At 34.6% G+C, this 118,066-nt stretch overlaps 8 protein-coding genes, 1 non-coding gene and 3 pseudogenes across 10 annotated transcripts; 9 read left to right on the top strand and 3 right to left on the bottom strand.

The window, feature by feature from the left end:
- The first annotated feature begins 25,549 nt into the window (after positions 1-25,549).
- LOC148553904 (small nucleolar RNA R71) lies at positions 25,550-25,658 on the top strand. The gene has a single exon (XR_015893001.1). It is a non-coding gene; the product is annotated as a small nucleolar RNA R71 (small nucleolar RNA).
- Positions 25,659-49,008: 23,350 nt separating this feature from the next.
- LOC107609966 (histone H3.3) lies at positions 49,009-50,492 on the top strand. Its single transcript, XM_016312029.3, has 4 exons — positions 49,009-49,621; positions 49,731-49,807; positions 49,903-49,993; positions 50,094-50,492. The coding sequence occupies exons 1-4, from the start codon at positions 49,550-49,552 to the stop codon at positions 50,262-50,264; spliced, it is 411 nt and encodes a 136-aa protein (XP_016167515.1). The 5' UTR covers positions 49,009-49,549; the 3' UTR covers positions 50,265-50,492.
- A 2,671-nt stretch (positions 50,493-53,163) lies between these two features.
- Positions 53,164-53,761, top strand: LOC148553903 (uncharacterized). Its single transcript, XM_088493057.1, has 2 exons — positions 53,164-53,242; positions 53,406-53,761. The coding sequence occupies exons 1-2, from the start codon at positions 53,164-53,166 to the stop codon at positions 53,759-53,761; spliced, it is 435 nt and encodes a 144-aa protein (XP_088349183.1).
- Positions 53,762-53,797: 36 nt separating this feature from the next.
- LOC148553902 (uncharacterized) lies at positions 53,798-54,229 on the top strand. The gene has a single exon (XM_088494913.1). The coding sequence runs from the start codon at positions 53,798-53,800 to the stop codon at positions 54,227-54,229; it is 432 nt and encodes a 143-aa protein (XP_088351039.1).
- Positions 54,230-55,213: 984 nt separating this feature from the next.
- On the bottom strand, positions 55,214-69,914 carry LOC148553901 (serine/threonine-protein phosphatase 7 long form homolog; annotated as a pseudogene).
- Positions 69,915-73,983: 4,069 nt separating this feature from the next.
- Positions 73,984-75,015, top strand: LOC107607543 (uncharacterized). Its single transcript, XM_016309487.1, has one exon. The coding sequence runs from the start codon at positions 73,984-73,986 to the stop codon at positions 75,013-75,015; it is 1,032 nt and encodes a 343-aa protein (XP_016164973.1).
- Positions 75,016-79,162: 4,147 nt separating this feature from the next.
- On the bottom strand, positions 79,163-81,097 carry LOC148553900 (uncharacterized; annotated as a pseudogene).
- Positions 81,098-86,254: 5,157 nt separating this feature from the next.
- On the top strand, positions 86,255-86,918 carry LOC107610050 (metallothionein-like protein 4B). Its single transcript, XM_016312116.3, has 2 exons — positions 86,255-86,392; positions 86,465-86,918. Exons 1-2 carry the CDS (start codon positions 86,307-86,309, stop codon positions 86,625-86,627), a joined length of 249 nt encoding a protein of 82 aa, XP_016167602.1. The 5' UTR covers positions 86,255-86,306; the 3' UTR covers positions 86,628-86,918.
- Positions 86,919-88,983: 2,065 nt separating this feature from the next.
- On the top strand, positions 88,984-96,414 carry LOC107607542 (proline--tRNA ligase, chloroplastic/mitochondrial-like; annotated as a pseudogene). Its single transcript, XR_015892215.1, has 7 exons — positions 88,984-89,112; positions 89,197-89,403; positions 89,679-89,816; positions 89,953-90,122; positions 90,249-90,453; positions 90,692-90,773; positions 94,945-96,414. The product of XR_015892215.1 is annotated as a proline--tRNA ligase, chloroplastic/mitochondrial-like (transcript).
- An 8,084-nt stretch (positions 96,415-104,498) lies between these two features.
- On the top strand, positions 104,499-106,232 carry LOC107609959 (uncharacterized). The gene is made up of 2 exons (XM_016312024.3): positions 104,499-105,082; positions 105,960-106,232. The coding sequence occupies exons 1-2, from the start codon at positions 104,726-104,728 to the stop codon at positions 105,987-105,989; spliced, it is 387 nt and encodes a 128-aa protein (XP_016167510.1). The 5' UTR covers positions 104,499-104,725; the 3' UTR covers positions 105,990-106,232.
- Positions 106,233-106,746: 514 nt separating this feature from the next.
- On the top strand, positions 106,747-108,889 carry LOC107609958 (putative methyltransferase At1g29790). Its single transcript, XM_016312023.3, has one exon. The coding sequence runs from the start codon at positions 107,173-107,175 to the stop codon at positions 108,439-108,441; it is 1,269 nt and encodes a 422-aa protein (XP_016167509.1). The 5' UTR covers positions 106,747-107,172; the 3' UTR covers positions 108,442-108,889.
- A 344-nt stretch (positions 108,890-109,233) lies between these two features.
- LOC107608525 (uncharacterized) lies at positions 109,234-111,835 on the bottom strand. The gene is made up of 6 exons (XM_088493620.1): positions 111,497-111,835; positions 111,261-111,416; positions 111,095-111,179; positions 110,115-111,007; positions 109,722-109,921; positions 109,234-109,620 (listed from the first exon to the last, which is right to left on the bottom strand). Exons 2-6 carry the CDS (start codon positions 111,312-111,314, stop codon positions 109,494-109,496), a joined length of 1,359 nt encoding a protein of 452 aa, XP_088349746.1. The 5' UTR covers positions 111,315-111,416; positions 111,497-111,835; the 3' UTR covers positions 109,234-109,493.
- Between the last annotated feature and the right edge of the window lie 6,231 nt (positions 111,836-118,066).

The raw sequence follows: 118,066 nt of genomic DNA, 5'->3' as shown, positions 1-118,066 counted from the left end.
ATAATTAAGTTAAATATTTAAATAATCTAATAATTTTTAACTATTTTTATGTGAATATTCACCTTATAATTATTAATATATAAGCATACAAAAAATTTTATTTTTTATTTAATTGATTTTTAAATATTTTTAAACTAATAATGAATAAAAAAATTCTCCTTAGCCTTTGATTTAATAATTATAGAATTGTATGGAAGTATGATAAACAAGAAATTTTTTCTACTAACTCATTTGTGCAGGTGTTGCAGGTGGAAATAGCCCCGGAGGATATATCAAGCTACAGTTTTACAAGGACCATTTGGAAAGGCCTTGTCCCACCCAGAGTAGAGTTGTTTGTCTGGTTTGTCCTGATTGGCAGAGTCAACACCAAGGAGAGGTTAAGTCGGCTTGGAGTCATACACCAAGGAGATAATTTATGTGTTTTATGTAACAATGGTGTGGAATATGGCCACCATATATTTCTTGGTTGCAGTTTTTCTTGGCAGGTATGGTGTGCTTGGTTATCATATGTTGGAATGCAATGGGTGTGTCCAGGTGCAGTAAAGGAGCACTTTCAAAGTTGGACTGAGAACTCAAAAACAAAACAAGAGTGCAAGCGATGGATGGTGTGCTTCTGTGCGATCATTTGGAACATATGGCTGGAACGCAACCGGAGGATTTTTCAGAACAAAGGGAAAGGGGTTGAGGAGATTATCAACTTATCCTTTCTGAATTATAAGGAGTGGCTAGGTGCTGACCCTTTCTGTTGTTGATGGCAATGCCGGAGATGACAAAGGGATTTCTATGTTGGCTTTTATTCTGGTCTTTTGCTTTGCTTTGCTTTTTCCTTGATACATTTCTTGCTCCACTTGTTGTGTTGAGCTTCTCATTCAAAAAAAAAATACTTAGAGACGGATCTATTCAATAAATTATGGGAGCAAGTGCCTTAACTAGTATTGTTAAAAAATGTTATAAAATATATAATTATGTATATACGTTGTCACGGTTTTAGACACACTCCAATACTACCATATTAGTACTCGGACTTACTCAACTTCTTAAACTAAGATCAAGTCAGTCTAACCCTCAATATTTAGCAAAAAACCTCAGAACGGAAGATAATACAAGAGAAAGAAAGTTTTTATGGAAAAAACACTATATTACTCAAGTATTTGTTACAAATGACTCATGTACCCAAATTCTAACTCTCACCCCTATTTATAGCTATCCACCTCCTCAATGGATGGTTAGAATTAAATCCAATCAACGGTCTAGATTGATCATTTAGGACTTTCACTACAAATATCTATCATACCATATTTCTCTAAATACTTCTAGATTATTCCATACTACCACTACAGCAGAGGCGAAACTTAGCGGCGCTTTTTCTCCCTTTAGCGGCGGTTTTAAACCGCCGCAAAATAAATTGCCGGCGGCAATGGAGACCACCCTGGTTATGAGCGCTGGGAGTGAGTTCAGCGGCGGTTTTCAGCAACCGCTAGTATAACCGCCGCAAAATTTGAGTGCCACGATTGTCATCTTGTTTGTCAGCGGTTTTAAAATCGCCACGAATCAATTCAGTTTTTGCAAGTTTGAATGAATTTTGCGGCTATGTTATAACCGCCGCATTATAGAACTGGTTTGTGTACATCTTTACAGGCGGTTGCGAACCGCCGCAATCCCCAATACAAGTGTCCTATTTTTTTAGACTTTTTGGCGGTTTAAAACCGCCGCCAAGTTAAGAAAAAAATTTAAATAAAAAAAAGAAATGCAGAATTTGGGTTTTTATTTATGAAATCACATAAAATTTTCTTAAATATTATCAAGTTTTGTTCCTTGGATTTCTAATTATTTTAGGAGTGATTGTATTCAGAGATAGAATCTAAACTTGTGACAAAACCAGAAAAATATCCACAAACAAAAATGTATTTATCAAAATATCAACAAAATAGAATCTCTTGTTAAGAGTTGCATAGTCTACTTAAAAAAAAGTATGCGTCAATCCAAAATAATTTCAATCCTAAAGTACTATTTTCTACTGTATCATTCCATTGAACACATCCCTGCAGCAATCTCTGGTGGCAGCTCCTCACCTTGCCGTTGAAAAAGATAAATCAATGCACTCTCCATTACCTTTATCCTTTTCTTGTCTGCTGCTACTTCATCTTCCATCGCCTTCCTTTTCAACTTCTCGGCTTCCAGTTCTGTATGTAGTTCATTTAACTTCCTTTGCGTCTCCTCTACTTGGACTCTGTTTACTGACGGTTGCAAATTTGTACCAAAGAGTTGACTAGGAGTCGGTCAAAAACCCACTCCACGCACTCTACCTGGTTTCTCCCTTCCGAAAACCTGAGTAATGGAATCATTTTGAGACAACGCTCTAGAAGACTCATCCTGTTGCTCAATCTCCAGAAGTCTTTCCTACAGACATAAAACAACAACATGGATCTGATTCAAGTACATTCAACTTAATTAAAACTTAAACTGAGTTTATATTTGAGGCACACGATAAGCATAAGCATGCATAAGGATATACATCTGAAGTGAGAGCAGAGAATACTTTTGAATGGATTGGATTCCAGTTCTATCACAAAATCAATTTGAGGAACCACAAGACACCCAAGTACGCTATAGTCTTCATCATTCAGAACTCCCTGGATTCCAAGACGTATACTATTCTTCCTCTATTACTAAACTTGGATTCCAACCTTCTACTGTTCTCTCTCTATTACTAAACTTAATACCTATTACACGCTCTCAGATTATCGCTCATTTAAGTAAATGTATAAATACATAAATAAATAAATAAAATGGGCAAAGAAATAATTCAATACTAGTATTCTAGTAATATTGATAATTGCTCCTAATCATGTGTTACATATATATTTTGAATCAAATAATTAGAGCTGTTAAAAATTATTATTCATAAAGCACTTAACAAAATTTATGCACAAATAAAGAACCTTTTCGGTCATTCAGTTATTTTGTAAATTAATTGAATCCTTCACATGTAACAACTTTATATCATAGTATAAGCGTTGGAACCAAAAAACTTATTTGTAGACATTGAATAAAAAGAAACCCACAACATATTTTCAGCTCAGCACACAAGGAATGGGCAACTAAGATGCAGCAAACTATGGATGCATTAGATATCATAATTTTGATGACTAATCATATTAAGCTGTACTTACACCAATTTCTCTTGCCTCATCATTAATATAAGAGACATCCCTTCTTTTGTGAACCTTGATCCACAACTCTCCTCTACCGACTATCCTTCCTTCTTGTTCTAACTGAAATAATAAAGTTTAATCCATCACCGAAATCCACGCAATCAGGGAGAATGTAGACACAGAGATAGTCCAATGAGTGAATTATGCATGACAGTACAAAACTGAAGAGTGAAAAAATAAGTACACTACCTCTTCTTCCCTTCGCCGAGCCAGGCTTTTCGAACCTCCAGTGTGGGTATACAGCTGTTTTGATCGATTTATCGCATTTTTCCTTCACTTCTCCTATTGGACCATCAGAGATAAACGGGGATTAGAAACTTTTTTAAAAAAGATACAATACAAAGGTGATTGTACTATATTATACCAAAATTAATACTATTTTTACCTTCGTCTCAGGTTTGGCGCGATAATCAAGGTACCATCTCCAGTGATCTCGATCAATTCCCGGTGGACAGTTTTCAATATTTTCTTCGGTCGACAATGTTGGGTCGTAGCAATCATCAAACAACCTCAGCCTTGTATCTTTCCAGGACTTTCCCATACTTTTCAAAATATTTTTTCTTATAACTCCTTCACTATCTTCATCAAACTGAAACATTTGCTGCATAAATGACACGATTTGTTAAAAATATTTGTCGGAATATTTCCTGGTCAAGGAGTTGGTCAAAGGTAGCCACCCATTACAAAAACATCTTTTAGCATTAAAGGATAAATCACTTAAGCTGCACCAACCGACATGAACCCAAAAAAATGGAGTAAAATATATCTATTGACTCAAATATAATACTGATTAAAAATGGGCACAAGGCATTGAAAATTGTATAATGTCATTAATAGCAATCCATAAGCCAACAAATTAAAAAGAAAATATGCCAACTCAGCTCTTAAGAGTACACACAAGTTTGTGAATAAAATCATCTTCTCTACGAAACAACGGCTGCTGCAAATGAGATAGAAGTCTCGGCACTCTAATTTTCCTGATAGGCCAAAGACATAGAACCATTAGAACAAGGACAATAAAAAGATGTGAGTGTAAGAAGACTTGAAGGAGAAGTTACGGCATTGTGAAGAACCAGTTAAATCTAAGAGCTTTATATCAGAAGATAAGTTGTAAAAAAACTAAAATAAGTCGATATAATCATCCCATTGTAGTATTTTTAAAATATGAGCTACATGCTTGATGGCCGTCTCTTGTCAGCCGCAGGCCTTCGACATCAAATTCAGGTAAGGTAGTCATAGAAGCTTGTGGGTGAAGGTCGACCTCACAATATTCAAAATTCTCGCCCATGTCAAACAAATCTCGTGGCTTCACATGGAATACTACACTCCAACCATTGTCCACCTCATCCTCCACGTAGAACACAAGACGTGCCTCAGAAGTCAGGATGTATGGCTCATCATCTTCTCGATCACCGGTGTGAATCGGAGTGGCAAAATTGACACAGGTGTGGCCCAACACGTCCTGTCGTATGCCTCTACCCGACATGGTGTCTGCCCAAAGACATTTGAAAAATACTACAGTGAATTGACCGCTGTAATTTAGCTCGATGATGTCCACTAGTCTCCCGTAGTACGAGACACCGCCAACAGCAACATTGGCATCCCGTTTACTTGCATAACTTCTAGTATCTGAAGTGACATAAACCCCGTTATTCTGTATTTTCATCCCTTCCTCCCTCGATATGGTTATAAATTTAAATCCATTGACGTTGTAAGCCTGGTAGCGTCTGGCCTGAGGCAGGGAACCGCAAGCAAGCCATTGCAACTCGTTCGAATGATTGGTGCTTCCAAATGGGACCTGGCATTGAACCATTAGAGCCAAAAAGTATCAAAGGGTATTAGAATCTATGGATAGTAACGAATACCTTATGACTGAACTAGTTGAGAAATTCTCTGTGCATAACACTATCTATGTGAGACTAGGATTCGGTTCTACTTCGCAGTTTTCTCTTTGTGATAGCTCTGTACTCACTATGCATACAATAAGTTTGATCAAGTTCAATACTATCACTGCCATATTGGCTGATGGTATAAATTTAAAACTCAGGCTCTATACTTACTCCAAGAATTTCTCTACAGTGCCGCAATTGACAAGTACATGACGATGTGCTTAAAGCTTTTCGGTTGCTGTTAGAGTAAAAAATGAAGATGCCCCGACCGCCAGGATCATGCTGGCATTCTCGCTCGGCCGGTCGTCAACACGCGTCGGTCGGTTGATCCTAGTCTCGACATTATCTAGGTATCTTGAACAGAATGTGAGAATCTCCTCGGATAAGTAGTCCTCTGCAATCGATCCTTCAGGTTGTGCCCTATTACGCACATACTGTTTGAGACGACATAGGTACCTTCGAAAGACAACATATAAATTTCTAGATGATAGCTATTCTAATAAAACAGTTCGTGAAAGCTTAAGTTGATCTTTACCTCTCGATTGGGTACATCCACCGGTAATGCACTGGACCACCAAGACGTACCTCGTCAACTAAATACACCATTAGATGAACCATGACTGTGAAGAAGGAAGGTGGAAATATCATCTCCATGTGGCATAGAGTATGGACCACACGATCCTGAAGGAGAGGAAGTTGTTGAGGATCTATGGATTTACTGCATATTAGTCGAAAAAAGGTTGATAACTCAGCCAGGACGACGGTCACTGTGGTTGGCAATACGTGTTTTGACGCAATTGGCAATAGATGTTCCATCAGAATGTGGTAATCATGACTTTTCAACCCGAATAACTTGCGATGTTTTAAATCAACGCAGCGAGAGATGTTGCTAGAGTACTCGTCAGGAAATACCACATTCTTGATAGTCCTAAGAAAGACATCCTTCTGTGGATTCGACATGGTAAAGACCGCAGCGGGATACTTTTCACCTTCAAGTGGCCACATATCTTGCCTGATTCCCATCAATTGGAGATCTTTTCGAGCTTTTAGGTGGTCTTTGGATTTACCGCTCTCGTTCAACATGGTGAAAACAATGTTGTCGCACACATTCTTCTCTATGTGCATCACGTCAAGGTTGTGACGTAAATCGTTGTTCTCCCAGTATGGCAGATCAAAGAATACACTCCTCTTTTTCCAGGAAGACTCGTCTTGCATCACGGTTTGCTGTCCGCGCCTTCTTTTGCCGCCCACCGCTTGCACCTTGCCCTGTGCGACGGGCACACCTTCTAATTGTCTCAGGACATCCCTGCCAGTTAATTTGGTAGGTAGGGATCTATCCTCTACCTTGCCATCAAATCTAATCCGGTCCTGTCTATATCTGTGATCGTGATTCAGGAAGCTACGATGACCCATATAACACCATTTCTGACTGTAGGTGAGTCGCCTAGTCTCGGCGTCCAAATTACACGTGGGGCAAGCTCTCACACCGTACATATTCCAGCCGGATAAATTGCCCAAGCCAGAAAAATCGCTGATAGTCCACATCAACGCAGCACGCATCTTGAATGTTTTCTTCTCACTAGCGTCGTAGGTATTAACACCGGCCCACAACTGCTTCAACTCATCGATAAGCGGCTGTAGGTATACATCTATGTCATTGCCAGGCATTTTAGGACCGGAAATAATTATAGAGAGAATAAAGTTGGTTTGTTTCATGCAAATCCATGGGGGTAAATTGTATGGAATAAGAATCACTGGCCATATTAAGTACTTTGAACTGAGGTTTCCATAAGGATTGAAGCCATCACTGGCCAAGGCTAAGCGAACACTGCGCAGATCACCAGAAAAGTCAGTATATCTCATGTCAAATGCTTTCCAACCCTCGCCGTCTCTAGGATGCCTCAAAGAACCGTCAGAGTTGGTTCCTCTCTTGTGCCACAACATGTCCACAGCTGTATTGCTTGACATGAATAATCGCTGTAACCGTGGGATCAAAGGAAAATAACGAAGAACTTTCGCCGCCTGAGGTTTACCATTCTTCTTGACAACGGTGTTGATCCTTACTAAAGAATTCTTCCTGGTCTTTTGCTTCCACCTAGATGCTCCACACCGCTTGCATCTAGACAGGTCGTGGTCAGAACCCTAGAATAGCATGCAGTCATTCAGGCATGCATCTATCTTCTTGTACTCAATACCCAGCTTTTTTATGATCCTCTTGGCATCGTGCAAGGTCTTTGGAATCCGTGCATGCTCAAAGGCATCCCCCAATAGCTCTAGAATTAGTCTAAAAGCCTTGTCGCTCACTCCGCACATGCACTTGATATGGTACAGCCTCACTAAGAAAGACAGCTTCGAGAATCTTGAGCATCCCGGATATAACTCCTGCTCGCCGTCCTTAAGCATGTCTTGAAAGGCACGAGCCTCGTGACTAGGTTCATCAGATAAGTACGGCAACCCATCCGTAACGTCTCCAACATGCCCATCCATTGAGTCTTCATCCTCACTCTGCAGTCCCGTCAAATTGAATGCGTCGTGGACCATGGCTTGCATTTGATCTCCTGAATTTATAGTGTGATCTAGTTCTTCCCTACCGCTGGGTCTCTCGTCTATGATCCTCTCACCGTGATGTAACCAAAAGGTATAGTTAGGGAGAAATAGTTTCATCAGAAGATGGTCGTATGCATCTTCTCTAGTCTGGAAAAACTGGAACCCACACATAGGGCATGGACAATGTATCATCCCATCGGATGATGCATTGACAAATGCAAAGTCAAGGAATATATTCAGTCTATCCCTATATTCTACACTACCTCGTGGCTTTGTAATCCAGCTCTTATCAATGTCTAAGTAAATGAAATAGCACATACAAATAGATAATTAGTAAAAAAAGACATAGAACTAAAAAAAACCAAATAAAAAATGGGGTGTGTGTCAGGTGAACCAATAACAGTCTATCACAATTATGATATGGGAGAGTACCATACGTAATAAACTTGACAATATATTACAAGCAAAACCATGTAGGGAACAATGCAATAACTCAAAACGGAAACAGAAACAAAGTTGATTGCATCCCAGATAACATGAAGAACAGGAAAGGTATTGGAAAGGAGGCTTACTCATGTTTAAAATTCTGTGCTTTCTTAAAAGAATACTGGTAGAAAGAATTGCTGGTTCCAGTTCCAAAAAATGAAAAGATAAAGAAAAGCTACCTTAAAAATTGAAAAAGAAACCAAGAATAACTATTAAATTTAAAAAATAAATAGGTCAACAAACATAACTAAATAATGATAATATACAGTGAATAGAATCTTTAAAATATCTCAAAAATGGAAGACAAAATAATATTAAAAGTTAGAATTAAAAGACAGTTAATAAAAAGGGGTTAAAATAACAATTATACCAGATGGAGGATAAGTTTATAAAATTTAAGGATATATTACTCCTTGTATGCTTATAAGAAGGTCTTATTATAGTTCCTCTGCCATAATTGTCTTCCACCGTGTAAATAGAATAAATAAGTTCAGTGAAAAAGAATAAATTATTAACCCCTGAACTCAATTTCAATATATCGAAAAAATCACTTGTAACATGTTTTGAGAAATCAATATTGTTCCTTTACTTGGAAAAAACTGGGCAAACAAAAAAATTTAGTTTTGAGTGATGGAAAGGGAGATGCTATAACATTAATAATTATAGTAATAATGATAAAGAATATAAATAAGTTCTTTTGATATTTTGGCTTCATTTGCATTGTAACAGGAAACTGTATTACCCAAGAAAGAAGTAGAAAGAGGATACTATGGTCAAGCGAAATAAATTGAAGTCAATAAAAATAATGAAACTTTATAAGTAAACACGCAGAGTCCATAATATCTCCATTATTTTTCATACTTGGAAAAATGCCCAAAATCCTATCTTATGTAAACCAAGTTCTCTATCAATAATTAGTATATAAACCAGCCAAGCTAGCTTGCTGCGGAAACTAGTTAAGCACTACTTTCAAGTTTCACATAAATAATAATACAAAGGAAACCTCTATATTCTGTTGCAAATTTTGTTGAACATAACAGGTACCAATCAGTCAAACTAAAAATGGAATAAAGACTCATGTATCTATATGTTTGTTAGAACTTAGTAACTCCTATTGATCTCAATATTTCATTCATTAGTCAGAGTTTTTGGGAATTAGAATGTCACCAAATATACTATATTATCAACTATCCAACAATCACCAAAACTCACATAATATTGCTTATTTCACTTTAATAATATTACTAATAATAGGCAAAAGATGCAGTGGTGAAAAGTTGTCAATGCAGGTAAGTATTGGTTATAACATATTTACAATATTATGGTTACATCAGGCTCAAATCCTTCTTATTATAATCATTTTCCTAACTAGGAGAATGATCAATTTCACTACTCACATATGCAAAAGATGAATGGATGCAATATTAATAAATCAAATTTATCACTATGGATTCAAATTTCCAAGCTTAGAGGCAGACCATAGATGCAAGATAGAATGCAAAGAGCACAACGGAAATCATTATGAAAACTGTAGCGTTTGTTTGTATTTCCAGTTCTGTACACGCACCTAAAAGGAATGAGGACAACCACTTTGCATTTATATATCAGGATTAGCCCAGAACCTTGTAACTAGATTAGTCTATTTAATTTCACACTTTAAAAGCAACATACACAGGGAGGGAGTTCAGTGATGGTTCAAAGTCTAATGGGATTTTCTTTTCTCTCATCCAAAATATTGCTTGATTCAATCCAACTCACACGATTACCCTTTAAGTTCAACTAACTATAGCCGGTTTAAGAAGGCAATATAAATTTGATGATCAATCGTAAGAAAAAGGGGAGGAAAAAAGCAACAATGAACAATCAATTGAGCATCAAAGAATCCGTAAAATTAAATCAATCCAATGGTATCAACATGCTTTTATGTTCACTCAAACCACTCAACTTTGTTTCTCAGCTCCACATTCATCACATAAAGCGAAAAGTACTCTATCTGTCTACACAATAAGAGATTGACTCAAGAGTGAGAGATAGACGATATTAACGTGAACCAATCAAGTCTCCACACTGAATATAAAAATTAACAGAGAAATTCATCCTTGATGATCATGGACAGAGGTATTATACTCTAATTTTTGTTATCTTTTGGAAGATAAACTTGCAATCTGCTAATTAATCGTACTGAATGAAATCCCTAACTCAAAACAGCTTCAATTAACCATAATTTATAGAAGATATAGACAAATACATGTTCAGAACTTTGAACCAATAATGAAAACCAGAAGAAAAGCTCAATGTGGAAGAACAAACCAGTGAAAGGGGGAGGCAGCGATAGCTAAGATTCGCGCACGGTGGACGAGGGTGTCACAGTTTCACACACTACCGATGAGATGCTCAATTTCGTCGCCGGTGATAGAACCACGGTTGGCCGCTGCGCGATTCGACAGCCAACACAAAAGCGCCGGGTGGAGCAGATGGTACGCGGCTCTGCTCCCGCTCGTGTTTGGCGCGCTACCAAAATCAAGTGACGGGTTTCTGCAAAATTGAGGGGAGGGGGGTTTCAATTAATGGCAGTAAGGTAAAAGGGAGAATTGAATTAAGGAATTGAAACTCACCTAGCGGCGTTTCTGGGTGTACTCGCGGGTAGGTTGCGCCAGAGGGAGGTTAGGTGCTCTTCGCGCCTCTGCTCGTGCTTTCGTTTGTGCCAAGAGGTTAGGTAAAATCAGGAGGGTTGAAGATATATACACCAAATTTGCAGCGGTTCGGACTACACGGCCGCTATCCAGGGGCGTTTAGCGGTACCTGCCAGACCGCCGCTGACCTCTGCCGGGATCTTCTCAACTAGCAGCGTTTTTGTCTAGGGCCGCTGTTTCTCCGCCGCTAGGCTCCGCCTCTGCTGTAGTGTACTCTTTATACTTCTGTATACATCTACACTCTAGAATACTTTATGACCTTCTAGAATATTCTAGAATCTTCTAGAGTATTCTGAGACCTTCTAGGACATTCTAGAACGTTTCGAAATCATATAGAGCATTCTCAAACACTCTAGAAAACTATACAAACACCGTTAAATTTAACCTTCTAAAATTTACCGTGACATTCTCCCTCACCTATTGCGCAGACGTCCTCGTCGCGTTCTGTTCATGCGCTATAGGTGTTCTTGACATTGCCACAAATCTTCACAAGCTTTCAGCTAGTTTTGGTTATCAGGAGCCCTTTCCACTTGATCAATTATTAGATACTTGGTGGTACTCCCCTGCGTCTCACAATGTGATTAGCTAAGATCTCTTTGATTTCTTTATCAAAGGATCTAATCACTAAGGGCGGAACACGATTCGAGTTACATCTACTTGTTCCTCTCGGTGTCCATGATATAATTTAAGCATACTCACATGGAAGACAGGATGGATCTTCATAGAGGGAGAGAGTTGTACTTTGTAAGAAACCTCCCCAATGCGCTCAATAATCTCAAATGGCCGTTCGTATTTGCAGATTAAGTCCTTATGGACCTTTCGAAAGTCTTTGAATTGTTGTGGAAGAAGTTTAATCATTACTTTGTCTCTCACTTGATAGCTTGCATGCCTCCTCTTCTTATCTATCCATTTTTTCATCCTCTTTGTGGCTTTGTCGAGGTAAAAACGAGTGACATCTACTTGTTCTTTCCAAGACTTAATCATATAATAAGCTTCAGGGCTCTTTCCTAAGTAAGAGAAACAAAGAGTGTGGTGTAAGCGGCTATTGTCCAGTCACAATTTAGAACGAACTTTTTCCTGTGGACTCGTTCCTTTGTAGATTGTATGAGAATTCAGCAATGTCCAAAAATTTTGTCCAATTCTTCTGATTAGCGCTTACTAAATGTCTCAAGTGACCCTCGAGTAAGGCATCACTCTCTCAATCTACCCATCGATTTGAGGATGGAAGCTTGTTGAAAAATGAAGCTCCGACCCAAGGAGTTTGAACAACTCTATCCATAATCGTCCTGTAAAGCGTGGATCTTGATCACTAATGATGCTCTTAGGCAATCCCTAATACTTCACCACATTCTTGAAGTTATATTTTTAAATTTTTACTATTAAATTTAATCTCACAAAATAATAAAAATTCTTTTATTAAATTTCATATATATATATATATATATATATATATATATATTCATATTTTAGGTCAAATTTAGAAAAGATGATAGTACTATTTAATCTTTTAATTAAGTCATTTTTGTTAGGTAAGAGATATTTTATCCATTTTAAGGTTTTATTTAGAGGCTTGTAATTAATTATTAATTTGGGAGCTCCTCTTTTGATTTCTAAGGCATTATATAAAATCCTCCACAGTTCCAAGGAGATTTTGATAGTCTGATTAATCCTTTATCTAAATATTCTTGGATTTCTTTCTTATAATATTTCAAGAATTCTTTATTCATTTGGATAGGCTTTGCCTTAATGGAGATATCTTTTTCATTAAAATTATCTTCGTATGTTAGGAATACTTCATATAATTTTCCATAATAAAAAGCTTTTGGGTTTAGATTATACAAGTCTTTTTTAATCCTATCTTCTAACCTTTTTATTATGATTTGGGTTTTTTGAATTTTTAGTAGTTGTTATATTCTTTTATATATAATCTCTTAATTTAAGAAATTAATTTGTTTCTTTTTTTTCTATTATATTAAGTTGGGAGATAGCTACTTGTTATAATAAATTTAGCTTTCTTCTCTTTGGTTTCTGTATGAACTCAAATAGGATCGACTGGTTTGGTATGCAATAAGTGGTTACCCCACCTACATCTACCATAAAAAGATATAGTAAAAGTGTGAAGGGGTTACTTAATATAACTTGTTGGGATATTTTTTTTGTTAGAAAAAAAGTAGTTGAAAAGTATACTTTGTCTTTACAAATTTTTGCTATAGAAATCTTGTAATTTATGGTCATTCTATCATTTTCTACTTTGATAATAGTTTCAGTTATTTTTTTATAGTACTTAGTAGGTATTAATACTTTTTGTATACAGTTTACATATGCTCCTAAGTCTACCATAGCTGTAAACTCAAAATTTTCTTTTTAAGTATACCACTTTTGATTAATAAGTAATGCTAGTTCATTAATGTAATTTTATGGAGTTATAACCTCTTCTTCTTCTATTAATTTTAATCGTTTTTTTTTTTTGTAATTTTACTATATTTTCTCCTTCTAATTTTAGTATTCTATAGTCAAGGAAAATGTCCTATTGTTTTAATTCAGAAATTTTGAGATTTAATATTTTTATTTCTTCTTGTAAATATTTTAAAGAAGTCTCTTCCTTAGAAATCTTAAATCTATTATATATCTCTTTAATTTCTACTGGCCTTATCTGTTCTTTGACTTGTTCTTCTTTTCTAATCAGATCATTTAATTGGAATATGAATTTATCTTTCAAGAAAGAATCTTCTAATTTATCTATTATAGATATTAAAGTACTCGTTTGTTCTCTGGTTAATGTATTGATTAACTTTTCTTGAGCTCTCGTAATTATATTTAAAGATTTTATACAGCTATCATAATTATATATTTCTGGTCTTAAACACGAGTCTTCTTCTTCTAATTCAGAAGAACCCGAAGATGGTATATCTAACTATTGTATGAAATTACCTGAATCATCAGAAGAATACTCTTTTTCTATTTCAATTTCTGATTCACTATAAATTAGTATAGCAGCTAAAACTTTTCTTACTTCTTCATTACTAATTTTGTTTATTTTTTTCTTCTGTTTTGTAGTTGTTGACCTGGTTTTTTACATTTCCAATAGACTATGTGCTTCTTGTCACTTTTCTTTTTACTATTTCATTTTTGTTTTTTCCTATAATTTTCTTTTGGCTTATTTCCTGTTGTATAAGGTTCTCTAGATTGATACCTATACTTGTTTCCATAATTCTTTATATTTCTTTTCTTAAAGATTCTATTTTGGTTGCTAGGTACTTTTTTAGTGGTAATGCCATACCATTGACAAAAGTTTTCTAATTTTTATAACATCCTACTACACAGAGCTTTACACCTAGGATGTAAAACAGAGGTGGCGAGGCGCTACGACCTCTAAAATAATATATATATAAAGCAAAATCGCAAAATATAAAAGCTCATCGCTCATAAATAACGTAACTTGCGTGTGTGTATATATATATATATATAGTATAATAATTGAAAAGATATAATATACGAGGAGTCTTGAAGAAAAGGTAAAGCAAAATCGCAAAATATAAAAGCTCATTGCTCAGAAATATAAAAGCTCATCGCTCATAAATAACGTAACTTGCGCGTGTGTGTGTATATATATATATATATATAGTATAATAATTGGAAAGATATAATATACGAGGAGTTTTGAAGAAAAGGTAAAGCAAAATCGCAAAATATAAAAGCTCATTGCTCAGAAATAACGTAACTTGTGTGTGTGTGTGTGTATATATATGGAAAGTAAGAGTAGAAGTTCAAGATACAAAATATCAAGCTCCGGACTCAGCCTGCGAAGCTAAGGCTGGCCAGAGAACATATACATACATACATACATATATATATATAATCCATAACCCAAAATACATAAAAGCAACCCTAGTTCTCCATAAACCTCTATGAGGTATAAAAGTAAAACATATTTACATAGGGAGAATCTATACATACATACATACATACATACATAATGAAACAGAACAAAAGTATGATCCCAAAAAGCCCACTTTGCTGCAGAGAACTCCAAACGCCTAGCGAGGTGCCTCTCGACCTGCATCTGAAAAACATAAATATCCTATGGGATGAGAACCAAGGGTTCTCAGTATGGTAAAAGTGCCACATAGATAAGATATAAGGTCTTGGTAATACCAGAGGCAATTCTAGAATGTCGACACTCAAATTATAAAACTTAAGAATTAAAACTGAAAACCATAAATAAGGGTGGTTTTTGTAGGATTCCTAAACTTAACCAAATACTATCCAAAACCCTCAATTCTCCGCCTTTCCTCCAATCCTCCAACTCCCAGTGAAATCATAGATAGACAAAAGGCAAAGCAAGCACAGGTAGAATACAAATATAGTAGGTAATGATGAGCGGATATTTTATACGCTTTTTGGCATCATTTTCATATAGTTTTTAGTATGTTTTAATTAGTTTTTATTAATTTTTTATAGGTTTTAGTGTTAAATTCACATTTTTGGATTCTATTATGAGTTTTTGTATTTTTGTAGAATTTCAGGTATTTTCTGGTTGAAATTGGGGAGCTGGAGCAGAATTCTGATTCAGAGACAGAGAAAGCACTGCAGATGCTGTCTAGATCTAACATGTCTGCATTCGGAAGAGCTTTTCTGGAGCTACAGAAGTTCAAATGGAGTGCTCTTAATGGCTATAAAAAGCTGACTTCTAGAGCTTTCCAGAAATATATAATAGTCCATACGTTGCTTCGGATTAGAAGGACCAAAATTGGCGTCCAACTCCAACTTCCTGCCCCCTTCCTAGCGTCCAGCGCCCAAGAGCAGAGACCGGCGTCTAAACGCCCAATGAGGACCCCCTAGCCAGCGTTTCATGCCTAAGAAGCCTCAAAGCATGTGGATCTCATCAAAGCTTAGCCCAAACACTCACCAAATGGGCGCCAGAAGTGGATTTTAGCACTAAATAAACTGTTTTACCCTTACTAGTCATCTGTTTAGTATTTAAAGTGTATTTTACATAATCTATAGACATCAACGCATACCATTCAGCATATTTTCGTTTATTCTATTGTATTTTCTTATCAGTATGAGTTTTTAAACCTCCTAGGTTGAGGGGAGGAGCCCTGCTGAGTCCTATGAATTAATAAAAGTATTACTATTTCTATTCGATCCGTGTTTGATTAATTCTAAGATGTATATTCAATTTTCATCGTGGTTAATATGATGATCTAACAAATTATCTCTGTTCATCACACTAAGATGAACGTGCCTGACAAACACCTGCGTATACTTGGGTTCATAATGCGTCTTTCACCGGACAATGACGAACCAACAGCTATGTTTATACATCTCTTAGACGGCTAATCCACGACTTCATTGAGGACTTCTCAAGACATCAGTTTAGCCAATTTCTGGGGAGATTAGAGTCTCTGTGGTAGAGGCTTGAACTAAAGGCGCATCATTCCTCCTATCCGGAAGATTCGACCTTGTCTGTGGTGCTTTAAGCAGGATCATCAAGGAGAATGAACTGTACGAGCTTCACCCTCAATCAGAATGGATCTGCACTAAACCTGGGGTTCAGATCTGGAGGAGTATTAACAGTTGCTCAAACCAGTGTCAATCACATACAGCCTGCCATTGAAGAAATCACTCACAAGCAAAGAGAGCAGTAATACCGGAGTTAATTCAGAAAGGCAAAGCAACTCCAATCCTCAACTCTATCTTTAAAGTATTAGCACCCTATTATAATAATCCCATAATCCTAACACAATTCCATATCCAACAACATCTTCTACCCTTTTCTCATATTTCTATTGATGATTTTAAGGCATACATTACTCTTACAACTTCAAACAACCTTCTGATCTACCTGACTAAGACCTGCAAGATAACCATAGCTTGCTTCAAGCCACAATCCTCGTGGGATCGACCCTGACTCGCTCAGGTATTACTTAGACGACCCAGTGCACTTGCTAGTACAGCTGTACTAAAGTGTGGGGATTCGTGCACCAAGTAACAATTTAGCAAGTAAGTAAAATAATCACATTGACAAGCCCAATTAATGCACAAGCAATCAAAACACACAAATGCATATAATGCATGCCTTTCCTATGACTGATGATATCATTTGTCGGTTATATAGCCAACCCGACACGTCCTGGTAGCTAACCATGGACTAAAACACCCATCGCGGAGCAAGTGGGTTTGAGCTACAACCACTTTGCTACTACCCGCTCAACTCAGAGCCAATGGAATAACCACTACTGCGACTACTACCCAGGCGGGTGTTTAAAAGCTCAACCTGGAGTGAATGGAATAACCACTACTTCCGCTACTACCCAGGCGTCACAATCTCTGACCTGGAGCAAGCGAGATGAACCATCATCCTTGCTATTGCCCAGGGTCTCACACATACATTCATTCCGCTTAAATCCATTATCATGGTTATCAAATCTCAAACATTAACCTGGAGCAAGCAGGACGATCCACCATCCTTGCTACTACCTAGGTATCTCATCCAAAATTCATAATTAACTCAGTTTTCATACTTCTTCTTTCCATCTCATACCCAGAGCAAGTGGACCTCGCCACTACCTACTACCCGGCGCCATAATGACATTTATTTACGAACCAGCCTTTCTGTTAAACTTTTCAACTTACATCCCCCTTTACAATCTTTCTTCACTCACAAGTTATTATCCTCTCAATATTCAACTCCCTTCTTATGATTAATTTTAAGACTTAGGACACTAGGGAGTAAAAATAGAGGTTTAGAGGTTCAAAATTAGGTTTTAAAAACATAAAATCAAGTGTGCTGAAAACAGGGGTCACGCGTACGCGTGTGAGTGCATTATTGAAAGGTCACGCATACATGTGGGCATACAATTTTCTTTGCTCACGTACACAAACACTCTACTCACGTACGCGAGATACCCAACCCGAATAGGTTGGTCGCATCGCGTACAGTGGTCGCGTACGTAAGTTATGCAGAACAGTGAAAATGCTGAATGCTGCAGAATTTTTAGCTTTGCACTCCAAACTTCTGACGCGCATAACTTTTTCGTTTTAAAATATTTTTCATCCGTTCTTCGAACGGCGTAAACTTTGCGGACCCAATTTTCATATGAAATAAGTTTGAAATAATTTAGAGGTATGAAAGCCGAGTTATAGCTCGTCAAAGTTTGGCCAAAAATTAGATTTTTCACAAAAACTCATAAACCTCTATTATCACCAACTCAACTCAATACTAACCCTCTAAACATACAAACAGCACCACAACCTTTCAATTCAGCATCATAACCCCACATTCTATCAAAACCAAGCATACCTCACCTTTACATGCATTTCCTTCCAACATTTTCAATCGTAACATCAAAATCATTATCCTTCACATATCTACAACCAACATTCTTATTTAACACCATCAAAGTCATCATTCATTAATCCTCTTACCACATCAACTATACTCATATCATACAATTATTAACGTTGCCATGCATTATCAACAAATCATACCATGTCAACTAAATTACCAACTAATCTCCAAAATTCATAATTTTTACTACACCATCAACTACCAACTATAAGCAACAATCATCAACCCATTATCATACTAATTCTACATCCTTTATAAACTTTACTAAGCATTCAACATAAACATACAATTCCAACATATCCTATGGTCATCTAACCTAAGTTTTTACAAAATATTATGTATTAAATACGTGAAACCTAAACCATACCTTGGCCGATTTTCTAATAAACCTAGAATACCTCACAAATCAGTGTTCTCCAATCTCCCAAGATTCTAAAACTCCACCAAGAGACCCTCTAATCACCAAGGCTCAATCCAAGCCCCACATTTTCAATCTTCATCCAACCAACATTAAAGTTCCAATCTATGATCATAATTTCTACCACACTTAACATATAGCTCATTAATTCAACATTCATACTAAGGGTTTGAGGGTGCTTACATTTCTCACAGCTCAAGTGAGCTAAATCCGACAAAACCCGCAAGCTAATTCGAACCTAAACACCGAAATCAAGCAAAATTCAACATAACTTCACATTGAATTTCAAAATTTGAGGAGGAGAGAACTAAAACTGAAATATGGATTTCTTATCAAATTATTACCAGGTTTTGTAGAGCTCGTCGCGTGAACACAAACGGTGCAACGATCGGAGCTCCGGATTGAAAGTTATTTAGATTTGAGTGGAGGGTTAGGGTTTATGGATTTTTCAACCCTTCTTCAAGTTTCCCAGTGTGTTTCCTTGTTTTGGAAAGAGAAAGAGAGCTGAGTTCATTAATTTATGTGTGTTGGGCTGGGCTTTGGGCCCAATACAGGCCCGGTTTGTCTGGTTTGACCCGTTCGGCCAAATCTTGGGCCAAATTCTTTAAAATTAATGTCAAATTCTTATTTTAATTCGTTCTATATTATTTAAACTATAAAATTCACATTCCTAATTTTTTATTAATATTTAATTTATTGAATAATTATCTACTAATTTTATGGGGTTTACATCCTACCCACCTAATTAAGAATTTTGCCCTCAAAATTCATATTAAGTTACCTGAAAATAGGTGTGGGTAGTCCTTCCGCATATCCAATTCGAGTTGCCAAGTGTGTCCTTCGATCTCAACCTGATTCCAAGCAACCTTTATTATCAATACTACTCTTCCGTTTAGTTGCTTACACTAGTATTGTCAACCTCACCCGAAGTTACTCAATACGTCAAATCTCTTTTTCAATTAGATTAACTCAGACCGTAAAATGTGCCTTATCTCAGAGGTATACTATTGGCATAGTGGAATGTGGATATGTCGTGCAAGTTCAAAGGATACAGCGGGAAATCTGCTGGAGACCTCACCGGCCCCTAATCTGTCTTAATACTTTGAACGGTTTAATACATCTCGATTTTAAATCCTTAGTTTTGATGGCTCACCAATTCTAGTCTGTTGAAGTAGCTTTTAAGAATGTGTATCTTCCTCCTTCAAACTACCTAGGCCTTCTTCTTTCTTATTCGCATAACTTATCTGTTGGCTTTACGCAGTTATAATCTCAACTCAAATTCGCTTAATCTTTTCTTTGTTGTCTCAGCTTTCAACCTGGGACTTAGAATATTTTAATACTCTCAGGTTATCGTAGCACAAGGGTGATCAACGTATCATGCAACCTTACAAATTTCTTTGATAATTTAGTCTCCTTTGATAGGCGAACGGTAGGTGAACTTGTCATTCGATTTATGCTTACCTAACGACATTACATCTTTTGATCATTACTCGGATCTTTCCAGCGAGGCACCGTCATGTTGTCATGATGTAGCATCTGCTCACATCCTAAGCCATTGGATAGTACATACGTTGAATTTCCAAATAGTTCATTAGATTCAGGTACCACGAATATCGGTATAGAGGTTACCCTTTCTCTAAGGTTTGAAAACTCGTTGCACTCAGACATCTAAATAAACGGTACATTCCAATACGTCAACTTAATCATGGACAACGTGGACAATAAGAATTAAGGTTCCACAACTCTTCTTGAGATTGCATCATTATGCACTCCTTCTTCTGTGTTCAGGCATTTTGCTTTAAGGAACTAGCATCTTGGTGGTTATATCAAGGAATAGAATGAGGTGCTAACTAAGCTCAGGTTGATGTTTCGAAAATATACTAAGCTCAAAGGCGATTAAACTATTCAAACAGTGTTTGTTGATAAATAAAAGGAGGTTTGGTATGATGATTAGATCAAGTCCCAGAAAATAGAAATGCACAAGAAGAAGAATTAAGGTGCATCTCAAGAAAGGAAACCAAACCAAAAGCATTTAATAGCAAAGATTAGACATATTGAATCAAGTAAGTTTTAGCTGACCTTGAAAGATACAAAGTTGTGAAGAGAGCACCCAACCTTTAGCAAATTTCCAGGACTCAAGAATCGTTTGTCTATACCAAAATAAGGTCAGGCTCACCTTTAGATAGACAGATTCAAATATAAATATATGCACGTAAAGGGGTTAGAAGTTTAGAGGATAAACCATTCATTGTTCGAGGGAAAAAGGAATCCAAAACAGAATTTCGTTGCAGATACAAAAGGAAAGCTAGATTGAGTTGCGAAGATTTGCCGGTACTCTCCCTCACGCATACAGTCTACTATTATGGTCTTTCATTTCTACTGACAAAATGGATGTTCTCCACAGAGTAACACTCAGTCAAACATATTTTTCTTTCATTATTTCCTTTAACCAAAACCAAAGCTTAACACTGAGCTTGACGCTTTCAGTCTTACATCCTCATCCCTGACGCAGGCTATAAATGAACGCGGTGTTTCAAGGTCACATACTACAATTTAAATTTTGATTATCAATTTTGTAATTACCTCAATCTTGCTAATTTGATCGTCCTCCATCTTGAGTCTTTTCCTGCAGACAATTCCTGGATACGTACCCTGGTAGACCACACTTGTAACATACGCCGAAGCCAAAGTGGCACGACCTGTCCAGATCATAGCGACCACACTTCTGACATGTCAGCTCCTCCAAAGTATCCCTTGTTTGTTTCCCTCTTTGCTTGAATTCTTGGCCCCTTGGTGCCAAATTCTGATTGTGGTCTCTTCGGTGAAATTTCTGGTTATCGTTCTCTGCCACAGTGGCCTTCTTCAAACATTCTTCCATGACCTTACTCTTGTTTACTAAATCTGAGAAAACTCTGATCTCCATCGAACCACTGAACTCAGTATAACACTTCGAAGTCCCCCCTTCGTATTTGATGCATTTCCATTCCTCAAAGTCTCCTGGAGCACCCTGACAAATCTTAGAGAATCGATATAATACCTCAAACTTGTTTGTGTATTCAGCTATAGACATTTGACCCTGCTTCAATTGCAAAAATTCAAGCTCCTTATCTGTCCTGACCGAAGTGGGAAAGTACTTTTGGTAGAATTCCAACTGAAAGGCATTCCAAGGTATTGCAACATCGTCTTGCTGTAGCTTGCGTCGCATATCCTGCTACCAATACTGGGCTTCACCCGTTAACTAATAAGTCGCAAACTCAACGCGTTGATTTTCAGGAACTTGTTGTGCTTGTAACGCCCGTTCCATCGCCTGAAACCAGTTATCCGTGGGGTTCGTGGTCCCTCTAAAAATGGGCGGGTTTACCTTCAAGAAGGTTATTAAGGTCATTGGCCCGTTTTATCTGTCATCACCATTCCCATTACCGGCTTGATTCCCCAATGCCACAATCGTAGCTTGCATAGCAGCAGCCATGTTCTCTAGGGTAGTCATAAAGTTCGCAGGATTATTCTCAATTGTCTCAAGTTCCGAGTTACTAGCCCTATCTCTCCCTCGACCGCGACTGCGTTCACGAGTCGCCATCTGGTCCCTGTTCACACCAAACAAGTGATATCAAAGTGATCAGTCTCAATATTGCAAGTCTAGTGCTTCAAAGTTCCAAATGCAGGCTCATGAACTTTATGCTATGTATATCAGTCAGATATCCAAAGTAGCATATAAACACAACTCAGAGTATGCTCAGAAGCATAGTCAATCCGTCCCTCAAGCTCTACAGGAATGAACTGCTTTGATACCATAATGTAACACCCTACCACACAGAGCTTTACACCTAGGATGTAAAACAGCAGTGGCGAAGCAGTACGACCTCTAAAATAATATATATATATATATATATATATAGTATAATAATTAGAAGGATATAATATATGAGGAGCCTTGAAGAAAAGGTAAAGAAAAATAGCAAAATATAAAAGCGTAGCGCTTAGAAATAACGTAACTTGCGTACATAAAAACTAAGGTTCTTAAACATATGTGTATGTATATATATATATATGGAAAGTAAGAGTAGAAGTTCAAGATACAAAATATCAAGCTCCAGACTCAGCTTGCAAAACTAAGGCTGGCCAGATAATAGTTACATACATATATATATAATCCATAACCCAAAATACATAAAAAGCATTAGTTCTCCATAAACCTCTATGAGGTGTAAAAGTAAAACATATATACATAGGGAGAATCTATACATACATACATACATACATACATACATACATACATACATACATACATACATACATACATATATATATATATATATATATATATATATATATATATATATATATATATATATATATAACAAAAAAGAACAAAAGTATAATCCTAAAAAGCCCACTTTGTTGCAGAGAACTCCAGATACGCCTAGCGAGGTACCTCTCGACCTACATATGAAAAACACAAATTTTCTATGAGATGAGAACCGGGGGTTCTCAGCATGGTAAAGGTGCCACGTAGATAAGATATAAGGTCTTGGGAATGCCAGAGATAATCCTAAAATGCCGACATTCAGATTATAAAACTTAAGAACAAAAACTGAAAACCATAAATAAGGGTGGTTTTTCTAGGATTCTTAAACTTAACTAAATACTATCCAAAACCCTCAATTCCCCGCCTTTCCTCCAATCCTCCAATTCCTGGTGAAACAACAGACAGGTAAACAGGCAAAGTAGGCACAGGTAGAATACAAATACAGCAGGTAACAATTTAGCAAGTAAGCAAAATAATCACATTGACAAGTCCAATTAATGCACAAGCAATCAAAACACACAAATGCATATGATGCATGCCTGTCTTATGGCTGATTATATCATCTGTCGATTATATAGCCAACCCGACATGTCCTGGTAGCTAATCATGGACTGAAACACCTAACGTGGAGTAAGTGGATTTGAGCTACAACCCCCTTGCTACTACCCGCTCAACCCAGAGCCAGTGGAATAACCACTACTGCGGCTACTACCCAGGCAGGTGTTTAAAAGCTCAACCTGGAGTGAGTGGAATAACCACTACTTCTGCTACTACCCAGCCGTCACAATCTCTGACCTAGAGCAAGCAGGACGAACCACCATCCTTTCTACTGCTCAGGGTCTCACACATACATTCATTCAGCTTAAATCAATCATCATGGTTATCAAATCTCAAACATTAACCTGGAGCAAGCGGGACGAACCACCATCCTTGCTACTACTTCATAATTAACTCAGTTTTCATACTTCTTCTTTCCATCTCATACCCGGAGCAAGTGGACCTCGCCACTGCCTACTACCCGGGGCCATAATCATATTTATTTACGAACAAGCCTTCCTGTTAAACTTTTCAACTTACATCCCCCTTTACAATCTTTCGTCACTCACAAATTATTATCCTCTCAATATTCAACTCCCTTCCTTTGATTAATTTTAAGACTTCAGACACTGGAAAGTAAAAATAGAGGTTGAGGTTCGAAATTAGGTTTTAAAAACATAAAATCAAGTGTGTTGAAAACAGGGGTTACGCGTACGCGTGGGACAGCATTACTGAAAGGTCACGCATACACATGGGTCACGCGTACGTGTGGGCATACAATTTTCTATGCTCGTATACGCAAGCACTCTGCTCATGTACGCGAGATACCCAACCCGAATAGGTTGGTCACGTCGCGTGTAGTGGTCGCATACGCAAGTTATGCAGAACAGCGAAAATGCTGAATGCTGCAGAATTTTCAACTTTTCACTACACACTTACGACGCGCATAACTTTGTCGATTTAAAACATTTTTCATCTGTCCTTCGAATGATGTAAACTTCACAGACCCAATTTTCATATGAAATAAGTTTGAAATAATTTGGGAGTCTGGAAGCCGAGTTATGGCTCGCCGAAGTTCGGCCAAAAATTAGATTTTTCACAGAAACTTATAAACCTCTATTATCACCAACTGAACTCAATACTAACCTCTAAATATACAAACAACACCACAACCTTTCAATTCAGTATCATAACCCCACATTCTATCAAAACCAAGCATACCTCAACCTTACATGCATTTCCTTCTAACATTTTCAATCATAACATCAAAATCATTATCCTTCACATATCTACAACTAACATTCTTATTTAACACCATCAAAGTCATCATTCATTAATCCTCTTACCACATCAACTATACTCATATCATACAATCATTAATGCTGCCATGCCTTATTAATAAATCATACCATGTCAACTAAATTACCAACCAATCTCCAAAATTCATAATTTTCACTACACCATTAACTACCAACCATAAGCAACAATCATCAACCCATTATCATACTAATTCAACATCCTTTATAAACTTTACTAAGCATTCAACACAAATATACAATTCCAACCTATCCTATGGTCATCTAGCCTAAGTTTTCACAAAATATTATATATTAAATACGAGAAACCTAAATCATCCCTTGGTCGATTTCCCGATAAACCCGGAACACCTCACAAATTAGCATTCTCCAATCTCCCAATATTCCAAAACTCCACCAAGAGACCCTCTAATCACCAAGGCTCAATCCAAGCCCCACATTTTCAATCTTCATCCAACCAACATTGAAGTTCCAATCTAAGATCACAATTTCCACCGCAATTAACATATAGCTCAATAATTCAACATGTTGGGTCAGGATCTTGTTCTGAGCCAATATGGCATTCAGAGTGTCAACCTCCAAGACTCCTCTCTTCTGAGCTACCCCATTGTTCACAAGGTTCCTCTCAAAAGTGTACATAAATTGGTTATTTGCAACCATGTCAATGAGTTCCTGTGCCTCTTCAGGCATTTTCTTCAAGTGGAGTGAACCTCCAGCAGAGTGGTCCAATGCCATCTTGGACATCTCAGAAAGGCCATCATAGAAGACATCTAGCATGGTCCAATCTAAAATCATGTTAGGAGGGCACCTTCTGATCAGTTTCTTGTACCTCTCCTAAGCTTCATAGAGGGATTCACCCTCTTTCTGTCTGAAGGTTTGAACTTCCATCCTAAGCTTGCTCAGCTTCTGAGGTGGGAAGAACTTGGTCAAAAATGCATTGACCACCTTCTCCCAAGAGTCTAGGCTTTTCTTAGGTTGAGAATCCAGCCATAACCTAGCTCTGTCCCTTACAGCAAAAGGGAAAAGCATAAGCTTGTAAATATCTGGATCCACTCCATTAGTCTTAACAGTATCACAAATCTGCAAGAAATCAGAGATGAATATGTTGGGATCTTCCTGTGGAAGTCCATGAAACTGGCAGTTTTGTTGAACTAGAGTGACCAGTTGAGGCTTTTACTCAAAATTATTTGTACTATTGGCAGGTATAGAGATGCTCTGTCCATAAAAGTGAGAAATGGGTGTAGTAAAGTCACCTAGAACCTTCCTTGCGTCTCCTATGCCATTGGGATTGGCTGCGATGTCTGTATTCTTAGCTTCTTGTTCGAAAAGCTCTGTGAGGTTTCCTCCGGAGTGTTGTCTTTCTTGTTCAGGATCAGGATCAAAGAGAGGTTCTTTATCTCTGTTCCTACTCATAAACAAGAAGAAAGAATGCAAGAAAAGAAGAAGAAAGAATTCTCTATGTCAGAGTATAGAGGTTCTTTGTCAGAAAGATAAGTCAAGAGGAAAAAAAAAGAAGATGTCCTTTAATGAGGATAGTTTTCGAAAATCAATAGAGAGAGAAGAGGAGATATTTTCGAAAATAGAGAGGAAGGAGAGATGAGATTTTTGAAAAAGAAGAAAGAGAAAGTAGTTAAAAGGTTTTGAAAAAAAAAGAAAGAGAAAGGAGAATAGAAGATAAAACAAGTAACTAACTAATTAACAAGATTTGAAAACAAAATAAAAGATTTGATTTTTTTTTGAAATTTGAAAAGAGAAAGTTTAAAAGAAGATTTTGAAATTTAAAAGTTGAAAGAAAGTAAAGATTTGAAATTTAAAAGTTTTAAATTCAAAAAGAAAGATAAGATTTAAAATTTAAAGATTTTGAAAATCAAATTTAAAAGATAGTAAAGATTTAAAAAGATAAAAGTTTGAAATTTAAAATTTTGAAGAAGATAAGATAGAAAAGATTTAAAGTAAAAAAAGATATGATAAAGATTTGAATTTAGATTTTGAAAATTGAATTTTGAAAAAAAATTTGATTTTGAAATTTGAAATTTGAATTTTAAAATTTTGAAATTGAATTTTAAAATTTGAATAAGATAAGATAGGATTTTTTTAAAATTTAAAGAAAGATAAGATAAAGATTTGAAAAGATAAGATTTGAAATTCAAAATTTAAACTTCACTAACAAGAAAACACCAAACTTAAAATTTTTAAATCAAGATAAGAAAAGATAGTAAAGATTTTTGAAAAATTAAAGAAAGATAAAAGAGATAAATTTTTTTTTTGGATTTTCGAATTTTAAAGAAAAAAAGAAAAACGATTAAAAGACACCAAACTTAAAAATTTAAGATCAAATGACACTAGTTTCGAAAGTTGAAAGGAAAAACACCAAAAGACATTAAACTTAAAAATTTTAAGATCAAACAAATAAATTAACAAGAACACTTCAAATACCAAGAAAAACAACCAAGAACAATTTCGAAAATTAAAGAAAACAAGAGGGACACCAAACTTAAAAACTGACGCAAGACTCAAACAAAAGATAAGGATTTCTAAAGAAAAGAAAAGGTTTTGAAAAATTTTTGAAGAAGAAAACAAAAGACACAATTAAAAGAGTAACTAAACTATAAAAAGCACCTAATTTAAGTAACAAGATAGTCCAGTAGTTTGTCAAACTCGAACAATCTCCGGCAATGGCACCAAAAACTTGGTGCGCAAAATTGAACTCCGCAAGTTTCGCACAGATGAACCGGCAAGTGCACCAGGTCGTCCAAGTAATACCTCAGGTGAGTAAGGGTCGAATCCCATGGAGATTATTGGATTGAGCAAGCAATGGCTATCTTGTAGATCTTAGATCTTAGTCAGGCGATTAGAAAAGATGGTTGTTTGTTTGAAAGCATAAATAAAATAATAAAGAACGAAATACCAGGTTGGTGTAAAAACAGTGATAAAGATTCAGTTAAGCCTTCGAAGATGCGTATTCTTTCCAGATTAACTTTTCTTACTATCTACTTCAATAACGAATGATTCCTTCAATGTCAGTCGTACGTGATTAACCCATGTTTTCTCATTAAATTAATCTCTTCTAAACCATAGCAGTCCACCATATCCGAGCAACTCATGTTCTCTCATCAAGTTAACTCATGGCTTCCCACTATGGCCGAAGGTGAAGCCCTAAGCAATCCACTCCCCTTCGCAATCCTACTCAAAACACGACAGACAAGGTCAGATCTTCCGGATCAGGGAATGCTGCTTCTCTGACTCTAGCCTTAACGTCACAGAGACCTCAATAACCTACGGTCAATAGAATTTTATGTCACATATCCAAAGTCGCCCAGGTATGCTCTTGGAATCCGCAATGCAATTTCTAGCTTTAGCTCAATGCAATCCGGGTCAAGACTCGCACGGAACCCAAGTAGAACAAGGATGAATGTCACGGTTCATCCTTAATTCATGAGAAGAAGAACGAGAATGCATAAGAGAATAGAATCAGACATATTGAAATAGAACAGTAATATTATTAATTCATGAGAATCAGCAGAGCTCTTAACCCTAACTTAGGAGGTTTAGTTGCTCATAGCTTACAGAAAATAATAGTAAAACGTGCAAAAGGGCAAAGATTTCTAACAGTGGTGATCTTTGTTCTATATATAATAACCTGATAACTAAGAAGTACAAAAGTATGATAGACTAGACTAAAGGTGTTAAAGTCCACTCTTGGGCCCACTTTGGTTGAGTACTTGGGTTGAGTTTGGCGTCCAACTTGAAGGATGGGTGTTGAACGCCCATTAGGGGGTTGATCCACGCTGTCTTATGCTTCTTGGTGGGAGTTGAACACCCCCAAAATGGGGTGATTGGGCGTTCAACGCTGTCTTGAGTCCCTTTGGGGGCGTTGAACGCCAGAAAGAGAGTGGTTCTTGGGCGATCAATGCCCAATATAGGCAGGCTTCTTCGCAGAAAAGTATAGACCATTATACATTGCTGGAAAGATCTGGAAGTTAGCTTTCCAATACCGTTGAGAGTGCGTCATTTGAACCTCTGTAGCTCTAGAAATGCTCGTTTGAGTGCATGGAGGTCAGAATTTGACAGCATCTGCTACGCTTTCCTTGCCTATGAATCAGACTTTGTCAAAGCTCCTCAATTTCAGCCAGAATTTACCTAAAATCATCAGAAAACACAACAACTCAAAGTAGAATAAAAAAAATATGAATTTTACACTAAAACCTATGACAACATGATAAAACTTAAACAAAACATAACTAAAACAATATGAAAATGATGCCAAAAAGCGTATAAAATATCCACTCATCAGAAGGGGGGAAGGCTGCCAACGACGACACCGGGACGGATGGCTGGGGAGGACGCCGACGATGTCACGGACATCCACAGCAGAAGTAGAAGACTTGGACGACCCCTTCCCCTTTACCTTCGCGTGCTGGAGCTACACGGCGGAAGGAGGAGACCAGTGATGGGGAAGAACGACGACACAGACGTGACGGCTGGAACTGACGGAAAGAAGATTCACGACGGCAGGGGAAGGAGACCATTCATTGGCGCCTTTGCTCTGCTGGGGTTTGCGTGCAAAAAGTGAAGGTTAATGGCGCCTATTAATTTTTGTTTGGGTATTTTAGTGAAACAAAACCCCTCCTCCCCCCAAGGTTATTTGATGCGGTTGGGGCTCAAAACCGCCTCAAGTCAAATCAATTGGAGCGGAGCTTATTTACGCAACAAGAACTGCACCAATTCAACCAATTTGTGGCGATTTGAAAAAAATGTCGAAAATTTTTTGCTGCTAAGTCCCGTTTTTCTTATAGTTGGAGGAAGCGAAATGCTTCCTCCTTATATGTAATAATTACACTACATTAAAACTTAAACCTTTCTATTAATTAAATAATTAATATGTTAGTATACATAAATTAAAAAATTATCGTAATTTATGAAGATTACAGATACAATGATATTTAAAAATATCTAAAATTATTTAATAAAATAAATATATTCTCAGAATAAAAAAATTATTGGCTAAACAATTAATATATACATATATATAAATAAGAAAATTATAATGAATTCTGAAAATTATTACACATATGGTGTTATTAATAAAATAAAAAATTATTAAATAATTATAGACTAAAAATAAATCATAATCAAAAAATTTTAAAATAATTAAAATATGTGAATTGATATATATCTATATTTAAATAAGTAAATATTTAGAATTATTTAAACAAATAAATAATATATCCTACAAAAAAAATTTGACTAAACAATTACTATATACGTAAAAGAAAAAAAATTAAAAATCATTATTTTAATAATAATAATAATAATAATGCATATAAATGAGGATCGGGAATATGCATGGATACAAAAATAAAAAATAAAAATTATTGAATGATTGTAGAATATTAATCATATATAAATAAAAAAATAATCATAATAAAAAATTAATATATGTGATTTAAATATTTTTTGTGTATGATTAATATATATGTATATATAAATAAAAAAATATTTAAAATTATTTAATAAAATAAATATATCATAAGAATAAAAAAATTATTAATTAAATAATTAATATGTTGGTATACATAAATAAAAAAATTATCGTAATTTATAAAAATTATATATACAATAATATTTTGAAATATTTAAAATTATTTAACAAAATAAATATATTCTCAGAATAAAAAAATAATTGACTAAATTATTTATATATACATATATATAAATAAAAAAACTACAATAATTTATAAAGATTATTACACTTACACATACGATGTTCGTTATTAATGAAATAAAAAAATTTAGTATTATAGACTAAAAAAAATCATAAGGATATAATGATTTGTACCTGTGGGATGATATAATTGAAATAATATAATCATAAGAAAATTATAAGAAACTATCACAAATCATTTATAATCATAAGAAAATTATTTCTTTGCAATGATATAATGATTTGTTTTGAGTAAAACGTACATAATTATAATTATAATATAATAATTTGTTTTGAATAGATAATTAAATTAATTTAATAATAATTAAATATTTCTATTTTTAATTATTATTCATGCACTGACTAAATACTATGGTCCGAGTCCAAATAAGTCAAAAAAAGACACAATCCAAAGGTTGACTTTTACCACCTACCCGACCTCTTTAAAGAGGTCGAGGTCAGATTCGATATGAGCTGCAGATAACGCTTATTCAAATAAGTAACTGTCCCCTAAAATCTCTCATCCACTTTTAGAAGAGATATCTCAACAACCCTAAGATAAAGGGACGGTTATCCACCTTCAGAAGTGGAACTACTTCAACGGTGGTTATTGAGTCATCACCTATAAATACATTGACACACTCAGGTAAAGCTAAGTCCCAATATACTCTAAACCTGCTTAACTCTTTGCTGACCTAGGCATAGAAGTGTCTTTGCAGGTACCACCCCTCATTCCGTCAAACACACAACTCGGACGGCGGTTCCCAGATGTAAACCAAGTCAGAAGCCACCTTCTTCTAGCATTTGAGCCAATCTTTCAAGCCCAATCCACCTATCTTAGGTTACCTACGTAACAATTACTATTTTTAATTTAGAGTATATCAATTTTACACTGTATATATGTCGTCTTAATGTATTATATGATTGTAAACTTTTATATATGAAATTTATATTTTTTTTTAACAATTGTCATCGCTATTAGGTTATGTTCTAACTTTGACTTTAATATAAAGTTAAATGTAGTTTTTTTAATCTTTTTACTTATATTCTTTGGTACTTTTATCTTAACTTAATTTCTTTGCAAGTATGGTCTTATTAAGAATATTAAAATAACATCTAAACATAAAAGTTTAGAAACTTAAGGTTAGAATAATTCGACTATGGAGTGTCAAGTAATTTGAAACACGTACACAAAAAGTTCCAATAGAAATGATTCTACTTAATGAAGAGGTAACATAAAATTGTATATTATTTTTAAATTAATTTGCTATTTATATTATTTTTAATTTTTTTATTGTAATATTATTTTACAAGAGTTCTACATACAATACACAATAAAAAGTGGAAAAAAGATATCTGAAGGAAGTGTTTATGTTATAACCCATGACGTAGGTCAAAATAATATTAGGTTCAAGCCAACTAAGCATCAATATAGGATTTATTTAAGGAAGGATACCATTTTGTATTTAGTTAAAGAATCCTCAATTACAGTAAATTCATTTTGCTTCGAACCTAATGAGAAAATACTACAAGAAAAAAGAGAAGACTCGTACTTGATAAGTAACAGTTATATTATTCGTCACAAAATTATTGGTATCAATTTATTTTGATATTTTTAAATGTAATAACACTTTGTATTTTTAAAATTATAGATGTAATAGGCCTTCTAATTAGGAAAGGAAATTTAGAGATCTCTAATAAATTTAAAAGTCCAAATTTTTTTTTGTTGCTAGAACTTGATGAGAGGCAGCAATTTAAAAAAATTCTAATAACTTTTTAAATTTTATTTTTTGAGTTTCTAAAAATTATTGTATTTCTCACTATTTTGTGTTTATGAGATATAGGAAAGGACCTAAATTAAAATGTACATTATGAAAATTTTTATAAGGCAATTTATTGATCACATACAAAATCACCCAAATAGAGAATATATAATTATATTATTGTAATTTAAAAAGTTTAAGAATTTAGATAGTAAGTATCTATTTTCTTTTTATAATTTTTTAGTCATATATATAATTATAAATTCTAAATAATATATTATTTTATATTTTTTTCGAGAATAACCATAGTTTTAAATGCCAATTATGAGTCCACATTTTTTATTAATAGAGATTTTTGAAAAGTAGAGAAATTTAAAAAAAGTACATATTTGATTCAATTAACTTCTTAAAGTAATTACACTCATAAAATATAAAGCAAACTAATAAATCCTAATTGAAACACGTCGAATTTTTCAATTGTTAAATTAACTAATAACATATTTATTATGGTAATCTTAATATGTTATTAGTTTATTTTTCACCCGCTGTATTATGTTATATAAACGTATATGTTTTTTATTTCTATTTTTCATATCAAATATATATAAGATATTAAACATACACTATTTTGCTAATTTTGATATAAATATCGTAATAATGTTGTATTTGTGGATAATGGTTAATAAATTAAAATTTTGCCAATTTAAAAAAATCAATCTATGAAAAATAATTTATCACAACTTTAAAAATTTAGACTTTTTTAAGGAGATGCAACCTCAAATCAAGTGCTCACTCTTTAAACATACTTTATTAGAAGAAAATTTCTTAAAGATAATTGAGTATAAAATAATTGCTGACCTCAAGGATGTTCGATAGATTTGTATTATATTGTTTTATTGACAAGTGAAATTTCACATTTTTTTGAGAATTTTCTTTGAGTATAAATTTTTTTATGTTTTTTAGAATGAATTCTATGTTATCATTGGAACAATAAAGGAGATTGAGACCGAGTATGGTTGTTGGTACCATAGTTGTAAGGATCGGTTATATGCTGGATTCTTGAAGGATATTGGAAAAAAATACAAATGTGATGACTGTAAAGAGGAATGTTCAGAATTCTCACTTATGTTTGTGGTCGTTCAACAGATTTCTAATATTTAAAATATGATATGATTAGTAAGGCATAATATTGAATTTTCTTAATCTATTTATACATTTATGTAGGTACAAAATACATCTTATAATTGTTGATGAGACAGATACTATCCTTTTCATAGTGTCTGAACATAAGGCTTAGAGTTTTTAAAAAAAGAGTTTTAATGAAATGCGTCGTTTTATATTTGAAAAGGTTTGTATTTAAATTAAATTCAAGAATAGCCAACTATTATAATTTATATGATTGTAATGATTAATATAGTTGTTCTGTTTTGTTGTAGGAATTGAATGCAAATACTCTTCCTGAAGATATATATACATGTAAAGACAAACTCATACATTTTAAAGTGAATATCAAAGTTTAAAATATTAATTCTTATCAACCATAGACATATCATGTGAGTAGAATGTTCCAAGATGAGAAATTAATTTTGGCATTCAAGAAAAACTTGGTGAGTAGAAATTTGGAATTCAAAATTTGACCAAGTTTTCAATTTTAGTGGATATCATTGGGTAATGTGTTTTTGTTTTTTATTTTAGGTCACACCTTTGGAGGATAATTCTGACTTGATAAGTCTTGGTGATGCGTTTAAGACATCGAAGGTATAAATTAATATTTTTGGATGCGATTAATATTTTTAGATATATTAATAAATTTAAATATTTTGGCTAGTTTCAAATGTACTATTTTGAATTAAAAATATATATTGACGTAGAAAATACCAGTGATTTAGAAACTCTTAAGACATTAGCCTGCGTTTATTTACATAAATGAGACACTAAGACATAAAATTGGATTTGACAGATGAAATATAAATAGAGATATTGTATTCAGAAACATTGAATTAATTTTTTATAATTATATTTTTTATTATTATATTTTTTCTCAAATTTTTTGAATAAAAAAATGAGAATAAATTAAATTTTTATAATTTATTCTTATTTATCACCAAACAGAATATAAGAACATTAAATTTTATGTTTCTGTCATTTGTGTCTTATTCTCCGTATTTTATCTTAGGCTTTTTCACTTAAATAAAATAAATACAACTCAAAATTACATTATTCCCCTAAAACAATTTTTAAAACATAAATGTCATCTTCTTAATAATATATAAATCATCCTAGGGCTTTGAGAGTTATATAATATGTTAACCATGACACCCTAGGACGATTTATACATGAATACTTTAAGAGAATAACTCATAAATCGTGACAGAGTTCCTAGTTTTATAAATTGTATATAAATCGTCCTAAGGTGGGCGGAATTACGCGATTCAAAACTAAACCACTCAAGGCTGGCACGATTTATGTGCAAAGACTAACTCTCATCTGCCTAACGCGATTTATATTCAACTTTGGAGACTCTCAACACCCTGTCACTATTTACCCTCAACTAGCTAATCCTGAGGAGAGTTAAGGAACCTCGTACACATATTCTTCCCTAACTTCTCAATTATTTGTTTACAAATAGATGTAGATGTATCAATTATTTTTAAAAGAGTATTTATTTAATCCAATCTAAAAATAACTATCAATAACGATTATATACATCCACATCTTATTTTAAAAATAAATCGATACAATATAAATCGATACTCTTTTTCTTTATTTAATTTGATCTTTTTAATAGAATTAATAATTAAAATTATAAAAAAATAATTGAAAATTATACAAAACCAAATAAAAAAAATGACAAAAAAAATTTCTATAACAAATATGCATCAATAAAAATGATTAAAAAAATTACGAATATTAAAAATTTCATAAAAACTTAAATTTATGTTACTCAAAATAACATGAATTTATATTATACAAAATTATATTTTTTAACATCCTTTTGACTCATTTTTTTAAAAAATATTTAAATTTATGTATTAAAATTTAGTATTTTTTTATTATAATTTATCAGTACTCTTTTTTATTTAATTTGGTCTTCCTAATAGAATCAATAATTAAAATTATAAAAAAGATATATTTTTATTTTTTAAGTTAAAATTTAAATAGATATCATTTAAATTTTAAATTTAATTAAATTATATCTATTTAAATTTTAACTTAAAAATTTTAATTAATTTTTTAATTTAAATTATATCTATTTAAATTTTAACTTAAAAAATAAAAATATACTTTTTTATAATTTTAATTATTGATTCTATTGGAAAGGCCAAATTAAATAAAAAAAAAGAATACTGACAAATTACAATCAAAAGGGTGCTAAATTTTTTAAATTAAAAAAAAAGTCAAAAGGTCGTTAAAAAATATATTTTTATATAATATAATTTTATGTGATTTTGAGTAACATAAATTTAAGTTTTTATGAAATTTTTATTATTCGTTTCTCATATAATTTTTTTAATTATTTTTATTGATGCATATTTTTTCTAGAATTTTTCTTTGTTATTTTTTTATTTGGTTTTGTATAATTTTTAATTTTTTTGTAATTTTAATTATTAATTTTATTAAAAATACCAAATTAAATAAAGAGAAAGAGTATCAATTTGTATTGTATCAATTTATTTTTAAAGTAAAATGTGAATGTATATAATCTTTATTGATATTTATTTTTAGATTGGATTAAATAAATACTCTTTTAAAAATAATTGATACATCCACATCTATTTTTAAATAAATAATTGACAAGTTAGAAAAGAATACGTCTATGGGGTTCCCTAACTCTCCTCAGGAGTAGCTAGTTGAGGATAAATCGTGACAGGGTATTGAGAGTCTCCAAAGTTGATCATAAATCGTGTTAGTGAGCTGAGAGTTAGCCTTTACACCTAAATCGTGCTAGCCTTGTGTGATTTAGCCTCGAATCGTGTAACTCCGCCCACCTTAGGACGATTTATAGACAATTTATATAGTTGGGAACCCTGGCACGATTTATGAGTTATTCTTCTTAAGTATTCATGCATAAATCGTCTCAAGGTGTCATGGTTAACCTATTATATAACTCTCAAAGCCTTAGGGCGATTTATATAATATTAAGAAGAAGACATTTACGTTTTAAAAATTATTTTAGGAGAATCAAGTAATTTTGAGTTGTGTTTATTTTATTTAAGTGAAAAAGTCTTTATCTTATCTTGTTCTTAAAAATAAACGTAGGCTTAATTCTCAAAAAAAAAAACTACATCGGGTATAGAACACATTTTTAAAAATAAAATAGAGCGATCGTTAATATTTAATGTCAAAATGAAAAAGTTAGTTGAAGAAGATGATGTAAAAAGTGAAAGTGTGAAACTGCTAAAAAATGATTATTTTGAATGATGAAATTTGTCATAATAAAAATGGTTTATTATAGATTTTCCATATAATTTCTAGTTAGTACTATTCAAGACTATTATTTATATGCTATTTTAAACTCTTTAATTTTAATTTAGTTGGCTTATTTTTTTTTGTTTTGGAATATTAAATTTGATGTTGGTTTATTTTTTTGCTAAACAATATAAATTTTGATAGTTGGTCTTTTTATATATCATATATATTATTCTATTAAATTATAAATTATGTCAATTTTAGTGTATACTTTTTAAATTTTAGGATTTTAGTTAGATATAAATAAATATTATTCTAAATTTTAATTTTTAGTTATATATAAAATTCATTTAAAGAAAATATCCAAAGTAGTTGTTATTTGTCTATATCAAATATGGTATTTTTTTAATCATTTTGGAAAAGGAAAAAGAATAATATATTTAATATTTAGATTTGATTATGGCAAGATTGTGGTCTAATTTTTATTGACAAATTTAAACTCGATTCTTTTTATATAGTATAATTTTTAAATAATTTTCATTGATATTCAATCATGCATTATTTTTTTAGAAATTGAACGAAAAATTTATGGTTGGTGTAACACCCTATCACACAAAGTTTTATGTTTAAGCCATAAAATAGAGGTGGTGTGGTATTACAACCTCTAAAATAAAATATATATAATAATAATGGAAAGGAGATAGTATACGAAGTGTCTTGAAAAATGGATAAAATAAAATCGCAAAAATAAAAAGCGCAACGCTCAGAAATACAAATTACTTGCGTGAGAAGAAAACTAAAGTTCACTAAAATATCTCTATAAAAGTCAAGAGCACAGGATATCAAACTCCTAACTCAGCCTGCGAAGGCAAGGCTGGCCGAAGAATATATATATATATATAATACACAGATAAAATCCTAGTTCTCCATAATCCTCTAGGAGGAGCAGAATAAACAAGTATATCAGAGGAGAATCTATATATACATGGATCAAGATATCAAAAGAAACCCAAAATAAAACCACTTCGCCTCAGAAGCTCCAGACGCCTAGCGAGGTGCCTGTCGACTTGCATCTGAAAACAACAACACAGTATGAAATAAGAACCAGAGGTTCTCAGCATGGTAAAGGTGCCATGCACATAAGATATAAGCTTTTGGGAATGTCAGAGGCAATCCTAGAACGCCGACACTCAGTTGTTAAAGCTTAAAGAACTAAACAGCAACCATAAAGAGGGGTGATCTTCTAAAGGTTATTCAACCTAACTTAAACTTAACCTAAACACTAAACTGTTTCACCTTTCCTCTGCTCCTCTATCTCCGATAATTCGCATAGACAAACAAACAGATAAGGCAAGTACAGGTAGAAAACAAGTAATTCAAATAGCAATTACATCAGTTAGCAGAATATAATCAATTAGGCATTCCCAATTAATGCATAGCAAACAAAACAAATAATATGCACATGATGTATACCTGTCCTATGGTTGTTGATATCAACTGTCGGTTATGTAACTAGTCCGACATGTCCTAAAGCTCAAAATACACCATGGGGAGAATTCCCAAATTGACATGGAGGAGAGAACACTCCAAGCTCAATAACATACATGGGAGGAGTCCCAAACTGACATGGGGGAAGAGACAACACCCCAAGATCAAAGAGTAACCATGGGAAGAATCCCAAACTGACATGGGAAAAACAACACCCCAAACTTAATAATAAGGCCACACGTATGCGTGGGCATACGTTTTACCAAAAATTTTGCTAAGTCTGAATCCTACAGAATGCTCATTTTAAATCCTAAACTTTTGACGCGCATAATTTTTCGTTTTAAAACATTTTTCATCCGTTCTTCGAACGGCGTAAACTTCACGGAACCAATTTTCATTTGAAACAAGTTTGAAATCCAGAAGCCAAATTATGCCTCGCCGAAGTTCGGCTAAAAAACCAATTTTTCACAAACCTCAAACCTCATATTTTTACCAAAACAAGATTCTCTTTCATAACTCCAAGGTTCTACACAATATTACACAACCAATTCACCTTTTCCACAATATTCAACACATCATTCAACTACTCAAAACCAATCAATCCATATCCAAAGCAATCACGAGATATAAATGAAACAACAATAATAATTTCATATTCACAAATCCTCGCTAAATCACCATCAACCACAATGTCTTACCATATCTCAATTTATCAATATCATGCATCAATCTCTCAAATACCTCAACAAAATCATAATCCACCTATCTTAGACATATACATTCATGTCATCAAGTCAATAATCATCAACTCAACATTTATCCAACAAACATCAAATTCATATCACAATTTTTAATCAAGGTTACTAAACATTAAACACACTCATACATTCCAACCTATCCTATGGTCATCTAACCTAAGTTTTCATCGAACATTATATATTAAATACGTGAAACCTAAACCATACCTTGGCCGATTCTTCGTAAAATCCGGAACGTCACAATCGTCATCGTTTCACGACATCCAAGTTTTCAAAGTCTCACAAAATGGGTCTATGGCTCCCCAAAGTCTAATACCAAGTCTCCAACACCGCCAATTTGTTTTCAAAATACACAATCCAAACTAATTTCACAAAATAACACTAAAATCACTATAGGATTCACTAATGAGATAACTTGACAAGGATTAAACATTCCTCACCTTGCCAACAGAAGAATTGAGCCAAAACCCAGCACACCCACTAAGTTAACTTGATCCTAAACATCAAAATCAACAAAATCTCGACATCCCAAACCATAGGAATTTTGAAATTGGAGAAGGAGGAAATCAAACTGAAAAATGACTTCCTTACCTAATTAAGTACTGGACTTTATAGAGCTCGATGTGTTGGCCGTGTGGCCGCAAACGGTATGGCGATTGGAGCTCGGAGTTGGAAGATAAGTGGATGTGGCTTGTGGGTTGGGCCTTGGCCCAATACGGATTCGGTTCGGTCTGTTTGATCTAATTTTAAGCTAAATTTTTTAAAATTAATGTCAAAATTTTGTTTTAATTTTCTCTATCTCATTAAGTTATAAAATTCTAGTTTTTAATTTGCTTGATCACTAATTAATTTATTGATTAATTATTTATTAATTATTCGGAATTTACAGTTGGTAATAATGTAAAATTTTTACATAAACTTAAAAATTAAACCAAAGTGAATAACGATTGAACTAAAAAACTTAAGAGAAATGTTGATTAAGGTGTTGTAAAATTTACTTTAATTTTTATCGGGACACAGTCCTGTAAAGTTTTGGTGGCTTTTTCTAGGATATGATCACAATGGACTAGCAATTTGTTGGAATATCAACTTAAGATAAAATGTTAAAAATATTTATTTATTTCTAACTAAAAAATATTATAAATTTAGTTTCCAATATTAAAATTGAATAAAAAAAATTTTAACGTCAATTTTCTTAATTTTAACTTATATATATTTATTTTAACAAAATAAATATATTTTCAATTATTTTGTAATTTATTTTGTTATATACGGCTGAGTTTTTTAAATATTGTGAAAAGGTGTGTGTTTCTCTTTAATATTTTTCTTTAGGTGAGTTTAACATTGTTATGGGAGAAAAATAATTTTTTGTCAGAAGATACAAAACGTTGGAGACGTTTTGTACATAATTTAAATTTTTTTAATAAATAAAACCAACACGGCACTACCGTTTTGTTAGAAATAAATAATTTAAAAAAAAAGCATAGCTGAAAACGGCATTGCCGTTTTGTGGAGGAGGCAAAAAATTTTTAATTTAAAAATAGAAAACGGTGGTGACGTTTTGTGTTGAAACAAATTTTACCGTTGAAAATGGTCAAAACGGTGGTGACGTTTTGTGTTGAAACAAATTTTACCGTTGGAAATGGTCAAAACGGTGGTGACGTTTAGTACAAGTATGAATAAAAAAATTTAAAATTAGCTATATAAGGTATGCTAGTGTTATGCGAGAAGCACCTTGAGTAGAGTAGAAAGTGAACAATACAAAATTATTTGCCTTCAAATTTCCAGAGAGCATAGAGCTCTTTCTTCTTTCTTCTTTAGTATTTGAATTTGTTCTTACTTCTTTAGCTGCTGAAGCTGTTCTTCATTCTTTAGCAATTGAAGTTGTTCTGTATCTGTTGAGTGAAATAAGTTGTGGGTAAATGTAATAAGTGTATAAAATGGAGAGTTATGTTAGTTTAAAAATATATTTCAATGGTCAGGTTTTGTATGATACACATGAGGGTGTGAGTTTTTTGTGTGAGAATCCATGTGTTATTATTGTTCCTCTTTCAATAACATATGAAGGACTTAAGAGTGTACTCTGTCAGAGTGTAGGTCAACAAGGCCGGAAGAGAGTGACCAATATTTTATATAGGCAGCCTGTGTTAGTATTTGGTGGTTTCGTTCAATTTCAAGTAATGCACGTGGCTGATGAAGCTAGTATACAAGGAATGTTTTCGACCTACCATCAAACTAGAGCACGAGCCTCACTTATCGAGTTATATGTTGAGTTCGAAGAAATTGAAGATATTGATTTTCCGGAACCCAATATAGACTGGATGGGTTATAATACCGAAAGTGATGAAGAGTTTGAAGGTAATTATGAAGTTGTTGGTCCAACTGAAGATGTGGAAGAAGATGATATATCAGTTGAGGAAGATGTAGCAGATGTTGCTAATGCACTAGTGGATCAACATCCTTCGGGAGAACCATCATTTATGCATACTTTGAATCTTGATGCCATGCATGTTCCAGAATTTCCTGAATATGTCAGTAGAGGTAATTTATTATTATTATTATTATTATTATTATTATTATTATTGTTGTTAGGAATATTTGAATTATTATTAGTATTGTTATGTTGTTATTATTATTATTATTACTAATTATCATTACTCTTTTTATGAAACGGAAGGTTATTATTATTATTATTAACGGTGATTATTATTATTATTATTATTATTATTATTATTATTATTATTATGCGTTACAAGAATTATTTAAATTATTATTAGTATAGGTACGTTATTGTTATTATAATTAACACTAATTATTATAAATATTATTATTAGTATTATTATCTAACAGATGTTATAGAAATTATTATTATTATTATTATTATTATTATTATTATTAGTCTTTTTATGAAACAGAAATTATTATTATTATTATTATTATTATTATTATTATTATTATTAGTATTAGTCTTTTTATGAAACGAAGGTTATTATTATTATTATTATTATTATTATTATTATTATTATTATTATGCGTTACAAGAATTATTTGAATTATTATTAGTATAGGTACGTTATTGTTATTATAATTAACACTAATTATTATAAATATTATTATTAATATTATTATCTAACGGATGTTATAGAAATTATTATTATTATTATTATTATTATTATTATTATTATTATTATTATTATTAGTCTTTTTATGAAACGGAGGTTATTATTATTATTATTATTATTATTATTATTATTATTATTATTATTATTATTATTATTATGCGTTACAAGAATTATTTGAATTATTATTAGTATAGGTACGTTATTGTTATTATAATTAACACTAATTATTATAAATATTATTATAAGTATTATTATCTAACGGATGTTATAGAAATTATTATTATTATTATTATTATTATTATTATTTTGTTTTATCATTCGTGCAGTTGCTACTGTTGTCATAGATGGTGAATTTGTCGTTGGAATGGAATTTAACTCTAGGGAAGCTGTGATTGCAGCAGTTAAAGAGTATACCATTCAGAGGGGCGTCGATTATAGGGTGTATGAATCTGAACCGACAACATTTTATGCTAAATGCGTACATTATGGAACAAGTTGTGATTGGCTTATCAGAGTCAGTCTTATAAAAAGACAGTATTGTTGGGTGATAAGGAGGTATAACGGTAGTCACACGTGCATCAGATCTACCATCTCTCAAGATCATGCCAAACTGGACTCTGGTACAATTGCAGAAGCGATAAAATCATTGGTTGAAGCCGACCCATCTCTGAAGGTGAAATCTGTAATTGCTGAAGTGCAGTCGAAGTTCAACTATACAATAAGTTATCGCAAAGCATGGTTGGCCAAGCAAAAAGCAGTTGAGAAAATATTTGGTGGGTGGGAAGCTTCTTATGAAGCTTTGCCGACATGGTTTGAAGCAATGGTTGCAAAAGAACCATCAGCAGCTGTTGAGTACGAAACTGCATATGCTTACCGAGGGGATGAGTTGGTTGAGGATCTCAGGATTTTGACGCGAGTCTTTTGGGCTTTCTATCCTTGTATTAAAGCATTCAGAAGCTGCAAGCCGCTGGTACAGGTAGACGGCACACACTTGTATGGAAAATATAAAGGGGCTCTCTTGGTTGCAGTATCACAAGATGGAAATGGGAATATCGTGCCTCTTGCATTTGCCATAGTCGAGGGTGAGACCGCCGATGCTTGGCACTTTTTTCTTAGCCATCTACGAACGCATGTAGTTAATCGAGATGGTGTTGGTCTTATCTCTGATCGACACGAGTCCATTATCTCAGCTGTAGGTCGTAGTGATGGAGCATGGCAATATCCGAGAGCTGTTCACATGTTTTGCATCAGGCACATAGCTTCTAACTTCTTGAGAAGGTTCAAAGCGCCAGGAATGCAGAAGCTGATTGTCAACATAGGTAAATAAATTATTTACATTTTATGCAGTTTGTGACCGACGGTGAAAAGTTAACAAGAAACTGATGGTATTATCTGGATTCCGTTGTTCTCTTATGGCAGGCTATTCTAGAACAGTCCGTGAATTCAACATGCGTTACGAGAGATATTGTGAGCGGGGTGTGGCTTACAAGCAGTGGCTCGACAATATTCCTCGGTCACAATATGCCTTGGCATATGATGAGGGACATCGCTGGGGACACATGACCACTAACCTAGTGGAGTGCATTAACGGAGTTTTGAAAGGCGCACGTAATCTTCCTGTGACAGCCCTTGTCAAGGCAACTTTTTACAGACTTAATGCCTTGTTCACAAGGAAGAGGGCCGAGGCTGAGGCTCGTATAAGTGCAGGTCATCTATTCTCCGAGTATGCAACTGAGAAAATCCAGTCTAACCAAACGGCATCAGGAAATATCCAAGTTAATTTATTTGACAGGCAGAAAGAAGTTTTTGAAGTACGGGAGATGCCCAGCGGTTTAGAGTTTGCAGTAAATCTGCGTCTAAGACATTGTGATTGTGGTGAGTTTCAGGTCGATCGAATTCCTTGTCGCCATGTATTTGCCTGTTGTGCAAACCAGCGCCTAGATTGGAAGCAGTATGTGCATGAGGTATATACAATGGCAGAGATCCGAAAGGTGTATAGAACCCGATTCAGACCACTAGGAAATCCAACAACATGGCCTGTGTATCAAGGACCACGACTAATACCAAATCCTCACCTCAGGCGAGTGGCCAAAGGTCGTCCTAAAAAAACACGCTTCTTGAATGAAATGGATATGCGTGATTTACGTGGTCCTAGGCGTTGTAGACTTTGTGGTGGTGAGGGTCACAGCCGAAGTAGATGCCCGCATCGTGGAGGAGCTAGTGCTAGTGGTTCGGCTCCGAATGAGTAGTTGTCAACTTGGCTGATTTTTTATTGTCCCATTTATGTTATTTACTCTTGTATTTAGTTGTATCCATTTAACTCAGTTGCTCGTATTTATAGTTGTATCCATGTAATTGATTTAATCTCTTTTTTAGTGTTGTCCATTTAACTTGTTTAGGTGATATTCAGTTGAAGTTTGGTTCTTTCAAGTCACATTTCACACAATTCAATAGTTAAACTCTTACATTTTTAAAAAAATTCGGACATAACCTCTTCTAAAAATGGACTTAACCACCCTTTAGGGTTCTTTCAATCTCAACAATTCATCAACCATGTTCACAACAATCTAAACCCTACTGTGCACTATCATTAAACAATAGTCTCTCTACATATGTATAATAAATATTACTACAATGGTTCATTTAGAGAAAGTTTTCTTCATGCTTCGTGCCATTTTGGAACATCCTTTCTTCACCCTCTTTTTAATGGTTGACGGAGACCATCTAGAGGCACTTTTACGAGCTGGGTCAATCCTAAGGTCATATCCCTTATCCAGGGCACCTGAATGATAACAAAAATTAGCCCTGGTCAATACTCATGTATCAATAATATGAATACTAACCCTAATCAAGAAACAATAGGGTGAATAGCAAACCTAAATCAACAGCCAAAAATAATTTAACACAATATTATTACTATATCACTAAATAATGTATCATAAACATAAATATCAATCCCATTCAATGCATAACAATCAAATTACCTGCACCAGCTTCGTCAACCATTTCATCACTTGTACCGCCCTCATCAACCGCATCAGGAACTAAACCGAGCTGATCGACTTCATGCTCCCCTGCACTAGTCTCCTCAACCACATTGTCAGTCTCCTCCTCATCCTCTTCGGGCATAGAAATCCGTGTCGGAGTCTGCCGACATCCAATCCCCCTATGGACACTCCTACCAGAATCAACAGAGCTTCTCGGCATAGAGTACTCAGAAAAGGACCGCGGTGGACGACTTGCATCCAAAGATAATCGACCAGGACCCTCTTGAGGCACCGGCACCTGTACAGGGTCTTGGGTAGAGAATAAATTATCTACCCATTGAGATGACTCAGGACCTTGAACCCAATCAATAATATGCCTATACTGTTCCTCATCATGTGTCGATGTCCCTAGTATTTGTGTCAACGAATAGTGCGGTGCCTGGGTCGGTATGTATTCCTCGTGCATCGTAGAGGCCTGTGTGTATGGCTGTATGGTAGGCTGAGTGAAAGGTTGTGCATATTCCTGTGAGTATGGTGGATATGATATAACAGGCTGAGTGAAAGGTTGTGGACATGGTTGTGCGCATGGTGGGTATGCATATGCTTGTGGATGTGGTAGGTACGGATACGGTGGGTATGTATATGGCTGTGAATATGGTTGTTGATCTTGCCATGGTGGGTGTTGTTGCTGAGCTGGTTGCTCTTGTTGATGTGATTGCTCTTGCTGTGGTTGTTGTTCTTCATTGGCATGCTCGGAGAGACGCAGGTGATGACCGAAATTACGAACATACCAGTCCATGTACTGCTCAGAAGGTTGATAATGGTCGCCATGTGCACCGGTTAATACGGATGCAGGACTGTTTAACCACTGTGAGATCCATTTTTCGTGTTCTACACCCCAGTTTTTGTTTTTGGGTCCCGTCAGCACTATGTTATGGGATGCGCCGAGTTTCATTGGTTCAACTGGCGGGTCTTGTTGAAAGCCAAATTGTCTTCTGACTCTATCAGTGGGATGCCACTCCACAGTCTCAAAGCATATTAAAGGTACAGTCGCACTCCAGAGCTCTGCACCATCGTTGATCTCAAATGGAATAAGATGTGGCGCAATCCGGTTGGGACTGTATGCATCCCACACAAACTGTAAAAACACAGTAAATCTCAAAGTTATAAATGAGCAATCATGAATTTAATATAGCATAACATCAAATCTAAATGATGAAACACATACCCCGTCCGGAGAAAGATCGTCCAACCTTCTCCTGACGTCAGCAGTTGTCCAATTTTTATACTGCTCGATAGCTGATTGATAATCATTCCACCTGGCATATTGCAACAACTCATATTTTTATAAAAATTTGGACATAACCTCCCCTAAAACTGGACTTAACCACCCTTAAGGGTTCCCTCAGTTCATAAATCATTTCAACCATCAACCACTCAGCACATCAAATTAAATCATAAGTCATTCGTAATATCAGTTACTACAGAAAAAATCACTAAATCCACATCTTAGCTAAATTTTACCTGCGAGCAAGTGGAAAGCTAGTATCCATCGGCAGTGGTCCTATTGACGGCATTCGTAACCATGCCCATACAAGGAGCAATGGCATAGGACCATCAATGTCCTTGCAGTCATACCTAGATGCCCGACATAAGGATCGATACATGTGTGCAAGGCAAGCTGAACCCCAACTAAATTTGTGAATCTGAGAAAAGTCACGAAGCAACGGCAAATACTTCCAGTGCACACTGATTCCAGACTTGTCACTAAATAAGGTTGTTCCAAATAGACACATTATGTGACATTTTACATAAATTTCCCTACTTACTGCGTCAGTCAAATGTTGGCGCCGCTTTAGGGTGCGAAACCATGCTAGCTTGACTCCGCTTCCTCTATGGTCGTTCGGGCCAGGAGCAATACCAAATTGGGTCATGCACTCATTCTCTAACCCACTTGTGCTGTGGTCAGTTGATCCAGTAACTGGCAAGCCGTGAGTTCGGAGTCCAAAAATCATGGCTACGTCCTCCAACGTAATCGTGCACTCGCCGTGTGGAAGATGAAATGTGTGCGTCTCAGGCCGCCACCTTTCAACTAGTGCGTCTATAGTTGGACCGTGAGACATGATCCTTCCAATCTGAGATATATGATAGAATCCGCTCTCTCTGAGTTGTTCTTCCACCCTAGCATCATATGAGTCTATTTGGTGTAAGTGTCTAGTGTGCAAATTTCGTGAACCCTGATAACAAAAATAATAACTAACCGTCATTAACCAGAACTAGTCAATATTACCAAACTAATACTCGGTTTAGTAACAAATATAATTAATAATTACTAAAAATCCAAATAATTTATAATTACTAATTGAATTATTAATTATTAAGCATAACAGTAAACACAAAAATTACTTACATATATAGGATGTTGAAGATATTCTGATATATGCTCGTCAGCACGTGTGATGTCACGTTTTCCCATTTTTGTCTTTAACGCTACATTAAAATAATATAAAAAAAATTACTTATATTTTTTTTTCTTTTTTACTGAAAACAATAATAATAATAACTCTTAATCTATTTACTAAATACATATCCTAAAAATTACTAATTATCCGATCTAAATATCTCATCATTATTTTTCAATATATATTGCAAAAATGTCTAAAATTACTAAACATACTAAAATTTAATAACAATAATTTTGCTTTTCAATAATTAAATAAAATAAAAAAGCGTAATGGTATATATATATAATTAATAAATATTCAGTTTTATTATTAAAAACTTCACGCACTACATATATAAATTAACAAAAAATCTAAACTAATAAAAACTGAAACACCTAATATTTTATATAAAAAAAATTTAAAAAATAACCCAGGCTCATTAGATAATAATTAAGGCTATATATTTTAGTTAAATTTTAACCTAAAAACCTAAATCACTAAAAAATTATATCCGAATTAAATAAATAATTCTGTTTTGAAATCAATTATTTTAAATAAAACTAAAATTATTAAATTTTTTTCGAATAAATTATTTAAAATATAACTAAAATTACTAAAAACGTCTGTTTCTCAAAAAAGTTAAAATTAAAACAAAACTAAACAAAAATTCTAAAGCAACCTTTTTCTCACATAAATTATATAAAATCAAACTAAAATTAATAAAAATTCTATTTTTTAAAAAAATTAATTAAACAAAATTAAAGTTAAAAAAAAAATACTAACCTTCAACGAATAATATATATTAACGATACGCTAACAATTTACTATTATTATAACTATAACAAAGATAATATATTTTTAACTACTCCTAATCAAGAACTAATAATTAATTTATTCATCTACGTAATCAAAAAATTATTTTAAAAATATTATATACTGTTTTTTTTTTACTTTCACTTCAAAACAATAAAATTAATCCTAACTAACTACTAACAATACATTTAAAATGCTAACCTTTTTCTATCTTTAACTGTTGCCGTTTTCCTTGCTGCGGGAATGTGGGGCTGCCGTTTTTTCTGGTTGTGGGGATGTGGGGTAAACAAAATGAAGAAGAAAGAATGAAGACTATGGATATTATGGGCTGAGGAAGAAAGAATGAAGGAAGAAGAGAGTTGGCGTTTTCATCAATGTGTGGGAAGAGAGAGAAATCTGCCACGTGTTGATCATGCACAACAAAACGTCGATAACGTTTTGATCAAAACGTCAGTGACGTTTTCCACATAACGGCGTTGACGTTTTCCTTCCAGTATTTGACGGTTCCCATAGCGACGTTAAATTTTCCTGTTTGATCATTTTGGTGGGTAACACCACCTTTGGCCCAATATTAAAAAAAAAAAGTTCGTTATATACTATTATTTATTATTTACATAAATAAAAAAATATAAATTGAGTTTAATTTAAAATTTAATATATTAAAAAAATATTTTTTTATTAAAAATATTTTAAATATAAATAAAATATTAAATATTTTCTGTGTATGGTACAAGTACATACACTAGTAATATGGGTTCAACAAGAAAAAGTAAGCATGGGTTCAAGAAGAAACAGTTGTCAACTTGTCATTCACATATGAGTAAATTCCAAAGATTCTTCTTACCAAAACGGAAAAAAAAATCCCAAAGATTCTCGTATACTTAGAAAATCCAACGTCGTTTCTTTTTTTTTTTTAAAATAAAAAAAACTAAAATAGATTGCAAATTAAAAAAAAGCGAGTCGATATTAGTTCCAAAATGGGAAAAACCAAAGAGAAGAACGAGTCATTTGAGCCGACTCGTTCTTAAACGCTCTCACAAAAGAAACACAACTCGTCCACGCTGGCAGTCCTTACTTCTGCAAATTAAGAATTAACCAGTGAATAGCAAGCACACGGATCAGTGTTCGTTGTTTAATTTTATTTTAAAAAAACTCCACATATTTTCGTAACGGACCTAACCCCATTCTGCTATGCTATAAAACCCCTAGACCGAAACCTTTCTGTCGTTCCGACTCCAATCTCTTTGCGTTCTCTGCAAACTCTTCGTATCTTCCCTCCTTTGTCGTTGATCGGAATCCATGGCTCGTACGAAGCAGACCGCTCGTAAGTCTACCGGTGGCAAGGCCCCAAGGAAGCAGCTCGCTACCAAGGTAACGTCTTTCTCGGACATAGGGTTTCTCAAAATTTGTTCAATTTTTGCCGCAATTCGGAACCTCTTTAGGGTTAGGGTTTCTCATTGTCTTTTGTAATTCTTGTCAGGCCGCGAGAAAGTCCGCTCCCACAACCGGTGGAGTGAAGAAGCCCCATCGTTATCGCCCTGGAACTGTTGCTCTCCGGTAACAATTTCCCCAAATCTTTTTAACGTTTTTTGTTTTGGAGCTCTTGTATGTTTTGGCCTCAATTTTACATTCTCTTCGTGTTATCTTTTCAGTGAGATCCGAAAATACCAAAAGAGTACCGAGCTTCTGATCCGTAAGTTACCCTTCCAGCGTCTTGTTCGTGAAATTGCTCAGGACTTTAAGGTGTGTTGTTCTCAAAATTTTTCACGTTTCCCAGTTTAATAAATTTCTGATCTTGGATTATATAATTAAAGATGTCATTTATGGTTTGTGTATGGTGCAGACTGATTTGAGATTTCAGAGCCACGCAGTTCTTGCACTTCAGGAAGCTGCAGAGGCTTACTTGGTTGGATTGTTCGAAGACACAAACTTGTGTGCTATCCACGCCAAGAGGGTCACCATTATGCCCAAGGACATTCAGCTCGCTAGGCGCATTCGTGGAGAACGTGCTTAGTTTTACTGTGTAATTCAACATGGTGTTGACGTTAGGATTTATGGTAGACATATAAATTCGGATGTCTCTAATTGTTTGCTCAGATTTCTTTTGGGGGTGATGTTTAGGATTTTATTATTATTATTATAGGGCATATAACATGAATGTTTTCTAATGTTTGTTCAAGACTCAGCTACCTATTTCGATCTATGGTTTTGTGAATTAAGTTCCCTTCCCTTGTTTGTTGAATTCGAAGTGTTTATATAATTAGCTATTTATTGATTGTGACAGTGTTGAATTGTCTAAGCAATCAATATCTTGAAGTAATCTGCTGGTTTGTTTTTTTAACCCTGCGAGCTTCTTACTTTTAGGCGGTATGAACATTGTAATAGGAGGACTTTTGTTTTTGGGACACTTGTGTATAACTACTCGTTTTTCGCAATTGTGGGCTTTTTTTTTTGGGAAGTCTGTTGAACATTCTGCAACAGGTTGCGAAATCATCGTCTTTATTCGTTGATAATCAAATTAACAGCGTGTTTGGCTTGGAATTGATGAAATTTGAATGGATTTGAAACAAAAATATTTAAACTAGTTTAAGTGCTTGTTGGACTCTTTTTTAATGAAAAAAGTTATTTTTGATTGTTTTTAGTAAATTTTAGTTAATAGTATTAAAAAAAGGCTCAATTTTATGAATATGGAAGGCTTGTGTGTGATCTGTCTGAATATGGATTCATGGGTAGAAAACAAATATGGGGGACAGTTTTCTGTGAGTGTGAGAAAGAAAAACTTGCACTATGTGAGTTCTTTGATTTTAAAATTTTGCATAACAAATCGCATGGGATGATTGGTAGTCCGATTTGTAGCTGGAGAAATTTAAATTCTGATTTGTAGCTGGAGAAATTTAAGTAGCTGGAGGCAGTTGGAAAGAAATAGCTGGAGGCAGGTGAAAATCGGACCCTCATCGCATGGTACGATTTGATTATTTTATATTTTTTTGAATCAAATTAACCTAATTTAAGGGAATTAACATAACTTCTTTTTGAGTTTTTTCATTGCTTGGTATGAAACCAAAAAACTAGTAGTCAAGTTTATGTTCTTGTTTAAGTGATTGAGAGAAATGAGTGACAGAGTTATATTAAAAGAACTATTTTGTTCAGATTTTGTTACAAACATTTGAAAGAGTAAAATTTGTTTGTGAAAATCTGTTAAATGTTATTTCTTTTACCATCTCTTTTGAAGAGTTCAAAGGTGTGATATGTGAAAAGATTGATTTTGAGAGGGTAAGAAAAATATCCTGTATTCTATATAGATATCCCATACTGGTGTTTGGTGGATTCGTTCAATTTCAAATCAAATATGTAACGGACGAAGCGAGCATGCAAGAGATGTTTTCAATGTATATTGAAAACCGGGCTTAGGTCTCGTTCATCGAGTTGTATGCTGAGTTTGAACAATCTGAGGCCGACTGAAATGTTGTACGGAAAGATTACAATAGTGACAGTGAAGAAGAGTTCGAAAGTAACTACAAAGTTGTTGGTCTAGACGGAGATGAAGATCAAGGTGACGAAACTATGGCTCCAGATGTGATAGACGTGGCGAATGCACTCGCAAACGAAGTGCCGTTTGAGGAGCCATCATTCATGCGAGTTTTGGATTTGGAAGCCATGCATGTTTAGGAGTTTCCAGAATATATGAGTGAATGTACGTAATTTTTCGTATTTATAAAAAGGATTAGAATTTTGTAATAATTTATCTTGATAGATGGACCAAACAGTTAAGTGAAGTGCGATAATATACTCAATTAGTATTTGTTTTTGTGTATCTGTTTATGTATTTAAGTTTAAGATAGTCATTTTTTTAGTTAGTTATTGATTTAGTTAAATATAAATTAGTATTTATTAATCATCATTTAATGACACATTGATGTTCTTATTTTGTTTAGAATGATATATAATAACATGATGTAAAGTTTGTATTTATATCATAATTGATGCAGTAAATATTGATTTACTTTTATTTTCGGTGTTAAAATATTTGTGTATTAAGTACGTTTTGTATGGCTGCTATCCCAGCAGAAATTTCTATTGTCGCAGATGGTGAATTTGTCGTTGGGATGAAATTCAGTTTTAGGGAAGTTGTTATTAAGGCGATAAAAGAGTATACCATACGAAGAAGGGTAGACTACCGGGTGTATGAGTCTGAGCCGTTGACATTTTATGCCAAGTGTACACAGTATGGGTCAGGGTGTGATTGACTTATCAGGGTTAGCATGATCAGCAGGAAGTACTGTTGGGTTATAAAGAGGTATAATGGTAGTCACACCTGTACCAGAGCCACTATTTCTCAGGATCATTCGAAGCTGGATTCGACCACAATTGCAGAAGCAATAAAGCCGTTGGTTGAGGCTGACCCCTCCTTAAAGGTAAAATCGGTTATAGCAGAAGTGCAATCGAAGTTCAACTACACCGTTAGTTATCGGAAAGCATGGTTGGCTAAGGAAAAGACAGTAGAAAAAATATTTGGAGGTTGAGAAGTATCGTACGAAGCGTTGCCTATATGGTTTGAGGCCATGTGTCATAAGGAGCCATCAGCTGTTGTCCATATTGAGACTATGCCTGCATATCAAGGCGATGGCTTGGTGAGTGATATTCGGGTATTGCATCGAGTCTTTTGGAGTTATTGCCCCTGCATTAGAGCATTTAGCATTGTAAGTCAGTTGTCCAGGTGGATGGGACTCACTTGTACGGTAAGTATAAGGGTTGTCTACTAGTGGTAGTTTCACAGGATGACAACAACAATATCGTCCCAATTGCGTTTACTATTGTGGAGGGAGAGACTTCTGATGCGTGACACTTTTTTCTGAGTAACCTGCGCTAACATGTTGTCACTCGGGATGGTGTGGGACTAATATCCGACCGACATGAATCCATCAATGCAGCTGTGGCACGCAGTAACGGAGCATGGTCACCTCCTAGAGCTTTTCATATGTTTTGCATCAGGTATATAGAGTCGAATTTTCTGAGAAAATTCAAGGCACCATACTTGCATAAACTGGTCGTCAATATAGGTAACGCAGAGTAGATCTAAGTAAGTTATTAACAGAGTTACCTTCAACAAGTGTTTTGATCTCTTTTCTTTCGTTTGTTTCTTGTTATCGTGCAGGATATTTGAGGACGGTGCGGGAGTACGAAGTGCGTTACCAGCGTTTACGAGAACGGAGCGAGGCATACACTAACTGGTTAAACCGAATCCCCCGCGAACAGTATGCGTTGGCACTTGATGGTGGCTACCGGTGGGGTCACATGATGACGAATCTAGTGGAATGCATCAATTTAGTATTGAAGGGTGCACGGAATCTCCCCATTATTGCCCTTGTGAAGGCAACATTCTACAGGTTTAACGAGTTGTTTACCCGAAAAAGAGCCGAGGCGGAAGTACGGATTAATGCTGGCCATGTTTTTTCTGAGCTTGTGACGTCAAAGTTGCATGCAAACCAACTGGCATCAGGAAACATCTAGGTTAGTTGCTTCGACCGGCAGAATGAGGTCTTCGAAATGCGCGAGATGCCAAGTGGACTGGAGTATGCTGTCGACCTCCGTCGCCAACGATGTGATTGTGGTGAGTTCCAGGTAGACCGGATTGCTTGTCGACATGTGTTTGCATGTTGTGCCAACCAACGACTGGATTGGCAAGTGTATGTGCATGATGTGTGTAAGATGGACCAAGTTCGGCGAGTGTGCCGAGCTAGGTTTAGGCCACTGGGTAATCCTACTACATGGCTTGCTAACAACGGACCTCGATTCATACTGAATCCGTACCTGAGACGCGTCACCAAAGGTCGCCCCAGGATGACACGCTTCTTGAATGAGATGAACACGCGAATGTTACGTCATCCTAGGCGATGTAGGCTATGTGGGGCTGAGAGACACAATCGTAGCAGATGCCATCAGTCAGCTGGTGCAAATGCCGACAGAGATGCTCAGTAGATTCACAGTCTAATATGATATGATATATGTAGCATTATAACTTATGACAATCTAGTATAATAAGATATCTGTAACATTATATAATATGACATGAATTGTCCAATTGAGTTAATATGATATGATATTTGTAGCAATATATTAAGATATATGAAACATTATAACACGTTCATATTGTCCAAGACATACAAAGTAATCAAAACATAGTCCAGATCATTAATACATAAACAAGTTTACTACACAACAACTACTTTTTCATTGCCCACTTTACATCCTTCACAAATTCTTGCATTTTTGACGGCCTTTTTGAACACAGATGGAGTGTACCGACTAGCGCTACAACGTGACGGATCTACCCTCAAATTGTAACCTTTGCCTGTATCATCCGGAGTGCGTGCCTGACATGTATACAATTTAATTAAACAATTAAATAAAGTACATAAGGTAATCAAACCAACATAGATACCACATATCATTTAGTCAAACCAAACAGAGATACCATTTATGAATACAAAATAATTAACTAATTAAACATGTAAATCAAAATACACAATATAATACCATCATTACGGAATTTTTCATCCTCGTCGAACTCCTCTATTTCATCCTCCTCATCCTCGTCCTCGTCATCCGGGTCATCTACTAGATACCCATTGGTCTCTTGCTCGAGTGTGTTAGCATTTTCTTCAATGAGTCCCATGAAAACACGGTTAGGATTTTGACTATTAAGAATTCTGCGTCCACCGTCACTCCTACTGGAGTCAATAGATACGAACCCTCTAGAAGCAACCGATGAGGTCCGGCACGGATGCCTCCGTCCAACGAATACCTACCTGCCATGAACTCAGGCTGATGGCCGTATTGTGATTGTCCTACATCTGCAGCCATGAACCCAAGCAACTGGTTAAAAGAAGCTCATTCTCATGAGTCAAACTGTGACATACCCCAATACCGTTGATGTATTGGCAATGACGGGGTGAACTGTGTTTAAGGTATATACTGGCTTGAGGACTGATGTTGTTCTTGTAGAAGCGGATTTGGAGGTGATGATGGCGGTGAATGTGGCTCCGGCTCTTCATTGTCATCATCCATGTCCTGATTACCCTCACCATTCTCTTGAACCATAAGATTTGACAAGTTCAAACGGTCCCCAAATTTTGTTCGGTACCAGTACATGTAAGTATCCAATAGATGCTCTGACGGCATAAGAAGCTCAATAAGAACATGGTTATACCTGTTTGTCCAATGCATCACCCAAAATGAATGACTCGGAGCCGTGGCCCAGTTAAGATTCTTAGGACCAGTCAGGACTTTTCCATGCGCCTTGTCCAGATTCCGTTCCTGATGAGGTACCCCCTGAACAAAACCGAATTGTCGCCTACACCTATCAGTTGCATGCCACTCGATGCATTCAAAAGACACCAACGAGACTGTAGCGCTCCAGACAACCAACTGCATGTAGATCTCTGCAGGAATTATGTTCGGATCCACGCGGTCCACAGCATAAGCAACCCACACAAACTAAGGAAAAATAAAGGAAACTCATGATTACAACCACATAACAGACACAATAACAATGCTTCATAAGATTTACACTAACTCTAAACCCAAAACTAATACTTCTTTAATGAGAACACACCTGACCTTCCTAAAGTTCATCAAAGGCCTTCCTAAAGTGACTTAGCGTAAGATATCTATATCATCGGTCACCACGCTCCTAGTTACGCCACCTAATACGATATATTTCATTAGCACAATTGGATTCTAAATATCAAGATACGGGGTAAATGTAACAAAATATTACCTGTTTGCAAACGAAAAATTGCGGGGTTTCCTAGGAAGCGGCGCTAGATATGGCAGTCGGATCCAAGCCCAACCGAGCAGAAGTGTTAGTGGACAATCAATTTTCTTATAGTCAAAACCAGATGCCCTACATAACGCCCTGTAGAGGTGTGCTAGGCATGCCGATCCCCAACTGTATTGTCCAATACTGCCAAAATCATGAAGCAAAGGTAGAAACTTCTAGTGCACAGCTGCCCCAGATTTATCCCCAAACAAGATCGTCCTGATCAGCAACATAATGTGGCACTTCACATACCTATGTATACTGATTTCATCAGTCAACTGTAAATTTTCTTTTAGATCCCGTAGCCACGTCAATTTTATGCAACTTCCTCTACAGTCCGACTTATGCGGTGCAACTCCAAATTGGTGCAGACACTCCGCCTCCAAGACTTCAAAACTATTCATTGCCATCCCTATGACTGGAAGACCTTCCGTCGGAAGACCAAGAATTATAGCCACATCTTCAAGCGTCACAGCACATTCACCAATCGGAAGGTGAAACGTATGTGTGTTAGGGTGCCACCTTTCGATTAGAGCATTCACCAGTGTTTTCTGACATTAGACTACCCTAATCAGAGATACATGATAAAAACCAGTAAGTCGTAAATGCTCCTCCACCCTATCATTGTACTGATCTGGAGGGACTGGGTAATCACATGTCAACATTCTTAAATTTCTATAAAAACATAACAAATTATTAGTCAACTCATTAACAATTACTAACTTACTACTAAAATATAATAATTTTTTAACTACAGCGACTAAAATAACTTTCTCATGCTAAACTTTTTGTTAATTACAAAATAAGTAATTACCATGTACTAACCTACCAATTAATTAACTCTTATGGTTACAAAATTCGCACAACTAACTCAACAACAAACAAATTACTTAAAACCACACAACTATGATAAATTATTTTACTAAATCCAACTAAAACAAATAATTCTGACTTCTAAAATTAATTATTAATCCTTAAAATTATTCATAACTAACTATTAATAATAATAACTAATACATATATTCCTAATCAAAATTCTCAACAATATTACAACATCTAGAGATGTTGTTTCTTTATTTACGGTACAATTTTTTTTATAATATCTAAAATTATAATTTCTAATATTAATTAATTATTTACTATTATTTAAACATATATTCCTAAATTTTAAAAAATAATAATAATCATTTTCGTAATATTCCTAAATTTATTTTCTACGCCAACAATAATAATAATAATTAACATCCTAATAATGATAATTATAATTAAAAAATATTAAAATAATCTTAAAATAAACTTACGTACTTTTAAAAAATAATACTAATCATTCAGTTTTAATTCCTAAATTCAATTTCTCACAACAACAATAACATTTAACTTCCTAACAATTATAATTAAAAATTTTATAGGGATTTCAAAAAAAAAGTTGTTTTAAAAAAAAAAAAAATTCTGTTTACATTTAAAAATTTCTTTTCTAACAACAACAATAATAATTAATTTTCTAGCAATAATAATTATAATAAAAAATATTAAAAAAATTTCAAAAAAAATTACGTTTGTAATACAAAATAATAGCCATCATTCTGTTTACATTTTGAAATACAAAGGCTAACAACAATAATAATAATAATTAACTTCCTAACAATAATAATTATTATTAAAAAATAGTAAAAAAATTTCAGAAAAAACTTACAAATGTTAAAAAATAGCAATAATCATTCTATTTATATTCCTAAATTCAATTTCTAACAAGAATAATAATAATTAAATTTTTAACAATAATAATTATAAATATAAAATATTTAAAAAATTTAAAAAAACTTACATAATTAGAATGATTGAAATAATGTATAATATGAAGCTCGGGACGATCAACATCTTTAACTTTATGTTTCTTTGTCATTTTAAATTTCCTTCCACCATGCACAGCAGAAAAATGGAGAAATGAAGAAGAAGCATGGTGGTATGAAGTTGAAAGTGAGTGTTGAAAGTGATAACTCGGATGGTGAGTGTGGGTCTTGCATGCGTCTTTGTTTGGATTCAGGGTATCGTTCGGGGAGAAGCTTTTGCGTGACGCGTGTCCATGCCTTCGCAACACAGACCGTGCGTTTGGCAAACGCAACTCGGACCGTCCGTTTAGTGAGAGAGAACTCGCAGGGTCTGGGTTCTGTTCCATAGACACCACAACGTTGTGAAGCACCTCTATTCTCCAAATTTGAGTCCAACACCACTCTTGCTTCCATATTCAAATTAAAAAGCATATTAAAAAAATAAAAATATTTTTTTGAAAAGTTATAATTTATACTTTCTTAAATGATTTTTTTCTTTAAAAAAAATAAATAAAAAATATTTTTATTTTATTTTATCTACATATAATTAATAAATAAATTTTTTTTATTAAAATATTTAAACATAAAATTATTTTTATTTTTGTAAATTTTTTTTAAAAAAATATTAGTTAAATTTTTTTTTCAAGATTGATGTTTCAATAAGTCCTAAATAGAATTTACTTTAATTGTATTGTTTTTTCTCAATCAATTCTAATTTAATAGGTTTGATTTGGAATTTCATTTGATGGAAATTTTATTTAAAATATATAAAATATTTTTATAATTTAAATATAAATTTTTAATTTTTTTAGTCACTTTTTTTTTCAATGCCACTATATGGTAACTTATTTTTTCTGTTCTCATTGCTTTTATTTTCTTTTTTTCTTTTTTTTAATTCAATTAATATAAATATATTTTTTTTGAAAAATTTATTATTTAAAAAATATTTATATGTATAGATTCTATGTGTTTAACTTAAAATAATGACTCAAAATATTTGTTTGGTTGGTTGAGTTTCTAAGAAAAAATATTTTTATGTGTTTAATTTAATATATTTGAACATTTTAAAAATTTGTTTGGTTGAGTTTTTAAGAAATTTTTTTTTCAAGTTATATTTTTTTAAAAGATCTTATGAAAAAATAAAAGAAATTTTATGCTTGAATATCTCATGCAAAAAATTTTTTTATTCATCAATTATGATTGGGTATGACAATATAAAAGTACTTTTTTTGTTTATTTATTACATGAAAAATGTTTTTTAAATTTTTTTTAAAAAAAGATGTAAATTATAGTTTCTCAAAAATGATTTTTTTTTAAAAATTTTTTAGTGCTTTTACTTTTACTACTAGAAATTTACTAAATACATTAAAAAATAAAAAAGATATCTTTTCATTGAAAAAAAAATCTTTTTTTTAATCAAGATAATAACGCCCAGACAAATCTTAAGTAAATTTGTGTTAATTATAACATTAGCAAAAAACAAAAAAACATAAAATTAGTTACTATAATTTACTGTTAATAACTAATTTACTATGTCATTGGATTACTAAACAAATTAGTTTTTGATAGTTTATATTTATGTTGTGTTGTTGATTTATTGTTGGAATCAAACATGAAGAACTATTTATTTTTAATTAATAAAAATATTTAAAATTTAATATTTTTAGATTAATCTAATTTTATTTTTTTAAAAAGAGGTGAACAAATTTTAGTTAAAAAAATTAATTAAATAAATAAATTTTTTAATTATTTCATATAATTTAACAAATAATATATTTATTATTTAAATATAATGTTATATCGATAAAGAATAAAATTGTTTATTATAAAATTTTATTTTATTTGATAAACATTCAAAACATTAGAATTTAATTATATAATTTTACTAATTCACTCAATTTAAAAATTTAATTCAATTCTATATTATTAGAAGTTTTCAAAGAGGTCATAAACTAAAAAAAAAATACTCGTGGTGAACCATAGGAATTAGGTCTATGACATTAGGTAATATCAAAATAAGGGCTAAGACTAAAAAGGGATTAGGTTTGTGATATGATCATCTGATCTCATATTCTGTTGGTTCAAGAATGTTCGCTGATTTTTCTTTATTTTTGTTGAGCATTTAAGCTATTTTTTCCAAAATGATATTTTTTTCTTACAAAAAATTAGTCATTATCCATTTTATTAGACAAATGACTACACTGTTTTGGATTGGTCTATACTTGAACAATAAAATATAAAAAAAAAATTCCAAATTTGTTCGTATAATATAACACTCCAAATTTTTAAAAAATTAAATAATAATGTATTATTTTATTTAAAAAAAATTAATCTCTTAAAAATAATTAAATTAAATTTTATGATATTTTAAATTTAAAATTTATTAAAATTTTTAAATTAATTTTATTATTATAATAAAATATTTAAAAAAAATATAAAAGAATTATTATTATTATTATTATTATTATTATTATTATTATTATTTAAAAGAAAAAAAAAGGAAGTGGCCGAAGCCTTTAGTCATATGCATTATATATATATATATAATTGAAACATGCTTTATGCTTATATGCCTAGGTATAAATAAATATATATGTATATATAATCAAAGGTAGAGAAATGGGAACGTGGCGCCAATGAGTAATAGTTCAAATAACATAGTCTCTCTATACTTAATTAAGAGGTTGCGGATTCGAGTCTCCTATTTTTGATAAGAAAAAAAAAAAAAGGAAACGTGGCTTGTTTATATAAAAACATAATGTGATACATTTCTTTTATTCCATATCATCATTCTTCATTTCATTCTTATCATCACCACCCAAAGAAAGAAAAAAAATAGAGGGAGAGAACGTGAGTTTCCATGGAACGTGACCCACACCAAAAATTCTATTTTCGATTTTTTGTGATTTGTAACTCCAATAAAAAATCTATTTCGATAAAAGTGTTTATATTCTGCTTTTCTATATGTTACCGTTACTTTTGTTTGATGGAAGCTGATGGTAATATTAAACCACTCTTCCACCTTAACCCATAACAACAATAAAGACGTCTCACGGCCCACAAATTCAGCCCAATAGAATACACAAATTAAATGATAATTTAATCTTTATCTTATCTTATAGTTATCTTTATCGTTATCTCTATATCTTTATCTTTATCTCTATATCTTATCTTTATCTACTTTTATCTTTCATAGGCCAATACTCTATATATACTTAATTTTACTTTCATAGTTTACAATTCATTCAATCAACAATCAATAAAATTTCTTCATCTTTTTCTTTCACAATTCTTTTATTTTCCTATTCTTTCATAATTTTATTATGGTATCAGAGCTCCTCTTGAGCTCTGCTGACATCCATGGATCAAGGAGAAAGGGCACACCAACAACTTCATCCGGAGTCTCTTTTGGACCTTTCGTCAGCCCAACACTTTTCTTTCATGGCACTTCCTTTCAATGAAGAAGCTCGTCCTTCAAACCAACTTGAGCTTCTACCAAGTCCAACTACTCATTATCTTTGTTCCTTCGATACCTTTTCTACTGTTAACAATTCTTCAAATCGAGATTCATTCTTGAATACTTGGATCATTGATTCTGGTGCCACAGATCACATTGCATCAAATTTGTCTTGGTTTATTTCTTACACACAAATTTCTCCTATTATTGTTCATTTACCAAATGGTTCTCGAACTACTGTTTCTTATAAAAGTATCGTTCAATTTTCACCATCCTTGGTTCTTCATGATGTTCTTTATTTACCTCATTTTAACTTTAATATTATCTCTGTTTCAAAAATTACTTCAGCACTCATATGTGAACTCACTTTTTCATCTTCTTCTTGCACTCTACAGAGCAACAATTTGGGGACAATTGATTTGGCCAGAATGAGAGAGGGATTATATGTCTTTGAACCCAATTTCGGTAAAAATTCATCCACTACACACTCCATAAATTCCATCCAATCTCCACCCATTACACCTTCCAATATATGGCATTTTCGTTTAGGACACCTTTCTGGGCAAAGACTTAATCATTTACATAAACAATTTCCTTTTATCTCTATGCATCATGATGAGGCTTGTGACATTTGTCATCTTTCTAAACAAAAGAAACTTTCATTTTCTCAAAGCTTTAACAAAGCCAATGCAAGTTTTGATTTATTACACTTTGACATTTGGGGTCCGTTTCGACAAAATTCTATTCATAATCATAAATATTTTTTTACTATTGTTGATGATTTTAGCCGCTTTACATGGGTTACTTTATTAAAATCAAAAGGAGAAGTACAGAATCAAATAAAAAATTTTATTACTTTAATTGAAACACAATTCAACTCCAAAGTCAAATCTATTCGTTCCGATAATGGACCAGAATTTATTTTACCTGATTTTTATGCTTCAAAGGGCATTATTCATCAACGTAGTTGTGTTGAAACTCCTCAACAAAATGGAAGGGTAGAACGCAAGCATCAACATATTTTGAACATAGCTCGTGCTCTTATGTTTCAATCTAATTTACCATCATCTTTTTGGTCTTATGCTGTTAGACATGCTGTTTATTTACTTAATAGAGTTCCATCATCCGCAATTAATTTTAAAACACCATTTGAGATTTTATTCAATCATCCACCAAATTATCATGACATTAAAGTTTTTGGATGCTTATGTTTTGTTTCTACCCAAATGGCAAATAGATCAAAATTTGATCCAAGAGCCAAAAAGGCTGTATTTATTGGCTTTCAATCTGGTTTTAAAGGGTATATTGTTTATGTTTTAGAAGATAAAAGAATTGAGATTTCTAGAAACGTGATTTTTTATGAAAAGATCTTGCCCTTAGTCACAAAAAATGTCCAATTCCAGACACTCAACCCAACATTGCCAAACACACCTTCTCAAAAACAAGATTCAGTTAGTCTTCCAGTTGAACCCTCACCTATACCCATTGACCCAACTCCACCTAGTTCTTTATTTTCTCCAACAACCTCTCCTTCTTCCTCACTATCGTTTCCTAACCAAGTTGAACCCATGACCATCGAATCACTTTCAACACTAGACACTAGTCCACCATCACCTTCTCATCCCCCGTCACCTTCTTCACCACCTGAGCAACCCCATCCTCGTCATTCCGACCGGCCTCACCGACCTCCAGCATATCTCTCTGATTACTTGTGTAATTCCTCTCTCATCTCTACAAATCAATCTCCCTCAAAGTGCAAGTATCCTTTATCTTCAGTCATGTCTTTTTCTTCTCTTTCATCTTCACATAAAAAGTTTCTTTTATCTCTACATTCTGACGTTGAGCCAAAGTCTTTTAAGGATGTCAATCAACACTCTAATTGGCGTAGTGCTATGAAAGATGAGTTGGATGCTCTTGAGCTGAACAAAACTTGGCGTCTTGTTGATTGCCCTGCAGGGGTTAAGCCGGTTGGCTGTAAATGGGTCTATCGCATCAAACGCAAGCCTGATGGTTCAGTTGATCGATATAAAGCACGCCTTGTGGCTAAAGGGTTCACTCAAACTGAAGGTGTTGATTTCTTGGAAACTTTCTCCCCTGTTGTCAAGCCTGCCACTATCAGATTAGTTTTGGCATTGGCCTCTATGAAGCATTGGCCTATACATCAGTTGGATGTCAATAATGCTTTCTTACATGGGGATCTTTCTGAGGATGTTTATATGACTCTGCCACCCGGATTTATATCTCCTCAACCGAATCAATGTTGTAAGCTACTAAAGTCACTGTATGGTTTACGACAATCTAGTCGTATGTGGTATGACAAACTTTCTCATCTTTTGCTATCTCATGGATATCAGCAGACCTCATCTGATTATAGTTTATTTGTCAAATTCATTGGTGATCAAATTTCTATCCTTTTAGTCTATGTTGACGACATTGTTCTCACTGGTAATTCCATTTCTGAACTTGCTGCCATTAAGTCTATTTTACATCAACACTTCCGAATTAAAGACTTGGGCCCATTAAAATATTTTTTGGGTATTAAAGTTGCTCAATCGGAGAAGGGAATTTGCTTATCTCAGAGAAAATATTGTCTTGATCTTTTGGATGATTCTGGTTTATTAGGTGCTAAACCTGCCTCTGTTCCAATGGATAGTACCACAAGACTATATCAAGACAAAAGTCCCTTGCTATCCGACCCTTTTGTATATCGTCGTTTGGTTGGCCGTCTTATCTATCTCACCACTACTCGACCGGACATCATGTATGCCACTCAACAATTAAGTCAATTCATGGCATCTCCTACTGAATCTCATCTTCAAGCTGCCAAGCATGTGTTACGATATCTGAAAACTAGTCCCGACAAAGGACTTTTCTTTCCAAGGGAATCAGAAATTCAGCTTCTCGGCTTCAGTGACTCTGATTGGGCCGGATGTCCTGACACTCGGCGATCTTTAACAGGTTATTGTTTCTTCTTAGGCAGTTCTTTAGTTTCTTGGAAGACCAAGAAACAAACCACCATTGCCCGCTCTTCCACGGAAGTAGAATATCGTGCACTTGCCAACACAACTTGTGAACTTCAATGGATATTAAATGTGTTACAATTTTTACGCATCTCTCCTATCCGCCCACCAGTTTTATATTGTGATAATCAAAGTGCTCTTCATATTACTGCTAACCCGGTTTTTCATGAACGGACCAAACATTTAGAGGTTGATTGTCACTTGGTTCGACAAAAAGCTCAAGCTGGAGTGATGAAACTTCTCCCAATTCCCTCTTCTGGGCAACTAGCTGACATCTTCACCAAGCCTTTGTCTCCTCAACCCTTCCATCTTAATCTGAATAAGCTTAGTGTTCTTGACATCTTTCATCCTCCAGCTTGCGGGGGCGTATTAAACCACTCTTCCACCTTAGCCCATGACAACAATAAAGACGTCTCACGGCCCACAAATTCAGCCCAACAGAATACACAAATTACATGATAATTTAATCTTTATCTTATCTTATAGTTATCTTTATCTTTATCTCTATATCTTTATCTTTATCTCTATATCTTATCTTTATCTACTTTTATCTTTCATAGGCCAATACTCTATATATACTTAATTTTACTTTCATAGTTTACAATTCATTCAATCAACAATCAATAAAATTTCTTCATCTTTTTCTTTCACAATTCTTTTATTTTCCTATTCTTTCATAATTTTATTAGGTAATGTAACTCTTCTATCCCTTGAGTTCGGCCAACTAGAATTCTAAGAGGCACAGACAATTTTGAACGTTTTTTTTCTTCGGCAGCTCGTCTAGAAAACTTCTCCAGAACTTCGAGTATTTTGATTTCGTACGGAGGTAGGATTTCGGTAAATTCTCACCAATTAAATTTATGTTGGATAAGTGAATGATTATTGTAATTGTTGACGTTGTCACTGTTATCCTAACTACTAGAGTTGTTGCATGTCGCGATTAAGAGTTGCAATGTTGCTGCGGATAGTGGATAAAGCTGTGGTTGCGGCTGCCGTTGGGTGCGAGCCGAGAGAAAAGGGTTTCTTTGAGGCGTTTAGTTTATGGGTTCGACAATCGAGGTAGGGGGTTTTATTTTTAAAAATAATTAATAGTTTTTAAGTTAAGAATGCCAAAAGGTTTATTGAGTAATTGCAAATAAATTGTGTTTGTCTGGACTGATTGAATTTGATGAATAAGTGTTAATTGTGAGAATGATTGAGTTTGATGAACGTATATGAATTCTTGATTGTTTGAATTGTGGCTGAAAATACATTACGTTTATGCTTTGATTAAATGACATATGAATTAAGGAATTATGAAAGTGAGGGAGGTTATGTCCGGGTTCTTGTAACCATAAATGAAAAGGTGGTTTTGGTTAATGTTAAATGTAAAAAGAATATGATCGGGATATTTTGTAAAGTTTGAATGAACGTGCGGCTTGTTCCTTTGGTCTTAATAGCAAAAAGTTTGAAAGAGAGATGAATTTTATTGAAACAAAAAGAGGCTTAACTTTAAAGAAAATGATTTGATTTTTGAAAATTATTTGATATTTGAAAATGGACTGATTATTGAAAAGGATTTGATATTCAAAATGATTGAGAGATTGTTTGGTTGGGATCTTGGAAGGGTGGCATAATCTGAATTTTAGAGAAAATGCTGCCGAAATTTTATAATCTTTGAGACTTTATTTGAAATGTTATTTTAAAAGATTTAACTTATTATTAATAGTATTTATGTGATTATTATTTGAAAATCTTTGATATGTGGTTTTAATTAATAGAAACAAAATTTTGTGGAATTTTCTTAAAAACTGTAATGTAATACCGACGTAAAGGCTTAATATTAAATAGATAATAAAGAAAAATGGGTTAGTAACGCCTTACTTTTGGTATGATCATGACGTGCTAAAAGTTAGGGTGTTACATATAGCAAACTAAAGTAAACTACTTTAAAAAGGTAAAATAATTGAAGTTGCATGTCTGAACAAAAAGAAAGGTGAGAAAGCTAACAGGGTTTATGTATCTAAAAATCGGAGTGGAGTTCTATCACTTGAGTGAACATCTGTTGAGGAAAAATATTTATTTCTTTAAAGATTTTGGTGTCTTTGCCTTGCCAGATTAATCAGAGAATCACTGCCGCCAGCGCCAGGTCATTCCTCCTTTGCCATCACTGTTTTGCATTCTTTCCACGTTTTGACTACTATCGCGACGGTTCCTGGTTGTTGCTCGTCATTGCTATTGCATCAAGGTGAGAGTCGCTTCTCCGCACTTAGGGCACACGTCTTCTGCGTTTTCAAATCTACTATGGATGAGTTGTTGGACCGGGATCCCATTGTTGAGTAGCTTGCAGATGAAGATCTTGACCTTTGAAGGATAACGCAAGTGCTGTCGGGCCAGGATTCTATTGTGGAGTAACTTCCAGATGAAGGTCTTCCTAATGGTGTTTTGGTTGCAAGTTTAAGGTATCTGATCAATTGGAGGATAGAAGAAGGAGAAAGTTATTTGGTACACGAAAGCTATAGAGTAGTGTCCAGGTTTTTCTTTTCCCTAGGTAATCATGACTTCACTTTCTTTAATTTCTGTTTGCATGATGCTATTTGCTATGTCTGAATTGAAGTTTGACTGGATTAGTTGTGCATTTTATGTTCTGTTCTGTGTGATTAACTGATTCACCCACATTAAGTTTGGGTTTGTATTTTATTATTGGTAGACTGAAATAGGTCTATAATTTCTGATCCAGGAGTCCTCAAAATTTTTTACTAACCTTCCTACTCTCTAGTAAGCTCCTCAAAGCCTAAGATGAGTTTGAGCTACTGTTTGCTTTAAAAAAAAAATATGAAATAGCAGCCTTTATAGATTTTACTAACTAGTGAGTCCTATTTTATTGCAATCCTCTAAGTTTGCTTGGCTAGCATAGCTAGATTGAATAATTTGAGATATTTTATACCTAATTTTCTGTGCTTCTTATCTCTGCAAATTATATCCCATTTGACCTACCACTGTTTTTATTTTGTACCCTTTTGGCTTCACCAGAAGTTCATTATTTTGCTCTGAATATCGTTAATTAGTGAGTCCAGTAGCTTGAAACAACTCAATGTGTAGAAAGGAACAACTGTGGCAACGACTTTGATAAGAACCTCTCTTCTACGGACTAAGAATAGTGATATTTTCCAATTCGAAAGCATGTTATCCACTTTGTCCTTTATATAGTTAAATGTACTCCTCTTTGATCTGTTAATTACTACTGGTAGTTCTAAATATCTGTTATGGTTTTCTACATGTGAAATTTATAGGATATGAGCTAATTCATTTCTCATTGGAGGAGGGGGGTGTTCTTGCTAAAAAAGGTGGAAGATTTCTAAAAATTTATCCGTAAGTGCTTAGGATCTGCAGTAGACTGTGACATACCTCCTCATTAGATTTACCAAAAAGTATCGAATTGTCTGCGAAAAGTAGATGATTGACTATAGGAAACCTATTGTTGATCCTCAATTCTTCGATTTCTCGCATCTGTTCTCCTTTGTGGAGCAGATATGATAAACCTTCTGCGCAAATAAAAAATAGGTAGAGGGAGAGGGGGTTGCCTTGGCGCAATCCCTGCATGGTTTAAAAAAAGCATGAGATTGTCCTTCTATATCAAAAGAGTAGAATACAGTCGTAACACACTCTTTCATCCAATCTATCCATTTTTCGTAGAATTTCAACTTTTTCATGACCTTCCATACAAAATTCTGTTCCACCTTGTCATAGGCTATGCTCATGTCAAGCTTCATTGCCATCTTGTAGTCACCACAACTTTTATTATTCAAAAAATGCATAAGGTCGTGAGCTATTAATATATTATCACTAATCCGCCTTCCTTTGATGAATACACTATGGTTCTCACTAATCATCTTATTCAAGACTCTTTGAATCCTATGTACCAATATCTTTGAGATGATTTTATAGAAAACGCAGCTCAAACTAATGGATCTTATTTGAGCCATATTTTCTGCATTTTGAACCTTTGTATCAAATAAATATGCGTGTGATTAAAACTTCGCATCATCTTTTTTTTTTTGAGAAGAAACTTATAACTACCCCCGTAACATCCTTTTTAATCACCTCCAGTAATGTTGAAATTTTTTTTCTGTAAATCCATCATCACTTAGAACCGAAAAAGGATTTAATGAGAAGGTTGCTGTTTTTACCTCATCTTCAGTGACTTGTCTCACTAGTCTTCTATTAATCACATCATCAACCTGAGCCTCGATGTCCTCTATAGTTTCCATAGCTGGTCTTGGGTTAGAGGTAGAGAAGAGTTTTGTAAAATATTGCTGAGTAATCTGTGCTTCTCCCTTAGAATCAGTTTTATAACTGTCTGTGTCATCCTACAGCCTTTGGATCTTATTTTTTTGGTACTATTCTAAAATTTCACATAAAAGAATTTAGTATTTTGGTCCCTCTATTTCAGCCATTGAACCCTTGACTTCTCCTTCCAATACCGCTCTTCTTTCTTATACGCATCAGTTAGGTCAACCTCTAAATTCAGAATATGCCATCTGTCCGAGCCATCTTCTTTCTCCTTTTTCTATTGTAACTTGTTTTTGAGCTCAGTAATGAGTGTCGTCGAGTTGCTGCTGATATTTTTTTGCCACTCCACAAGCATATGATGACACTTTTTCAGCTTACAAAACATTTTGTACATAGGAGAGCAAGTGAATTGAGTTTGCCATACCTCTTTGACAACGTTTGAGACCTCCTCACTATCACACCACCTTTCTTGGGATCAAAACCTTTTCTTGGATCTCCTTTCATAACTGTTCGATTGCAATAGAAGAGGACAATGGTCGGAATCGGTGTCCTCCAAGTACATAAGCATTACTTTTGGATACGCTAGTCTCCATTGTGTTGAAGCCAAGCATCTGTCCAGCCTTTCTCTAACAAAATTATCTTCATATTTCTTATTGCTCCACATGAATTTGCTTTCAACATACCCCAAATTCACCAAATTACCTTCACTATTAAAATTATTAAAGGCCTCAATAGTACTTCTAGACTTCATATGCCCCCTTCTTCTCGTGGTACTCTGAGATGGCATTAAAGTCATCTATCACCGTAGAATATTGACCTAATCTGCGAATGATCTCCAAGATCTTACCAAATTGCTCATTCCTCCGATTCTCCTCACTGTGAAGATGAACTCCCACCACCTCCCATCGCTTTTGAGGTGTGCGATCAAATAATAAAAAATGAATCAAGAACTCCTAACTATGTCAAATCGTGATGTTAGCCTCCTCCTTCCACGCTAGCACCAAACTTCCTGCCAAACCCCTTGGATCCATGCAAAAAAGTGCACGAAACCCAACTTCTTACAAATATCTGACACCGTCAAGATATTGTTTTTGTCTCGCACATTAACAATACCTCGGGAAAATAGAATTTACAAATCCCTTGTATGCTGTGAACTATCATGTGTTTCATCAAACGCCGACAGTTGCACATCACCATCTTCATGGCTCTTCGGGTTCCCTTTCATGGGTGGCACCCTCCCCTTCATCAGCAGCAATAATGTCATCTTGGCTTATTTTCTAAGTTTGCAATCTTCTTTTCTTCTTTGGTATTTCTCTTTTTTCCAATAACAGTAATTATCTTTGATATAGCAAGATTTTTCAGATTTGGCTTCCGTTTACTCTACTGTCTTTCATGATTACTACATGAATTAAACACTAAACCTTCTATAATCTCCATGCCACCTCAATTCTGCATACTTGTGACTGTCTTATTTGCTGTAGATTCTGTTTTGCTTTCTGTATCCTCCGATTTCGGCAATAACCTTCCTGTTTTTTCTTCTTCCTTTTTTCCTTCTACACTTCGTGCTGCATACCCCCCCACTTCGTTCCTCCATAGTAAGTGTTGAGTTTAAAGAACTAAAATATTGTTAAGATGATGACTAAATATTATTGGGTTATTATCAAATTATTTGTGTGATTTATTTTATTTAGTGTACAGGAAATTAACTTAATTGAAATAGGCCCAGGAAGAAACAAAACAAGCCCAAACAGGCATCTGGCACACACACACACACAGTGGTCTATATCCAAATCCAACTTTTCAACTTAGTTGTTAACTAGGAATTTTAATTTCATTTCAATTGAACCAAACCACACCATCGAAACTATATCCTCTCTTCTCTCTCTTCTTTCTCTTCCTATACCCACGTGATATCTTAGAAGAAACAAAAGAAAATGGGAAACTCTGAGCTAGGGCAAAATGAAGAACAAAAAGTAATATTTCTAATTTCAAGCAAAACAAGCGAAGGTCAAAGAGGCTAGGGCAAAAGGCAAGATCACATCCAAGGGAAAATTACAAAAAGGAGTTTCCACATTTTTGCTTCATTGAAGCTCGGTGAAGAAATCTTTTCCTTGTATGCCTAGAAGTGGAAAGTTGAAAATGCTGAAGATGATAAAGCTTTGCTGTGAATCAACGCTAAAAAATCAAAAGGCACGGATGAAAAAAAGGTTGACAGAGAAGATTGAAGGTATGGTTGCATGTTTGATTCAGTCATTGCTTCTACCATCTCTCTCCTTTGTCATGCCATTGCTACTACTGATTTTGGGAGAAGAAGTCAAACAAGGTGCTGAAGCAAGTTTCAAGCCTAAGAAGCTTCATTCCTCTATTAACGGGATGAATGACCAAGGATTAGGGCAAGGAGTGAGAGTACAATATTTGGGTTTTCATAGCTCACTAAGGTGTTTATTCTTCTCCTTCATGGTTTTTATTGAGTATCTCATTTTCTCAGTCTAGTCTTTTTGTGTTTCAATGATAAAAATACAAAATGGTGAGGTTTATAAGAAAAATCTATTGAGTGGAAAAAAGATAGAGTTAGACTTGGAGAAAAAGCCAAAGTTATATAAAAAATTCTTTGTTAGATTTTTTTGTTTTGTCGTCATGATCTTGAGGGGATTCCCTTGCAAGTTGGGTTAGTACTTTGCTGTTGAAAAGTTAGAGTGAGTTCCTAGTCAAGTCTGGCTTGGGTTAGAAACTGGACTTGTTCCAGATAGAATTGGATAGAATCCTAGGGAGATTGGTGATTGTAATCTGGTTGAAAGATAGTGAAATTCTATTATTGTTATGATGGAGACTGGATGTAGGCTACATTGCACTGAGTAACTGAACCAAGATACATATGTGTGTTATTATCCTTTCTCTTCTCTATTTCTAGTTCTGCATATAGGAGACAAAACTGAAGTATCTCCTGATTCTACTATTCAGCAACACTTCTCTATAACCCACCTTTCACGTAACTTTGTTTTGGCTCCTACCGCATCAAGATACAAAACGATAGTCTCTCCTGTTTTCTACTTAAAGTATTTCAACAGAACTGAAGGTTGAAAACAAAATTAAAAGGAGTCCAAGATTCAACTCCTCTTCTCTTAGCCACTGATAACCATCAGTAAGACTAGCCAGTTCCGTGAGGAGATTGACTTGAGTGGGCTGCTTATCTCTTCTTGCTCTCCAATCTTTTGAATTTCCAGCATTAGTGTTGACACTTTCTCTGAAAATTTGTTCTCTTTTAACCACCTATTCTGATACCAGTCTGCACATTCTTTGTCTTCCATGTCTCCTTTCAATGCATCATCTAAATGTTTGCTGCAGTTTTGAATCTCGTGTCCTAGGAAACCGCAGTAGCTGCAGAAAATCCCTATCTGTTCATAGTGGAGTGAGATTTTCATGGTTCTCTTATTCGACCCTTCCATTTTGATGAGTTTTCGGAGTGGCTTAGTGACATCAAGTTTAATCAACACCGAAACGATCCTACTTTTCTTGCCTCTCACTTGAAAAAGGTCAACGTCTAAAACTTCTCACATTGCTTTTCCTATTTTTCCTCCTAACTCTTTTATTTTAAAATCTTCAGGTAGTTCCCACAACTGGATTCACACTGGTGTTTGAGAGAATTCAACATAACTAATTGACTATTCCCCCTTTCACCTCTTTAGGTTTAGAATATAATTCTTAAAAAGCCATGGCTCCCTTCTTTAAATACGAATAAGATCTTTTTCATCAGAGAAGAAGAATTGAAAGAGGTTTTCTTCATGATCCACCACCCTAAACCCCTTCGATGGCCTCCAAATCGCATGCATTGCTGCTACAATTGTACCTCCTGAGAATAAACGATCAGCCAACAATCTACCTATTAAATTCCTTGAGAATATCTCTGTCCCTACCTATGTATCCTCTTTGCCAAAAGTTACTACTTATTTCTCATCCTCCTAACGCCTCCTGTCTTTGTTTCGATTGTTAACAGCTATCATTGCTATTAGAGCCTCAATAGAGCTATCAGAATTTTGGTTTATGAGTATATTTTTTGAAAATATGATTTCTCCCACTAAAATTCTAGCATATTACTATAAAATTCTAACAGAGCATTGCCAAAATGATAAGTTGAAGGATACCATATTATCCAATCGTATATTAATGCAAGTGTGAAGTTGTTATTATAAATAGATATAATAAAAATGTAATGAGTCATTGAATATATATATATATCCAATGATGTTTTTGTTGGCTACTGCTCATACTCTGATCCAATAGATAATAGCCAGGCCCAATAATAATAAAAGACCCACCAATAAAGGTGGACCTCATGAGAATCCTAATCTCTTTAAAGAGGTAGGACACCGATCTCAATGGATAAAGGCCTTGCCTGTTCCAAACAGGTAAACTACCCCCTAAAATCTCTACCTCATCTAAAAGGTGAATCTCAACAAACTCCTAAGAAAAAAAGAACACTTATCTATTAGAAAAGATAAGATCTCTCCAACAAAGGTGGTTAAACAACTCTACTATAAATACACTGGCACCCCCAGGTATAACTCACGTTTTAATCTACTAAAAACCTACCTAAAGCCCTTGTTAACTTAAGCATCGAAGTCTCTTGCAGGTACCACCCCCCATCTCCTCATGAGGAACTCGGAGAGGCGGCACCTCGGCACTAAACAAGTCGAACGCTGCCACATAGAGGGATCTGGACCTCACGTTCAGGCCCAAATCAACGTTTAAGATAACCCTGAGAACATTGGCGCCGTTGCTGGGAACCTGGAATTCATCCTACAACCATGGCGGAACCACAACGGGAAGATGGCCACACCACCTCTAAATCTGAGGAAGAAGTCCAGCCAGAAGAACATGCTATTGTGCTACCTCCTCCACCATGACCTACTGAAGGACCCCACGGGAAAGGGCCCTTTGAAAACCCTCATCCAACGAGGATCCATTCTAAAGTACACTATCTTGAAGATGAGGACAACCACCAAGTGACTGAGATACTAGACATGGTCCATAGATAGCAAGATCACTTGAGACAACTCGAACACGAGGCTGAGTGACAACGAGAGGCAGAACGAGAACTACAAAGAGAAGTGAGACGATGCAAGGAATTAGAAGAAAAGCTCCAGAAGTTAGAAGCTGATCTTCGAAGTTGGGCCACAAGGTCTGACAGGGAAGAAAGCCCTCTTGGAGGAGACGATCTGTTCACAGAAGAGATCATGAAGGCAAAAGTTCCCAGAAATTTCATATTGCCCGACATGGATCTCTACGACGGGACGTCCGACCTAAGACACTAGCTAAGTAACTTTAAAAGTCGAATGTATCTGGTAGATGCCTCCGACGCCACACACTGCAAAGCCTTCCCTACCATTCTGACTAAAGCTGCGATGAAATGGTATGACGGCCTACCTCTAAGGTCGGTCGCCAACTTCAACGACCTAGCCAGGAAATTTCTGACCAGATTCTTTATTCAAAAGGATAAAACAAAGCATGCCTTGAGCTTGCTAGGAGTAAAACAAATGGTTGGGGAAACCCTTCGAGATTACATTGAAAGGTTCAACAAAGCTTGTTTGAAAATCCAGAGTCTGCCAACTGAAGTCATAATTATGGGCTTAGTTAATGGCCTCAGAGAAGGACCATTCTCCCATTCAATATCCAAAAGATACCCGACCTCTCTGAATGAGGTTCAGGAAAGGGCAGAGAAGTATATTAACATGGAAAAAAATTCCCGACTAAGAGAGTCTCCTTTAAGGTCATTCCTACCCTTTTCATCTCGGGACAAAGAAAGGGAGCCCAAGAAAAAAGAGGACCCAAACATACAGAAACCTCGAAAATACAACAATTACACTTTTCCCAGGGTCTCCTTAGTGGATGTGTACAGAGAGATATGTCACACGGAGAAGCTTCCACCCCCTCATCCGATTAAGCACAAGAAAGCCGGAAGTCGGACAGAGTATTGCGAGTATCACAAGCTCTATAGACACTCCACCAATGAATGTTACGACCTGAAGAACATCATAGAAAAGTTGGCCGGAGAAGGCCGACTTGATAGATACCTGGCAGACAGATCGGATGACCCGAGAAAGAGAAGAAGGGATGAAGAAGGAGGACAACCAGAACGACCTCCTCACACCCCGGAGCGACACATCCATATGATTAATGGAGGGTTCGTAGGAGGAAAAATGTCAAAATCCTCACAGAAAAGGCGCCTTAAAGAAGTGTACCAGGTTGGCGAAAGCAGTCAACTGACCGACCTGCCCACCATCTCTTTCATAAAGAAAGACGCGCAAGGTTTACTGTCCGGGCACGACGATCCAATAGTGATAAAAAGACCTAAAGACATACCCTGACAGCTTGTTCGGACTGTGAGACACCCCAATCCGACCTCTTGGTTATATCTCGTTATACACCACCTTCGGAAAGGGGGCCAGGTCGAGGACCTTAAGCATCGATTATATTGTAGTCGATGTAAGCTCGACATACAACGCCCTAATAGGTCCGACAACCTTAAGCAGACTGGCAGCTGTTGTCTCTACTCCTCACCTTTGCATGAAATTCTCTACGACCGAGGGGATTGCCATTATCAAAAGAGACCAAAAGCTCGCAAGGAAGTGGTATAACGAGAGCCTCAGTTTGAAAGGCAACTCAGGGGGAAAGGAAGTCAACACTATTGAGCTAGGGGAACCAGAGTTTGTGAAGAATTACGTCCTTAACCTGAAGGTGAAATTGAGGAGGTGCAAATCGGAGACAACCTTGACAAGACAACAAGCGTAGGGGCAAACTTAAAAGAGAGACTGAAAAAATAACTCATTGACTTGCTACGAAGAAATTTTGACCTCTTTAACTGGAAAGCTTCTGACATGTCTGATATAGATCCCGACTTGAAAGAACACAAGTCATAGAGGAGCAAGTGCAGACCTATTCAACAGAAACGCAGAAAGCTCAGCCTAGAAAGAACATAAGTCATAGAGGAGCAAGTGCAGGCCCTGCTAGAAGCAGGATTTATAAGAGAAGTAAAATATCTACTTTTGCTAGCTAACATTGTATTGGTGAAAAAGCAAAACGGAAAGTGGAGAATGTGTATCGATTACACCAACCTCAACAAAGTCTGCTCTAAAGATCCCTACCCGCTCCCCAGTATTGACACCCTGGTCGATGCGGCATCATGCTACAGATATATCTTTCCTTCATGGATGCCTACTCGGGATACAATCAGATCCCGATGTACAAGCCAGACCAGGAAAGGACCTCGTTCATAACTCCAAAAGCGAATTATTGTTTACGTAGTAATACCTTTTGGGTTAAAGAATGCAAGAGCTACCTACCAACGATTGGTGAATAAAGTGTTTTTCACCTACATAGGGAAACTAATGGAGGTCTATGTGGATGACAAGCTTGTCAAGGCTCAAGAGGATGAGACACTATTGTCTGACCTCTCTGATGTATTTTCACTATAAGGAAGCATGAAATGAGGCTAAATCCCTCAAAATGCACCTTCACAATAGAAGTTGGGAAGTTCTTGAGGTTTATGCTAACCTAAAGGGGCATAGTAGCAAGCCTAGATAAATGTCAAGCTATACTTAACATTAAGAGTCCGACTTGCATCAAAGAAGTACAATAGCTAAACGGAAGGTTGGCAGCTCTATCCAGGTTCTTAGCTAGATCAGCCCTAAAGTCACTTCCCTTCTATTCAATCCTAAGAGAAGAGAAGCACTTTGAGTGGACCCCGGAGTACGAACAAGCTTTCCAAGACTTTAAGAAATTCTTGGGATAACCACCCATACTTACCCGACCTGTTAAACGAGAAGAACTCGTGCTGCATCTATTAGTTGGAAGTCGGGCAATTGCCTTGGCCCTGGTTCGAGAGGATGAAAAAGGACAGCAACCTATTTACTTCATCAACAAAGCCTGACAAGGGGAAGAGTTGAACTACCAGAAGATAGAAAAATTTGCTTACGCCCTTATCCTCACATTTTGAAGGCTCCGACCTTACTTCCCGACTCATACCATTAAAGTCCAAACTAATCAACCAATGAAACATATTTTACAAAAAAAGGGACTTGGTCGGAAGGATTCTACAATGGGTGGTAGAATAATTCGAGTTCGACCTCATGTACGAAACTCGGACAACCATTAAGTCACAGTACTTGTCCGAATTCATTGCTGAATATACCGACAGTCCGGAGAACCCATCATGTGGAGTTTATATGTAGACGGGTCATCAAACAAGGCTGGAAGTGGAACAGACATCATGCTAGAAAGTGATCAAGGAGCTCAAATAGAGCTATCTTGAGGTTCGAGTTTCCTGCCTCCAATAACCAACCAGAATATGAAGCCTTACTTGCTGGCTTGAAACTGTCTAAGGAGGTTGGAGCAAAAAAAGTAATAGTTTTCAGTGATTCGCAAGTAATCACTTCACAGATCAATGGAACCTATCAAGCTAAAGACCACAATATGAAGAAGTACTTGGATAAAACCCAGGAACAGCTCACACACTTTACAGAAAGTGAGGTCCGACATATAACTCGGGAATACAATGCCTGGGCTAATGTTCTTTCAAAACTAGCCAGCACCAAGTCAAGGGGCAATAATAGAAGTCTCATTCAAGAGACTCTGCAATCACCATCAGTTTCAAAGGAGGAGGAAGTACTGACTATATCCAATCAATACTTAGGGTGGATGGCTCCCATAGTCAACAACCTCAAATTTGACGTACTCCCTAAAGAGGAAAAGGAGGTCAAAAAGCTTGTAAAAGAGGCACATAATTACACATTGATTCATAATGTCTTATACAAAAGAGGGATCTCAACACCCCTCTTGAAGTGCGTCCCGACCTCCAATACAAAGGAAGTTTTATAGGATGTCCACAGCGGCATATGTGGAAACCACTTAGGAGCTCGGACACTAACCAAAAAAGTAATCCGAGCCGGCTTTTTTTGGCTGAACTTACCAAAAGAAGCAGCCGAGTTTGTCAAAATATTCCCACCTTGCCAGAAACATGCTAATTTCCATGTAGCGCCTCCTGAAGAACTCATCAGTGTCACCTCACCATGGCCATTCGCAAAATGGGGACTTGATCTACTCGGACCATTCCCACAGGCACCAGGCCAAGTCAAATACCTCACAGTGGGGATTGACTACTTTACCAAATGGATTGAGGCAGAGTCCTTGGCAACTATCACTGCTCAAAGAAGTCGTAAATTCTTATACAGGAACATTGTCACAAGGTTTGGAGTCCTCCACTCCATCACTATGGACAATGGAATCCAATTTACTGACTCAACTTTCAGGAACCTGGTGGCCGACCTAAAGATCAAGCACCAGTTCACTTCGGTAGAGCACCCTCAGGCCAATGGACAAGTTGAAGCAGCAAATAAAGTCATACTGGCAGGGCTGAAACACCGATTATAAGACGCAAAAGGAGCTTGAGCTGACGAGCTTCCTCAAGTATTGTGGGCATATCGGACTATCCCACATTCTACAACAGGAGAATCACCCTTCTGACTTGCTTATAGAATGGAAGCAATAATTTTCATAGAAATAGATGAAGAATCACCTAGGGTCTTATTTTACAATGAAGGAGTCAATCCCCAGCGCAAAGGGAAGAACTCGACCTCCTTCCAGAAGTCTGAGATAGAGCTCGGATCAGAGAGGAAGCCTGGAAGCATATGATGGCTCTAAGATACAACCAAAAGGTGATCAGGAGAAGCTTTGCCGCCAATGACCTCATCCTAATCCGAAACGACATCGGGACACAGAAGTCGGGCGCAGAAAAGTTGGCCGCAAACTGGAAAGGACCTTACAAGATAACTGAGCTCCTAGGCAAAGGTTATTACAAAGTGTCCGACCTCCAAGGGCGGGAGCTCCCGAGGTTTTAACACGCTGGTAACCTAAAAATGTATTATAGCTAAAAGCTTTGAACCTAGGTGCATTCTTTTTCCCCAATAATAAAGGTTTTTTAATGTGGCACCAGGAGTAGGGCTAGGGGCACCTAAGCCTTTAGTAACTATCTTTGTAAAGGAATTTCAAATGTTAATAAAATTCCTGGTCTATTTTTTAAAAAAGTTTCCAATTTCAAACGCATTAATTTAAGCTCGACAAACTGCAAAAATAATTGCCCGACCTAAAATGGTCGGCAAGATGAAGCGACGAGGTACAAGTTAATGTAAGAAGTTATACAAACAACTCTTACAAAGCGATCTCAAACATGTCGGATAAAAAACGGAGTTTTAAAAGTAACTTGAGCCGAGGCCGATTACACAAAGTCGGACCTAAGCAAGGAAATTAATGAAATTTAAAGGTCATCATAAATTACGCCTTACCACGAGTATTCGACAAAAAGATACTACAATAAAGTTTTGAACATTACTTAGTAAAAGTTGTAAAAAATAACTAAACAAGGTAAGTGTTCAAAATACTGCTAACTATTGCAAAAAATTAAAGTGTCATAAAAAGCCCACAGGTCGGGCTACCATAAAACTAAAGAAACATAAAAATTCAAGACTTCTCTTTCTTCTCACCCATTAAAGGATCAAGAGTTTTGCCAGTCTCCGCATCTTGACCATCGGCTGGAGAGGTTAGAGGGAGCACAGAAATGGGAACAGTTGAGACCACCTTGGGAGCTGGAGAGGAAGTCTCCACAGTAACAACTTCGGGTTGGGCTTCTACCGTGGAGGTCTGACCAACTTGGGGCTTCGAGGTCTTCAGGTCAAAGGGAAGGTGTACGTCATCATCTAGAGCCCAGACAATCTTATCATCCACAACAATGTTATTCGTGCTGAAGAGAGACAAGTCGAGGTTGGGAGCCAGGACTTTAACCTAAGCTTCGAGATTTTTGAACATCTTGTCCAAGCCTAAAGCGACCGACTCCTCAAGCTCGACATACCTTTCCTTTTGCTTTTCCAATTCCTCTTCAAGAGCCGATCTCTCTCCAAAGACCCGAGTATAGCTCTCTTGATACTTCTTGGCCTTCTCTTCGGCCAGAGCAGCAGCTGCCTCTGACTTGTTCGCCCTTTCCCGAGCTTTCTGGAGGTCGGCCTTTAAGGTGTTCCTCTCCTTCTCTAGTTCCACCTTAATCTTTCTCAATCTCTCTACATCGGCTCGGGCAGCCACCAAGGCCCCAATAGTAGCCTGGATGGGAGAACTCTTCAACTCCCTAGACAGCTGAGAATAAACCCCCAAAATGCGAAGTCCTCCACGTGCTAAAGTATGGAGGTATTTTTGAACCGCCATGTCATCCATGATCACACAATGATGAGGGAGAAGGTTCTTTTCCCCCCAGGCCAAAGCATCAAAATTTTTTGTGTATATGTTCTCTTCTTCATCGTTTTTTTAGGGAGGCTCAGTGGAAAAAGGAGAGGAGGGAGTGGACTTTGAGGAGATAAGGCGGGACAGGGGGTAGGAATAACAACTTTCAAATCTGAATGATCCGATTCCAACCTCTTCCTGGGAGAAGATTGGATAGGCTTCACGACCTTCTGCTGTGAGGAACCTGCTCCGACCTCCTTCTACTGCTGGAGGTTCCGAGCCACAACTGTTTTCTTGGTATTGTGGAAAAACTTCATAGTGGACTTAAGAGCCAAACTTTCTGCAAAATAAAGCAGGATACCATCAGAAAAAAAAACAAACTACAAACAAATGAGATTTAACAAGAAAAGGAGAGGGAGCTACCAAGCTCGGACTTCGGAAGGCCGGGATCTCCTAAAATTCTTTTCGTATCCAAATGGGGAGGTTGACCCCAGGTATCCAACAGAAAATCTATGACACCCCTCTCTAAGTCGTCTAACTCAGACACATCTACCTTAAGAGTTATAAGGGTATCTTGCCAGTACAGAGGAAAATAGGGCTCTTGGTTTTCAGAAAGAAAGAAAGGTCGGGTATTGTTAGCAGCCCAGACCTTAAAAAATTGGTTCTTAAATCATGAAAAGATTCATAAAAAATGAAAAATACCTTCCAACCTTGCATAACTCGGAGGGATACCCATCCCGACTTATTTGAAGAACTATAAGGCTTCGTTGCAACAAAAAGGTAAAAGAAAACGTTTAGGGAAGGGTCGACACTTAACTCCCGACATAGGAGCTCGTACATCTTCACAAAAGCCCATGAGTTCGGATGTAATTGGGTAAGGGCAAGGTTATAAGATCTAAGAACTTCCATTTCAAAAGGAGTAAAAGGAAGACGGATGCCTAACCTAGTAAAAAAGCAGTCATAGGCGTAGAAGAAAGGCCCTTCTGAATCCACTAAAGGGGAGAAACACACTCTCTCTTCTGGGTCAGGTGGCTTTAACACATAGTTTCTTTCCTTTTTCCTATTTTCGCAAACACTATGGTGCCTACAGAATGCCTCACAATACTCACCATCAGTAACAGAGACACAGCAAAGAACAATACTACCTACCCAAGCACAAAGATTAGGGAGAACTTTAGTCGACATATTTTTAATAACACGGCGAGACATTAAGGCTATACCTACAAATGTAGAAAGTAAATAAAGACTGTTACCAAATAAATCGGACACCGTTCCAAAGAGATCGGGAAAAACAACTAAATCAAAGGAAAGCTATTCTTTTCAAATTCTTCCAACAGAGCAACCAAATGGCACCTCTTAGACACAATGTTATGTCAAAAGTGGCACCATTAGGGGCAATACAGTACATAAACACAAGATAATAGCTATGACAAGCGAAGATTCTTTCATGAAAGAAGAGAGTTTTTTCAAATCTTTGGGTAAACAAACATTTTTCTCAAAACACTTCATGTCAAAAGCAAACTTTCTTTGGCAGAAAGGGAAAAGAAGGCAATGGGAGCAGAGGTAAAAACTCAAACAAAACAAAACAAACAGGAATGAAAGTACAGAAAAAGGGGAACTAGACCAACCTCAACAAAGACTGTGGAAAAGAGGGAGAACGCGCCTAAAATAGCGCAAACACAGACGATCCTCAAGTCAAAAGCAGCAAAATCTTCAAAGATCAAGAAAAGAACTCTTGATGAAGCAGAAGTGATCGAAATGGCATAAGGAAGTTCTTTGTGAAAAGAAAGGGAGCAGTTTTCTCAGAAACAAAGAAAAAAGGGAGAAGAAGAATGATACACCACTATTTTATGATATATTTTGGACTGAATTGAGTGGGTTTTGTCAACTATTCTCACACTTATTCATGTAAATTGCATGCTTCTAAGTTTCCTTCCTAATTTTGTGCTATGATTCTAAACATGCTTCCTATGCCTTAAAATTGTTAATTTTTAATTCTCCTTTATTACCATTAGATGTCGTGATGTGTTTGTTAAGTGTTTCCAAGTTTACAGGGCATGGATGACTTAAAGGATGAAGATGAAGCATGTTAAATTGGAAGAAACACAAGAAATTAAAGAGTTGAGAAGCGAGGAGCGACGCGCACGCATGGCTGACGCGTGCGCGTGACCAGGAGCGTCTTTCAGTGATGCGTACGCGTGACTGATGCGTACGCATGACCAGTGCAGAGTTCAGACGATGCGTATGCGTGGCCGACGCGTACGCGTGACAGAGCGTCACGTGCTGCACTTAACAGAACTCACTGGGGGCGATTTATGGGCTGATTTGGACTCAGTTTCAAGCTTCAAAACACAGACTAGAGGCAGGGTTGGAGCTGAGACTGAACACACTTCACTTTTCATTCTAGTTTTTGATTAGTTTTGAATTCTAGTGAGAGAAACTCCTACTTTTCTCTAGGATTTTAGCATTCTTAGTTTTGCTTTTGGATTGGATCTGTAGAGAGCTGTTGTTACCTTCATTCCTCATCATTCAACTTCTAGTTTCTTCTTCAATTCCATTAACACTTTTTTCCATTTGGTTATTGAATTCATATTTGGACCTTGTTACTCTTCAATTTTATTAATGCATTGAATTATTTTATGTTTATTTTTATTACTCGTTTGATCTTTGTTAATTGTTGTTAGTGCCAATTTCAATTTAATTAATTTCTCGTAATTATCATGTCTTCTATTTACACCTATTATGTGTTTATGAAAATGGCATTCATGTTAATGGAGTAAATCTCCCAACTTGGTTGGGGGTTGAGTAATTGGAACCTCTTGAGTTGTTGTACCCATGTATTAATCTGTAATTAGAAATTGCTGGCTAGCTCAATTCTCACCAACTCTAGTCCTTCCCCATGAAGTGACTAGGACTTGTGAGTTAGAGTTAGTGACGCTCACTTGACTTTCTTTCAATTGTTAGAGGATAACTAAGTGGGAGCAATGAACCTTTATTATTACACTTGGGAAAGACAACAAGGATAGAAACTCCAATTCTCTCCCCTAACCAAGGCCTTTTATTCTGATTACTTATCATCTCTTACTAGTTATTCATTGCTTTAATTCCTAGCTATTTATTTTTCCGTTTCTGATTTCAAAAATATTCAGAAAAATCCTAACCAATAATTTGCATCTTGTGTCAATTCTTAGGGAAACAACCCGGGATTCTACTCCCGGTTATTTATTATTAATTGTGACACAAATTCTAAATTGATAGTGAGAATTTCGTCCGTTAAGACTGTGCTTACAACACTATTTTAGAAAATACTTTTCAGAAATTCTTAACTGGCATTTTTCCACCCATCAAAGAACCGAAAAGACCTTTATAAAGGACAAAAGCAAACGGATCTTGTATTAAATATGCGCAGATTTCGAGGCAAAACGGCCGCGCAATGTTCGTCTATCATTAAAGAACTAATGTTCAAAATTTTGAACACGTCAGGTAACCCGAAGTGTTTGAACCCGATATCCACGACAGAAGCCACATAATGCTTGATCCCGACTTTTAGAAAGAACGGACTCAAGCAGTGGTACTGTTCATACTCTGACCCAATAGATAATATCAATGCCCAATAACAATAAAAGACCCACCAATAAAGGTGGACCTCATGAGAAGCACGACCTCTTTAAAGAGACCAGACACCGATCCCAAGGGGCAAAGGCCCTGTTTGCTCTAAATAGGTAAACTGCCCCCTAAAATCTCTATCTCATCTAGAAGGTGAATCTCAACAAACTCCTAAGATAAAAGGAACACTTATCTATTAGAAAAGATAAGATCTCTCCAACAAAAGTGGTTAAGCAACTCTACTATAAATACACTGGCACCCTCCAAGTATAATTCTCGTTCTAATCTAGTAAAAACCTGCCTAAAATTCTTACTAACTTAAGCATCGGAGTCTCTTCTAGGTATTAACCCCCATCTCCTCATGAAAAATTCGGACAGGCAGCACTTCGGTACTAAACAAGTCAGACGCTGCCATATAGAGGGTTCTAGACCTCACGTTCAGACCCAAATCAACGTTTCAGATAAACCCGGGACAGTCACCACTCTCCAATTTTATGGTAGTTTGCTAGACTCAATTATAGATTAAACTAGTAGTATTAGTAAATGCGATAATTTAATAGGTTATGCTAACCAAATTAGTATAAAAGTTTCTGAAATTTTAATTCTTTGCTTTATCACTAAATTGAAAATCTATGTTAATAAAAAAAGTTTTTGAAAAAAATTGTTATTTCTTTTAGATGTTTGGCTAAATGCAAAAAAATTTAATTTTAAAATGAAAGAGCAATTACAATTAAAATTTTAAATTTAAATTCAAACAGAAATCAATCCACATAACTATATTATTCCAAATTCAGCAACAACACCAGTAGAATTACAAATAAAAAAAATATCAATTACTAACTCAATGTTCTCATTACATTTTTATTATATTATTTATAGTAAATCAATTAATTAATAAAATTATCTTAATTAGACCTGAGTCCACATTTTTACTATATTATTTATCGAAGCCGACGACTATCCCACAATGCAATTGCACGCTAGAATCGACGCTTGTTCCCATTTAGTCGTTTTATCAGTATTGTACTATTGTCCTCTAGAAATCATTCCAGAACAGTTCGCTCAACAATGGATGCCTTTAGAGAAAATCTTCTCTTTTTTTTTTTGGTATAGAGAGAAAATCTAAACATAATATAACATACACTTTCAGATCAAGACAAAAAAAATATATACTTCAGACAATGTTACTAAACAAAAAATATTGTTGCTATGGTAAAATTGTCCAACATAAGTGACACCTGGCTGCATTATAGTGGGCTTGGGCTTTTTTATATGAGAGCCTACCAGAAAGAGAATAGAGTCAGAAAAAATATAGGCCCAACAGCATACCCTTCCTTCTACGAAAACACGTCAAATAGATATATGTAAACCAAACCAACTTGAATTGGTAGTAGTCAGCTCACTTGTCGGCTTAAGTAAGTGTCGGGAGTTCGAACTCCGCCTTGTGTATGCAGTAACTCATTGGTCAATAGTGGTAGACTCTTAAATGGAGTTCAGATCCGCGACGGATTGGTCCTTAACCTGTCGGGTTAGGGGTATCATTTGGGTAAACCAAAAAAGAAAAAAGATATATGTAAACCAACTTGGGTTGGTCGAGTGATCAGCTCACTCGTCCGCTTAAGCAAGTGTCAGGAGTTCGAACTCCACTTTGTACATGTAGCAATTCATTGGCCAGAGGCAGACCCTTAAATGGAGCTCAGATCTGTGACGGATTAGTCTTTAACCTGTCGGATTGGAGGATACCGTTTGGGTAAAAAAAAAAAAATAGATATATGTATTTAAAGATTAGATCAACTCTAAAAAAAATATAAATGATATATGAATATAATAAAAAAATGTAAATAAACAGAAAATTTATATTTTAAATAGATTAATTTTAAAAAAATACTAATAAATTTTTTAAAATAATAAATATGAATAAATTAATTTCAATTAAAATTTTTTATTTTAATTATAGAGACTAATTAAAAATAATATGTCTATATTTATTATCTTAAAATATTTTATTAATATTTTTTTAAGAACTAATTTAGAATAAAATATTTTATTGATATTTTTTAGGAACTAATTTATTCAAAATGTAAATTTTAAAAAATTTGTTTATCATTTTATTAAAAAAAAATTGTTATTTGAGAATTTTTTAAAAACTAGCAATTTTTAGTATTTTTAATTATTATTTAGTTAGTATAAATACTAAATTATCATTTTATTAATTTATGTGTGTAAATTTTAATTAAAAAATATGAATATAAATTATATTGATTTATAAGTATAAATTGTATTAATTCATATATAAAAATTTAGTAAATATAAATATAAGTTATAATTTTTTTGTGTATAAAATATATATAATATAAGTATAAATTATTATTAATTAAGTACTCATTAAAAATAATAATATTTATTGGTCATATATAATATTGATGTTGTTATTTTGTACGGATAAGTGTGTTGATTCAGCAAAAATTTATCCTAATCCTATCTAACGTTTCGTATCTACGTGTTTAGCTGAAGATTTGCATGTTAAGGTTATTGCCACCTAAAAAGCTAACAAGACATATGGCATTTCTGAGCGTTCTCGAAGCGTGGAGAAACATTTGAAAGAGAGATCCGATTATGTCGGATACAGCATGACTCAACATGTTTTCAGTTGAAGAATTGCATGTCAAGGTTATTGCGTGCCACCTAGAAAGCTAACATGACATATGACATCTCCTAAGACATATATAAAAAGGGAACACAGAGTACTCTCGAAACGTAGAAAAACATTTGAGAAAGATATTCAAATATGGCAGATACAGCAATGAAAGGAGGTACAAGATGTAATGATAGGTGTGGTTGCTCAGTTCCTTGCCCTGGTGATTCCACCTGCAGGTATTCATAATAATTCATCTTAGTATCCCGTTAATTAATTTCAATTAATCTAACGAGAACCAACTTCGACAGGTGTGCAAGTGGGAATGAAGGTGGAGGTGGGACTCAACACTTGACATGCCCGTGCGGAGAGCACTGTGAGTGCAACCCATGCACGTGCCCCAAGACAGTTGCTGCTGGAGCTGGCTGCAAGTGTGGCCCAGGTTGCACTTGTGCATCCTGCCGCCGCGCTTGATTAGTACTATTATTATTTCATATGTGGGTTTTTATTGTATTATGGTGTGTATTTTGGTTTTGTTGTGTGTCTCTCTAGGAGTTATATAGTAGTCGTAATTTAATAAGAACGTGTTGTTATTCCGCGTTCGCCGTTTTTTTCAATGAATGATGGACGTGTTGTGTAGTTTTTTTTACTAGGTAGAAGTTGTGAGTTGAGATTGTTCACTATGTATGTATCAAATTATGCATTTCAAATCTTAATGCAATTTTATATGAGCATAATTTGATGGGTTATATACTTGAAATAAAATTTTAATGCAACTTATGATGAGCATTATTTTATGAGTTATATACTTGACAATTATGCTGCCGTAGGTTTGGCTCAAATGAGAGATAGATATTGATAGAGAACTTTGGAGATAATTCAGAAGGAAACCAGTAAAACGGCTTGAATAGTATGGCTTTGAAAATTGGAAACAAATCCAAAATTGTATCAGGCCTCTATGATTTTATGAAGAGCACTTAACCATTTTCAACAAAGATTTTAGTAAAAAAAAAAATCTTTGTCTAAAATTAATAAAAATATTATTTATATATTAAATTAATTATTAAATTAATTATTAATGTATTACATATAAATATATATAATTTAATTTATTTTTAATATATATTTATATTTTAATATGTATTTTATATTTATATATTAAAATTAATTATTAATTTATTTATATATAAATATATGTGTAATTTAATTTATTTTTAATATATATATTTTAATATATATTTTATATTAATAATTAATTTTAATAATTAATTTATTTAATTAATTAGTAGTTAATTTTGATATATATAATTAAAAAATAAAGGTATGTATTATTTTATTAAAATGTAATTTTGATACAGTGAAAACTTATAACGTTTAATTAGTTTTTAGTACAAACAATGAAACAATTTTAAACTTTTAAAAACAAAATAATTTTTTGTTGCGTAAAACTTACAATATTACGATAAATATTTTTTTTTGTTATTTTACAATATAATTTATTATTTAAATAATTTATAATAAATATTTGTTAATTTAATCATTAGTAATTAGTACCATGGAGGTTTTAAATTGTTATCGGCGTCACTAAAATTGAAACCTAGTTTATGATAAATATTTTATTTGTTTTACACTTAAAAATTTGAAATGATTCTAAAATGATAGTTTAAAATAGGGAGTACATTAACTTAGTTAAAAGAAAAGTTGAGAACACTGAATGGTTGATGACATGACCAAACTTTCAAAATGCTTGTCTGTAGTGATGTTTTAGGCTTGCAATTTTTTCTAGGCTTGTTTTTTTCTTTTATTTTAAATTTATCCTTCTTAAGTCACCAACAAAAATTATTAGCAAATATATAAAATTATATATCATCCAAATAATAAAGTTTAAAATTTAAAAAATTTAAATTATATTCATTTAAATTTTAAATATTTTAGAGTAAAATATGTTATTATTAATAAAAATTTGAATATTATTTAAATAAATATATATATAAATACACGTATTAAAAATTTAAAATATTATTTAAATATATGTATTAAAAATTTGAATGAGTTACTTAAATTAAAAAATTTAAATTTAAATAGAATATAATTCTATTTAATTCAAATAATATTAGATTAAATCAAAATAATTTAAAAAATAAATTTAAATTGGTACTATACAAATTAATTATTTGTATAAAATTGAATTAGATTGAAAGATAGAAATCAAATTAATATTATCCAAATTGTTTAAAATTATATCACTTTTACAGTTTGAATAAATTCAAAATATACTACAAAATATAGTCTTATTTCGTTGATAATCTAAATGATAAATATAAATATATCCCATATTAATAGAAGTGAGTGTGTTAAAAGTTTTATTTTTCAAAGGTCTATTTTTAAAGTAAAAAACCTGTCCATTTAAGTGATTAAATAGATTAATCTTATTAAAGGTATTTTTGTAAATAATATAATTTTTTTACATTTTTATTTTTTATTTTTATCATAATTCTATAATAATTTAATATTAATCTAAATATAAAATAAACTCAAATTAAAATAATAAAATGAAAAGATTTTAGCCCAAACAGAATTTTAATACTCCTCCTTTTTCTTCTTAATTACAGTAAAATTCTATATACAAACTTTTTCTTTTTCTTTTAATTAAGGAGTACTAAAATTTCATATAACTTTCCAATCAAATAGGCTGCCATACCAAAATTGTTTCTAAAGTTACCGTGATCTCCCTCTCTTGATTAATCAGGTAAATGTTTCCGCTGTTGTGCTTGTGATTAGACACTTGTCTGCTTATGTGATTGGATAGTTTGTGACTTTCTTTTGACACATGAATATGATGCAGTGGGCAAATGGCACAAGATGGGAGATGCGCACAAAACTATTTATTAGGACCCTTGAGTTTCTTTGGCAAGAGGGCCATCCTGCTCATGCAATTCCTGAAGAGGCAGAAAACGAGGTCATGATCTTCGCTATGTTAAGCCTTAGTGTCTTCACTACTTACATCACTGTGATCTTAGTAAGTATTTCGATTCAACTGCAGGCTATACAGATGATTGACATCTATACCAAATTTGCTTATGAGCAAGCTGCAATATCTGTTATTGCAGGTCGAAAATCTAAAGTAGAAACATTCGTTGGAGCTAATAAGACCTATACAATTGAGGTCATGATGGGTTACAAGAAAGCATTGCAAGCCGGAACCAGCCACAATCTTGTCCAGAGCTTTTCTCGTGCCTTTGGAACACAGGTATTTAAACGACATTTTAGTAGTTGCAGATCTGCAAAATGTTTTCTTGGTGTGAAGTTCACTTGTTTTTATCAATTTACTTAATTTCTTTAAGAAATTATGCTCCTTCTCCCCATCTTAAATGCACTAGTTATTTTTATTCATTTGCTATTTTTGCTTTCCATGATACCTGGGCAGTTACCCTCAAATTTTGATTGACTTTGTTATATTTGCAGACCTTTTTTTTTTCAAGTATTTATATCAGATGCAGATGCTCAAGATTTATCCTTATGCAGTTTTTAGATGAGACTGGACAAATGCAGCATGTTTGGCGAACATCATCGGTAATTAGTACACGTTTTGTTGGAGGCATTATCATGACCCATGGAGATGATGCCGGCCTAATGCTTCCACCAAGGCTTGCTCCGATACAGGTACTTTAGGGTGCTGCACATCTAAGTCACGTTAAGTCACTGGTTTGGGATTATCCTTTGGAACATTTTTCACCTTGGCTGATAATTTAATTCAGTTGATGGTTATACTTTTAATGATATGCATTGCTTCATTTAGGTGCTAATTGTACCTATTTGGAAGAAGGATGAAGAAAAAGTGGTTGTTCTAAATGCAGCATTTTCTGTAAAAGAAGTTCTTCGTACGGCAGGTATTAAAGTTAAACTAGAATACTAGATGACTCAGAGCAAAGAACTCCTGGATGGAAATTCAATTTCTGGGAAATGAGGGTTTTCTCTTAAACTTGGATGCTTGATATAAATAATCTGATGCAGTAGTTGCTGGTGGCTTAATGCAAACTCTTGCCAAATTAAATTTCTACTTGTGCTTACCTAATATGCACCTTCTCATTTCAGGGTGATCCTCTTAGAATTGAAATTGGTCCTCATGATGTGTCAAGTGAGAGTGTCATGATATCCAGGAGAGATGTTCCTGGGATGGGAAGCAGGGAAAAGTGTTTGGAATCTCTATGGAGCCTTCCATTTTGGTGGATTTTGTGAAAGACAAGTTGTATGAAATACAGTCCTCTCTTTTGGAGAGAGCCATAGCATTTCGTGACAGGTTCACTCATTTTCTGTTTAAAATCTGAATATCTCCTTTTCTAAAATGCTTTGAATTGTTTGAAATAATGATTTCTGTTTAGTAATATAATTTCATTAATCATTTACTTGTTTAAAGTGAAGAAGGCTATTGGTAGCATAACCTTAGATTGTGGCAAAACAATGTTCTCCTTAAATCTGGTTTTTGGCTTATGCTATAACACTAGCATATTGAAAAAGCACGGCATTTTCTTTTGCAGCAATGTTGTAGATGTGAACTCATGATGATCTTAAAGTAGCAATATCACAACGCAAATGGGCTAAGGGTCCTTGGTCTGCTATGTAGGTTTCTTATTTAAGAAGAAGAATTTTGAATTATACAGAACTTATCATAATAAAAATACATCAAAATTAATTAATAAATATACATAAATCTTTATAAATCTTTAGTTTTTTACACAAAAACCTTACTACAAAAGCAAAAAATGTCTCCTTTAATGCCGTATTTTTTTTTTCTTTTTTTTTCTTATTTCTTTCTTACTTTTAGTTCAATGAATGTAGGTTTATCCTCTTCCTAGTAATTTTGCAGCATTGTTGTTCTTTTCTTCTTTGTTTGTATTTTTTTTGTTTTTATTCTTATTAAGAGAGTAAAACAAGAAGAAATTTCAGAATGTAAAATAAGAAGGAAATGATAAATAAGAAAAAAAAAGAAGATGATGATGAAAAAGAAGAAGAAGAAGTAGCAGAAGATAAGAAAGAGGAAGAAAAAGAATTTTAAATTATGCAGAATTTATCAGAATAAAAATACATCGAAATTTCTTAACAAATACACATAAATTTTTTAGTTTTTACACCGAAACTTTGATACAAAAGCACAAAAATGTGCAGGAATAATCGGATAAATTATGTACTTTTTAGTCAGGTTATAGATAATATTCTCCCTTACCTTGAAGAAGGAAGGGTTGGACCCATCATTGTTATGCTGAGTTTTGAATTATGCAGAACTTATCAGAATAAAAATACACCAAAATTTGTTAATAAATATACATAAATTTCTTAGTTTTTATACTGAAATTACTTAATGATTGCGACATATAAACTCAGTTAAAAAACAAGCACATAAACAAGACTGAATCATGAACAAAAACACATTCAAATTAATTTTGGATCAGACAATGTCATTAATATGACAAAAATTCAACAATAACGATAATAATAACGATGATAACGATAAAGAAAATTGAAGGTTGTAGAAGGCTTAGAGAAGGGGGGTTGAATCTATGGCCTTCTTTTAACTTTGATATATTAACCCTTTAAAACAAACTTTCGATCTGAATCTGTTTGAACTCAGCATTGGAAAATTTATGAGACAATTTTGTTTTGTCTCATGAATATCAGAAAACAGAACAAAGCATGGAAGAGAGAAGCTGACACCATCATGTATCCTGGTTCGGTTGCCTTGTGCAATGCAACTTACATCCAGTCTCCACCACAACAGTGGTGGAATTTTCACTATAGTTAAAGTATTACATACATCAATTCCACAGGATTGACACAATCCTTTCACTCTCAATTTCTAACCTAACTTGACTTGGTTATGCTAATACCTAACTCTTCACTCTTAGTGCTCACCCAATTAAGAAAGGGGTACCTCACTGGTACAAGATACAAGACACAGAATCAACCTAAAGAAATCTGAAATCACTTTAGGCTTTTCACTCAAGTGTTTCTCTCTGTCTCTTTCCACTCTTAGGCTTTTACTTGAGCTCTCTCATTCTGCTTTTTACCTCAAGAAATTATAGAAAGATAAACATTAAAAAGAAAAATTACAATCTATAAAACATGAAGGAGATTGATGCTTCAACAACCTCTTTGCTATGTGATGAACCAGATTTTGCTTGTCTCTGATTTAGTTCCTTATTCTGGTGGAATGCTCCTTTGACTAGGAAGCACTGTCCAAGTTGATGAACTTCTTCAGAGAACTCTTTTCAGAACATAAACCTCAAAATACTGGTTATTTCTCCTTGCTTCAGCAGAAACAAAATTTTTCTTTTTGTATCCTCTTGCATGTTGTTGAGTCTCTCTCTCTTAGGTCAACTCCTTGAGCTGTGTGCTACCAATTTACCATATCACTTTTTCCAGTTAATCCCCAAACTAGAAATATGAGTCTGACTTTCTCTTACTTGATCGAAAGCCTCATGGAAGCAAAGAGAAACAGTCTTTCAATGGTAGACCAGATCTGAACTCTTGAGATACTACTTAGTCCCCAAGAAATAATCTTGGCTTTTGATTCACAGCAGTGTTTAGCAGAGATCATCTTTCCCATGTATCTCAAATTGGATTGGCAGAAAGTTGAAGATGAAGAGAAGAAAATAAGATGCATGAAGAAGAAAATGAATCACCTTTAGCTTCTGACTTATCTTGATATGGTTTGATGTGGGTGATTAGACTTCAACCTTTTTTACTTAACCCTTCTCTTTCTTTCTTCTTTGATGAACAGTTTAGGAACTAAGCTTTCTCTCTTTTTCTCTGAGTTCTTACCAAAGAGAAAAAAGTGAACGTTGCTTTACTGGAAGCAAATTGGAGGGATTGGCTTAAGAGATGAATTCAGACTTGGGTTGGTTCTTTTCATTCAGCCCGTTTGATTTCTTTGTTATTTGTAATTGGACTTTGATTGAAATTGTTGCCCACAAAGATAGATTCAGCTTGTTCCATATTGGGCTGCTGCAACAATGAATTTTGGCCTGCAATATTTAATCAGATATAATCAACATTTATTGATTAATTAGCCCAATAAAATAATATTTGTCATCATTAATTAATTTAGTTAATTTCTTAACTCAACAAAGATGACGATGACGATATAATGATAGCAATGATGATGATGGAGAAGGAGGATGAGGAAAATGAATGAAAAAAAGAATCAAATGAAAAAAAGGGAAGAGGAGGAGGAGAAGATAGTGATGGTGGTGGTGACGATGATAACGAAAGAAAAAATGAGAAAAAATAAGGAGAAGAAAAAATAGCAATAGAGATGTTAGTAGTAAGAAGAAGAAGAGGAGGAGGAGGAGAAAGAAAAGGAAATGGAAAATGAGAAGGAAAAGAAAACGGAAGAAGAAGGAGGAGGAGGAGAAAACAGAGGAGGAGAAGAAGAAAGAGAAGGAAACGATGAACGAGAAGGTACGTGATTTAAAAAGCGGTTATAACAACTTGGTTAGACTTAGTTAAATATTTTGTTTAGATGTAGAATTTTTGGAGAGGGCCATAGCATTTCATGACATGTTCACTCATTTTTGGTCTAAAATCTAAATATCTCCTATTCAAACATGCTTTAAATTGTGTGAAATAAAGGCTTCTGCTTAGTAATATAATTTCATTAATCATCTACTTGTTTGAAGTGAAGAAGGCTAATGGTAGCATAACTTTAGATCATGACAAAATAATGTTCTCCTTGAATCTGGTTTTTGACTTATGCTTATCCTGAATTTGTTCAGATGATATGAGTTAATTCAGATCAGTTCTGCAATTAAATGCTAAAATTTTATACATCGACAACATATAAAACTGTTTATTGTTAAAAAAAAACGTAGAACACGTAATGAATAGTTTTTAGGTTATGATATCAAGAATAAATTAATCCATTTTAGGATTTTCTTTTTGAATTTAATAATATCCTCAATTTGAGTATGTTTGTCAAAGAAAATCCACCAAAACGTCGCAAATCAATGAAACCAGTCAGTTCACCCTTCCTACTATCATAAGTTCATCTTTGTGGCGCATGTCTTGGTTATGTATAATTTGTACCCTAACAAAAAAAAGTAGTATGATTTTTATAAATACATGGTTAAAATGCAGAATTGGTGGTTTGGTTCCTATCAATTGAAAAGTGAACTCCACGGAATTAAGGGAGTTGGTTTTAAACCGACGAATATATGATTGTTTACGTTTATAGACCTAAAAGATTGAAAACTTGTTGCTCTTATTTTTTTTCATTGTATTATACAAGACTATAAAAGTGGAGATATGAGATTAGGACAGAGAATACAAATATAAAAAGGAGAAACTCAAGCACACCAATCACTAGGTGAAGCTAATATATTCAAAGCAGGTTTTCTATGGAGCAAGATTTACATATTGATGCTACTTCATGTCTCATTTCACTTGGGCCACTGACAAGAACTCCAACACTTGATAGAGAGTATTTTTATCACAGAAAGAAATTTTTCTCCTTGAGGTTTTACTTACAAATTCCAACAAAAAAGTATTATTTATTCAGTGAAAAAGATATTTAACTGAACTTAAAAAAATGGTCATCTCAAAAAGTCATATCTTACTCTTTATGTATGGTCTTTTGCCATATTGTACTTTAACTGCATCGACAAAGGATTGGTGGGTTAGAGAGTTTAATTCCTTGTCAGTATCATAACATACTGTGCTTGGAGAAGTTGATGATGGAGCTATTGTACATTCGATTATAATATGCTTAATATACATATTTTGTTTCTTGTTCCAGATAAAAACAGATGTAGCTGTAATTAATGACTATAGATACACAGATGAATAACATGCTCAAGCTGGCCCTTGAAAAGTATGGAAATTTAAGGTTTGAATTATGATCAATTGAATATATATAATATTTGCTTAGGATGGAAATAAGTAATAGGAAGAATATGAAAGATGAAGAGATGATAATCCCAAGGCAGAGCCAATTGTTTTGTCCAAAGACCGCAGAAATGGATTCATCTAATGCATTTGACTTGAACAATAATGTTTGAAGAGGCTTTTTTTCTGTTGTTCGATGTATGAGCATCTTAAGTACTTTTTTTTGGTAATTCTTGGAGAAAATTGATGACTTTGTGCTTAGTTATTATGTAATTTTTAAGGTTATTCTATTAGTACTTTGAGTGCTTTGATTTCTTGTTAATTGTAGGATAATGATAACAAAAGAGAAATAAAGCACAAAAAAAAGAAAGCAACCAGGAATGCATCTTTTAGGAGGCAGAGAACTGGCATGCAACATGCCAACACAAGCTAAAGCAGAGGACTTGGCGTGTAGCACGCCAGCATAGGGGCGTGGCACGCTGGGCCAGGAATCCAAAGGACAATTTCCAGCTCAAGGAGGGCATACAACACGCCATATATGGGGCATGTCACACGCCCAGGGTGTGCATGCCCAGTAACCTTGAAAACTTGGTGTGCAACATGCCAAGGAAGAGGTGTGTCACACACCCAGTAAAGAAGGAGATTCAAGATAATTCAAGAAGCTGGCGTGCCACACGCCAACATACAAGTGCATGCAGCTTTGGCACGCCTTCGAAGGTCTCCTCAAGCCTAGAGCTGGTGTGCAACACGCCGCCATAGATGGGGGCATACCACATGCCTAGAGTGTGCATGACCCAGTGACTTTGAAAACTTGGCGTGCAACATGCCAAGGCCGGGGCATGTCCCATGCCGTGGTTGGAACTACTCCTATAATTGAAGAAAAAGTGGGCATGCCACACGCAAGTGCAAGGCATGGCACATTAGCCAGAACTCCAAAGGGCCAATTTGATTCCCCATTGGACATGCCATACGCCTAACCTTGGGCGTGCCACACGCCTCCAAAAGCCCAAGTTCACATGTTGAAAGAAAGCTTTCCTCAAGCCCATAATGAACCACCAAGTCAAGGATTGAATCATCAAGTCATGGACCTGAATGACTAGAAGAATTGAAGATTAATTGGAAAGATTTGATTAGTTTTTATTTTAATTGAATTTTCATTTAATGCTTAGGTTTTTGTTTTAGGTTTTAGTATATAAGGAGAGAAGTCACATACGGGCTTGGCCCCTCTTCGCTTCTTTGGCAGTTTATAATTTATAATTTTTTTAGGTTTTCTTTTAAAGCATGAGTCACCAATCTCCTTGGTTAAGGTTAGGAGCTCTATTGGTTTCTATGGACTAATGTTATAGCTTTTCTATCTTGATTAATGCATTGATGTTTTCATAAGGAAAAGTTTTCGTTCTTCATCCAAATGATTTGAAGTGTTGACAAATAATTCTCTTCTGACTTAAATTCTTTTAATCTCTTGAAAAAGTTAATTAATTGACTAACCTTGAAAACTTCTTCTCATGGTTTTTAAGTTTTGGACTTGGACTTGATAAGTGACAACAAATCAATTGTGTGATTTTTGAATCAGTGAAAGCACATAACCTTTTATCTCAATCAATTAATCAAGGAATTGATAATTTTTTAGGATTAGAGAAATTGAATTATCAAAGAATTGGAGTTTGATTGCTAATGATTTGCCATAGATACATCATTGCTTAATCAAGATGAAAAGTAAAAAGCATTTTTCGGAAGTTTCAACATCTCTAAAACCTTAACTCTCTTAATCATATTACTTTCTCAATCAATTTTAGTTTGCTCTTGTTTAACTCTCTATTTTCATGCTATTTGCTATTGAAACCCTAAGTTTGTGCTTGTCTAACTAGAATAATCAATTGACTATTGTTTGTTTAATCCGTTGATCCTCGTAGGAACGATAACCCACTCCCATGGTATCATTTATGGTTTTGAAAATCCGCATCAAGTTTTTGGCGCTGTTGTCCGGGATTAATTATGATTAACAACTACCCGTTAATTGATTACCTATATTAGACTCTTTTATTTCCGTTTATTTAAATTTCGTTAGTTGCCTCACTTGGAGTTTACCTCTCTTTGATGTGAAAAATTCCATTTCTTCTTTATTTTTTGTATGTTTATGCAGAGAAATAAAGATAAAAAGCTTATTTTCTATGACCCAGAGATTGAAAGAACTCTCTAGCGACAAAGAAAGCAAGCTAGAGACCACTAATTTGAAGAAGTCAATGAAAAAGAAAATGAGGAAGAGCAGGAATTCAATATGAAATACAACAACAATAATGCTATTGCCCACAATGTCATTAATGATCCACCAACAAGGAGGACTCTTAGCTCCTTCACTACCCCAAATCCTGGACATTGTGATAGTAGCATTGTCACTCCTATTGTGAATGCTAATAACTTTGAGTTAAAGTCTCAACTCATCACTTTAGTTTAGTAAAATGATCAATTTGGTGGAAGTCCTCAAGAGGATCCCAACTGACACATCTCTAACTTCCTCCAAATCTATGACATGATCAAGACTAATAGAGTTCCTGCTGAGGTTTACCGATTGTTGTTATTCCCATTCTCTATGAGAGACCGGGCCAAGCAGTGGCTTGAGACACAACCCAAGGAGAGTATAGCAACTTGGGAGGATTTGGTGAGTAAGTTTTTAACCAAATTCTTTCCACCTTAAAGGTTGACAAAGTTGAGAATCGACATTCAGACAGCAAGAAGGAGAGTCTCTTTTGAGGCTTAGGAGAGGTACAAGGAGATGCTGCGAAAGTGTCCTCCGGACATGTTCTTTGACTGTGTGCAACTCCAAATTTTCTATGATGGAATTACCACCACTTCAAGGATCTTATTAGATAATTCAGATGGAGGTTCTTTGCATATGAAAAAGACCACTGATAAATCATTGTAGTTGATTAAAATGGTGGCTAATAATCAATACTTATACTCCTCCGAAAGAACAATGAGAAAAGGAGTGATGGAGTTGGATGCACTGGACACTCTTCTAGACCAAAATAAAGTCATGTCCCAATAAATTAATACCATTACTCAACAACTTGGGAATATACAAGTCTCGGCAGTGAATACACAAGATGCTTCTTATGACATGAGTGGAGAAAGTTCTCAAGGTGAATGATACGAGTTTGGCCAATCTTCCCTGAAACAAGTGAATTATATGGGAAATTCTTCTAGACCACCCAACAATGACCCTTTCTCTAAGACCTACAACCCTTGATGGATAAATCACCCCAATTTTGGGTGAAAAAATCAAGGTCAGAGACAAAATAACTTCAACAACAACCTTCATCAAAATAATTTCAACCCCATCATTAACCCAGCAACTCTCATCACAACCACCAATCCTCACAACCCCCCATAACCATTGCAAGAATCCCGTATTCCTCAGAAGCTTTCCATTATGGAAGTTGCCTTAGAAACACTCTCTCAGAAAACCTCTACTTTTGTCCAAAACACTCAAAATTTCATGCACGAAACTAAAACCTCCATTAGAAACATGAAAATACAAGTAGAACAAATTACTCAACAATTAGCAAAACCCACAAATACTTTTTTCAGTGACACAATCCCAAACCCGATGGAAAAATGCAAGGCCATAACTTTGAGAAGTGAAAAGAAGTGAGCAACAAAGTCACAAGCATTGACCAACAAGAGGATGAAGCCAAGGAGGAAGTCATTCCTCAAGAGGCACACGTCCTTGCACCCTAACCTCAAGTTTCTCAAGAGAATCAACAAGAAAGGCAGAGGTGCCAGATTACAAGCCAAGAATCCTATACCCTCAAAGGCTCAAGGCGGAGAACAAGAAAAAGCAATACTCCAAATTTTTTGAGATATTCAAGTCACTGCACATCAACATTATTCATTTATAGAAGCACTTGAACAAATGCCCCTATATGTTAAATTCATGAAGAGATTATTGTCCAAAAAAAAGATCCTTAAAAGGAGGCCAAATAGTGGGAATGACTAGATTGTGTAGTACAATCAATCAAAGAAATTTACCAAGTAAGAAGAAAGATCCTGAAAGTTTCCAAATCCCCTGCACCATTAGAAACACAACCTTTGAAAGAACATTGTGTGATTTAGGAGCAAGTATCAATTTGATGCCATTCTTTGTGATGAATAAGTTACAAATCTAAGAGGTAAAACCCATGAGAATAGCCCTTCAATTGGTAGACAAATTAATAAAGCAAGAACATGGAGCGGTTGAGAATGTATTGATCAAAGTGGAAAAAATTTTTCTCCCAACAAATTTTGTTATTCTTGATATGAAAGAGGATGAAAATTCTTCTATCACTCTAGGGAGACCTTTTCTAGTTACTGGTAAAGTCATAATTGATGTTGAAAAAGGTGAATTGATATTGAGGGTGCGTGATGAGCTCTTAGTGTTTCATGTTTTTAAAACCATGCATCACTCGAGTGACAAGGAGGATTGCATGAAGGTTGAATCAAGTAATCCAAGCCTCAAAGAACCCCCTGATGAAGCACCTCTAGAAGCTCAACCACCATGCTTGAAAGTCAAAGAAGAAATAGAAGTGGTGCCGCAAGTTGGAGGCACAAAAGAAGCTAACAAGAAATTGCAACCTAAGCCCCCTTTTGTGGAAACCAACAAGATTTCCCCTGACATCAAACCTAAGTTTGGTATTGAGTATGCACCATCACCTAAGGGAGAAGAGAAGAGTCTGAAGAAGTCCAAGAGATGGAGAAATAAGAAGAACCCTACAAGTGACTTCTCTCCTAAACAGCAAGTAATCTAATTCCCTTTCCCACCATAGATATAGCCAGACAAGTTGAACAAATGGTATGGATCTTACATAGTAAATAAGATCCTCTCTTTGGAACATATTGAACTCATAGATGAAGACAATGGAAGGACATTTAAAGTGAAAAGGGAGGCATTGGAGCACTATGATCAACCTTCACCTTAGCAAGGACTAACTGTCAAACTAGTAATGTTAAAGAAGTGCTTGTTGGGAGGCAACCTAACGTTAAGTAATCTCTTTTCATCTTTCTTTTTACTTTACTTCATGTTGCATATGTGTTTCATGGAATAAGTTTAGTGTTCTCACACCAAGTTTGGTGTTGCCACACTTCACTCATGCAAGGTACATCCCCCATGCAAACGCATTAGCCACTTATTTGTTACCTTGTTTTGTCTTTACTTTCGTTTTATTTTAATTTTATTTGTTTTATTTGAATAAGCTTTTGTATCGCTTAATTGCTTCCACTAGATATTTATGATTATTCCTATTTTCATCACCACTATTTTTCTTTGTTGCTTGAGGACAAACAATCATTCTAAGTTTGGTATTAGAGGTTATGCTCTATATAGTCTAAAAGGTGATGAAGAGGACAATGAGAAAAATGATGAAGATGATGGCAATGATAGCCAAGGTTGTTGAATTCTATTTGCCTCCTTTCTTTTTAATTATGTTCATGTATGTTATCCTATTCTATCTTATATAATGCATTTATGATTCCTGTCTCGCAAGTGCTTATCATGACTTGTCCATCACAACCCACAATTATAATTGTGCTTGATACATAAAGCAAGCAAAGAACATGTACCAAGAAGGAAACAAAAGAAAAAAAGGGATTGAACATAAAGAGTATGACAATGTGAGTTTGGAAAGCCAAACTAACTAAGAATGTTCAATACAAACAAGAGCCAAATTGCTCAAGGCCTTAATCTAGATGACTATTATGGGATCCTTACACTTGACAAAGCCTTGGAGAAGCAAGAATATAATGAATAATATTTAAAAAAAAAGAGGTTGAAAGAGAAGCCAAAGGCTCTGAGTATCATTAACGAAGGAAATTAAAAGAAAAATGAGTTCAAAGAGCCTCCTAAGTCAAGTGCTTATGGTGCTTATGTATCAAGCAAAGCTTGAAAACAAAACATTTAAAGTCACAGCTAAACTCAAAGTGCAAAGTACCTCCCAAAGAAAGGGAAGTCAAAGGCTCTGAGCACCACTGATGAAAAATGTTAAAAGGATATTGTAAGCTTAAAGAGCTCCCTAATCAAGTGCTTGTGGTATTTTTGTGTCGAATAAAGCTTGAGAAAAAATATTTAGAGTCACGGCTAGGGTCAAGGTGCAAAGCACCCAACAAAAATAAGCTATGAAAAGAAAGTAAATAAGCTTGCTTCAAGGTGATGAATCAAGGAAGGATTCCATAATCTAATCAGGATAGTGGCTCTAAAAGATTATAACCATTTATGTTGAATTGTGCATTAGTGAAATGGCTAACTAAAAAATGTGAACTGCTACTATTCACCCTTGCATTTTAAGCCTGAAAACTTTGATGATTAAGGCATGATTCTTTGCTTGCTTTAGGACAAGCAAGAGCTTAAGTTTGGTATGTGGTGCATAAGTATTTTAAGTACTTTTCTTTGTAATTCTTGGAGAAAATTGATGACTTTGTACTTGGTTATTATGTGATTTTTAAGGGTTTTTTATTAGTACTTTGAGTGCTTTGATTTCTTATTAATTGTCGGAGAATGATAGCAAAAGAGAAGTAAGGCACAAGCAAAGGAAAGTAACCAGGAAAGCATCCTCTAGGAGGCAGAGAACTGGTGTGCAACACGCCAGAAAGGAGGGCGTGCAACATGCCCACTCAAGCTAAAGCAGAGGACCTGGCATGCAACACGCCAGCATAGGGGCGTGGTACGTTGGGCTAGGAATTTAGTGGACAATTTCCAGCTCAAGGAGGGCGTGTGCATGCCCAGTAACCTTGAAAACTTGGCATGCAACACGCCAAGGAAGAAATATGTCGCACACACAATAAAGAAGGAGATTCAAGACAATTCAAGAAGCTGGCGTGCCACATGCCAAGGCAAGTACGTGGCACGCTGGACCAACTTTCCATAGACTCAAATTCAAGGCAATTTAAGGCAGCAAAGAGGGCGTGCAACACGCTAAGATTGAGCGTGTCACACGCCAAGAGAAACAAGCTCAGGAGCATCCAGAGGCTAGCGTGCAACACACTAGAAAAATAGCTCCCAGGGCCAAGGATTTGGGAATTTAACACGCCAAGGTGAAGGAGAGTGTCATTTTGGTACACCTTCGAAGCGACAATCGTGCGTATGCATTCCCCATGCATACGCACAAGGCTTAAATGTTTGCTAAATCATGGTGTGTATATGATGATCGTAGTATTTCTTTAGTTTCACGAAGAGATTGTCTTGTGAGAACTTTTTAATACATATATAATGCTTTTATTATAGTTTATTTAACATGTTAAATGAATTTTATTTTACTTTTTTAACTTCTACTTCAATTTTTTTTCTTTTCATAAATAGATAGTAAAGTGAAACAACAGAATTTGATGACTAAATTTTAGGAGGAAAGAAAAAAAATTTTGATCTTGAGTTACACAAAGAAAATAATGTAAATCAAATAATTGCAAATATAATTTTAAAGATCAAAAGAAATTTGCTTTGTTTCTATTATATAAACTTCCACTAAGATTTATCCTTAATCATTTCGCCTGAAAAATTAGGCCAACTTGCTAAACTACTTTGATACTTAAAACTTACGTTAGTGTGAATAATGTGATGATTGAACACGTATAGAGTGTTAGAATGGAAGGAAGGCTACCACAATAGAGACAAGGAAGACAATGCAAATAAGAATGAAAATCAAGAATGACAAAATCTGAGTTTAGAGGAGTGAGTACAAGATCCTTTTTGTTGGTGAATCTAATCTATAAAAAAAAGATCTTCAACTACATTGTCTCCTAAAGATCTTTGATATTTTGAATGGTATTATGTGGTTTGAGTTGGATTGTCAATAAAAATTATTAAAAACACATTAACAAAAATATGAAATAAGAATAAGAGAAAATTTAAATGAGATATATAGGTTAGTTCATTGATTTTATAGACCAATTGGATCATTTATGTAAACTAACTCATTTTTAAAGTTTTTTTTATAGAGTCAAAAATTTCACTCATTTAAAATCTTTAAACGAGTCAGGCCAACGAACTTAGTCCATTTTAACAGTCTTAAATAAAATATCATAAGAATAATTCTCCGCATACAAGCGTTTTTTTATACAAGTCTTTACAAGTCATTCATATTAACGCGCTTCGAACCGTTCTTCTTTCCTCTTCCTCTTCTTCTTCTTCTTTTCTTTCGTTTCTTGCCTTCTCTTTCTTCTTCTTCTTCTTGCTGCACGTTCTTCTTCCTCTTCCTCTTCTTCTTCTTTTCTTTCGTTTCTTGCCTTCTCTTTCTCATTCTTCTTCTTCTTGCTGCGCATTCTTCTTCCTCTTCCTCTTCTTCTTTTCTTTCGTTTCTTGCCTTCTCTTTCTCCTTCTTCTTCTTCTTGCTGCACGTTCTTCTTCCTCTTCCTTTTCTTCTTCTTCTTCTTCTTCTTCTTCATTTATGTGCTTTTCTCTCTGTTTTCTTTCTTCGTTATTCCCGATTTTCATTGTTTTTTGACATCAAGCTCTGAAATCGTTTTTGAAGAAGAAGAAGCAGCAGAAGATGAGGAGGAGAAAGAGAAAGAGTTCTGAATTATGCATAAGGTGTACTTCAACGAATTTTGGGTGTATTTCTTAAATCCTTTGGATGTAGTTTTGTAATCCTTTGGGTATATTTCTGTAATCATTTGGGTGTATTTCTATAATCGTTTGGGTGAATTCCTGTAACCGTTTGGGTGTATTTCTATAATCCTTTGGGTGTATTTCTGTAATCGTTTGGGTGTATTTCTGAAGTTCCATTATCTTTAAATTTGGCAAAAAAAAAAAATCGTTTTCATGGAGGAAGAAGAAGAAGAGTCGTTCATAATGCATGGTAAGTAGCGCGTTTTGGAAACAGGAAGTGGTTGAATAACGTGCGTTTATTTACTCTTGAATGTGGGAGTGTAATGCGTGTTTTATTGGACTTGTGCCAATTTGTAAGACTTGTAAGACAAAAAGACTTGTATGTGTAACAGACTTCATATCATAATATTATCATCAAGTAAAGTGAATAAATTCAGTTTTAATGTTTTGAAAAACAAAAATAAATATAAATATAAATTTGGTTTTTATTGAAAATTTTTTACAAAATGTGTAGAAGAAAGAAAGAAATTTTTATTTTTAAGATTTTTTTCATAGAAGAACAATTTATTGAAATGGTTTTAACTACGGCTGAAATAAAAAAGTGATTTAAATTTTAAGTGAAATTTAGTTCGTTTTTTTATGAAGAAATGTTATTTAATAACACATTTAACTATTTTTTATTTTGTACTTAATATATATATTTAGACCAACGTTGATAATCTTTAGTACAATAGAACATATATTATTAACATAGAACAAACTTAGATTTTAAAATTATATGCATGTGTTCACGGAATTTTAATATAACAAAAAGTAAAAAATATTATAAAAAACAAACAATTTTTTTATAGTAAAAATAAATTATTTAATCCGGTGCATTTGATGCAAATGCTAGTTTACTTATACGAAATGTTTTTCAATAATAATAATAAAAAAACTAGAGAGAACTCAGGCTAACTCGGATTTTTTTTCCCCAGTAACGAGCTCATGTGTAAAAATGGAACCCTAAACCATTGTCAGCAAAAAACTTCGTCTTGCAATTTGTGGTGTTTCCATCACATCGGAAAATCTCTCCGGTGCGGTTGTGGCGTTTTGCTCTCCATCACCTCCGAGTGAGAAAATGTTGAAGTTCCTATCAAAAGTGAAGATCGAGTACAATGCGCTGGACCCGCGAATAGCATCGTGTATGGAGTTCATGGCACAGTGCAACTCACGCAAGGCGAGGGAATCAAACCCTGCGTGCCAGGTGGAGGTGAAGCGCCGAACCGACGAACACCCGCCGCAGATCACGGTGACCTTCGTCAACGGCGTCGAGCAAGCCTTCGATGCGACCTCAACCCCTGCACAGAGCATAAGGACCATGATTCTTGAAAAAGGCCAAACCCTAGAGACCGAGCAGATGTTCCGAGAAGCTGGTGAGTCATGGCCCGTCATCATTCCCAAAGAAGAGCTATCTCAGCCCGCACCTGGCGTCAAGGTTTGTTTTTTCTCGCTTTATCGATTTTGTTTACTTGCGATTATGTTTGGTGCGGTTCCTTTCAATGTTAATTCTCTGCTTTTTATTTCATTGCGGATCTTTTTCTGTTACTTTCTGGATGGTAATTGGTGCTGCATTATCGTCTTTACTTTTGGAATTTAGAATTGTATGGAAACGGAAAACTGCTCTTACATTTATCTGGGACAGTAATTTTGATTTTCAAACTTAAACATCCATGGATTGCATTTTTCAATCTCAAATATGAGTAGTGGATGTCGCATTTAATCTCTTTGTCGCATGATGAGTATAGCTTTTCTCATAGGAGCAATGATGAGTTTGGTGGTTTTCCTGTTCTTCATGCCTGATATCCTACTTTAATTTGATCTTGCCTGTAATAAATTTTAATGCAAAATTGCACATTTTTATTAGGGTGTTTGCAAGGTATTTTTTGCTTGTATTGTTATATAGAATAAGGAAGATACATTACAATTCTGAGATAAATTGAAGTTCCTAAGTGTGCACTATGGATTCATTGATTTTACTACCAAGGTACATGTCATATGTTGCTAGAAACAGCAAAGAAGAAACCATCCGTATTGATTAACTGTATGTTCCAGAATTTTGCTATAAGATGGACATAATTTCTTCCCCGGATATATAAATAATGCTATATAATAATCCATATTAGTTGTCTGTATGCTATCTTTATGTGGTTACTCATTGATGCACTAGTAATACATATGCTTTTGCAAAATGCAACTAATTTCTCTGCATGATCTTACAATTTATGTTTCTCAATATCATTCCGTCCATTTAAATATATGATCTATACCTATTCTATTAATTTTCTTTTTCTTTCATGTGCCCTTCTTTTCAGCCCAGGAAAGCAGAGGAGAAGAAGCAATAGTCATGTATTGTTGAACCTACCAACAGCCAGAAAATGTTCCAATTTTCTCACACATTCTCTCATTTCTTTTTGGCGGGGAGAGTACATGACATGAGATCACGGCTGTTCTGTGCTTTGCTGTATTTTAGAGTTGAATTATTGATATTGATTAAACAAATATGCATGTGACTCGTGTAATAATTATTGTTTCTGAATGCAAAATTTGAAACTGCAGTAATTTCATCCTAGAATTTGTTTTGCTCACTGTAAGCTCTTAAGCTTAGTTATATTTTAGGACAAAAAGCTGTCAAATGATACTAGATTATTATCCAAACGCAAACTATGCAAGAGATGGTCTTTGTTGACCTTTGAAATTGGGATTCGAGTAACTATTGTAATTCAGAGGGGGATTCCAGTAATTATAGCATGGCTTGCATCCCTTGGTGTGGTTTCTTCCTGGTCTGGCTAATAGAATTTTCAAATTTTTATTGCAGTGGATCTGTGGAGTGAAAAAATGTTTTTTAAAGTCTCTAGCACTTGTAACACCTAATAGATAGAAGAGTAATCTCAGTAACAAAACTATATGCTGTTCTTTTTAAGATAGTCATGCAAGATTGCAAATTACTGATGTATTGGGCACTAGTGCCCTCTGCCCAACACTTGGATTTGAAGATTAATGTAATTGATCACTTCCAACCAATAAATAAATAAATAATGGAGAATTAATCTTTATACGAAATATTAAATAGAAAATTCGGCGATTTTTTAATGTAGATGGTGGTGCTTTTGTGGTAGTGAAGTGGAGTTTGAAATGTCTTTGCGGAAGTTATAATCCGCTAGTATGTGCTGGAAATAGCGGAGATTATCTACCAAAATCTAACGAGGGTTGTGGCAATCGCTAAAACGGAAGGAGATTACGAAATTTGAGGCGGTTTTATCCCCAACTATCATATCAAAATAATATGTAATGGAAAACGAAAATAGACAGTACGACACATATTCCGCTGCGGTGTAGTAAGTGCAGAGAGAGGGAAGCACTGCGCATTTGTTTGAAGCGAATAATGAAAAGCTCACATGTTGATAAGTAAGTAACAAGCGCAACCGACAAGAGTGTTGCAGTGAGAGTGTGAGAAGAGTTCCTTCATTCACGAGATATCCAAATCTATCCATCACTGAGTTTGGAACACTCAAAACTCTCACTGAGATGGGTTCTGTTTCTCTGAAGATAGGCGATGGAACTGCGAGATTCAAGAGTGCCACTGTGTGTTCTTCAGCTGTCAACATCCTCATGATATTCTCCGTTATCACCACCAACCTCTTCGCACTCTACGCTTTCACCGCTTCCAACAAACACCACCAAAGCCAGCACCTTCTCCTCCAGCATGCTCACAAGAACTTCTCCCTCATCTCCGAGCAGGTCCAGCTCATACTCAACGAGATCGATTCCTCTCAGAAGAAGCTTGCCCAGATGGAGAAACAGCTTCTCGGTTACGATACCATCGATCTTTCAAGGCCCAACATTGCACCCGAGCTCAAACTCTTTCTCCAGCAACACCAGCTCCCTCTCGGCAAGGATTCCAAGACTGGAATCACTGAGATGGTGCCATCTGTTGGCCATTCCTGCGAGAAATCCTCCGACTTGTTGTCTCAGTACATGACTTACAAGGTTTATGGAAGCTGCCAAGATGATTGGATTTTGGCGCAGAAGCTTATCTTGCGTGCCTGTGAGCCTTTGCCTCGAAGAAGGTGTTTTGCTAAGTTCGTTTCCAAGGTCGGCCTTTATCCTTTTCCTGATTCACTTTGGAAACTTGTTGCTAATAAAACTGTTAACTGGAGTGGTCTTAGTTGTAAGAATTTTCAGTGTTTGAATGGGAAGAAGTTGAATAGAGAGTGTATTGGCTGTTTTGATTTGCTTAATGGTTATGAGAGTCAGAGGTTTATTAAGGCTAGGGGTAAGAATGACTTTCTCATTGATGATGTGTTGGAACTGGGAAGTGGTGGAATCAGAGTTGGGCTTGATCTTGGAGGTGGCTCTGGCTCCTTTGCCGCTAGAATGGCCGAAAGGAATGTAACTGTGGTTACTAGTACTCTGAATGTTGATGCCCCTTTCAGCGAATTCATTGCGGCAAGGGGATTATTCCCTCTTTACTTGAGCTTAGATCATAGGTTCCCGTTCTATGACAATGTGTTTGACTTGGTCCATGCTGCAAGTTCCTTGGATGTTGGTGGGAAACCAGAGAAGTTAGAGTTTTTGATGTTCGACATTGATCGCATTTTGCGCCCGGATGGCTTGTTTTGGCTGGACAACTTCTATTGCACAAGTGATGAGAAGAAGAGAGAACTGACTCGGTTGATCGAAAAGTTTGGATATAAAAAGTTGAAATGGGTTGTGGGAGAGAAAATTGATAGTCTTGGATCAGGCAAGTCTGAAGTTGTCTTATCTGCTGTTCTTCAGAAGCCAGTAAGGGTGTAAAGCGTAGGGACTAATGCAACACCGGAAGGAAAGAGGTAAGAACACTCTTGCTTCTGAATATGAGGTGCTTCTAACATCATCAAATCCTCTATCTGAAGTGGAGTGCATGAATGGCTCTTTTAGGTTATCTTTTATATGTATTCTGGTATTAGCTATTTTGTAGTTGACTAGTTGGTAAATTTTTAGAAACTGATAAATGAATTGTATTTTTGGAACAAGGTTAACTTATGTCTTTAGATATTGTAGTTATAATCTTCCATTCTTGATTGCCATGAACTCTTTCATTAACAGAATAAACATTCCTCCTAGCAGAATTAACTATCATGTAGTGTGTCTACAAACACTCCTATTATAATTCTACATACTGTAATATGAATGTCCAAAATAGCATTCTTGTAATTGTTTTCCGCTTATTGTATGGCAACAAGCTACCATATTTTCTGGAACACATGCATTCCTGCTGTGAGCTTTAGACAAGCAGTAACGATTATCTAATGTACTAAAAAAGTGATAATTTATTCACACTTCCATATCATCTTCTGCTTGATCTTATTCCTACAGAAGTAAATCAAGTTTCTTTGAAGTCAAATATCTAGTAATATCACTTGTCTTCGTGTGGAAGATAAATTGAAATTATGTAAAAGTGATGAACATATGAAATGCTAAGACTTGCATTCGGTGAGCATTTTGTCAAATATTTTAGAAATATTGCATCTGATATATATGTTCTTTTCTCATTAATCTGCTGGTCTATGATGAAGTTCATATCATATCCTTAAACGCTTTATAATGTACACAACCTTGAATCTGAAGCATGACCCATGAAAGGCAGCATGTTATTGCATTTTCTGAATTTAGTCATGGAAAAGTTCTGGAGAAGTCCCTTCAAACTAGTCAAACAAGACAAGGAAAAACAAAAAGCAAGCATAATGAGACAAATTAATAAGGTAATGCCTGAAGGTAGATATGTGCTATTCTACGAGTGTGAGAAAAAGATCATAGTTAAAAGACTACAGTTACAAGTACAAATCTTCAAAAATGTCTTTATAATCTTAGTGCAAGTGACCATTGATCCGTTGCAATGCACCACTATTTAGAAGCTGCATTCCCTCTTTGCTCATCTTCTTAAGCTCTGTAGGTGACAAAATTCTGATGCAGCGGACGCAGTTCACAAATTCCCTGCAGACAGCATTTTTATGAAGAATATGTCAGTGCATCATAAGATAATAAATTAAGCATGGAGTTTTAACACATTACTGGAACAGAAGTGAGAAACTTACCCCCAAGGATCATCCCCAACAAGTAGAACATCATTCTCATAATCAACATATACTAACTTCCATTCTGAATCTCTGCCTCTGGTGTCGTCATTAAGCAGACCCTCGAGTCCGAACATGGATTCAATTGCATGTATCAGTTCCTCATAGTTCTTGAAAGCAGTGACATCAATTGATCTTCCTACAGAACCAGCCCTTTGTACCTGTCAGTCCAGAAAACCCAAACCATGGTATTTAAAGTAGTTAAACCAATGAAAGGAAAAATGTTAGTTGAACTCTACTTTGGAAATAATAATTTTCATACCAGTGTTGCAACAAAAAGATCCTAATGAACATAGCTTTATGTGAATCTTAAGATATCAATGAAAATCTCGACAATGTTTTTCTGCTGTGTACCTTAGTATAGGTACGCCTGGGTGGAGCTTTCGAAGCTACTCGCGGCCTTGAATTATTTTGCAGAAAGCTGCATTCATTAAAATCAGCATGGCTTGAAGATGCACCACCTGCGTCGATGGCGAGGTCTTGCACAGAAAACACATGGGACTCAGCTAGACTTGCTGATGTTATCTGTGACTGGACATCCTGGCTCATACTGAAGTTGCTCACGATGCAATCTGATAGTTTCTGAAAATCCTTGTCCTGAAGTGTGCAAAATTCATCCAAAATGGCACTTGAATTCGAAGGCTCAACCATGGTGGCACTTGCACTGCTAACATCAACACTGGTGTTACCCCAAATTTCACCAGGATTGTTGCTTTTAGCTGAGAGATTCCTCAAAACTGCTTCAGATCTTAATATACGATGTTCTTGCAATCCTTGTTGGCAAGAAGAATGCACCATCCATTCATCTGTATCTTGCAGAGGAATTAGGCCATTCACAGTGGCAGAATCAGATTGGGGAATACCAACCACTGATGAACTCCAATTTTGACTTTGAGGATTAACAGGATCACTTAACACCTCAGGTTCTAATTTAAAAATGTCAGGAGATAAAGGATTATGAATTTCAAAAGAATGTTGATCTAGTTCAGTTAGAAAATGTTGATCATTCTGTGGTATTATGCTAACTGAACATGAACCTGAACCTGCAAGATGACCTTTTCGGTTAACCTTAGGCAGCGTTGCGTTCTTCTGTTGTAAGAGAGCTCTCTTAGCAACAGATTCTTCTTGCTGAGGAATCCATAAACGGGATCTAGTGTTGTTTCCAAGTTGAGGTTTCAAATGAATATTCATTTCAACAGTTCCATTATCATAATGTGGCATGCAGGGACTTGTTAGGAAAGTGTTCTCTACAGGTATCAACATAACAAGTAGTCATTGAATAAGAAAGCATAACATATCCGCAGGCAGAGGCAAAGTAGGGAGAGAAAACTAACCCAACAATGTAGCTTCTAATGGCCTCTTAAGATTTTGAGAAGTCTGAGTGTCCCATGAACTATATCCAAGCTCATTCCACTCCACCTGCAGTGTGCTGAGTGAGTTAAGCCTATATGATAAATGCAGGGAAAGCAGCCTATATCATAGACACAGTAATTGGTTCACCTGAGGTTGAGGCCGAGGCAACGATGCAAGGGGCGTGCCTGATTGTTCCTTCATTTCTTTCTGTCTCACCAACTACCTATACACTTTGACTCTCCTTCCATTACCATCATCATCATTCATCAGTTTATTTATATATGGCATTGGCAGGTAGCTACCCTACTCATGTATCCATGTTATTAATTTTGTTTGCACAGATGGATAACAAAGAAGCTGAGACGCAGGAGACAAAACAAAACCTGAGCCTGAGAATGGTAATGGGATGAGGCTCAAGCAAGAAACCTTAGCTTATTGGTTTGATATGTGTCTGCTATACACTTAAATGTGTTTCATCTTTGATGAAAAGAAATTAAATCTTCAATTCCTTTTTGATGAAACCACCCTCTTCTTCTTGTTCTTCTTGTTCCCCCACAAGCACTTTTGTGCATGGTGCCTTAATTAAATAATAAATAGGCTACGGAGTTGGAGTAGAACAGCACGTAAGCTAGTACACTCTAAACCTCTGACCTCATGGACAAAAACATTACATCTTCTGCCCAGAAATTATTATGTTCCAATTTAAACCAACAAATTACATTAAAGGATGTTTGCTCAATAATAAGGGAGGTAGCTATACAAATTTATTATTCTTTGATTCTGTTGTCTATTTCTCTTTCTTATTTTTCGTTTTTGTGATTCTTGGCCTGGATAAGCCCACAAGTTGGTACAGAATGCAGAGTTGACTCTTGATTAGCCTTCAGGCCGAGACATCTATGAATAACAGTAGATATATCATATCATTGCCAAAACATAATACTGTAATACTATATTAATATCATATCAGAATAAAGTATCGTTTTTATTTTTAACGTGGAATAAATTTTATTTGTATTTCCAACATTTAAATCATTCTATTTGTATTTGTAAAAGTGATTCAATGTTATCCTAATATCAATTACACATCATGAATTTTAGTTGGAGTCCTGAAAATCTATTCTTTAAGTTAGAATACAAATATTTGAGATAGAACCGATGATCCAATCCGAATAATAGGTTATCAAAAGTTGAAATTAATTCTTGCAACATTTACATAATTCATTTTTTTAGGGACATAATTGAACATAAACACAAATAGTTAGTACAATATTGAAATCGAACACATTCAAGTGAGACCTAATTGAGAATGAATACATTCAAGTGAGAATAATTGAAAAATACAATCTAATATATTAGTATAATTACCAACAAAATAACATTGAATCACTTTTATAAACGTTAGATACAAATAGGACGAAAACAAATAGAACTTATTTTAAACATTAGGAATAAAAACGATACTTTACTCTATCATATCATATCATATCATATGTATTTGACAATGTGTTTATTAAGTTAGAGAGAAGACGAAGGTTGTAGATTTGTTAGAACATTTTTCAATAATGTTAATTATGCATCCATGATGAGCATGTGAGTTCTTGTTTTATATTTTGATACAGTCCGCGCTCTGCCCTATGCTCTCTCCTCAATCTTTTCCTTCTCCAGTTCTCCTATTCCATCTAGAGCCCTTAACTGCTATATTCAATTATCAATTAACGTTAATGGTGGCGCCATGAATATCTCTCCTAACCGTACTGCTGAACAAATGTTCCTCCAAAATGAACCCAATCTCCGTCAACTATGACAAATTAATGCGACGAAATGTATACTTAATAATAGTACTTGATTTTATCATTGAAGAGAGAAAGAAAATACAATTAGAAAATTGGACTGACTTGGACTGCTAGCAATAATGATTAATTAACGAACATTATCAATCCAAGAACCATGTTCATACCTTAACAAAACCTAGTTAAAGAAGTTCACAATAACGAATGTCAAATGTGAGGATTTCAACCTAATAATGCATGCATTCCTCCTCTCTCCAATGTCAAAAGTATTATCGGTTGATAAATTACAACAATTTCTTATAGCTCTTAAGGAAGGAAGTGCTTGCGCTTATGGTCACTCTTAAAGCATAGCTAGGATCAGTCTAAATTGGTTTTTAAGAAAATATTTATGTTTTTGTAGTTTTAAAATTTTTTAATAAACAAAAATTGTTTTATATTTAAATAAATCAAAAAAAAATTATAAATATTAAAAATATCTTTTGTTTTTATTTTTAAAAACAAGATATTATTGGATTTAAAAAAAAACAAATAATTCATTTTTCTAATAAAAATATATTTTTTAAAAGATATAACTAAATCTATTTAAAATTTAATAAAAATACTTTATTTTTTATAAAAAAGATATTTCTTTTACTCAAATAACTCAATCCAAACAAACACTTATTTTAATAGAGTTAAGTGATTTTTATGATATCGTGCATGGTGATCTTCAAAGTTGCAAAAGTGACATGCATGCACAAGAAGTAGTTTTTTCTCGCTTACTAATAATTATAGGAGCAAAAATTGATTAAATTAAGCAACATCATATCCACAAATTAGTTCGGGATGCATTGAATATATGGACAATCATATATATATATATATAAAGTAAAGCACAAATTTCATCATTTGAGTTTCTAAATTTCATTAAATTCTGAATTTGAATTTTGAATGTTATTTTAATAAACAGCAAAATTTTTAATTCTGATTAATAAAAATATAATTAAAACTCTAAGGTGAGAAGAACTAAAATAAATCAACATATATTGTTAATCCATTGATATAAAAATTTTACTGTCGATTAGAAGAAAAGAATGGAGCGCGCTAAGAAAAAGAGAAGAGTACAGTAAAGTGCATTAAGAAAAAGAAAAGAAAAGAGTGAAGCATACTGAGAAGAGAAGAGAAAATTATGATGAGAAGAAGAGATGAACAATGCTGAGAAGAGAACTCCTTTATTTGTACTTAAAAATTTCTAATTATTTTCTACAATATCGTATATGTATATAATATTTTACCGTATTTATATACAGTAGTTAAAAATAATGACTAAAATTGATATATAGATAATATTTTTCATATATATATATATATATATATGAGCCATTCCTTAATTTTATTAGGTTGTTACTTGAAGAGTGCTAGTAATTAAGTGTGTGGATTTATTGAATAGAAAAAGTCTTGGTTTTATTAAAATTTGGTCAATATTTAATTAACAAAAAAAAAGTGAGTAATCTCATACTATTAAATATAATCTCACACCATTAAAAATATTACTAATAGTTAATTAATAATTACAAATCACAAAAACTACTGGCTCTCTAGCATCCCCCTCTTATTGAATAATTGAATCAAGAAAAATTTACTTCTGAATTATGTGGATGTTTTGTTTCATCATTGCTGCAAAATGCGTTAATCGCCGCGATGAAGTCAAATTTTAAGAATCCTTTAAAGTAAATATATGATGGAATAACATTGTATTATTGCTACTAACACTATTTGAAAAATTATTTGTTGCTCTTTAAAGTTTTCTTTATATAAAACATTATTGAATTGAACGAATAGTCGAATAAAGGGCATGATTTTTAAGTCCTAAAAGGTGGGGTTCTATATCCTATTTATGCAAATAGGGATAATTAGGGGGGATGCATCCTGCTAACCAAAACAAGGAAAAGTGGACCCATAAATCATAATCCCTCCATTATCAGCACATTATTAATTTCCCTGATTTTACAAGCACATACATACACAGCATTTCCACCTGAAAGAACCATATATGGTCAATATTTTTCGTATAGAAATCTTGTATAGTGATCTTAGAAGAATATAGAACATGCATGATTAATCATTCTTATTGGTCATTTATAAAGTGCCCTAAAGTGTCGTTCTTTTCTTTTTTTTTATCAAAATAGGAAGGCTCAAATTTGTGACTTTTTAGGTAAGTAAAGAAAGATTATGTTATTTGAATTATAACTAATTTGCGTCTTAAAGTATGGTTCATTCTGTTTCTTTTAATAATAGTTATTTTTTTAAAATAAAGTAAGATTATAATGTCAAAATAAATGGGTATAATATGATGCTCAAAGCCTCAAATACATTTGTGCGGTATAGAGAGACGAGAGAGAATAGGAAGGTGCTTTTGGCAGTTTCTATTTGAGAATAACAAAAGGAAAAGAAAAGGTAGGGATGGGGCATCCCCGCACATGGGCTGTGGTCGGATTTGGTGAGTGCAAATAAACCGGTTCTTTTTCGTATTTAAGATTTATTTTTGTTGTTTGTTAGTAATCTATAGTTATTTTTAAAGAGAGCTAAGCCTGAGGGTCTAAGTCAACCAAAAAACAAAAATAACTGAGGGTCTAAGCCGATCCAGTAAATCATTGTTGAGCCTAAGTATTTACTCGATCCAATGTAATTTTCTTTACAGGATAAAAAACTTTTATTTATAAAAAAAGCCGAACAACATTTATAGATATTAAAAAGAAATCACTCAAATAAAGATGCTTAAAATATTTTTTTTAAGATATTTTTTAATAATTAAAATTTAATGCATATAATCGATTAAACTGTGTTATTTTTTATCAAAATTAGGCCAGACAAATTAATTTGACCGAAAAATAGTGAATTAAATCTTGAACTAGTCTAAATTAATATTATTTTTTTATAAAAAATAACTACAATATCCTTATTATAAAAAATAACTAAAATATTCCTATTATATATATTAATTTTGATAATCCTAAATTCTACTCTTTTACTTCTATGTTGTCATAGGATTATATATATATATATATAGGAGTATTTTAGTTATTTTTTATAATAAGGATATTGTAGTCATTTTCTATAAAAAAAATAATTAATTCAGACCGATTCAAAATATAATTTATTAGTTTTTTGACAAAACTAATTTTTTGTCAGGTCAATTTTAATAAAAATAATACAGTTTAATCGGTTATATGTGTTGAATTTTAATTATTAAAAATATCATTTAAAAAAAGACATTTTTAACAACTTTATCTGAGTGGCTCTCTAAAAAAAGTATTAAAGTTAGAATTGAGATTAATATTAAATGGAACCCACTGCCGATAGATTAGATTAAAGTGAATATAGATGGAGCGGTGAAATCTTATCCAGTGAAGACAGGATGCGACAGGCTTATCAGAAATAGCCAAAGAAGATGGGTGATGGATTTTACGAGAAGGCTGGGAGTCTGTTCAGCCTTCATTACGAAATTGTGGGATATTTTTATAGGCCTGGAGATGTGTTGGACCCTTGGTTTTAGAAGAGTGTGGATTGAAAGTGATTCCAATGCAGCCATATCAAGCATAACCCATTGGAAGGAGAAGAAGGGAGAAGGATCTATACTCTACCACAGGATTTGCGATCTTCTATCAAGGAATCGACAGGTCAAAATTTCACGTGCTTATAGAGAAGCCAATGGTTGTGCAGATTGGCTAGTCAATTGGAGTTTGAACCAGGACTTTAATACTCAGATTTAGAATAGTCCTCCTGTAGGGATCATTCATCTTCTAAATTGTGATGCTATGGGGAGCCTTCCCCCACGAAGGATTAATAATGTAGTGTAGGTTTCTCTTTGTTTTGGGCCCATGGCTCCTTAGTTAACAAAAAAAATAAAGTATTAGTTCTATATTCTTTATGATAAACTATAAACGGATAGACAATACAATCTTTAATTTAAAAAATTATTAAAAAGAAAAAAGAGAGAACTCAAAATCTCCTTTATTTCTAAATTTTCACAATATGTTGCAACATAATAAAATACTTCTTTTTCTTCAAAGAAATCTGAACACTTTTAAATTTGCAAGTATTTTTTTAAAGGAATTTTTTTCGGTGGAAAAAGTATCTTTTGGACCTTGAAGAACCAAGTAATAAGAAAAATTAATGAAAAACATAGGGGTTGGTTTACAAATAAAGAAGAGTAACGGTTGGAAAAAATTTCGGAAAAATAGAGAAAGTTATTTACGAGGTGAGAATTTCTTATTACAAGAAAGCACCAAAATCCATTAATAGGTAGGGTTAAGCTAGGTTGGAGTCACTGGGAAGCTTCGTTTGGACCACCTAGAAGGAGACAATGCTTCAGGACGGAGGAGAACGAGTGATTGAACAGCGCGAAAGCATAGATCGGGATCTGGCCGACTTGAGGTTCACCATAAGGGAAGGTAATGGACCACATGGGCAACCAACGACGTAGGTATGTTGTGTCGATCACGTTGAGTTATTTACAATTCGATAATGTCGTCGGAGGTTGGTAGAGGTATGCTCCCAAAATTAGTTTCAGTTGGGAGATCGTGCCTTTGCCGTATCTCCGAATTGACGACAAATTTGATGTTGCAATGTCTGTGGTGTCCGATGTGGGTATGAATATATAGAATTCAAATGTTTGATTTTGTTATGAATTTAATATGGTTAGTCACTATTTTTAAGTTGTGGAGATTAAAATTAAAACGGAAGAAGAAAAATTTTACGGAAAATTTTGTTCCCATTAATGAGATGTGTTCAGCTGTGAAACCTTTATATGATGAATGTAGTGATGAAATAATGGAAGAGTAAGTTTGGACCATTTGTAATCCTTGTCCAGATGGTATGATGTGTGTAATTTTTCTTATGCTGTTGACAACAGTTATAAGTTTTTGATGTTGGAAGTTGCCATTTAGAGAGATACACAGATGAATTGGAATTGAAAATAATTAAAATGTGTGTTGAAATTGCTATTGGTTGTTACATATGAATGAATTGTAGTTGGATCCGGCATATGTATGAGATTATTTTAGGAGGTGTGTGATATAGCTGTGTGTTCGTATTTATGATTGATAATGCCAAGTTTCACTTAGTGGGATATGTGAATTGTGACAGGCGAATGTGTTTGCGGAATGAAGCTACGAGGTTTCA

The sequence above is a fragment of the Arachis ipaensis genome, chromosome B7 (genome assembly GCF_059453495.1).
Source record: "Arachis ipaensis isolate K30076 ecotype BB chromosome B7, ASM5945349v1, whole genome shotgun sequence".
NCBI lineage: Eukaryota > Viridiplantae > Streptophyta > Magnoliopsida > Fabales > Fabaceae > Arachis > Arachis ipaensis.
Note: the sequence above shows the minus strand (reverse complement) of the source record. Positions and strands in the feature narration are given on the sequence as shown.

Coding starts and splice junctions, on each gene's coding strand:
- LOC107609966 (XM_016312029.3), top strand. CDS start 49,550: ATGGCTCGTACGAAGCAGACCGCTCGTAAGTCTACCGGTGGCAAGGCC. Junction 49,622..49,730: donor GGAAGCAGCTCGCTACCAAG/GTAACGTCTTTC, acceptor AATTCTTGTCAG/GCCGCGAGAAAGTCCGCTCC. Junction 49,994..50,093: donor AAATTGCTCAGGACTTTAAG/GTGTGTTGTTCT, acceptor TGTATGGTGCAG/ACTGATTTGAGATTTCAGAG.
- LOC107609959 (XM_016312024.3), top strand. CDS start 104,726: ATGTTGAAGTTCCTATCAAAAGTGAAGATCGAGTACAATGCGCTGGAC. Junction 105,083..105,959: donor AGCCCGCACCTGGCGTCAAG/GTTTGTTTTTTC, acceptor CCTTCTTTTCAG/CCCAGGAAAGCAGAGGAGAA.
- LOC107607543 (XM_016309487.1), top strand. CDS start 73,984: ATGTATCTGGTAGATGCCTCCGACGCCACACACTGCAAAGCCTTCCCT.
- LOC148553903 (XM_088493057.1), top strand. CDS start 53,164: ATGAATCCATCAATGCAGCTGTGGCACGCAGTAACGGAGCATGGTCAC. Junction 53,243..53,405: donor TTTCATATGTTTTGCATCAG/GTATATAGAGTC, acceptor GTTATCGTGCAG/GATATTTGAGGACGGTGCGG.
- LOC148553902 (XM_088494913.1), top strand. CDS start 53,798: ATGCGCGAGATGCCAAGTGGACTGGAGTATGCTGTCGACCTCCGTCGC.
- LOC107608525 (XM_088493620.1), bottom strand. CDS start 111,314: ATGAAGGAACAATCAGGCACGCCCCTTGCATCGTTGCCTCGGCCTCAA. Junction 109,922..110,114: donor CCAGGCGTACCTATACTAAG/GTACACAGCAGA, acceptor CTGGACTGACAG/GTACAAAGGGCTGGTTCTGT. Junction 109,621..109,721: donor GTTGGGGATGATCCTTGGGG/GTAAGTTTCTCA, acceptor TGCTGTCTGCAG/GGAATTTGTGAACTGCGTCC.
- LOC107609958 (XM_016312023.3), top strand. CDS start 107,173: ATGGGTTCTGTTTCTCTGAAGATAGGCGATGGAACTGCGAGATTCAAG.
- LOC107610050 (XM_016312116.3), top strand. CDS start 86,307: ATGGCAGATACAGCAATGAAAGGAGGTACAAGATGTAATGATAGGTGT. Junction 86,393..86,464: donor CCTGGTGATTCCACCTGCAG/GTATTCATAATA, acceptor CAACTTCGACAG/GTGTGCAAGTGGGAATGAAG.